The following is a 134,553-nucleotide window of genomic DNA, read 5'->3' on the forward strand; positions in this document are numbered from 1 at the left end:
CCTTGACAGTGACTGACTGAAGCGGGTGGAGGGCAACACCACAGGAGGGGAGGAGGCCGGGGAACGAAGGTCAAGGTGTGGGATGGGTTAGGTATGTGCACAGCAAAGTCACCAAGAATGGTACCTGGGGCTTCCCTGGCTCCGCAACGGGAGAGGCCACAACAGTGAGAGGCCCGCGTACCGCAAAAAAAAAAGAATGGTACCTGGAGGAGTGAGCAAAGCAAGATAGAATTGAGAGGCTCAAATCCTCAGCAACTGTGAGAGCTTGCTGGGGATTCCGTAGCTGACAGCGCCTGTGAAGGGCTGCAGGAGCAACGTTCAATAGCATGTGATTCCAGGGGGCTGGCGTTTGGGGAAAAAGAAAAACCGCAAAATCCAAATGGAGTAAAGGAGGGCACCCAGCCCACCTCCAGTCGGGGCAGCTGTTTTGTTGTGGGAGGGGGCGGCGGATCACTCTCAGGGACTGAGACTGCCTTTGCCAATAGTTTATTCAACACAGGTTCACGGCGGGAGTTACAATAATCGCTCAAGCCAATAGCATACAGGATAATGTCTCTTTATAATAAGCCAATAACAAAATAACATAATCCAAACAAACGACAGATTAATTACACTGTTGTCCCACACAAGGGGAGATGACAGGAATAAAGTCCACATTTAGTCGAGGTGTACCTTTTCTGTGAGATTCTCGAGGGAGTCGGCTTGACCAACCAGGAGCCGGCATCCAGTGGCCTGTTGCTAGGGAGTGACCCTGACACAGCTCACTCCATTCTTAAATCAAAACAACTTTTCTTCCCAAAAAAACTGGTTTTGGTCTTTGTCATAAACAGCTGGATTAAAACAACTTCACTCAAGTCATAAAAAAGTGCATTTGAAATCATATCAAACCAACACACAGCACTCTGGAGACCGGGAGAAAAGTGCAGAGGAAAGGGAATAAACGCTGGGCGGACAGTCTCCACTGGGGCCGGAGGGATTCAGAAGGGCACATGTCCAGGCCCTGCCCCCGGAACCCTGCCTTCCATGAGTCTGGACTATGTCACAGCCCAGGGACAGCACCTTTAAACATCTCTCCAGGTGACCCAGCAAGCAGCCAGAGGACTCTTAAGTTAAAGAAGATGATGGGACCATCAAAGCACAAACAGAGCAAGGCCTGTCCCACTGACCAGAACCCCCTGGGCCTTTGGGGATGGGGAGGGGCTCAAATTTGCTGAAAGCAGTCTCACCCATGAAGCCACATTGTCTTGTTACAGATGACCTCATTACACGTTATTTCTCCTATATTCTTGGAATTATGAGTATAAGTAGGTTATATCATCCATGGATTTCATTTCACGGTAGCAAAGGGGACTACAGACTATTTGTTATAAACAGACACCCAAGTGGATGAGAAGCTCTGAGTACTCAGAGGACACAGGACAAGGGTCTGTGGTCTGTGACAGACTCAGGAATGGCTGGAGGCAAGTGAGGGGCAGGGTGACAAGCAGAGACAGGGTAACCAATCCGGACAAGGTTGATCTGGAGGTGTCAGTACTGAATGAGGAGCCCCCGGGGGCCAGGAAGGGCCTGAAACCCTGGATCCTCACAGGGACCCTGTGGAGAGTGGGCCTGTCCTGCAGGATGCCATTGGCCACCAGGTGGCAGCATGGGACAGGAGAAGAGGGTCCACGGCATAAGGGCCAGGACTGCAGCACTGCTCTAGGGGCGGTCTAGTAATGGGCCCAGCCCCCTTTCTCCATCATAGCACTGGACTGTCTCCCCCAGATCCTAGACTTCCCCAGGCTGGATGACCACAGAAGGAAGCTGAGTCAGACTGCAGCCCCGCCTCACTTCCTGCAAGTGACTAATCCCACCAGGTCCCAGAGATGGCCCAGCTCCTCGTCCCTCAGTCACTCTCAGGCCCACCCTCCATCCCCTGGAGGCTGCTGCCCACTTCGGGCCTCCCGTGGCCCTGGGCCCATCTCCTACCGCCCAGGTCTGCAGACCCCAGGAAGTCCCCCACCCCTGCCCCAGTGGAGACCTCCAGGCTGTCTCAGGGATCAGAACCCAGTGCTGGCCCACAAAGCATGCTGAGTGGAGGGGGGATTCCTCCCCCAGAAGAAAGGCCTGGGCCTAGCCCAAGAGCCTGCCACTCTCAGCCACAAGCCAAGCGAGGCCAGAGGCCCTCAGCATCCCCAGCCGCAACCCCCTTCCTTGCTGACCAGGCTCACGTCGCCCCCTCACCTCCGTCCACTCACCCCAAACATTTGCCAAGCACCCCTCACAGAGCACCCCAGGCCCCTTGCTCCTTGGCACCCACTGCAGGGCAGGGGGAGAGGACACACCCTCGGCTGCCCCACCGGTGCTCTCACTGGCTGGGTCCTGCTGGGCAGGTCGGACCCGCCCCCAGGACCGGTGCCTGTGTGAGGCGTAAAGCAGGCCAAGGCAGCTCCTGAGGAGCCTGCGTGGTCCGCAGTGAAGGGGAGCAGTGCCCTCCCGCTCGTGGCTGGTGGCGCTCACCTTGCTCTGCAGCCGTGCCGAGTCTGTGCGCTGACAGGTGCTTCCAGCACATTCGGGGGCCCCTGGTGTCGGGGGGAAATGGGCGGGAACGTGGGAAGCTAGAAATCCAGGCACTGGGCCCCGCAGTGATTGGTGCCCCCCTTCCCAGGCACCCCAACCCACCTCCATCACAGAACACAGATGTGGGCAATGACCCTGGTGCCCTTGGCGACCCCAGTCACCAGGCAACCCTACCCCAACCCCAGCCCAGCTCAACCTCTCTCCCAGCCCCTGTGTCACCACCAAGCCCAATGTCACCAACCCAGCCCAGCCCAGGCTGACCCTGACCCTGATCCAAGCTCCAGGTCAGCCAACCTCACACGGAGGGGAAATTCCCACTGAGTCAGAGGCTTGGCTTTCCTTCCTCAGTGACGCTAAGGAACCCAGAGCGGAAAGAGGCAGCTGAGGTTAGGGTGACAGGAGGGGTCTTCAGGCAGGTGGAGCTGGGGGATGTTTTGGAGGAAGATCTGGAGCAGGTGAGGTGGACATTGATGGGGAAGGTCTGGAGACCGCTGAGGTTAGAAGTGGGAGGTCTGGGGGTGGAGCTGGAAGGAGTCCTGGCCTGGCCTCATCTCACCCCAACACAGGGCTGGCCACGGGGGAGGACAACAACGAGTTTTTCATCGACTTCCTGCAAACGCTGCTACTGGGATCCGCAGAGGAGCTCTATGAGGGGCCCCTGGGCAAGTGCGACGTCAGTGCAGATGCTAAGGCGGCGGTGACCGAGCTCAAGTCCTGCGTAGATGGCCTGCGGCCCATGCACAAGGCGGAGCTGGTCAAGCTGCTGGTACCGTGGCCAGGGGGGCACCCCACTCCCTAAAGGCCTGCAGCCCTAGCAGGACCCACAGTCCTACTCCTCAGGCCCTCCACCAAATGCCATAGCCCCTCATCACCCACCCAGTGCAGCAACCCCATACCCCAGCACCCCACAGACACCCTGACCTGCCTCAGCCAGCCAGCAGGGGTGGACATCCCAGACCTCACTGCCTGCAGAGCAGCCCTCAGCCTCCCCCTACACGCACATACGCACATGCTCACACCTGACACACACACAAATGCAAACACACATGCGCACACCCCACTTCTCCAGCTGCTGGAAGGGCACTGGCTGCAATGTGCCAGAGCCCACCATCCCCCCAGAGGCTGGCCTGGGCCTGTTTGTCTGATGGAGCTGTGGCTCTCTAGTTACTGATCACCGGGCACAGGAACCCCAGGCCTCTTGGCCCACACGCGTCTGCCTTCCAGGTGCAAGTGCTGGGCAGTCAGGACGATGCGTAGTGGACCCCAGATGTGGCTCCAAGCAGCCGTAGGACCAGCCGCACAAGCAACCATGACGACGACACCCCTACCACTTCCCTATGCGTGGATTTATCCACAAGCCATCCAATCAGTAAAGCCTCCTGCAGCTCAGGCTCTGGCTCCTGTCTCTCCCCACCCTCAGGCACACAACTACAGGCTCACACACAGGATCGTGTGAGCGGAGCACACACATATCAGAAACCCCACATAGAGGGCAGACCCACCAACAGAAATCCAGGCAGACGCCCTTGTAGGCAGGTGGACAAAGCAAGACAGACAGATAGACAACACATGTGGTTGCAGGGAGGCATCAGGACACAAGAAGGCCTACGGAGGCAGAGGTTGGGGGCAGGGGCTCAGAGCGGGGAGGGGCAAAGAGCCCCAGAGAGAGGAAGTGGCCAGGGCTGGGGGAAGAGGCTGGGTGCGGGCGCTCTGCATCTGAAGGTTATCATTTTGAGACAATAAATGTGCACAATATACACATGACACGGGTCCAGGGGATTGAGAAGTCACCCAAGGAAAGAGACGGAGCCCCAGCCGGAGCCCCAAGAAGAACATGCTAATGAGGACACTCGGGGTCCGACGGGTGGGCACAGCCACCATGGTGCAGGAGGGAGAGCAGGGTCAGGGAAAGGTCCCTCAGGAGAGCAGCAGCTTCCAATGCCAACTCCTGCCCCCACCCCAAACCAGGGCAGACCCTACTGCACCCTGGATCCCAGGATCCCCAACAGCCAGAGTCTTCTTTTGCCTCAGTTTCCCCAGCTCAGTCCTTCCCCGGGGGCAGGACTGAGGACGTTCAGCTCTGCCCCTGAGGACCTTACTCCTCGGCCACTCTGATTCTGGGCCCCTCTGATTCATGGCCTCACTGTCCTAGTCCAGGACCTAGCTGTCCCCTTCCTGCCCTCTGCGCCTCTGGCCTGCACCCTGCAACAAGGAGCAAAGGCCCGGGTCGCGAGCCAGGCATGGGCGGGGCAGGGTGGGTCCCACTGGCTGAGGCCATTGTCTCCATCACACAGACAGTGATCTAGAACCCACCACCCCACAGAGCCACATTCTAGAGCTCAGGGACCGGGAGCCTTCCCCAGTTCTCGAAGCCCCCAGGGGGAGAGGAGAGAGAGGGAGAGGGCTTCCTCTCCGTGCTCCTTTTCTGGAAGTCCCTGGCACCGAGGCCAGTGCGACGGGGTCGCCTCTGAGAAGGCTCGGTCCATAGGTTGCTCTGAGCACTGCTCCTGGACTAAGGAGGTAAGGGCCCCTCCAGAGCAGACCCCTGCTCAGCCCATGGCACAGCCTCATCCAAGAAGTTCCCCACCTTTGCCCACTGCTCCTTGCCCAGTCATGCCCAGGGTCCCCTGAGCAGGAAGAACCTGCGCAGACCCCCTCAGAGCCATTGTGGGGTGGCCCATGAGTGCTGAAGGAGACAGCTCTCACGAGCTTGTCCACGAGGCTCTGATGCTCCTCCTCTTGGGGGGTTGGTGCGGCAGGATCTCCCACTGCTCTGAAGTCTGGGCCTCAACTCGAGACCCCACTGAGGAGGCTGTGGCCTGCAGTTCTGCCCCTCAGTGGGGGCAAAGGCAGTGATGCGGGTGGAGGGCCCAGGCCTCCTAGCACCTGGTCACCCTCCCATCCATGGACAGAGCCAGTCATGGCGGAGGAGGTATGGGTGGGCACCTGGAGGCCCCATCGCCCCCGGGGACCCATCATGGCCCTCTACAGCAGCCCTGGACCCAAGTACCTGATTCCACCCACCACAGGTAAGCGCTTGGGAGCCTGGGAGGGGGCAGGAGCCAGGTCTGGGGGTGGCCCGGGGACGGCCAGGGCTCATCCCTGACTCCCAGCCCATCAACCCCTCTGGGGTCAATGGGGGGTTGGGGGGAGAAAGGCAGGGTCTGGCTCCAAGCTGCTCAGAGCCCCTGCCCCACAGGCTTTGTGAAGCACACGCCCAACAAGCTGCGTGCACCGGCCTACAGCTTCCATGGGGCCCCCATGCTCCTGGCAGAGAACTGCTCCCCAGGGCCCCGCTACAGCGTGAACCCCAAGATACTGAGGACTGGCAAGGACCTCGGCCCCTCCTACTCCATCCTGGGGCGCTACTGCACTAAGACCACGCTGACTCCCGGCCCTGGTGAGGGACTCTGGCCCAGCCCCAGCCCCGCCCAACCCTGCTGGTAGCCACTGCAGGCCTGGTGGGGCCAGGGTGTGAGGGGTACAGCCGTCCCCACCCTCCTGACCCACCTTTCTCCTCATGAAGGGATACCATCAGGCCTGGAGGTGGAGCTGTGACCCCAGCGCAACCTCTGAGACCCTAGTGCCCAAGTCAGACTCGCCCTCCTTCTCAAAACAGCCCCTGCCTCCCCCCACCCCTGCAGCCAGCATTTCCATCATGGACACCCCGGCACAATCCCTGTCGCCACTCACTGGGGCCCAGAGGCCCCACTCCCGCAACGTCGGGGGTCTTCCTAGAACTGCCCGAGCAGGGCCGGGCATCTGTGTGGATCTGTTGGATGGTCCTCCCCGTCCCAGCACCCACACCATTCCTCCCCCCACCCCCAGGCCACTACTTTCCAGAGAAATCTACCAAGCATGTGTTCAACTTGGCGCCCAGCCACTCCATTTCTGCCCGAACCAAGACCTTCCGAGTGGACAGCACCCCAGGTCTGCTGCAGCCCCGATGGCCCGTGGCTGACCGGGTCGAGGATCCCGGGCAGGGCGGGTGAGGGGGGCTGGCCTGATGGGGGTGGAGACTCTGGGCACAGGATTCCGTCCAGCCTGAGACTCGGTGCTTGTGCCCTCAACAGGCCCCGCTGCCTACATGCTGCCCGTGGTGATGGGGCCCCACACTGTCGGCAAGGCCTCCCAGCCCGCCTTCTCCATCAAGGGCCGCAGCAAGCTGGGCAGCTTCAGTGACGACCCGTACAAGGCAAGGGTCGCCCGGCTGGGGCTTACCCCCTAGAGAGATGGCCCATCGGGCCCCTTCCCCCAGAACCTAGGACCCACCAGCCTGACCCCCATCCTCCCGAAGCCCCTCAGCTCCTTCCTCCTCTTGGAGCCTGCCACACGTCTGTCCCCACCCCCACTGGTTTACATCCCAGAGGTGAGGGGGGGCAGACGGTGGACGAGGACGAAGAGGCCGAGACTCGGCATGGAGACTGATGGTGCTGAGGAGAGACGGACGGGGACGGGTGTGTGGGGAGCTGCCTGCAGTCTGAGGCAGGAAGCAGCTGAGAAGAGGAGAAAAATAAGCTGTGACGTATTTTGGGGAGGAGGGTTCTGGCTGCAGAAACAGCCAGTGCAAAGGCCCTGAGGTGCTTGTGTACCCGGGAGCTTGGGGAGCCTGGGGAGACTGGCAAGGTGGCATCACAGCACCGCTGACCTCACCAGCCCAAGGCCCTTGAGTCCCCAACTGGGAAGAGTCCTCTCTCTCACTCACGGAAGGGACAAGTCTGGGGCTGGAACAGACTGGGGTGTCATTGCCACAGCGAGGCTGAAGGGAAGGTGACATCCCACACAGAGAAGGGCCCCACAGCACTGGGGTACTGTCACATGGTGTGGCCATCGTTTGGAGACAGAAGAGTCCCCTGACACACAGACACACGGTGACTTGGGGCCTGAAACCCGGTGTCTGATGCCGGCCCCTGCCCTCTGGCGTCGCACGCCCTGGCAGGCCGAGCCTGAGTGAGCCTCTTTCACCTCCCAGACCCCAGGTCCGGCAGCCTACCGCCAGACCAATGTCCAGGTGACTAAGTTCAAGGCTCCACAGTACACCATGGCGGCCCGAGTGGAGCCCCCGGGGGACAAGACCCTCAAGCCAGGACCAGGAGCCCACAGCCCTGAGAAGGTCTGGCAAGAGCACGGCCCAGAGGGGTGGGGTGGGGATGGGCGGGGTGACACGGCCGCAGGGGTCAGGTGGGGGCGGGCCTGTAAGCCTGCAAGGGTCACGGGGGCCAGGCACCATCAGAACACTGTGCATGCCACCACCAGCCTTCCCCAGTCGGCAGGCTCTGTGTCCCCAGTGTCCCCAGACACTGGTGACGGTGAGTGATGCTGACTGTCACCACATACCAGGCTCTGTGGTCAGGCCTGGCAGTGTGGACTTCCTGCTGGTCACCTTGGCCGGGGGTTTAGGGGGTACAGCAGCCCCGGCCCCAGTGAGGGCAGAGCCTGTGGGGTGGGGGCAGGGGTGCTGGCCCCTCACAGCCTCTCCTCTCCCAGGTGACAGTGACCAAGCCCTGCGCCCCCATCGTCACCTTTGGCATCAAACATTCTGACTACATGACACCCCTGGTCGTGGACGTGGAAGAGCCCTGGCCCTGCCCTACCCGTCACGCTAAGCCTCTGCACATCATGTCCCCCCAACAACAGATTCCCTGAGCTGAGGGCTTTGGGCGGCTCCTCTACCAGCTGGGCTGCAGCCGGCCTGGCCCTGCAGGGCAGAGCATGCTTGCTCGAACAATTGTGACCAGCTACTTTTCCTATGCTTTCCCATCTGCTAAACGTGTTTCCTGCTGTGCCCAGATATACAATAAATCACGGATCCGTTAGCAATGGCTTGCCTTGAAGGAGGATTAAGGTTTTCCAGAAAGGGGCCCCCTAGGCGATCATGCCAGCCCATGTCGGGTCCCACCCTAGCTTCCAGGGCCTGGGGTCTGAGCAGCGAGGAGGGCTCAGGAACATCCGACGCTGCTGTGCCTGCCCTTCTGATTCTGCCTCGAGCGCTGCCCTCTGCGCCTTGTTGTATCCTCCAAAGACGGTCACACCTGCATTCGTCCCCTCCCATGTGGCCCTCTCCCTGTGTGACTGACTCTCCCCTGCCGAGATGGGGTCTGTGTCCCTCCCCTGGAATCCAGAGTAGAGCCTGTGACCGTCCTGAATAAAGTGATGCTACGTGACTTCTGAAGCCAGGCCATGCAACATACAAAGAAAACAGCTTCTGCCTGGATGTCCCTCTTCTCTTTGCTCACCTTCACACCAGCCACCATGCTGTAAGGAAGCTCAACACATGGCGACACAGTGATCCCAGCTGGGCCCTCGGCTCACACCAGCAATGACCTATAGATGTGTGTGAGCCTTCAGCAAGTGGCAGTGCCAGCCTCTTGTCTCCAAAAGGAGTCCTTACATCATAGAGCAGAGGCAACTGTCTCCGCTGTGCCTGTCTCAAACTCCAGCAGTAACCATGAGACATAAACTATTACTGCAGCTTTAAGTGACTACATTCGAAGGTGATCTGTTAAACATCAAAGATAACACGGGAAGCATAAGATCTGGGAAGGGAAGGGGGTGTCTGAGCTGGGATGAAGAGGGGCATTTCCAGAGGGTGCCCTGGAGTCCAAGGCCAGCCTTGAGGAATGAAGACTAACCTTCACCCTAGCCCTGGGCAGGCAACCGTCACCCCTGTGGGGCTGCCGGCTGCAGCTGCACTAAGCACCGTACAGCTGCTGACCCTCACTCAGCTGTGACTGTGTCAGGCTACTTGTTCTAAATACCTCACATGTATTCCTTTAATCCTGAAGAGGTAATGCTATCATCTTCCCCATCCGAGTCACAGAAACTTGCGCAAAGGAAGGTCCAGCAGCAGGAAGCGGCAAGCTCACGTCTGCCCGCCTGAGGGGATGAGTGAGGAGGGGACAAGGGACCCAGGAGAAGGAAAGCGGCAGAGTCGAGACCATTGGTGCCCACGGCCAGTTTATGGACCAGAGTCAGTTCCACACAAAGCTATCTAAAGCCCCCAAAGAAATGAAAACGCCAAAAGCTATGTGTTTACTTCATCACGAAGCTGTTTATTCCTAATTTTTATTGCTAGATGTCTTGTCCTTGAATTATGGGATAGAGCCTGGCAGTTCATCCTCACCTGGCACAGAGGGAGGCTCCAAGTCCTGCTTTATGGTCTCCGGGATCAAAATCGGCAAACCCCACTTACCCACAGGGTTAGGTGCTCAGTGTACAGGGCTGAGCAGGAGGGTGAAGGCCCCACAGGAAACCCTGCTGACACAGCGGCAGCAGGGTTGCCATGCTCCCTTCAGGAATTCACCTAACACGATGAGAGTAAGAAGCAAGAAAGTAAACCAGAAAGAAACTAAAACCCAGACCCCCAAATAGCTGGAAGGGCTGCAAAGAGCCGTGGAGGTGGAGAAGTGGGGAGGCACAGATGGAGACCTGAGGAGAGAACACAGCAGCCAGTGTGCCACCCTGAAGGCAAACTCTAAATTCCTGGTCTGTCTTGGCAAGACCAGGGGGCACACCACGTAAAAGCATCTGCGGGGGGAAGGCTGCCATGGCTGAGCCACGTTCTCAGGAAGCAAGGTGAGCAGGCCCAGAAAAGGTGGGGGCCACGGAGCTCAGGTCTGGGTGTATCTGCAGGGCCTGCGGCGACCAGATGGAGCCACGGCACGGGCAGCAGCTGTTGAGCTTGGTGGCCAGAGGACCAGGCCCCGCAACAAGGTTCGGTGTGAGATGAGAAGCAGGCGAAGCCAGAGCCACAGCGCACACGGGGGTCAAGGCAGGACCAGAGGCCTGCAAAGGAACGTCCAGGAGGACGGGGAAACAGCCAAGCCCCAGAGACACGGGGTCAAGCAAGGCAGTCTCACCGGGGAAGACACAAGCACACACTGGACGAGACAGCGCACTCAGGTCGCAGGTACAGCGGGAGGGAGGGCACCAAGGCAAGCGTGCGAGGAGAAGCCGGCCTGCCGGGCGGAGAACGAGGGGGAGGCGCGGTGCCCGGGGCCAGAGACCAGCAACGTGGGGTGGCAGCTGACAGGCCCCAGGCCGTGGCTGACGCGTGTGACCACACGTGGCATGAGCGTGTGGGGAGGCGGACAGTGAGCCAGGAGTCCTCAGGGAGTAAGGGGGGCTGACTAGGGAACCAGAAGGTCGGAACAAGGGCAGGGAAGGACACAGAGCCTATGATTCGTTTCTTACAAGTGTTTTTTGTGAAGACAAGGATACTGGGGTCTCAGTGGGGTAAGAAGCCACTGGTCCGGCTGGGTCTGTGGTTCAGTTCGAGGTTCGAGTGAGCAGGGGACTGACCAAGTGGGTGCTGAGGGCCCAGGGAGAGGGGGGCAGACACTGCAGTGGAAGGGCCGGGCTTGGTGGAAACTGCCCGCCGACCCTCAGAAACTGACCTACAAGTCCCACGAAGAGCCCTTACTTGGAAGCCTGCTGTCTACACCCCCAAAAGTCCCTCCTCACACCTTGCCTGACTCTGAAATGCCAGATGGGCTTGTTTCTAGAGATCTGGTCTCCTGGAAATAGATCTCTGGTGCTCTGGATAGATCTTGAATCGTGAGAAAATATCACTTTCTGCACCTGGATACATGGCTGGGAGATCACCAGAATGTGAGCCCCATGCTTTCAGCGAAGGTTGCAGTTCCCAACTCCATCCACAACCCCTGCCCTTTCCTGAGGGTCGGGCTTCAGCTGCGGGACTGGAAGGCAGGAAGAGGCCTCTCGGCAGGACCCTTGACTCTCACTGGTCCACGGATGCCCAGCAGCTCTGGGCAGGAGCAACTGCCATCTCTGGGTTGAGAACACTCGGCTGAAGGTGACAGCGATGATTCGAGGTTCACCGCCACAACCCCTTCCTATGTCAGCGCCGAGCATCTCAAATACCAGACGTGGCCTCGCCCAGACAAGAACAGCGTAGAAGAACCTCGAGATGTTCAGAAACTCGAGGGCCAGGGGAAGAGCTGCTGTTCACAGGTGACCGTGTCCAGGATTCCCAGCTGCTCTGCTTGGACCTGACTCTGCTGGAGCTTCTAGCATCCAAGGTGGCAGAGGGAGGGGCCTTGGCTACCCCAGGAAGATGGGCCCCTTGCACACATGGGACCAGCTAACACAAGCTCACTGGGTCAGAGGCTCCCAGCCACACAGGAACAAGATTCCTAAGCCACAATCATCGTTTCAAAGGAGTATTTTGTCGTTAAGTCCTCTGGCCCAGGACGCCAGGCAGAGGCGGACCGTGCTTGACCGAGGCACCCGCAGAAGCCAGCTCCCACTGGCTCACGTCCTTGCCCTCGACAGGAGGTAGGAGAGGATGAAGAAGACCACGATCAGGCCCACGGCCATACCACACAGAAGCTTCCGGTTGTCTCGCCCAGACCGTGCCATTGTGGAAAAGCGCTTCACACTCCCCGTGAGGAGGCCCGTCACACTCGTGAAATCCGTGTCCTGAGAAAGGAATCCCATCATCATCACACAGGGGCGGCGACTCCACAACACACACACACGTGGGGGCCTGCACAGCAGGTGGTGGGGAGCAGAGGTGACCGTGACACTCGCAAACCACAGACCCTTACCATGCCATCCAGGTACTGGTTCTGGTCTTCCACGTCCCTATCAATGTCCAGGGCCAGCTGGTCAGAACACAGAAGAGGCAGGGTCAGGCCAGGACAAACACAGTGGACAGCACCTGACCCCCAACAAGACCAGCAGAGGTCAGGAGATCCAAATGCCACCTGGGCCGCACACAGGTGAGTGTGCCACAGACGGCACAAGGATGACGGAACTACCTGAAACCCCTCCAGGCCTTCACCCTCCCTCTGACACCCCCTCCAGGACGCTAGGTGGAGGCAAAAGGAGGGGACCACCACTGACCGATTTGAGCCTGGTGACCTTGGAGGCTAAGCTATCAGCCATCCGCTTGTTCTCCCGGTCTAGAATCTCCTCCACAGCGCCGGGGCTCTGAGCTGCAAGAAAAGACAGAGTTTGAGGGCATGCATCCACCCACGAGCATCCCCTGGACGCCTGCACCTCAGCCCTTTGTGGCCTCAGGGCTCTCACTCCAATCCCATCTGGCTCAGTCAGGTGTCCGGAGGTACTGGGCCTTCCTGAGTCTGTTGAGCAGGTCCCGCCCTAACCCAGGATCCAACGCGTGGACTCCACACACAAGACAGGCTGTATAAACAAGTGTGCATGAGCACATGTCCTGTGTACTCATGCAGGCTGGGATGCGTAGGCACCTCCAAAGGGCTCAGTCGAACCAGCACTTTCTGACATTCTGTGACAAAACCCGTACCATCCCTCCATGGATATCACCAGTGACGTACACAGAACCTGTTGTCAGAGAAAACCAGTGAACTCTGGTAAAGCCTTAGGAAAGCCTTAGTAACAAAGGTTGAGACTGATCCCAAGAGCAGGGTCTAGGTCTGCTCACTTCTGCAACCCACACAGGGCCTTGTATGACACCCAGAGCACGGTGTTTGCTGAGACCTGGCCCACGACAGGGGCTGGGCCTGGTGATTTAAAATTACCATCCTATCAGGTCGGTGACAACCGCCTCCCCGAAAGTTCAGAGTGCATATTTGCCTTGGCCCAGATGCCTCAATGAGACTTATCTAATAGGAGCACAGCCCTAAGAACCACGAATGTGTACAGGCCCCAAAATTAGAGGCGTTGGCGTCCTACCAACCCCTCGTATCCATTAATTCCTTAAAGGGCACAACAGCCCAGCGAAACAAGCATCAGCATTCCACTTGGCAAATGAGAAGAGGGGCTCCCAGGGGGCAAGTAGGGCACCCCAAGCCCGAGTCCGTACGCGGCCTGCTTGGGCCCTCTCATCACGCGCAGCCCCCACTCCGAGGGGGCTAGCCTCCGGGACCCGTCGACCAGGCGGCCCGGCCGAGGTCCCGGACAGAACCATCTCGCAGGGGTGGGGACTGCGGGCCTCCGGACTCCGCAGCTTCACGGAGCAGCTGGGCAGGAGCGCCCACAGGGCCCCAGGGACTCCTCCACCGCGCTGCTGGCTGCAGCCCGGCCGCCCTGCCCCGTCGCCGCCCGCCCCCAGGGTCTCCCGGACGAGGCCACCCAGCGGGACGGGGGGCAGGCAAGGGCGGCTCCTGCGGGCAGCGGCGTCGGTTCCGGCAGGCCCCGCCGCCATCCGCCTCGGCTCTCCCGCACTCACCCCTAGCCCAGTCCGCCATCCCGTCCAGCTCCGACCCGGGGGACGCGGCTCGGCCACAACCTCCTCTGACGTGGCACACTCGCGGGAAGTGGCGTCCGGTCCCGCCCCTTCCGCCTCAGGCCTTCCGACTTCCGGCCGAGGTCCAGGCCGCGGAGGTGCGGCAGTGGGAAGGACAGGACCTGACGTTTCTTCCACAGCTTGGCTTGGGGATGGGGCGAGCCCTTTGCTCTTGGGACCCCTGGGTGGTTAGTGTCTTTAGTGGCAATTAGGGTGCCGAAAAACACTCCCGCAGCCATTGCCGCCTAAGGCGGCTTCAGGTCCTAACTGTGAAGAGCTCACGGGCCCTTTCCCAGGCGAGAGAGGCTCCTCGCCGCGACCCCGCCCGGGTCCTGAGGCCCGACCCGGCCCGCCCGGCTGCGGTGCGGCTAAGAAGCGGACTCGGTGCGAAGGCCGGCTCCAGTTACTGCCGGCGGGACAAAGTGGAGATCAGTGCCTAGAAAGTGCCTGGAACCGGCGAGCAGTGCAGAAGTCGCAGGGGTGAAGCACTCCGAAGAAAACAAGAAACCAGGAAGAGGAGTGGGAGCGTAAAGGGAGTGGGGACGGTAGGAGCCAGTGCTTCTTGACTTTGCACCCGGGCACTGACAAGGGGCCTGACACAAAGTAGATGCTCAACAAAGCCTTCTTGCCCAGTGGATGGACTATAGGTTACCACCCAACGTAATGGAGCATTTGCTGTGTGTCATTTAGTCCTCCTGACAATCCACTGAAATGGGAACTTTTATCATCTCTGCTTTTCAAGTAGTAAACTGAGTCCAGGCCAGACCAGCAGGTGTGCCTGCTTAAACAGCAAGGAAGTCACCGCACATGACCAGGCTTTGCCTTCATCCTGACCTCCCCTCCCCACTCTCCCCTTTCTCTCAGCCACAACAATGACGTTTCTATCTCCCACCACGGCCATTCCCACCTTTGCACTGGCCACTCCTTCTGCCTTCCATGACCTTCTTTCAGATCCTTTCCTGGTTCACTTCGTACCAACCGGTCTCAGCAAAAATGGCACTTCTTCAGGTCTCCCTTCAGTCCATCAAGCCCCTTTTCTTATTAGATCACAACACTATGCCTAAAGTCGTCTCGTTTGCCCGTTTTTCTTGGTCTTCACCTCTGGCACATAAGCTGCACGAAGGCAGGGACCTTTGGGTCCTGTTCACCCGCATCCCGGCTCCTCGCATGCAGTAGGCATTCAAACGCCTGTTTAGAAAGCAAGTGGTCCCGGGGTTGCAAAATCCTTTCCACCTCGTCTTTCTCCTGGACATCTCATTCGTTCTGTGCATCAAGAAGAGTGTTGGTGTTCGTGTGATGGAGGGGTGGGGGACTGAGGTCCTCTCCTACAGGGAATTCCGGCCCAAGAAGCGAGGCTCACGGCTCGGTTCAGGGACGATTCGGGCCCAGAGGTCGGACGATCACCGAGTCGGATCTTGAAGCCCAAGCTCACTTGGCGGCAAAGCCTTCCAGTTCTAGGGGGGCTGTTCCAGGGCTCGCCACTTTAAGGCGCGCGCAGCCCAGACTACGCCGCGCACGCCTCGTCCCGGCCTCCCCGGCGCGCCTCCCAGGCCCCGCCCCGCGGCGCCGCGCACGCCTCGTCCCGGCCTCCCCCGCGCGCCTCCCAGGCCCCGCCCCGCGGCGCCGCGCACGCCTCGTCCCGGCCTCCCCCGCGCGCCTCCCAGGCCCCGCCCCGCGGTGCCGCGCAAGCCCGGTCGCGGCCACCGCCGTGCGCCGAGCCTGGGCGGGGCGGGCAGACGCGGGCCGGGAACCGTGAAGCGAGGTGCCTCCCGCTTTCCCGGCGCCGGGTCCCGGGGCCGCCATGGAGCCCCGGGCGGTTGCGGATGCCGTGGAGACGGGGGAGGAGGACGTAGTTATGGAGGCTCTGCGCGCATACAACCGGGAGGTGAGCGGGAGTTGTGGACGCGGGACGTGCAGGGAGGAGGTGGGGCCGGGTGGGGTCCGCACGCGTGGCCGGCGGCGGGGGCGTGAGTGGTGAGCGTGGCAAGGGGCTGAGGGTGGAAGGGAGCGCGGCGGGGAGGAGCGCCGAGTCTCTGAGGAGTTGCTGTGGGGGCTGGTGTGTGGGGCTGGGGCGCCATCTGTTCCGAGCGGTGCCTGCGGCCTCAGCTCCCTATCCACGGAGCCCGGGTTCTGCCTCGGTGGGCCTGCGCCTCCTGAGCCTCTGGGTCTCTTTGCAGAACTGTCAGAGCTTCACGTTTGATGATACCCAACAGGAGGACAGGAAGGTGAGTGCTCAACGAAGGGTAGAGGAGCAGGGACGGGTGGCCCAGGTAGAGGAGCCTGGTGGAACCGCTCTTCTCCCTGCCCACAGAGACTGGCGGAGCTGCTGGTCTCGGTCCTGGAGCAGGGCCTGCCACCTTCCCGCCGCATCATCTGGCTGCAGAGCATCCGCATCTTGTCTAGGGACCGCAGCTGCCTGGATTCATTCACCAGCCGCCGGAGCCTGCAGGCACTTGCCTGCTATGCTGGCATCTCCGCCTCCCAGGGCTCGGTCCCCGAACCCCTGGACATGGATGTTGTGCTTGAGTCCCTTAAGTGCCTGTGCAACCTTGTGTTAAGCAGCCCCGTGGCACAGGTGCTGGCAGCAGAGGCGGGGCTCGTGGTGAGGCTCGCAGAGCGAGTGGGGCTGTACCGCCAGAGCAGCTTCCCGCACGACGTCCAGTTCTTTGACCTGCGCCTCCTCTTCTTGCTAACGGCACTTCGCGCCGATGTGCGCCAGCAGCTGTTTCAGGAGCTGCAGGGAGTGCACCTGCTGACCGAAGCGCTGGAGCTGACGCTGGGAATGACCCCTGGAGAGCGGCCCCCCGAGCTCCTGCCTCCCCAGGAGACTGAGCGAGCCATGGAGATCCTCAAAGTGCTCTTCAACATCACCTTCGACTCCATCAAGAGGGAAGTGGATGAGGTGAGAGCTGATCTGAGCCTGAGGGTGGGGTATAACAACTTGGACGTTTCTTGGACGTGCTGCTTTGCCAGGTACCTTCAAATTTCTCCACGTCAGACCAGGAGGAACTCTTAGCTTATCAAGAGAAGGCAGGGAGATGGCCATCCGGGACAGGGCCCTCAAGGAAGTTTTCTCGGGGAGTTGGAGAGCATAACTGGCTCTTGCAGCTTGGCAGGAGGGCTGATTGGTGGGGGGAGGCTGTGAGAGATTCATCACCATGCCTCTGTGAGCGTGGGCCTAAAGCGCAGAGCAGCTCCAAGGGGATCCGTCAACGTTCTTAGTCAGGAGAGTCCTCTTAAGGTCGCGTGGGAGAGGACAAGCACCCAGGTGTACAGTAGAGGAGGTGTGTAATTAGCGCACGTGGTCTTGCAGTGGGCCAGACGGTAGAATCTCAGCTGGCAGCAGTGGGGGCGAGTGGGGCTCTCTCTCTCACAGGAATCCCTTTCTCTTTGGTCAGGAAGACACTGCCCTTTACCGGCACCTGGGGATCCTGCTGCGGCGCTGTGTGATGGCTGCTGCTGCTGGAGACCGCACAGAGGAGTTCCACGGGTGAGGGTGGTGCCTGTCGTGCGGGGGGCGTTCTGCTCGCAGGTCCCCCTGGTGGTTCCTAGCTCTAGAGAGCCTTCTTTCATCTGGGTGACACGGATGTCAGTGTTTCCGGGGAGCTCCAGCACTTACGGTACACGGCTAGGACGAGCCGTGAGTCCGGGGATAGGAACGTGCCGGTGGACTTTGGGTAGCGTCACGGACAGTACAGTATCTACAATGCAGCGCGCTAGTCACTTCCATCGTTGCTGACCTACGCGTAGGCAGGTTCTGATTTTTGACTGCGTTGCTTCGACCCAGAGGTGTGGTAGGTTGGGCGTTTGCAGGGAGTGCTCCCCTCAGCTCTGGTACCTGGTGCTGTTGCTCAGGTCCCTGACGCTGGTTCATATCATGGCCCCAGCAGGTGGTGGCAAGGGTCGTACCTGTGTTGGGGGTTGGATTTACCAAGTGCCCCTTTCACCTGTCCCCAGCCACACAGTGAACCTCCTGGGGAACTTGCCCCTCAAATGTCTGGACGTTCTTCTCACCCTGGAACCCCACGAAGGCTCTTTGGAGTTCCTGGGAGTGAACATGGATGTGATTCGTGTTCTCCTCAGCTTCCTGGAGAAGCGTCTGCACCAGGTGGGCAGGGGGAGCTGCTGTGGCTCTGGTCCAGGCTTTCCCGAGCAGCTGTGGTCGCTGCTTTTTTGTAGTACACGCTGGGAGGTGGAGACCAGCTCCCCAGTGTGATTCAGGTGACGCTCCAGCTCCTCCACGGTCCGGCCACACAGGAGCCCGGACCCTCCTCCCTGAGAAGTATACGGAAACAAGTGTTCAGAGTCTAGCAAAGTACTCATTTTTTTAGATCTCTTTGTGGGTCTTCGAGTGGTCCTGAGAAGCCCGCCCACCCATAGTCCCTGCTTGTGATCCTAAACTCAAAATGTCACTGAGCACAAGCAGCCCTTGGTGATGAGCATTAGCTGTGCCTTGGCATCCCTAAGGGGACCCACAGGACCTTCAAGCCAGAGGCTCCCTGATTCCTGCGGCTGCACCACAGGGCATTGACCAGCCAGTGCTCTAACCAGCCCCTCTGGCGTTTGCAGACATATCATGCAAGCTACAGAGGGTGACGGACTAAGGTTCAGTAGGGCCCCGGGGACTCCACGTTGCCTGCGTGCCCTGGGAGCTGCTTTGTGTGCTGGCGGTAGGCTAGCAGCTTGGAACACTCTGTTTTCCCCAGCATTCTGGTGTAAAGGGAGGAACGTGAGACTCACAGCAGTTGAGTGATTTGCCTCAAGTTGCAGGGCACGTGAATGGCCCCGAGTTAGGGTCCACGCCTGTCCTTTTCGAAGCTCTCACACACCCACTGCCCTCTCTTAGCCCCTCAGCTGGGGCCCCTGTGGTGGGGCCTCGTCCCGAACGCCTCCTGCCAGCACCATCCTGGCAGGTGCCTAGCTCCCCTGGCCTCGAGTCAGATGGGCGCAGTCCAGTGACAGAGGCTCCTCTGCAGACGCACAGGCTGAAGGAGAGTGTGGCCCCCGTGCTGAGCGTGCTGACGGAGTGTGCCCGCATGCACCGCCCCGCCAGGAAGTTCCTGAAGGCCCAGGTACGGGGCAGAGGGGCCGCGGTCAGGCCCTGGCCAGAGACCCTGGTCGTTCCGGGCCCGGACTCAGGGACAACTACATCCCCAGGTGCTGCCCCCGCTGCGGGATGTGAGGACCCGGCCCGAGGTGGGGGAGCTGTTGCGGAACAAGCTGGTTCGCCTCATGACGCACCTGGACACCGACGTGAAGAGGGTGGCAGCCGAGTTCCTGTTCGTCCTGTGCTCTGAGAGCGGTGAGTCGGGGGGCCGGCCCCTTGCCTGCCCCTCTCCAGCCCCTCCCCAACCACGTTTGCACACTGACCTCTGCCCTACCCTTCAGTGCCCCGATTCATCAAGTACACAGGCTACGGGAATGCTGCCGGCCTCCTGGCTGCTAGGGGCCTCATGGCAGGGGGCCGGCCTGAGGGCCAGTACTCGGAGGACGAGGACACGGACACAGACGAGTACAAGGAAGCCAAGGCCAGGTGTGTGCCCCCCACATCCTCGGGCTGCCCTCACTCGGCCCCCATTCCTATTCCCACACCCATTTGGGCCCGTAGGGTGGGCAGGACAGGGTGACCAGCAGGTAAGACCTTACAGAATCAGGCTGCTGTTCCCAAGTGACATGTATTCTGACATCGGGGTGTTTTGTTGAGAACACAGGCTGAAGGGGGCCGAGCAGTGCGGGGGACCGGGTGGTCCAGATGGCAGGAGCTGGTTACCTGCTGCTCCAGGAGGAAGGGCTCTTCTGCAGTTGCCTTGCCTTCCCCGCACCCAGGAAAATGGGTTTCTTGCCATTACAAGCCCAGGCAGGAAGATAAGGAACTCCACCCACCCCACACAGCCCTCTTTTGTCCTGGAAAGTCACTAATGCGTTCCCCATGCTCCCTCTCTTGTGAAACAGCATAAACCCAGTGACTGGAAGGGTAGAGGAAAAGCCACCCAACCCCATGGAGGGCATGACAGAGGAGCAGAAAGAGCACGAGGCCATGAAGCTGGTGAACATGTTTGACAGGCTCTCCAGGTACGTGGCCTGGCAAGGAGGGGCCCAGGGCTGGGACAGAGGAGAAGGACCCACGTCCTGTCTTGTGAGCCGCAGGAAGTGGGATCAGAGTGGGGTTTAGGTTCTGGCAGGGCTGCATTACTAATGTTTGAAATCACCTGTCTTGGAGGCAATTCTCTAGCCAAGGGTTAGGGCTGAGATCAGTATTAGGTCCATTTTTTACAGTTGATGAAAACTGAGGCCCAGAGAAATTAAGACACTGCCTAAGGTCTCAGAGCTTAGGTAGCAGTTAGGATTTAGGCCTGACTGAAACAGTTCCCACCCAGGCTTCCCCAGTAAACAGGAGCAGCTTGGTGGAACAGAAGGTCGCAGCCAGAGGTGAGCAGGACCCCTGCCCATCCCTACCACGCCTTTTCCCCGCAGGCACAGAGTCATCCAGCCCATGGGGATGAGTCCCCGGGGTCAGCTCACATCCCTGCAGGATGCCATGTGCGAGACCATGGAGGGACAGCTCTCCTCGGACGCTGACTCGGACCCTGACTGAGAACGGCTGCTCTTCTGCCGCCCTTCAGAACTGGTGCTGCTTCCAGAGAAGTCCTTGGGGCCAGGACCTGGAGAAGCCACATCCCTCCCTCCCAACTTGGAGACCCTTTTCTCTTTACTCCCAGAGTTCTATTCGTGATTTGCCTTTGGTCCATTTTCTTCTCTTTAGGGCTGCGAGGGTCTTGTCCTACGAACTCTGGGAACTCAGCCTTGCTTTCCGCAAATGAAGTGGTTTCTTTTATGTGTGCCTGCGGGCAGGGCTTAACTGAAGGCAAAAATGTACATGGGTTTGGGAGGGCAGGGGCTGAGTGTGGGTGCAGGCCGACACAGCACCTCCACAGCTGGCATGCAGGCCCAGAGCTGGCGTTGGGCAAGCACCACATTTCACAGGGGAAAGAACCTGCTGGAACTTTATATGCTAATGCCGGAAACACACTTCCAAGGTATGATCTGCTGTTTTTGTCCCCACTGAGTGCAGGGCTGGTAGCCTCTTGCATTCTCGGTCCTGGCTCAGTGCCCCAGTTCTCTGGTGGTGACAGCTGAGTCTCGATCCTTCCCACTGGTTTCAACCATAAATATATGAAGGAAAACGTCTCTCCTGAAACCATAAGTCTAGATTTGTATCATGCACCACAGAGCTTCACGGAAACATTATTCTGGAATAAAGAGTTCCAGGCAAGAATGTGTGTGTGTGAATATATGTGCAAGATATCAAGTAAAGGCACGTTAAGTAGAAATAGAATTATGTTTTTCTTACAATTCAGCACTTTTCCCAGATGAGCATGCGTGTCTTGTTCTTGAAGAGTGAGGCCACCAGGTCTCCTGAGGAGTCTGTCAGATCTGCTCCAGCCCAGGGGCCCCGTGGGGAAGACAAGATGCCAGGAAGGAGGGAGCACTGGGGGCAGGGTTGGGGCAACCACAGAAGAGGCCTGTACAGAAGCAGGGAGACCACAGTATGTTCTGCCCAAACAGCAGTGTGGCCTGAGCACAGGTCAGGGAGCCAGGCAAGGTTTCCAAATAAGTACTGCCTTCTGTCTTAGAGGTTAATTCTAGCAGCATTACTGGAAGAAGGCCTGGTGGGGGAGAGTAGAGACAGGGAGACAGGAAGCTGCTGGAATGGTCTGGAACAGATGAGTTTCTGGGGGTTGATATATGAAAGGCATTGGGGTTGCGTGAACAGGATGGGATGACCTTCATGAGGGGTGCTGGGTGCTCTGAAGATGCCGTGGACTTGAGCTGGAAGAGGGCACTATGCCCATCTCCGAGATGAATCAGGGACAAATGTTCTCAGTCCTCGGGTTGTTTCAGTAGAGGAAAGACACCCACACACCCGCAAGCTCCCCTTTCCACGTTCATCTTCCCTTTCAGGAGACAAAAATGAAGGGATGCCCAGTTTCTCTATTACAGTTTACTGCATGCCAAAAATGAAGGACAGTCTCCAAAAATAAACCTAAAGAGGCCAACGCGCTAGAAAACCCTAGTGCATTACCTGGGACCCAGGCCCACACCTGGGGTGTGACTGGGGCTGCTCAACCCAAGTGGACAGATGCTGAACCTGCCCTTCAGATGGAGTCCAGTCTGGGGTTCCAGCTTGTCTGAGTCCAAGAGGTTGAGTCCAAGAGGTTCAGAAGAACGCTGTGGCATCAAGAGCTTCAGCAAAAGTCAGGCCAGGCAGCTCCTGCACATCTGTGGCTGCGTGGCCCTGAGTGCACAGACTCTTACGAGCTGGGAAGACACTCCAGGGGCAGCCTCAGGTCGCATGTTCTGGTTCAGCCAAAATTTGTAAGCGTGCCCGAGCTGTTCTTCAGGCAGAGGGCTCGTCAGAAGTGGGCAGTGGCTCCCGTGTAGCCATTTCTGGCGTGAGAAGCAGCCCTCACTCTCCTAATTTGTCCCAACCATCAAGCTGGAGCACAAAGGAGAGAGGAAACTGATTATCTGAAAACATACCTGGGCACATCTCAGGGTCTGGAATTATTTCCTAAAACGGAAGCTTTTCTGTCTGCAAATTCTGCTGTTCAACCAAGTTAAGACGATGCCAGCAGGGCTGGGCAAAACTGGGTGGGTAAATGGAGGGCTTCGCTTAAGTAACCAGTCGAGATGTACCCAAGTGCATTCACTGTTTGGAAAAGTAATCCAACTTAGACTTCAGCTCATCCCCTAGTGTTTATTCTTGGACAGCAACTCTTTTAAAATAAGTCAACCCCTAAAATCGTTAACTTTACACAAATTTCTGTGGAACTAGAAAATAGCACAGGTCAAATCCTATAGGACTATAATTCCACAAGTCTATAGAGGCTGCTTGACTTTGTCTTGCTGTTATATGGAAGTAGGAAGTCAGCCACCCAAGGCTCCTATGTAAGCTGCCAGGCGGATCTGACCAAGATCTCTACTCCCCTGTGAGCGAGGCATCTGCTACGGTTCCTCTCGAGGTGTAAAGTGTAAGCATCCGTGTTAGCCAGACTCTGCTTCCATTAAGTGACCCAGCAATGTGACTTTAACATCTGATGGTCTTTATTTCCCCCATATGATGAGATGAGAAATGGCACCGTCCTACATCTTACCCCTAACAGCCAAACTCTGGATTGAAAGGCAATGATGTCTAATATCATGAAAACAATATAACTGCAAAGTCATATCTTTAAAAAGCCTCATATTCTTCTTGCTTTGGTTCAAATTGGTAAGAAATCAGGCTGTAGCCAGAGGCTGGGGGCTTTTGCCAGTGGAGGTGAGAGGAAAGGGCTGACTCATGGCCCTGAGTCCTGAAGCAGTCACGGCCAAAGGGTGAGAGGTTTCCCAAGCCAGCAAGAACATAAATTACAGCATTCTGGTGAAGTCCACCTTCAGCAGTGTTATACCTGGCTGTAGTCATAAATAATCCTCTTTGAGACAACTGGACTTCAAATGCTTAATGCTGCCCCCTGTAGAAAATAACCCCTCACATCAAGGCTACACATGTTAACTGATTCTCATGGGAAACCGCATTTTCTGTAACTTCGCTTGTTTATAGGAGGTTTGACATCTAGAGAGATCAAGGCTCTCTGACTTTCTACGCTCAGCAGATGATACGTCAACTCCTCTCACTCTGATTATCTCCTAAAAGCATCATCCCACACAGGTTCAGAGAACTTCAGAACCACATCTTATCCTGGAGTGCTCCTTCAGTTTAGGGCACAAAGACAGCTGAAGTGTGACGACTGCAGAACGACAGCCCTGTCTGCCTGGACCCTCGTCTCCACTCTGCCACTCGGCAGGCACGAAGCATCAGTTTCTTCATCTCTAAACAGAGGTATTAAGAAGCACAGCACCCAATTCATAAGCACACAGATGGCGCCAAACAGTGTCTGGTACAGGGTTAACAGCAATATTACCTATTACTGTTACTGTTTTGGCCAAAGAGGGAGCCACTCCAGGTTGACCAGACCCCAGAGTAGAAGAGATGGCCCCTCCCATGACTCTCAGCAGCCCCTACCTTTCCAGTTTCCCGCTGGATGAGGTCCCGCATCTCCTCCGTCCAGCCCAGAAGCTCCACCAGCCTTTTCACACCGTGAACCACGTCCCCCAGCTGGACCACATCCCTGCCCCGAGGATGCCTAGCCAAGGACCCCACCAAGTCCCGGTTGATGAGCAGTCGGGGCACCGAGCTCCGCACGGCCTCAGACAAGCTGGCGAAAGGTTCCACCTGAAAAATTGCCCAAACGTGAGGAGCACAGTGCCCGCCCTCCCAAGCCCTCAGGACCTTTCTGCCACAGCCCCTGCAGCCTTGGAGGGACAGCACAGACTGACAGTGAGACCTTGGATATGGAGAAAACCCAGCATCCGTTTCATTTCTTCAGTAGCACTCCCACCGCCGGGTCTCGATGCCCTTGTTCCCCCCCACCCCAGCCTCCCTCTCATCCACTCCCCCTTTCTCTTCCGACATCTCCTGGATCCTGTGGGTCTCCCTGCTAAAGCTCATGCACACCATCTTACCTGCCCTCCTCATCCACACTCACCAGTGACACGACAGCTCGTCTATCTGGTCTCACTCCCTGAGAGCAAGGGCCCGGCGCCTCACAGAGGGGCCACACTGAGGGGTTCCTGGCACACACACTGCAACAGGGCCTGGCACACAGCAGGCAGATTCACTGAAAAAGCACACAGCTCTGGGCCTCTGACTGGCTGGGGCCCCGGGCACAGGTCTTTCTGGCCCCTCTGCCCCTTGGTGCCTGCATCCAATCAGGCACAGCCCATTCCAGGGTCTCATCACATCCTTTAGAAGCCTCCTGAGCTTCAAATCCGGATGCATCTCCCAGGCACCACAAACACACATGTGCAGGACTGAACTCAGCATCCCTGACCCAGACTCCACCCCCCCAGCAAAGGCCCTAACCCCCAGGAACAGACAGACGCCTCTCTCTTCGGTCCTCAAAGTGACGCCAGGCTCCGAGTTCAGCCGTTCCCGCTCTGCCGTCTCTCGTAGCCCCGCAGTCTGACTGTGCTCAGCCTCCTGGACATCTGCTCACTTCAGTCCCTGTCCCCAGGTCTCTCTGATCCCGAGGATGACCAGCTGCATCCCTGGTTTCACTGCTTCTACACAAGGTCGGTCTCTGGGATACGACCTGGGAGGCCTGCTCCTGCCTCACGTCTCCCACACCCCTTCCCCTTGCACACTGTGCCCACCTGCACCCTGCATACGTCCAACGCTGAGCGTCCTCCCTGCTCCCCATTCGAGGCCGGGAACACCTCTGCCTCCTCGCATGTTGAATCCACTCATCTCCCAAAGGTGTGGCCCCAGAGCGTCTGTCCCACCAGCCCCACCTCCTCTGCCTCGTCCCACCAGCCTCCTCCCCACATGTCTGTGCACCACAAGGCCTGCTGACAAACCTCCAGAGAGGTCCCAAGGATGAGCAGCAGGTCCGCCATGGGGAAGTCAGCCAGATGCAGCAGGAACCTGTGGGGCAGCATCTCCCCAAAGAATACGATGTCGGGCTTCACAACGCCAGTGCAGACCGGGCAGCGTGGGACCCTGTCCACCCTCACGTCGGCCTGGGGTGACACAGAGAGAAAGTGGGCCCAAGGAAGCTGTCACAACACACTTTAAACGGAAGAGGCAAAAACAGCTTCTTATTGAGAAACTGTCCAACATTCCACAGCTGAGACAGTACTACAGTGAAGCCCCCTGTATACAATGAACCCACCTTCAGCAATTACTGACACTCTGCCAGTTTCATACAGCACCCCAGAATTTGGGGAGGTTGCTGTATTTGAAAGCAGATCCTGGACACCATACGCTACACAACACATTGAACACTACGCTCTGCACCTGGGGTGCTTATCAGAGACATGCAGGTGCTGAGGAAACACAGCTGACCTTGGAACAACACAGGGGTCAGGGGCACCAACCCTCCGCACAACTGAAGATCTATACAGAACTTAGAGTTAGTTAACCCTCTGTACCTGTGGTTCCTCTGTACCTGTGGTTCCGCATCTGTGATTCAACCAACCATGGATCAAGTAGTCCTGGGGTACACATTTATTGAAAAAAATCCACATATGAGTGGACCCACACAGTTCAAACCTGTGTTCAAAGGTCAACTGTATTGATTATCTAGTCCTCAGAAGTACTCTGTAGGCATTTGGCCTACTACAGGCATTATTCAATGAAAATGACGGTATAAATTTGTCCCTGATTTTAGCTGAAGTGATCCTGACATCATCATCTCAGCCCTGAAGACATTCAGGTCGCCTTCAACTCACTGGCTGGAGTTATGAGTCACAACATTTTCCACAGACCTCCTCCTTACAGGCCAAGGTGAAGCAGATGTAAGCTATTATTATATCCTGCTACACTTGGATTCATGCTTGGGCTAGACATTAGAGGAGGAAACTAAGGAAAAAGACACCTGGCTTCTAAGATAAACCTTTACAGCTAATGGGATTTGTTTTTGCAGGCTGAACCCAGTAAGGAGCAGCAGAAACAACAGACAAAAGAGATGGACTATGAGTCAAAGACTTCAGATATTAGAAGATACAGATTAAAAACTACATTATGTGTAAATTTTTAAAAAGACAGGCTTGAAATATCTGTTGGAGATAGAAAGCTATACAAAATAATGTCATGGGTTTGAAAAAGAACCAGATAGAACTTCCAGTAATAAAAAGTAGTGTATCGAAAATTAAAGCTCAGTGGAAGGGTTTTATCCTCTATGACAGAATAGAATATCGATAAACTGGAAAGTAGATCAGGAGAATAACTCAGAATGCAGCCCAAAGAGGAGCAGGATGGGTGTAGAAAAGAGCCTCCAAGGGCTGCGGACACTGTGAACCAGTCTCAGAGGTGTTTAACCCAAGGCCCAGAGAGAGGACAGGACATGGTGGGGCAGTCACTGTCTGAAGGGATCATGACTGAAGATTTTTCAGCGAAAATGAAAGATATCAAACCTCAGATTCAGAAAGCTCTACAATTTTTAAGCAGAATAAACAAAAGGAAATCCATATGGAGACATACCATAGTAAAGTGCAAAACTCCAAAGAGAAAAGTTTTTTAAAATATGCAGAGAATAGATAGCAACAGACTGATTCTAAAGTTGATATGGAAAGCAAAAGACTCAGAATAGCCAACACAATCTGGAAGAAGATGATCGATGAAAGAAAAATATGGTAAGTCAGGCTTCATTAAAATTAAAAACTTCTCTGTGAAAGACAATGTCAAGAGGATGAGATGACAAGTCACAGACTGGGAGAAAATATGCAAAAGACACATCTGATAAAGAACAATAAGAAAATGGGCAACACAGTTAAAAAATGAGCCCAAGACCTCACCAAAGAAGATACACAGATGGTAAATGAGCACATGAAACAAGTTCAACATCAAATGTCACTAGGAAATTGCAAATTAAACAATGATATTCCACTACACACCTATTAAGAATGGCCAAAATCAGAACACTGACAACACCAAGTGCTTATAAGGATGTGGAGCAACAGGAACTCACATTCACTGTTGCTGGGAATGCAAGATGGGGCAGCCACTTTGGAAGAGACACAAACTAAACGTAGTCCTACCATAGGATTCAGCAATCACGCTCCTTGGTATTTACCCAGAGGAACTGAGAACTTATGTCCACATAAAAACCTGCACATGGATGTTTATAGCAACTTTATTCATAAATGCCAAAGCAATCAAGATGTCCTTTAGTAGGTGAATGGATAAACAAACTGTGTTACATCCAGCAAATGGAATATTAGCCTAAAAAAAAAAAAAGTGCTTATCAGGCCATGAAAAGACATGGAGGAACCTTAAATACATAATGCTAAGTGAAAGAAGCCAGTGAGAAAAGGCTGCATATTGTATGATTCCAACTCTATGACATTCTGGAAAGGGCAAAACTATGGAGACAACAAAAAGATCTGTGATTGCCAACCTAAATGTCCATCAACAGAAGAATGGATAAAGAAGATGTGGTACATATACACAATGAAATATTACTCAGCCATAAAAAATAACAAAATAATGCCATTTGCAGCAACATGGATGGACCTAGAGATTACCATACTAAGTGAAGGAAGTCAGACAGAGAAAGACATATATATGATATCACTCATATGTGGAATCTAATTTTTTTTTAATGATACAAACGAACTTATTTACAAAACAGAAACAGACTCACAGATTTCAAAAACAAACTTATGGTTACCAAAGGGTAAACGTGGTAGGGAGGGATAAATTAGGAGCCTGGGATTAACATATACACACTACTATATACCAACAAGGACCTACTGTATAGCACAGGGAACTCTACTCAATATTCTGTAATAACCTATATGGGAAAACAATCTGAAGAAGAATGAATATATGTATATGTATAACTGAATCACTTTGCTGTACACCTGAAACTAACACAACACTGTAAATCAACTACACTCCAATAGAATTTTTTTTAAATCAGTGGTTGCTAGGGGTTGGAGGCAGGAAGGGAATAGGCTTGACTGATTAGTGGATACAGGGTTTTCCTTTGGGGTGACGAAAATATTTTGGAATTAGATAGAGGTGGGTTGCACAACACAGTGAATGTACCAAATACCAATAAACTGTACACTTTAAAATGGTTAATTTTATGTTATGTGAATTTCACCTCAATAAAAAATAAAAGACAGGATCCTGTGCCACGTCGATATTTCAGAATTTCATCTTTATTTAAGATTTTCCACTCTATCTTACTCTACTTTAAAAAACCCATTCTAGGGACTTCCTCAGTGGTCCAGTGGTTAAGAATCCACCTTCCGCAAGGATATACAATGGAGAAAAGACAGTCTCTTCAATAAGTGGTGCTGGGAAAACTGGACAGCTACATGTAAAAGAATGAAATTAGAACACTCCCTAACACCCTACACAAAAATAAACTCCAAATGGTTTAAAGACCTAAATGTAAGACCGGACACTATAATACTCTTAGAGGAAAACATAGGAAGAACACTCTTTGACATAAATCACAGCAAGATCTTTTTTGACCCACCTCCTAAAGTAATGGAAACAAAAACAAAAATAAACAAATGGGACCTAATGAAACTTAAAAGCTTTTGCACAGCAAAGGAAACCATAAACAAGACGAAAAGACAACCCTCAGAATTGAAGAGAATATTTGCAAACGAATCAACGGATAAAGGATTAATCTCCAAAGTATACAAAGAGCTCATGCAACTCAATATCAAAAAAACAAACAACCCAATCCAAAAATGGGCGGAAGACCTGACCTAAATATACATTTCTCCAAAGAAGACATACAGATGGCCAAGAGGCACATGAAAAGATGCTCAACATCACTAATTATGAGCGAAATGCAAATCAAAACTACAAGGAGGTATCACCTCACACTAGTCAGAATAGCCATCATCAAAAAATCTACAAACAGTAAATGGTGGAGAAGGTGTGGAGAAAAGGGAACCCTCTTGCACTGTTGGTAGGATGTAAATTGATACAGCCACTATGGAGAACAATATGGAGGTTCCTTAAAAAACTAAAAATAGAACTACCATGACCCAGCAATCCCACTCCTGGGCATATACCCAGAGAAAACCGTAATTCAAAAAGACACATGCACCCCAGTGTTCACTGCAGCACTATTTACAATAGCCAGGACATGGAAGCAACCTAAATGTCCATCAACAGACGAATGGATAAAGAAGATGTGGTACATATATACAATGAAATATTACTCAACCGTAAAAAGGAACGAAATTGGGTCATTTGTAGAGATGTGGATGGACCTAGAGACTGTCATACAGAGTGAAGTAAGTCAGAAAGAGAAAAACAAATATTGTATGTTAATGCATATATGTGGTACAGATGAACCAGTTTGCAAGGCAAAAATAGAGACACAGATGTAGAGAACAAACGTAGGGACACCAAGGCGGGTGTGGGGGTGGTGGTGGGATGAATTGGGAGACTGTGATTGACATGTATACACTGATGTGGATAAAACAGATAACTAACGAGAACCTGCTGTATAGCACAGGGGACTCCACTTTGCTGTACAGTAGAAACTAACACAACATTGTAAAACAACTATATGCCCCCAACAAAAAAAATCCGCCTTCCAATGCAGGGGATGCGGGTTTGATCCCTGGTTGGGGAACTAAGATCCCACATGCCTGTGTGCCACAATTACTGAGGCCACACACTCTAGAGCCCACGCACCACAACTAGAGAGAAGCCCGCATGCCACAATAAAGAACCCACATACCACAACGAAAGATCCCGCATTCCAAAGCTAAGACCCGATGCAGCCAAATAAATAAATAGATAAATAAATAATTTTTTAAATAAATTTAGAAAATAAAATAAAAATGTTAAAAAAAAACATTCTAGGATAAAGAAGATGTCGTGTATATAGATATATACAATGGAATATTACTCAGCCATTTAAAAGACTGAAATAATGCCATTTGCAGCCACATGGATGGACCTAGAGATTATCATACTAAGCAAAGTAAGTCAGAAAGAGAAAGACAAATATCATAGGATATCACTTATACGTGGAATCTAAAATACCACACAAATGAACATATCTACGAAACAGAAACAGACTCACAGACATAGAGAACAGACTTGTGGTTGCCAAGGGGTAGGGAGGTGTGGGAGGGATGGATTGGGATTGTGGGATTAGCAAATGCAAACTATTATATATATAGGATGGATAAACTGTAAGGGCCTACAGTATAGCACAGGGAACTATATTCAATATCCTGTGATAAACCATATAAACCATAATGGAAAAGAATATGAAAAAGAATATATATATGTGTAACTGGTCAGTCTGCTGTACAGCAGAAATTAAACGCAACATCGTAAATCAACTATACTTCAATAAAATTTTTTAAAACCATTCTATTCCCAAATATTCCCAGAAGTACACAGAGGTGTAAACATGGGTATCATTACTGTATTATTTTTAATAGTAAAAATCACAAACATCATAAAATACCCCACAACAGGTGAATTGCTAAATGGAATGCTCTATAGTTACTAAAAACAGTGAGTAGAGCTGTAGTTATTGACACAAAATATCCATGAAATTTTGCTCAGTGACAAAGCATGTTGCACAATATTAATCTTAATGATCCCATTAATGAAAAAAATTGTAACTGTGTGTGGGTGTAAGTACCCAGAAATGTGCATGTATGTTTGTATCTTTCTTTTTTTTAGGCCTGGAACATTATACACCAAACTGTTAAAAGTGGGCTACAGGAACTGGATGAAGGCAGATTCATTATCCCCTCTATATTTCTCTATTGCCTTATTTTTTTTTTAATCTGAAAAGATCCTATGGCCCAATAAGTTTATATTTACAGGTACTGGGAGTTAGGACTTGCACATTTTTAAAAAATTGAAGTACAGTTGGCTTACAATATTGTGTTAGTTTCAGGTGTACAGCAAAGTGATTCGGTTATATGTATATATATATATATATATATGTATGTATGTATACGTATTCTTTTTTTATGCTTTTCCCTTATAGGTTATTAAAGCTATTGAATGTATAGTTCCCTATGCTATACAGTAAATTCTTGTTGTTTGTATTACCTTAATTTTTTACAAGTACATATTACTTTTCTAATTTAAAAATAAAAACATTTTCATAGTATTACTGTTCTGTTGTCCTTCTGACATGATGCTTATGAAACACCACTTCTCCAGCTTACTCCCAGTGAGAAAGGCAGAAGGGAGAGAACTGTCCCTGTGACAACTCACCCAAAAGTCCTCCCCTGGGAAGGTTCTTCGGCAGACGGTGCAGGTGGCAGAGGCAAAGGATCCATGAGCTTCAACGAGCTTTGAGGCAGGGATGCCAGATGCTGAAATTCAAACCAAAGCTAAGTGTTGCTGCCCCCAGCTTGGGCAGAAGCCCCTTAGTGTAACCTCTGGGCTCGCCAGGCCCTCCAGGAGTCACAGCCCTTGGTGGAAGCCCGACGGCCCCGCCTCTGTCACCTACAAACGACACCCCCCTGATCAGAATAAGCTCAGGGGTGAGGCTCCAACATGGAGCCGAATCACAGTTAAAACAAAGCCTGTGAAAACACAGTAGAAAAAACATTTAAGTCCAGATAAAATTACACCCAATACTAAGAAAAACATTTTCTGTGCTACAGACACCAAGGAAAAGTGAGAAAATATTATAAATACATTTCCAAAAACCTGCAGAAAAACAGACAAAAGGTAACTTATCATGAAGTTTTTGTTATCACCATCAGCTTTGGAAGGCTGTAGGTACACAGACCTGGTCCTAGCTGCAGTGGTTTCCCACTGTCCTCACCGTACATATGCTGAAGCTCACAGCCACACACTCCCGCCTTCCCACAAGGCCTGCCCTGCTGCAACTCCAGGAGAGAGATTGTCCCCATGGGGTATTCACTGCTGCCTATGTGGTTCCAAGCTGTAGAGTCCTTCTAGCAAAGAAACATTTTCCTGGAGTTGAGATAACTCCATTTCTCAAATCACAACACATCCACAGCCTGGCTGAGCTGCTGCTGACTTGCTGAGAGTTGCCTGTCAGCACCTGTCAGCATCACTGCACGGAGGAAGAGGCCCCGGCAACTGCTTCTCTAGGGTGCACGGCCAGAGGTCAGTATGACAGTATGACCCATGAATCACTGGTTGTGGCCACCACCTAGACAGTCAAGAAATCACCACACACTAAGTTTGATGATCTTAAGGAATTATTAGTGATTTCTTTGTGTGATAATGATATCATGGTCGTGTTTTAAAAGTCTTTATCTTCTAAAGATATCCATTGCTGGATTTATGTATTAAATTTATGACAAGAGGGATCTGCTTCAAAATAGTTGGGGGTGAGAGAGAGGTGGGGGTAGGACACAGATTAAACAGGACTAGCCATGATGAGGTGATGAGGACATGAGGATTCATTACATTCTTCTCTTCATTTTTGTGTGCTCGGAAAATCCCATAATGAAAACTTTAAAAAAGAAATCATCAGGGGACTTCACTTGTGGTCCAGTGGTTAAGAATCCGCCTTCTAATGCAGAGGACATGGGTTTGATCCCTGGTTGGGGACCGAATATCCCACATGCCGCGGGGCAACTAAGCCCACGTGCCACGACTAGAGAGCCTGTGTACCGCAACTACTGAGGCCACGTGCTCTGGAGCCCATGCGCCACAACTAGAGAGAAGCCCACGCACCGCAACAAAGATCCTGCATGCCGCAACTAAGACCTGATGCAGCCAAATAAATAAATAAACAAATATTTAAATATATATACATATAAAAAGAAAAGAAAAGAAATCATCGGATCAGAAGCCCCCAATGTCAACTTTAGTTCTATTCCAAACTCACAGCCCGGAAAATGGGTCCACCAATGAGGTCCGAACAGTGATACTTAAACACAGAGAGGACATTTTTTGGGGGGGGACAAAGGCAAAACTTTTTGGCTCAAAATCAGTCACAAGGATGGGGAATAAGCACTAGGCCTCAGCCCTACCTAAAAACAGGCACCTGAGCCTTCCCTGCAGGAGTGAGAAGATGTGAGACAGGATGGAGGTCTCACCTCTCTCAAGCCCGTCGATGTTCTGTGTGTAGAGCCTCAGAAGCAGCCCCTTGTCATGGAGCAGTCGCAGGAAGTAGTGAGTGGCATTAGGCCTATAGTTCCCAGGGTACAGCTCCTTGGCAAAAGCGAAAAATGGCTTGGGATCGTGAAAGAAAAATGAGAGCTCAAAAATGGCCTCGGGGTAGGGGATCTTGTACTGCTGGAGGTTGCTGTAGTAGCCGGTCCCCGGAGATCTGCAGAGAGAAGAGGCTCTGAGCCCTTCAGGAGAGCCGGGAAGTGGAGTGAGCCCCAGGCAGCCAGGGAGGAGCACGGGGACCGCACAGGCACCTGAAATCTGGGACGCCGCTGGGTGTGCTGATGCCGGCCCCCACCATGACCACCACCCTCTGGCAGGCTCTGGTTTTAATCAGCTCAGCAATGTCCTGCAGGAGAAACTTCTGACTGTGGCCTCCACTTCCAGAGACACTCGAGGCACCGGCAGAAAACCATATGGGCCTTCCTCCACCTGCAATACTGACAGGAAAAGGAGAGCAGCCAGGTAACCGATGATAATCCAGTTCATGCTAGAAAGAACGAGCAATGTCTCCCCTCCCCCAACCCCACCGCTGAGAATGACCACACACTGCCCTCCTGCCCCGCAAACGACCACCTTTCTTACCATGCATTAAATACAAACTCAGAAATCAAGACGTATTTCAGGTTAATGGCAACCGTGCAAACAAGGAAAGTATCATTTCACAATTCCTGTTATCAAAGGCTAGTGCTGAAGGCTCAGGCTAGAGCCACGGAGCATCCCTTTGCGGGGTCTCTGGGGATACTCTCTGCAGAGCCGTACACCTAACATACCTGGGATGTGACAAATACTCAGTGACATTTAAAGAAAGTTAAACATCTCAGACTTTACATCAAATATTACCAGGATGATAAGTGGGTTGAAGAGACCATTCCAAAAACAAACATTCAAATCCTAACAGTGAGGGGCTCAAACCGCTGCAGAGACTTCGACGTTCGCAGCTGCTCAGGAGGCTGCTCGTATCACACAGCAGCCAAACAAACCATATAACCCAGGCAAGGCACTGGGTGGACGGGACCTCAGGGGTCTCCCCGCAAAACTCTAGAAGGCTTCTCAGGTCATCTCCAGAAACCAGGAGCTGAGACACTCCCAACAAGTTTAACTGTTAGGGGTATGAGATGGTCTTCCACAAGAAAAAAGAGCAAGACACACAATAAACAAGTCACAGGCTTCGGAGAGGCATCAGGACTCGGTAAGTGACTCCAAACCCAGGAAAGCACCAGGAAGAAGACAAGAGCAACACAGACAGCATAGAGCCTGGAGCGGAACCTGGAAAACGTCCCACTGAAGCAAGTCTGCAGCCACTGGGGGCGTGCAGGCTAGAGCCCGAGTGTGGGCCTGAAGGCCTTCTGGGTTTACTGATCTGCTCTCGGAGCCCTCATCTGGCAGCTGCCTGAGCTGTACAACTTCATCACCTCCTGGTATCACTCTGGCAGCTCGCCCAGAGTTCAAGACGGCCAGCCCCACCACACAGGGCACCTTCCTCACACCCCAAGGGCTGGCAGCTACCACACCAATCCTCCAGGAGAAGGGCCTGATGACCCGCCTCCAGGACAGCGCCCTTGGTGTAGTCCCCTCCACCCTGACAGGAAAAGAGATTAAACAAACTGAAATGACAACCCTCCCCAAATGATTGATAAATCTAAAGTGAATACAGACATACATGAAGAACATAGGGGTAAGACAGGAATAAAGACACAGACCTACTAGAGAATGGACTTGAGGATATGGGGAAGGGGAAGGGGAAGCTGTGACAAAGCACAAGAGCGGCATGGACATATATACACTACCAAACGTAAGGTAGATAGCTAGTGGGAAGCAGCCGCATAGCACAGGGAGATCAGCTCGGTGCTTTGTGACCACCTGGAGGGGTGGGATAGGGAGGGTGGGAGGGAGACGCAAAAGGGAGGGGATATGGGAACATATGTATATGTATAACTGATTAAATTTGTTATAAAGCAGAAGCTAAAAATATATATATAAAAAAATTTTTAAATAAAAATAAATAAAGTGAATACAGACATAAAAACAGGAAACAGAGTATTTCTTTTACTCATTTGTGATACAAGCAAGAAATACGCACCCTAAAAGCACATCTTTAGATACAGGTCAGGACAATCCAGAGCTTATCTTCCAGGAGTGTGACCCTAACTCACTCCCTTGTTTGCTCTGTCTTTGGTTTTTCTCTTGTTCCTGCAAAACCTGCACAGACCCACCTGCTTACACACTGCTGGTGAGGTTTTCCTAGACGCCCTCTGCCCCCCAGAGCACCCTAACATCTTAGCACAACACACCCCGACCCACGGACAGCTTCAACCCCGCTACTCCCTCTCAAAGACCCCTCCTTTCCTGGTTCTTGTATACACCCTAAACCCACCTCCTTTGCCCAAAAAGACCTTTTTCCACCTCAGCACGTCCAAAGTCTCCCAGAGTCAAGGCCACCTCCTTCATGAAGCCACTGCTGAACCCAGTGAGAGAAGTCACTTCGCCCTCCTCTGAAAGGTGACAGTACTGGCTCCCCCTCCTCCTTTAGGGTGCCTGTCACCCCTTCCCCTCCTGCACTCTCACACTCCACTCTGGGGTAAATGACAGTGCAACTCAGGGGCTTGCTGGCCACTCAGTCCACTTGTGATGCCTCTCCTGACACACCAAGCATCATCTTGGTTTTCCAAAGAACAGACCTCAGAAAGGTGTGTAATGAGAAAGAGGAATGTGGCAAGGGAAGGCAGGGCCGAGGGCACCAAAAGGAGAGGCAGAGCCCTAGCTCGCTACCTGTCTCACCAAGTCACTCAAGCACCGTGAGCCTCAGCTGCCAAAGCTAAAAGGGAGCCAGAGACGATTCCTACAGTCTTTTGAAAAAAATCCATAGCTGTAAACCTCCCAGCAGAAAGTGCAGGAAATACATGCAGCCGGGAAAATAATGCTTCCCCACTCCTCCCCAGGCTCTTGCAGAGATGCCCCTAGATTCTGAAGCAAGTTCTGCTGCATCAAAGACTTGAATAAAAGCACCTGTCAAGGCAGCTCTTCTGAGTGCAAGTCAATGAAATCTCCAAAGGGGGTTTTCCAATAAAAACCAGTCAGATGGTTTGGAAGGAAAGAGAAGGTTCTGGTTCCAACTACAGCTATTAAATGCCCCCCTGCACACAGCATCAACAACGTCTATTCACCTAAGGTCCTCACCCAAACATTTACTGAGCTCCTCCTAAATGCAAATTATTATGAGAAATACAAAAGGAATGAGATGGAAGTTGTGATACTGTGATTTATAATAAATATATATTTTGGTCTCTCTCCCAGAACCCTCTGAATTTCCTAAGAGCAACGGACGCATCTTTCATTACAATATTCGGTCTTTTGGCCTCAGTTCCTAAAATCACTTCAGAGCCGTGAAGGTGAAATGGGTGTGTTGTTATTCATAACAAGCCTCTTACAACTACACTGAGTTTATGTTAATGAGGTGACTGTTGGAAATCCCCTAAGGATGAGGATATTGTTGCCAGGGGAACCGACCACAATTAGAGTGTTGGAGCCTCCATGAAAACCCAAAAGGAGGGCAGAGAGCTGCCAGGTTGGTGAACCAGAAAACTTCCACGTACCAGGCCCTAAACTCCACAGGGGGGCTTCCCTGGTGGCACAGTGGTTGACAGTCCGCCTGCCGATGCAGGGAACACGGGTTCGTGCCCCGGTCCGGGAAGATCCCACATGCCGCGGAGCGGCTGGGCCCGTGAGCCATGGCCGCTGAGCCTGTGCGTCCGGAGCCTGTGCTCCTCAACGGGAGAGGCCACAACAGTGAGAGGCCCGCGTACCGCAAAAAAAAAAAAAAAAAAACCTCCACAGGGACAGAAGCTCCTGTATTGAGAACCCTTCCAAACCTCGCCCTATATACATATCTCCTCATCTGGCTGTTCATTCATATCCTTTAATATCCCTTATAATAAACCCGCGATCTAATAAGTAAACTGGTTTCCTGAATTCTGTGAGCCGCTCCAGCAAGTGAATCCAAGAAGAGGAGGGGGTCGTGGGAACCTCCGATTTGCAGTCAGTTCGTCAGAAGCACAGGTGAACCTGGATTGGCAGCTGAAGTGGTGTCAGTCTTGTGGGACTGAGCCCTCAACCTGTGGAAGCTGGTGCTATCTCCAGGCTGACAGAGTCAGAATTCAGTTAAATTTGACACCCGGTCGGTGTCTGTGGAGAAGTGGAGAGTTGCTTGCTGGTGTTGAAAAAATACCCATGTTGTAGAAGTCATTACCATTGTTGAGTGCCTACTTGCGTGCAAGGTATTACTCAGGGTACTTGATGTGTATTTCTCACCTACATAAGTAAAACGTCTGTCGCTGAAAAACACCTGGCAGAATTTTACCGAATGTCTAGAATATACTGAATGACTTAAAGTATATGCTACATGGAATGAGAGTTAGGGAGTAGGGGTGCTCTGAGGGGCAAGCATGGGTGGTGCCTGGGAAAGGGCAACAAAGGGCAATTTCTTATACGAGCCCTAAAACACAAACTCGAAAGGCACAAATTCCAACTTGCAGACAGCCTGTGCAAACGGACTGCTCCTCGCGGGCACCCTCCAGACTTCTGCTTGATGGCGGGGGCAGCGGGGTGGGGGGAGTGGGAGCAGGGTTTACTGAATGATGGCGGTCTCCCGATCAGCACCTGGTAGCCCAGGTCACTATTTAGCCATGCCCCACCCACACAACTGCCTGCAGATTCTGAAACTGGAATAAGCTCCACGGAGGCAACAGTTTGACCCCTGCTCCATCCTCGCATCTAGAACTGTCTGGTAGATAATGAGTCCAATTAAAAGTTTCTTGGATGAAAGAAAGACTCCTCCTTGGTATTTCTTTATGAAACTCTTCGATATTTTTGGTAGTTGTGTAAGAAGGCATTAAATGAACGTACTATTATTTACGTAAACACTTGACCATTAGTGGGCATTTAAGTTAGTTTCCTAACTACCCTGATTAGCAACTATGGGCCTTAAGATTTTTCCACTTGTAGGTTCAGTTCCTAGACAAGGACTCAAAATGTGCAATTATTGTGTATGAACCTCTGTAGGGGTATGAACATACGCTGGTGGGAGTATTAACTGCACGACCTTTATGTGGGGCAGTAAAATGTAGACGCAGGAGTTCCACTACTAGAAATTTATCCAAAAAATGAGGTACAAACAAGGTTATTCAACACAGCATTATCTGTAATAACTAAAGATTAGAAACCACTTCAACAAGAGACTCGTTAAAGTATGAAACATCCATATAATGGAATTCTACAGATTAGTATAAAAGGCTCAGAAAACATTTGTTTAGAATGGAAGTAACTCCAAGACATGTTAAGTAAAAAAGGACAGGTACAGAAAAGAATCTAACTAAAAAGGGGGCGGGATGTCAAGAATGAACAAGTAATGTTGCTTATACACGCCCAAAATACCCCGGAAAGAAACGAGAAACCAATGCCATGGGTGTCTCCGGAACACCCTTAAGGGCCGCGTGAGCAGGGACTTGCCATTTTCGGGTCCTCCAATCGTCCCGCCGACCACGCAGGGGGAAGCCTGACTCCCCCGCTCGCTTGAGGGGGTCAGTCTCCGCCCTGGGCCCCGCCCGCCACCCCCGCCGCCGCCGTCACCCGGAACAAACCGAGGCCGGCGGGTCCAGGGCCGCGCACCTTCCAGGCCCCAAAGCCTGAGGGCTGGAAAAACTGAACAAGCCCACAGCGCCATGTTCCTCCGCAGCCCGCAGCGTCAGGTGTCCAGGGGTCACGTGCGCGCCCCGCCCCCGAGCGCGCGCCACCCCCGAAAGTCCCTCCCCTGCAAGCCCTTATCACACCCTCGCGCTCTCTTTCCCCACCTCCAGCGTGCCCCGCCCCTCTCGGTGCCCCCTCGCCCCGCCCCAGCGCGTCCTTACCACACCCTCGCGCTCTCTTTCCCCGCCCCCCAGCGCGCCCCGCCCCTCTCGGTGCACCCTCGCCCCGCCCCCGCAAGCCCTTACCACAGCCTCGCGCTCTTTCCCGGCCCCGGCAGCCCAGGTGGAGGTGGACGCAAGGTGGGGCCGTTTCCTAGTCTGATGATCTCCCTCCTCTGGTACCCGAGACCAAACCAGGAACCTGCATTTCTCTACCCTCGCTCCCACCTTTTTTCAATTGAGATGGCGATGATAACTAACACTTTGGGAGTGCTTTCTATGGACAGGCATCATATTTATACTTAGTCCTCGCAAGCCACTACTAGGAAGGTAGTATTGTTATCATCCCACTTGAATCGGGAACATTGGGTCACAAAGGCCGAGGCCACACAGCCAGTCGACGGCTGGTTCGACCCAGGCGCCCGTACTCTTCAACGCCAGAGTAGAACGGCGAACTGCCAGCGGATTGCGGTACAAACCCTGAGGAGAACTCTGCCCGAAGGAACTAGGCACGGTTACCATGACAACCAGCGGGCGCCTCACGTCGCGTATGGCGTTCCCGGCCTGCCCCGCGCGACGCGGCGCCGGAAGTGAGTGAGCACTTCTGGCAGCCCCAGCCCGCGGCCTGGTCATCCCCGCAGTACCGCTGTCCCGGCGTCTTCCTCCCGTCATGAAGGACGTACCCGGCTTCTTACAGCAGAGCCAGAGCTCCGGGCCCGGCCAGGCCGCCGTGTGGCACCGTCTGGAGGAGCTCTACACTAAGAAGTGAGCGCCGAGCCAAGGGGACCCGGGCGTCCTGGGATAGGAGAGCGACACGGAGTGGGGACGGGGGAGGCCCGGGACCTTGATGGACTGAGGGCGCTCAGACCCGTGTGGAGAGAGTGGGGACAGGCTAGACCGAGGAGGTGCGCTGAGGAACCCGGAGGGCAGGGCCGACGAGGGAGAGGGGTGACATCCCACAAGGACTGAGGAGGAGAGCCATAGGCTGGGTTTGGGGATCTAGGGTTCACTGCCTTCCGGACCGAGGGGCTGTGACTGAGGCCCTTCCTTCTGGTCTTACGGAAACGGTTCAGGGCTGTGATTTTACCTCTTGATTCCAGCCAGACAAGCAAAACACCCTTTCGGGGTTAGGCTGCCATACGTTTTGTGTAGCAGGTAGCAGTGTCTTGTACCTGACTTTGTCATAGGGGCACCGTAGCTAGTTATTTTCTCTGGAACAGATAAACCAGAGGCCAGTGCACTTTGGGGGTTTCTTCCCCTGTTAATTCTGCCTCAGGGTACACGGTGGGGTGCAACCACTTCTGCTCTCTCCCATGGCCCATACTTTTTATTGCATTTCATGTTGGGATTTGTGCCCCTAGAGAGGTCTCAGAGTTTGGTTTTGCTTAGAAACAGGGTGAATTTCAGAACAATTAAATTATCAGTTGCTAAGCAGTAACCTGTTTTTAAATGAATAGAATGAGTTGCTGGCGTTGGTTTAGCGATGTTCCATAGAAAAATACACCTCTTGTAATACCTCCCTGTTACCAACCCTAGCCTTTAGCATAGTGCCTTTCACATGGATATGCAGTGTGTGGGGTTTTGGGGTTTTTTTGTGTGTGTGGTACGCAGGCCTCTCACTGCTGTGGCCTCTCCCGTTGCGGAGCACAGTCTCCGGACGCGCAGGCTCAGCAGCCGTGGCTCACGGGCCCAGCCGCTCCGCGGCACGCGGGATCTTCCCGGACCGGGGCACGAACCCGCGTCCCCTGCATCGGCAGGCAGACTTCTCAACCACTGCGCCACCAGGGAAGCCCTCAGTATGTGTTTTGATGATGTTCATTAGCCTTCTGCTATTAGCAATTTTTGAGAGAAAATTCTTAGTTTTTGGCAAATAATTACTTGTGTAGCACTTTGTATTTTTCAGAGCATTTTATTTGCACTCTTAGAAATTAGCCTTTGGTTTCAAATGTGCTATGTCATTGTTCTAGTGGCTTTCTGTATTAGCTCATTCAGTCCTTCATCCTGTTTAAAGATGAGGAAGCTGAAGCTCAGTTTAAGCTCCTTCCCTGAGATACTCAGCTAATTGGTAGAAGAGCCAGGATTTCAAATTAGGTGTGTATGATTCCAGAGTTCTTGCTTCCAGTCAAGCCTCTCAATAACCCTTTGAGGTAGGCTGGAAAGGTGTTCTCCATTTATAGCTGAGGAAACTGAGCCAGGAAACTGAAACTTAGAGAGGTTAAGTGATCTCAAGGTGACATAACCATTGAGTAGCAGAGCCAGGGAAAGAACTCAGCTTTTAAAAAGCATCTGCTTTAGCATTCTTGTATTACACAGTAGAGACTGGTTAGTATTTGTTATTTGATAGGACCATCAAGGGTGAAGATGTCTGTGACGGATGCTAGATTATAGGTCTTAAGAGCCTTGTGTTTTTCAGGTTGTGGCATCAGCTGACACTTCAGGTGCTTGATTTTGTGCAGGACCCATGCTTTGCCCAAGGAGATGGTCTCATTAAGGTAAATGATTTGCCATGCTAGGTCAGAGTATATAAATGTGTTCAAGTATTTTTTAAAATAATAGGTGGGCTTTACAATAATAATATATATAACAATAAGCCTGTTCAGCCACCACTTTTTGTCAGGTGCCATTTGTTCTGAGTGCTTTACACATTTACTCATTCACTCGTAACAGCGTTGGGAGATAAGTACTACTGCTGTCCTATTTCTGTCCTGTTTTTTTGTTTTTTTTTTTGATGTAAAGGCAGACACCAAGAGATTAAGCGACTTGCCATAGATCACAGCTAATAAGTGACAGAAGAGGATTCAAACACAGACATTCTGGCTTCTTCTGAAATCCCAACCTAAAATGCTCTTTCTTAGCATGCCCCTGTATCTTATTGTTTATAGATTTTTTTTTTTAATTTATTTGGCTGCGCTGGGTTTTAATGGGGGCACGAGGGATCTTCGTTGCCACGTGCGAGATCTAGTTGCCGCATGCGGGCTCTTAGTTGCGGCATTCGGGATCTAGTTCCCTGACCAGGGTTCAAACTCTGCATTGGGAACGTGGAGTCTCAACCCCTGGACCACCAGGGAAGGTGGACAACTGTTACAACTGCCGTCCCTCCTCTTCCCTCTCCCCCACTGACTCTGCTTGTTTGCCCGAACACTTTGTCCTGGGTAGCGTGGAAGATGTGCTTCACTGAGGGACACGAGGCTTGGAGGGGGAATGCTGCTTAGTATCATGCTGCCTCTGTAATAGAGCACTTCTAGAATTTTGTTAACAGAAAAATACACTGTCTGCCCCAGCCTTTCCCAGATCCCCTGACAAACCCACCCCCGCCCCAGATTTGTTCACTGGTAGCCTACTCTTTGAAGTCTTTCCTGACATCTCTCCTTGTTGTCTTTCTCTTGGATTCTGGATGAATCAGAGGAACTGATTCAAGCATTGGAACTGCAAGCTAGTTCATAATGATAGTTTGGATTATTTGCCCTGAATACATTACTTTATATGTGCGCACAGTGAAGCTTACCACTTTGTTATTCCACCATCTGGGCTTCTAAGATTTTCTTGTGGTTTATATCTACCAGTTTGACATTTTACTACTCAAAGGAACTTGTAATCATCTGTAAGCCTGGAGATTTTGCTAGGCATGCTGTCTTCTGGAGTATGTGGGAAAATGATAAATTAGAGCTGTCTTAATATTTGTTCCCTAAGGTTCTGTATCATAGTTATGGATAATTCATAATTGTTCGTCTCTCTTCCTTGGCTTCTTGTCTTTAAATCACTTTCTACTCATAGCAGAATATTTGCAACCTCTCTCATTGGCTAATCCAGCTATGTGCTTTTTAACTCACAGTGTTTTCACTTATTTGTTTGCAAGTCTCTCTTCTCTACTAGGCCAGAAGCTCCTTAAAGGCTCAGTTTTTGTCTTATACATTCTCTGCCTGTAGTGCCTAGCAAAGGGTCTGAGCAAGTGCTCAAATGTTTGCTGAATGGCTAAGATATTTGATAATGGGACATAATTAGCCTGCAACCTTCTAACCTCTGTCAGGTTAGTGAACCTTTCAAGCTGATAGTCTGTTTTACTCAGCATACTTTGGAGGATGAATAGAGAAGTTGGTCTTCGGGAGATTCTCACAGGGCAGGGTTCTAATTCCCAAAGCCAGCAAAAAAAAAACAAAAAACGTAGCTTTCTTCAGTAATTTATTGGTGATCATTTATGTGAACTTAATAAGCCCCAATATGGGTCTTCTGTCATTCAGCAAACATTTATGCAATGCCTACTGCGTGATGGGCATCATGGTAGTGTCTGAAGTTTTGCTTTTGCCGAGGGAAAGACATCCTGTAATTACTCTCCATGTTTTGGTTCTACAGCTTTATGAAAACTTCATCAGTGAATTTGAACACAGGTAAAACTCTTTTGTCAGTTTTTGTTTTTGAAAATGGATACATTGATATTTGTTGACACTCAAAGATGTGGTTTTTATTTCAGGGTGAATCCTTTGTCCCTGGTAGAAATCATTCTTCATGTAGTTAGACAGATGACTGGTGAGTCTCACTTTGTTTCATAAAGGAATAGATCTAATGGTAATTTAAATGATCTTGAAGTATAAGTTATTTGAACTTCTGCATTTCAGTAGAAAATGTAAAATTCTAAGTGTTGTATTTTATGGTCTAAACCTGAAGACCATCCCACCTGAAAATGTCCTGGGTGGTCGAAACCAATCTGTAAAGATGCTCTGTTGATGGTTCTTCTGACTTTGTCCTCTCTCTTCTAGATCCTAATGTGGCTCTTACTTTTCTGGAAAAGACTCGTGAGAAGGTAAATGTGAAGTTTGAGTCAGATCTTTTAAAATATATTTGACTTATAGTTTGTGTCTGTGCTCACTGTTCACAACTCTAGAGACCAGTGTGTCTCTAGTCCTGCAGGTTAAATCAGTGTACAGATACCTTCCTTGTTAGTCTGCTGCCCACAGTTCTGAGGCTCCCTTGTTTCTGATTCTTTAGGTGAAAAGTAGCGATGAGGCAGTGATCCTGTGTAAAACCGCAATTGGAGCTCTAAAATTAAATATCGGGGACCTACAAGTTACAAAGGTGAGATTGCCGCAGTACAGATTTATCGTTGTTTAAAGTTGTAGGGGGCAAAAATCCTAGTTTTCTTCTTTATTTATTTTTAAATAATTTTAAATTACAAGAAAGTTGCAAAAATAGCAAAAGAACTCTCCTCTACCCTTACCTCGGACTCCCATTGTTGACATTTCACCACTTTGCCTTGTTGTTCTGTGTGTGTGTGTGTGTGGTTTTTTTTCTTTTCAAAACCACTTAAGAATAAGTTGTTGATACGATGCCTGTTGCCCTTAAACAGAGTTCTCCCCTGTGTGATCACAGCATGCCCATCCAGCAGGAGCCCACACAGCCTCCAGTGGTCCACAGCACATGGGTTCTCGCCATTCACCATTGACCCAGCCCTCCCTGCTTCCTAATTATCATTGTTGAAGATTCCTACCTGTGTTTATGCCTTTCTTACTTTCATTTTAGTGTAATTTTGGGGATAGGTGTGAACGTGGATAGCAGACCAACTTCTGTGGTCAGTGCATCATACAGGCTCTCCCGAAGCTCCATACTTTCAACACTTGGTGTATTCAGGCTGCTCAGTTCTTACTGATCTGTTGAGATGAGATGGTATCTCACTGAAAGTTTACTTTACATTTCTTGATTACTGGTGGTTTACTGACCACTCTGCTCATGTCTCCACTTCTATAAATTGCCCGTTTTATCTTTTCTTTTACCCATTTTTCTGTGTTGCTTATCTTCTCTTGATTTTTAAGAGTTTTTTACTTAGTCTTGGTCATATTCCCCTATGGGTTGCATGTGCTTTAAATATCTTTTCATAGTCTATAGCTTGTCTTTGTTCTTTTTTCTGTGTTTTGGATGAACTGAAGTTTTCCATTTTAACGTAGTCAAATTTATCAGTCATTTGTGGCTTTTGCTTTTCATCTTGTTATATGTTACTTGAAAAATGTTTCAAGTTACAAAAAAAAGGCAATCTCACTTGCTGTGTGTAGGAAACAATTGAAGATGTTGAAGAAATGCTCAATAACCTCCCTGGGGTGACATCCGTTCACAGTCGTTTCTACGACCTCTCCAGTAAATACTATCAAACAATCGGAAACCACGCATCCTACTACAAAGATGCGCTGCGGTTTCTGGGCTGTGTTGACATCAAGGATCTGCCAGGTAACGTGGCCAGAAAGTCCATGTCACACGAGGAGCTCACTCACACGACATAGCAGCTGTGACATGCCTGAGGCAGCCGATCTCAGGAATTATTCAGATGTGTTCATTCCTTTTAGAAGAAAGTCCATGTGGTGGGAAGAGTTGTTTAAGCTTCGTTTCTGCATTGTGTTTGTCTTCAGCGTTTAATTCAGGTGAAAATGAGGCTCGCGCCTCGTAGCCCCTTTCCTGCCCCTTCTCCAGGTCTCTCTGTTCTCTGAGTCAGAGGCCTCTGTGAGAAGGACAGTGATGCGGGTGCCTTAACCCCTCGCAGGATGGAGGGCACGGTGAGATCCCTGAACCTGGGACTCTTGTCGTAAAAACTGAAATGCTGGACCCAGGGGAATAAACCATGGAATTTTCAAGGGTTTGAGGGTGGAAAGAAAAGTGACCAGTGAATTTTGGGAAAAGTGCAAGGAATATGTGTTTAGAAAAGAAATTTAGCCTATTTCAGCATATTTTAGATGTTTTTCACAGTATACTGTTGAAGCTAGGGGGACCAGCAACTCCTAAAATTGTTAGTACAGTTTTAATTGCTGCATCTCAAGAAAAATATATTGGAAAAAGCAACAAATGTGGTCAAGAGAATAAGGGAACAAAATACGTTGGAAAAAACAACTAATGTGTCAAGAGAATAAGGGAACAGAGTTCTAGTCAAAAGAAGCTAAATGTGGTGGCTCGAAGATAAGCAAAAAGTGGTGCTGCTTCCCACGCAGGCGAGGGGACGAGGGGCTCACCTGCCGGCAGCAGACAGGCCGAAAATGGAAGGAGATTCATATATAGTTCGGTGAGGATAAGCAATGAGTGCCTTTCCCACAAAAGCCATTTATATGGTTCCAGGTATAACCTAAGTCAGTCCAATACTTTAAAAGAGATGACTAATCGTAGGGCTTTGTAGTATAACCATCACACAGAACAGTTTCTTTACATTTTACGTGAGACTTCTAAAGCCAAACGGGACTGACTCTCGTGCCTGGCGTGTAACTGGGGCTGTGTTGTTGCCGTAGTGTCCGAGCAGCAAGAGAGAGCTTTCACGCTGGGACTAGCAGGACTTCTTGGCGAGGGAGTTTTCAACTTTGGGGAGCTGGTAAGTGGGCCTGGGGTGCAGATTCCTTAACACGGGACACTGTGACTTTTTGTCAGCTGACCGTCTCCGTCCTCACAGCTCATGCACCCCGTGCTGGAGTCACTGAGGAACACTGACCGGCAGTGGCTGATTGACACCCTCTATGCCTTTAACAGCGGCAACGTAGAGCGATTCCAGACTCTGAAAACCGCCTGGGGCCAGCAGGTCAGTCTCAGGCGGGGCTGGCGGAGCACCCGTGGAGCTCGTTCATCCGTGTGTCTGCTGTCTGCTGAGCGCCTTCCCTCTACACGCCACTTTGCTCTCATTGAGCAGGTGGTTCGGTCGCTGATTAGTTGCTGTGGTAGCTCGGTTACTGTGGCAGTGCTCAGGGCCACAAGCAGAGAGAGCTTCCCCTGTGTTGGGTGGAGGGGGTGTCACCAAAAGCTTCCCCAAAGAAGGACTGCTCTGTGTGTGACCTTAGGAATGAGTAGGAATTAGCTAGTGACGAGTATGGAAGAGCGTGCTCAGCAGAGGGGGAGGAAGCTTTCAGCGTGTTGGCAAAGTGAAATAGGGCGCGTGGGGCTAGAGTGAGTGAGTGACGAGAATGGGGAGATCATGGGGTGGGGAGTGGGGGGAGAGGGGTCCGCATGGGGGAGAGGGAAGGAGCCTGTGTTGAGTGGGAGTCAGTGAGGAGAGCACTTAACAAGGATTTGAAGTTTAACAGTAAGGTTATTCTTTTTAAATGAAATTATTAGAAGCAAATAATTACTAAAATGTTAGTGGTGATAGGAATTATGGTTGTGTTATAGTCTTTGTACTTTTCTGGAAATTTCCATCTTCTCAAAGTTCAAGGTGAACTTGTAGGACTCACACATAAGGGCACAGAGTAGATGACAGTGGGCTGTGAAGAAAGCAGATGCAGCCAGCCTAACGAGGCCTGTGTGTTGGCGTCTCAGGAAGGTGTGCCACTCAAAAGGAAAGACGGCTGGCACGGAGATGTCAGGAAGAGTCGGAACTTGAGAGGTGCTTGCCAGCAGTATCTGTCCAGGCAGCAAGAGCTCGTTCAGGGGGAGGGGCCCTTTCTGCAGAGCTTGACTTGTTCCCGGCTGTAGCAGAAGCGTCGCTGTCACGGCTGCCCATGTCGGGGTCCGAGCTACTAAACGTCTGAGTCAAGGAAGCCGCTCTCCACGGTTTGGCTCTGTGCTCAGCAAATAACCTTTAGACCCAACTGCAAGGAGATTGAACAGGTTGTGCAGAAGGTGCGTTCTGGTTCTCATGACAATGCTACTTTTCGTGACAAATTAGTAACTTGCTCTTTCAGTTCAGAACAAGTCTCCGGAACTTCAGCAGCGTGTTCCTCGGAGGCCCCGTTGACACCGAGCTGACTGAGCAGGCAGCGCCCCCAGACCCGCTCAGGCATCGGCTGTGCCCTCCCTGCCTTTCCTTGCGCAGGAGTCCTCTTGCAACGCCTACATACACCCTGTGGTCCCGCTCCCTGGTGTTTGTAACAGCAGCACAAGTCTTCCCTTGTAAACTCCTTGTCTTGGAAGATCCTTAGGCCTTCAACTAAGCACTCTTCTAATGATTTCCTGAGAAAAGTGAAGTTCAGGTCACGTGAAGCGAATACTGAGCCTCAGTGATCTAAAGTGTTTGGACCTGCCCAGTTTCTTTTTGTTCAGTTGACGGCTGTAGAGAGACTTTCAAAGCCAGGTCAGGTAACTGGTACCGTTTCGCTTTGCAGCCTGATTTAGCAGCCAGCGAGGCCCAACTTCTGAGGAAGATCCAGTTGCTGTGTCTCATGGAGGTAAGCGAGGCCCCGCCCACTTCCAGGCCCTCGGGCGCAGCCTGAGCTGGGCTGCTTAGCTCTCCTGTCCCGCGCCCTCTCCAGCACCTTTCCTCTTCCTCTGCCACCACTTGCCTTTTTAGTTTGCGTTTGGCTCTCAGCCTAGATGACGCCGCCTCAGAGAGGTGTTCCCCGACCACCTGCGCTGCGGGAGCCGCCACCTCATTGCCCTTGCCGTTCTTTGTCTGCATGCTCATCCGGTTTCCCACACTAGAGTTTAAGCTCCTTGAGAAAAGGGACCTTGTGTTCCTAGTTCCCCACGGAATCCCCAGCTCCAGGTACAGCCCTGGCACGTGGCAGCCTCAAGTACTTGTTCAGGAAACGAATAGTGACTCTTGTAGAAAACTACCATAAAGCGTATTTCACCTTCTTACCTAGGAATTGAAAGCTTAGTGAGGTAAGATATATGACTAATATTAAGGAAGTTTTAGTATGTGTGGTACTGATAAGATCTGTATTTTCAGAGCAAGTATTGACAGACATATTCCTTATCAATCAGTTCTCTGACAATCTTTTTTTGGAAAAATAGTTAATAAACAAAAATTTTTTTCAGATGACTTTCACACGACCTGCCAATCATAGACAACTCACTTTTGAAGAAATTGCCAAAAGTGCTAAAATCACCGTGAATGAGGTATAAAGTTCGTAGACTCGGGATGTTGCAGCTGCAAAGCTGCTCTTGGGGGGCAGTCAGCCTGCTGCCCCTAGACTCAGGTCACAGAAGGAAACTGCTCCTTGTTCCCCTTGTGTTTCACAGCTGGCGGGGTCCACAGGTACGTGCGTGTTGACACCAGGGTGTCTTACACGACCCCCTCTTTGCACAGGTGGAGTTGCTGGTGATGAAGGCCCTCTCGGTGGGGCTGGTGAAAGGCAGTATTGACGAGGTGGATAAGCGGGTTCACATGACCTGGGTGCAGCCCCGCGTGTTGGATTTGCAACAGGTGATGTGCTTGAAATACATAGTTCAGCTTTGCGGGTGTTTTGGGTTGTATCTGTGCTGCCTAGTTTCATTTGGATGGAAGCCATTTAGGAAGAAAGCATTATTAGACAAGAGATTTCAGAGAATGAATTACTGCTCTAGGGACCAAGGGCTTTTCCCAGGACCTACTTTAAGGCAAGCTTGCGATTTGAACCCTGCAGTTAAAGCGTGTCGCGACAACAGTACTGGCCGTGCTGATCACGTCTGCTGTCTTTAAACTGGTGCTCCGAGCAGATACCTGCCTGGTTCCGTGATTGGAGCTCATATCCATCTTATTTATATTTGCTGGAAATTTAATCCTATAGATTTCCTCTATTCTTGCCTGTTTTCTTTCAAGCAAGTTTTTCCTCATGCCCTTCTGATAAGAACTGGCTGGGATAATCCCATCTCACACACCCCGCGTTCCCAGCTCTGATGTGTCCTTTTTATGAATGCTGCCCTAAAGGATTAGCTGGAAATGTAGGACTGCCCTGTCAGGTGCTGTGATTCCCAAGGGCCTTAACACACGTGTGTCCTGGTTTGCCCTCAGATCAAGGGGATGAAGGACCGCCTGGAGTTCTGGTGCACCGACGTGAAGAGCATGGAGATGCTGGTGGAGCACCAGGCCCACGACGTCCTCACCTAGTCTCCCCTGCCCTGACCTGTCTGTGGAGAGGTGTTTCGCGGCTGGTAAAACTGGCAGCTGAGAAGACCTGCGTTTAATTGGGGGTGGGGGTGGGGTTCAGTTTGGAGTAGGGACTGTTGTTCTTGCTGTGAAGACTGTCACAGAGGACTGTTGTCGATGGGGGTGCCCCGCCACAGGCGGACGCCTCCTTTGTCGTTGTCACCATAGCCTGCGGTGGGGAGGAGCCGCCAGGCTCAGCGACGAGGTAGCAGGAGTGTGGGCCCCCCGCCCCCGGAGTCAGAAGGGGCAGCCCTGGTGTGCAGGGCGCCCACTCCAGGGTTGGCCTCCATTACATCACCTGTGTGAACATGTTTTCCAACGTGGTTTGAGAATGTTTCTATAACTAATGCCTTGCTCTGTCCTTTTCGTGGTTCTGTTTCCCTAGGCTTAGCGTCCAGGTCAAGCCTATGCCTAAAGTGATTAAAAAGCAGGAGATGGAACCTAGGGAGGGCTTGGTGGGGATTTGGCCTTGGTTTTCCTCACCCTCTACTCTGAGGAAAGGGCATCGCTGCCCACACAGGGCACAGGGCAGAGCCAGAGCACAGGGCAGTGGGCACGGCGTCCAAGGAAGCGAGTCCTGCCTTTATTGTTGCTCAGAGAGACGCGGTGTCTATTCCTTCTGACAGGTGTCTACCCCATTGCCACCTAGTTGGCAGCGTCTGTGGCCTGAGTGCCCGGGTGCTGACAGGAACCAGCCCTCAGACAGCCGGTGCTGGGCGTCGGGGCGGGCAGTGCGGGGCGGAGACGCACATACACAAAGAATCACCAAGGAAACATTAGGGGGAAGGATGACTTTAATCCGATCTTCCAGTCTGTGCCTGGAGCGGTGACTGTGGAGCCTTCATGCTATGGAGCTCTTCTTGTAGCTCTCCAGGTGGTACAGGACCCAGCCTGCAGGAATCAGGAAGCCGAGGAACATCACAGAGAGCCCGATGGCCTGCTCCTGGGTTGAGAAAACGCACATGAGTCCACTAGGCCCAGGCTGACTGCCTCTGAACCTGGGGCCTAGCCAGAGCAGGGTGGAGAGCTAGACAGGCTTCCCTGCCCCCTTGGCACCCGTTGGACCCTCGGCCCAGCCGTGTTCACACCATCTGCCCCAGACAGACTTACCGGGTGTCAGGTGGAGAGGCCTGCGAGGTGTGAGCAGTGACCCCTGCGGTCATGAGGGAAGACAGCCTACTGGGCTCCAGTCTGTAGGTGGGGCCTCTCATCACAGCCCCAACCCCTGCCCAAGAGCCTGGCCTGTGCCTGGACCTTGAACTGCTTCCCACCAGGCATTACGTGCACCCTCCTTTCTGGTCACCTGTGGACTGTGTGTCAGGCGTGTGTTAAGTTGCTTGGAACAAGTCCAGGGCCCTTTCTCGCATGCATGTGTTCAGATGCCATCCCACCTGGCACCCTGTGTTCTTTCTCAGTGACTGCACCCTCAGAGCCAGGCTCTGCAGCGCCAGCTGTATTTCACCTTCATTGTTTCTTCCTGAAACAGCCTGGACCAGTCGCCCCACCCCTCCCCTAAGTGAATCAGACGCCAGGTTGGAGACCAATCCTTCCTTTTGACTTTCACTCCCAGAGGTTTCAGAGCGGCGTTTCCAGAACAGGGGCAGTAGGCTGTGTTCAGTCCTAGTCCTATGACCTTGGGCAGATGACCTTCTAGACCTTGGTTTGTTTATGCTTAAAATAGAGGTAGTTGTTACTCTCCTGGAGCTCCAGGGTCACAGGTTTGCATTTTCACCTGTACTCTCACAGACCCTCAAAGCAGCCTACTCTTCCCCTTTAACGGGTTGTAAACGAGATGCACTGAGTGCCCTCCAAGCCCAGCCGTCAGCACCAATGTTTGCCAGACGGCAAGTAGGGGCCTGAGAACAGAGAGCCTCCCACCCCCCAACTGACTCTGCAGGCTGCCTTGGGAGTCTGGCCTGCAGGTGATGGCTGCAGGGACCGCTTTCTTGGACTTGGGACACTGTTCCAGCCAAGGGACTGAGACCTAGCACCAGGATCCCCTCTACAAGCAGGCCTGAGGACACCCTCCTCCCCTCTGTGTCTTGCCCCAAACCCACCTCATCCTGAGAACGTCTCAGTACTGCCCACTCCCCCTGCCCGGGTCAGGCCACCCCCCCACCCCTGCCCCCCCCACCCCGCTGCCTTGGTGGGACCTACCGTTGGAGAAGTGGGTGTTTTGGCCGGCTTGGCAGAGATGTGTGCCTTGGGGACCACCCAGCCCCCCAGGGGTGCTTTCAGCAGCCTGACGGCGGGGGCCAACCTCAGCATGCTTGCGGGGCCGAGCTCCTCCCTAGCCCAGTGAAGTTCCGATGTGCACTTGGCGTGGCCTCTGCTCGCTTGCTTGTTGGGGCTTTTTATAGCTTAAGGAGGCAGCCGCAGCTGTCCCCTCCTGTCACAGGACTTGGCAGAAGGAGACCTGCTTGGAACTGGGAGAGAAGGGGCCTCAGACCAGCAGCCTCCAGGCCCAATCCCTGCTGTGGCCCCTCTCCACCCGATGCTGGTGCCTTAGCCTGGGAGCCCTTCCCTCATGTTTTCATGTGTTTTCAGGTCATGCAGGCCCTGATCAAATGACGTCTCCTCAGACATGTCTTGTTTTAGCTGGCGTGTCAGCCCCACAAGGTCAGGGACTGGTGTGTTCACCACGGAGTCTTTGGGGCCTAGATCAGGTTTTCAGTCAATGTTGGATGGATGGATGGATGGATGGATGGACAGGTGGGCAGCTAGGAGGCTGGGTGGAGCCTTGGCTCTATGCCAGGCATTGGGTTACATTGGAGGAATGCAAAGTCGAATCAGACATGACAGGAAACTGCAGATCACACTCCACCATCAGAATGACTAAGGTTACCGGTGAGAGTGACAAAGGCCACATCCCAGAGTGTGCTCCTCAGCTGTCTCCAGACGAGCTCAGCATCGGGGCGAGCCCAGGAGCCAAGCAGCAGCAGGACATGATGACCACACCAGTCCTCAGCCCCCAGACTCGGCCACAGTCTCCACCCTCACGAGGGACAATCACACCCCAGTCAGTCTGCGGGCGAATCGGTGATGTGACTACATTCCGCAAGGAACATCGTCTTACCTTGCTCTTCCCTAAAAACCACACTTGTTCTAACTGCGGGACTCGCTGCTGGGCTCCCAGCCCCGCCTTCCAGGGCCCCAGCCTGACCGTCTTCCTGTGACTTGGTTTCCGAGGAAGGAGCCAAGTCCTGGGAGGCTGGAGGTGGGAGTGTGTCCTGAATGTTAGTTCCAGCCACACTGGGCCTCGTTGCCAGCCTCAGGCTGTGGGGGGCTCTCCCCCGCCTCTGTAATAATCCCTTCCGCCTGAACCTTTAATTATAGCTTTGGGGTCCAGTTGGGGATAAGGCTGTGGATCAGAGGGTCAATCACCCATCCTGCAGTGTTTCTTCTTTCACAGATAAGACCTCCCGCCCCCCTCACGCAGGCGGGGCTCTGAGGCAGGCCTCCTTCTCCACCCATCCCGGCTTGAGTGGGGTGGGCGTGTAGGCGGGGGGCAGGCAGCAGAGTGCCCGCTGTGCTCCGGGCGTTAGCCCCAGCGTAGCAAGCAAGGCCCTGGCCAGCCCAGCGCTGATGGGTGAGGTCTGAGTGAGGACCAGGACCGGGGAGCTAGGGGCCGCCCTCCAGGGGAGAGAGACTTCGCAGGCCTGTGCTCAACCTAGCCACGCCAGCTCCAGCCCCTTCACATCCACCTCCCACCAACCTTTCCAAGCACAAACCTGCCCTGCTCGCCTCCCATTCATGCAGCTTCTGGGGCTCCTACCACCCATGGCAGTCCGCTTCAGGCCACACCCAAGCCGGGTTTTTAGTCCCCAGAACCAAACTCTGCAGATCCTTGCTGCCCGCACCCACACCCAGGCTGCCAGGGGTGGGAAGCCTGGCCCAGCCTCTCCCTCATGCCCACGGCCGTGCTGACTCCCCCCCACCCCACACAGAGTGCAGCCCTGTGTACTGGACCAGCCTTCTCCACTGGGGTCTGCCTTTTCCTGGAAAGAAAACGATGTGCCCCGTGGAGAAAGCAGTAGTGGCCAAGTGGCGGTCACATTGAACAAGGTAGTGAAAGGCCCTGGGGGTGCAGGGTGGGGACGAGGGCCACGTGTAACAGCTGGACAAACTGGGCCATGGAGAGGGAACAGGGCTTGGGGCCTGCCAGGCCTATTCTGGCCTGTCCTGGACAAGTTAGGGTTAGCAAGAGCTCTCCAGGGCTCTGGTGGACAGAAGTGTCCCTCCTTCATCCTCAGCACATATCCATGGATCCAGCTCTGATCTAGATCTAGACCCTAGACCTGTCCCTGCTGCCCTTGGGTGGGGAGAGGCGGGGATTGGGGGCTAGACCAGCCACCGTGCACACCCTCCCCTGCAAAGCTGCGAGGCCACCTGGAAGGTCTGGGGTGGACACTGTGGACGCATGGCACCACCCTGTGTCCACACTCGGAACCACAGAAGCTCTTGAAGTAAGGCACTGACCGTGTGGCACCGCCCTCTGCAGCAGGCATTTTTAGCATCAAGGACCCAGAACAAATGCACACAAATGCAAACATTCGCATCTTATTTTTATCGCATTGGAAATCTATTTTCACCACATAAAACGCAGGTTCTCAAAGTGTGGTGTCTAGACCAGCAGCATCAGCATCACCTGGGAACTTGTTAGAAATCCGTTAGAAACTCCAGGATGGTCCCAGTCATCTGTTACAAGAAGTTCCCCCACCCAGGGAATTCTGATGCACAATCAAGTTTGAGAACCATTTTCATGTCATATAAAAACTTTATGCTTCATAACTTCATTCAAAACTAAATGAGCACTTTCAGAAAAATTAAAATCTCATCCAGGTTGCAAAACTCAGCCCCCTCCTTTAATCTACAAAAATACACTTCCACTAAGTACTTCTTAGGTTTTGCAGAATTTACCGAAAGTGAAGCTCATGGGTAGAGATTCTGTGAGAGGCGGGCTGCCCCTTTCCTCCTCCCTCCCTGCTTTGCATGCCCCTCCTCTGAAACTCAGCTTCTACCCTCTTCCTACGGGACGGGACGGGACGTGCTCACAGAGAAACACTGGTGCCAGTCGATAGGGCATTTTCACAGTGCTCTTGGTGTGATGGTTAATTTTATGTGTCAGCTTGGCTAGGCCATGATGCCCAATATTTGATCAAACATTGTTCTGGGTGTATCTGTGACGGTGTTTCTGGGGGAGAGTAACATTTGGTGGACTGGGTAAAGTAGGTTGCCCTCCAAAATGAGGGTGAGCCTTGCCCAATCGGAGGACTGAATAGAACAAAAAGTTGACCCTCCCAGGAGTGAGAGGGGCTCCTGCCCAGCTGCTTCGTCGGGGACATCGGTCTTTTCTCACCTTCGGACTCAACTGAAACATCAGCCCTTGTAGGGTTTCAAGCCTGCCGGCTCTCAGGACAGAGCTAACAGTCAGGTGTCCTGAGTCCAGCTCTCCAGCTGCAGCTCTCAGGACTTCTCAGCCTCCATGATCATGTGAGCCAATTCCTTATAATCAACCTCTATCCATATCTATGTCCTGTTAGTTCTGTTTCTCTGGAGAACCCTGACTAATACAACTGTATGCTACGCTTGTCACAATCAATGAACCAATATTGATACATCATTATTAAGTAAATAAAGTCCATACTTTATTCATATTTCCTCAGTTTCCCTCTGATGTCCTTTTCCTATTCCAGGACCCTATCCAGGGCCCCACATGACAGTCACTCGTCACATCTCCTTAGGCTCCTCTGGGCTATGACAGTTTCTCAGGCTTTCCTTGTCTTTGATGACCTGGACAGTTTTGAAGAGAACTGTTCAGGTATGTCATAGGGTACCCCTCTATTGGAACTTGTCTCCTGTTTTTCTCAGGATTCTCTTGGGTTATGGGGTTTGGGAGGACGACCACAGAGGTAAAGCACCCTTCTCGTCACATCATGTCAGGGGCACAGACGTATCAGTAAGGACTCATGGGTATTTGTCTTATGCCTTGGATTATAATCAATACTACTTCATCTTGTTGCTCAAATGTTTCCAGATTTGGTGTTGGGAGTTCTTTCTTTTGGCTTCTGTGTCCCTTTGGCATACCCTTTTCATGATGGAGTTTTTTGGGGTTTTTTTTTTGTTGTTGTTGTTTTGAACACATTCTTACTTACTGGCACTGTAAGATGCTCCAGACTCATCTTGTATATTTTCTGCCCCAGTGCTAGAATAAGCCAGGGAACCCTGGTCCCTTTTACTGGTGAATGGCACTAGAAATCAGGATCTGGGCACCAGGTAGATATACATTATGCACCTGTCAAAATTCATAGAACTTTACAGCACAAAGAGTGAACATTAATGTCTGCAAACTAAAAGTACCGCTTGGGATGTCAGGGGATCCAAGGACTAATGCAGTGTATGTCATGAAAGAATCTAACCATATTACATATGTACGAAAGAATCTCAGGGAAGGGAGTGGGGGAAAGATGGTGACTTAAGTAACTTCAGAAATGAGTGGAGTCTGGGACTTCCCTGGTGGTCCAGTGGTTAAGAATCCACCTTCCAATGCAGGTGATGCGGATTCGATCCCTGGTTGGGGAGCTAAGATCCCACGTGGCACGTGGCAACTAAGCCCACGTGCCGCAACTGCTGAGCCTGGGTGCCACAACTAGAGAGAAGCCGGCGCACCGCAACGAGGAGCCCTCACGCTGCAACCAAGACCAGACACAGCAAACAATAAATACATAAATATTAAAAAAAATGAGTGGAGTCTGTCCGAATAAAGGCAAAAGAAACTGCAAACAAGCACTGTACTCTAGGTTATAAAGTAGTTTCCCATGTGGGAGTGTGTGTGTATGTTTATATATGTTTATATACATATGTTTATATATAATTTTATATAAAATAAATATATAGGGCTTCCCTGGTGGCGCAGTGGTTGAGAGTCCGCCTGTCAATGCAGGGGACATGGGTTCGTGCCCTGGTCTGGGAAGATCCCACATGCCGCGGGGCGGCTGGGCCCGTGAGCCATGGCCGCTGAGCCTGCACGTCCGGAGCCTGTGCTCCACAACGGGAGAGGCCACAGCAGTGAGAGGCCCGCGTACCGCAAAAAATATATATACATATATACATATATATAATTTATATATAACATATATATGAGGATGTATATATATATATATACATATATATTTATATATAATTATATATAACCCATGCATGTGGCAATAGAAAGCTCAGCAGAACACACGAATGAGTAGTGCAGCCAAGACTGCTAGTCGTGCTCCAGATTCCCTGTTCCTGTCTTCCCGGCACATGGCTAGACTACATTTCCCACTCTTTCCTGCTGTTAGGATTGGCTACGTGATTCTGAGTAGAAGTGAGGTGCATAACTTCCTGATCTGCACGTAAAAATGTTCATGCATCAGGTTGTTTCCTACAGCACTCTTTATAGTAGGGGAAATGTGACTAATCCAACGTTTATTAATAGGACCCTGGTTAAAGCACTTCTACATCTGTACCACGGGCAACTATGATGAAGGTAAAAAGAATGATATATTTATATACACTAGCATGAAAAGAGGTCCAAAACATAATGGTTATTAAATGAACAGACCAAGTTAAAAAGCATCATATAAAATCCACACAATGAGATACTACTCAACAATGAAAAGGAACAAACTACCAAGACACAACCACGTGGTTGCATTGTGCTGAGTGAAAGAACCCAGGCTCAAAAAACTACATTCTGTCTCAGGGGTTGGCAAACTGTGGCCTTTGATTCAAATCCAGCCCATGTCTTATTTTTGTATGGCAGTGAGTAAAGAATGGTTTTTCTACATGTTAAAGGGTTGTGCAAGAAAGAAAAAAAAAGACTGTGAAAAAACACATTTTAAGATGAAAAATAACTAATACAGCATATAAAAACTTGTAGTGTAGGGCTTCCCTGGTGGCGCAGTGGTTGGGAGTCCGCCTGCCGATGCAGGGGACATGGGTTCGTGCCCCAGTCCGGGAGGATCCCACATGCCGCGGAGCGGCTGGGCCCGTGAGCCATGGCCGCTGAGCCTGCGCGTCTGGAGCCTGTGCTCCGCAACGGGAGAGGCCACAACAGTGAGAGGCCCGCGTACCGCAAAAAAAAAAAAAAAAAAAGAATTCATACTGTTGAGAGAGAAAAGTGAATGTGCATTTAGGAGAAACACAGCCGTGGCCTGTGTGGGAAGTCTGTGCAGCATCTCAGGGCTCAATGAGGGGATCAGTGAGGGCCGCACCGGGTCTTCAGGATGGGGTTGTGGCCAGGGGCCCCGCGATGGCCCAGCGCTGTGCAGGGCCAGATTCTGTCCACAGCTGAGCTCTACAACATCTGCTTTTGTGGTCTAGGCTGCTGCTTTCCCTGGCAAAGCCCCCTCTGCAGAATCCCAGCGCATCAGAGGAGCTAAGTCGGGGGCAAGTCGAAGCATCTGGGACCCCACACAGGGCTCCCAGCAGTCGTCCTTCTGGCAGCTGAGGCCAGACTTTGCTCAGGGCTTGTCTCCAGGACCCTAACTCTTCGGAGATGCTGCCCCCTCCTCTGCTTTGCTGGGCGCTGCCCACACTGTGGTCTGGAGGGTCTCGTCCCTGCTCTGAGCCTGGCCCAGGTGGGGCTGCTCCAACACACCAGGCAGGCACACGGCTCCGTCCTCTCAGGCCTCTGTGGGAACGAGAGAGACTTGTTCACGTTGTTTAAAAAGCACAGAGTGCCCCTCCCACCAGGAAGTGTGCTGGCGGTGTGTCCTCCAGGCTCTCCCCTCACCCATCCTGCTCTGTGCCCAGGAGGCTGCCCATGTGCAGGGCAGCAGCAGGAGTTTAGGAGCAGGAAGGAGCAAGGAGGGTGCCTTGGGGGAGGTGTGAGCGCGGATAAACAGCCTTCCCCTCCTTCTCCCTGCGCCTTCCTCGAGGAGAGGTGGGGACTGTCTGTCTTAAATAGAAACAAAACTCGTCGGTAGAATGGGCACCTCTGTGGACCCTTTCCTCCTGGGGAAGGGGCAGCAGAACAGAGGCTCCCTGGACTCTGGGTTCCCTCCCCAAGGGCAGGTCTCAGGCTCCTGAAGGAAGCGGTACTGAACACAGGGATGACCTGTGGAGCCTGAAAGGCAGTGATGATGCCGCAGCCCCTGTTCTTGCAGACACACTCTCACAGAAATGCACACTCAGAGACATACTGTGTTCGTTTCCTGTGGCTGCTTAGCCATTACTACAAACTTGGTGGCTGAAAACAACACACATTTATTCTCTTACAGTCCTGGAGGGCAGAAGCCCAAAGTCAGCTTCACTGGGCTGAGGTCCAGGTGATGGCTCGGCCGCTCTCCCTCTGGAGGCCCCAGGGGAGAATGTCTTCCTTCTCCAGCTGAATCTCCAGCTTCTAGGGCTGTGTTCCTCGTGCTCCTTGCCTCGTGGCCCCTTCCTCTATCCTCAAAACCAGCAGCCTGGCCTCTTGCCTCAGTGTCACATTGCCTTCTGCCTGTGTGCCAAAGCGCCCTCTGTCTCCATCCTATGACCCTTGTGATGACATTCAATAATAACTATGCAGGATAATCTCCCCATCTCAAGATCCTGAATTTAACCACACTTGCAAAGCCCCTTTTGACATTTCAGGGAACATTCACAGGTTCCAGGAACTAGGAGCTGACACCTTTGGGGACTATTCTATAGCCTACCATAGATACACTTACGCAAACACAGTATTAGGGTGGTCACACCAACAGACACAGACATACACACACACCCACAGTACACACAGGCAGACACTGTCAGTAGAAACCCACATTCATGGGGTCCCACGTGGTCACCCATCAGTCACACACACTCCTCATGTCCAAAGCTCTTCCCATCAACCTGCTTAAGCCAGGTCTGGGAGGCCACAGAGCACTTCCCTGTCCCATTTTCTCCTGGCTCCTGGGTGACAGCCTTCCTTTCCCCAATGACACTGTGCATGTCCCTCCTTTGCCCCCTCTACCTAGGAAGCCCTCGCTCACCTCTGCCTTCAGAATTTAACCAATCTTGAGGCCTTAAAGTTTAAGGTCTTGTTCTGAGCCAGCCACCTCCTCCATACAGCCCACCTTGCTCCGCAGTTACTTCTCACAACCATGCTTCGCTGCCACACCCCATGGGTTCTCAGAGAACGTGAACTGAATAAAGGAACAGTAGAAAACCAAAGGCCACTGAGCAGAGCTCTTAAACACCGGTCGTGCGAAGGTGCCACAGTGCCTGAGTTTCGGAGCTTGGTGACTGTCGGACAGACATCTCCGTGTTGGCCGAGCTAGAGCACCTGGGTCTGGGGCATGGACGGGGCCGGACAATGCCCCTGGGATATGGCTCCAGTCAGGCTAGGGAGGGGTCGCCTCTCTGATCCCCACCTCTGCCCCTGAGTGCTAGACCTCGGGGCCAGACTCTGGAGACCAGCCAGAGGCTCCCGCTCTGGATGCGTGCGGGCTTTCAGAGCGGTCACTGGGAATCGGCTGGCCTCAGCCCTCTGGGTCCTCCACTTCACCCTGCTGCCTTCCTGGGGCTTCACACCCCGTGTCCTTCACACATCCTTTCCCCGCTGTCCCCCAGGCTCAGTATTCTAGGGACTCCATCCCCCCAGAGGGCATCTGTGGAGTCTGTCCCCCACCAGGGGCTCAGTCTCAGCCTCTGGTGCAAGGCCCTCAGGCTGGGCCTCACCAAAGGGTCCAGTGAGCACGGATGTCCTGGGGAATTCCGGAACACAGCCTGGACCAGGTGGTGAGTCCAGCTCCTTGCTGAGGCCAACTGCTCCGGGCTCCTGGGGAAGAGAACGGAGGGAAAGGAGGGAAAAGGAGGAAAGGGGAGAGCACAGGCCCTGGTAGACATCTTATCTTGGACGTTTGACCTGGATGCGTGGAAAGAATGAGCAGAAAGGGAGGTGCGGAGCAGGAAGGCACCCCCTAACTCTTGGGTCAGCGGCGGCCAGTGCCCGCCCAAAGCTTTGGAACGCCTTGGAGCGAAGTCCTCGGTAGGGGTTCTGGGAGGAGAGGACGGCCCTCCCGGTAGAGCGCTATCGAGCGTCGGCCTGGAGCCACCTGGATAGATGGGGGCCGCGTCTAAGCCCCTGTCGCTCGTGGGCGCCCGGGGCTGGGGTCCGGAGCGGCGGGGAGGGGCGGGGGTCACCGGGGCACGGCACCCGTGCTAACCCCGTGCGCCCGCCGTCAGCACGGAGCCCCTCCCTGCCGCCGCCCGGGAGCCGCTCCTGGCTGCGCTCCAAGACCTAAGCCAGGAGCGGTAGAAGCGCTTCCGCCACAAGCTGCGGGACGCGCCGCTGGACGGCCGCCGCAAACCGTGGGGGCGGCTGGAGGGCGCGGATGCCGTGGACCTCGCGGAGCACCTGATCCATTTCGACGGGCCGGAGCGCGCGCTGGACGCGGCGCGAAAGACCCTAAAGAGGACGGGCGTGCGCGATGTGGCGGCGCGGCTCAAGGAGCAGCGGCTGCGGAGTGAGCGCGGGGTGGGGCTCGCCAGGGTCCCCGCCCTCCGTTCCCTCCCGCCTGGGCAGAGTCCTGGCCACAGGCCTCCATCCTTCCGCTTCCCCAGAAAAGCCCCGGAGCTCTTCCGGCCTGGGCGCGCTTCACCCACAAATTCGCGGGCCCCAGGGCTCCGATCCTGCGGGTGGCCCCGACCCGTGATTGCGCCCCTCCCCACACCACACAGTCGGCGGGGCCTCACCGCAGTCCTCCCTTTCAGGGCTCGGCCCCAGCTCCTCGGCGCTGCTCTCCGTGTCCGGTAGCTCTCTCTCGGTGGGAGGCGCAGGCCCCGAGCTGTCCGGGCCTTGAGCCCTGGGTTTGGAGTACGAGTGTCCTCGAAATCACTCGGAGTTTCCTGACAGCTGGTCCCAGGGAGGAGCGCGGATGGGAGGGGGACTGTGGCGCAACAGGGGAAACTGAGGTCTGAGCCCGGCGGGGAGGGCAACAGGCCCCTGAGAGGCGGCTGACACAGCCCGCCTCCTCCTCGACCCCCTGTTCCCCTCTCCTCTGTCTGGCCCTTCCCTGCCCGCAAGAGTACAAGAAGAAATACCGAGAGCACGTGCTCGGGCAGCGCGCCAAGGTGGAGGAGAGGGACGGTCGCTCCGTGAAGATGAGCGAGCGCTTCATCAAACTGCGCATCGCGCCCGAAAGCGCTGGCCTGGAGCACAAGGCTCTGGGGCCCTCGGAGGAGCCGGAGCCGGAGCGCGCTCGGCGATCCGACACCCACACCTTCAACCGCCTGCTCGGCCGCGACGGGGAGGGCCAGAGACCGCCGACCGTGGTGCTGCAGGGCCCGGCGGGCATCGGCAACACCATGGCGGCCAGGAAAATCCTGTACGACTGGGCGACGGGCAAGCTGTACCACGGCCAGGTGGACTTCGCCTTCTTCGTGTCTTGCCGCGAGGTGCTGGAGCGACCGCGCACGTGCAGCCTGGCCGACCGGATCCTAGACCAGTACCCCGACCGCAGCGCGCCGGTTTGGCAGATGCTAGCGCAGTCCAAGCGGCTGCTCTTCATTCTGGACGGCGTGGACGAACTGCCGGCGCCAGGGCCCGCCGAGGCCGCGCCCTGCACAGACCCCCTTGAGGCCGCGAGCGGCGCGCGGATGCTGGGCGGCCTGCCGAGCGAGGCGCTGCTGCCCACGGCCCGCGTGCTGGTAACCGCGCTCGCCGCAGCCCCCGGGAGGCTGCAGAGCCGCCTGTGCTCCCCGCAGCGCCCCGAGGTGCGCGGCCCCTCCGACAAGGACAAGAAGAAGAAGTACTTCTACAAGTTCTTCCAGGACGAGTGGAGGGCGGGGCCTGCCTACCGCTTCGCGAAGGAGAATGAGACGCTGTTCTCGCTGTGCTTCGCCGTGTGCTGGATCGTGTGTCCCGTTCTGCGCCAGCTGCTCCAGGTCCTGACCTGTCGCGCACCTCCAAGACCACCACGTCCGTGTACCTGCTTTTCATCGGCAGCGTCCTGAGCTCGGCGCCCGCGGCCGACTGACCCCGCCTGCAGGAAGAGCTGCACGAGCTGTGCCGCCTGGCCTGCGAAGGCGTCCTCGCGGGCAGGGCGCAGTTCTCTGAGAAGGACATGGAACGACTGGAGCTTTGCGGCTCCAAAGTCCAGGCGCAGTTTCTCAGCAAGAAGGAGATGTGCCAGGCGTGCTGGAAACCGAGGTCACCTACCGGTTCATCGACCAGACCTTCCAGGAATTCTTAGCCGTGCTGTCCTACCTGCTGGAGGACGAAAGGGCTCCCCCACCTGCTGGCGGCGTAGGGGCACTTCTGCGGGGGGACCCGGAGCTGCTTGGCCACCTCGCGGCTCACTACGCGCTTCCTTTTCGGGCTACTGAACACAGAGAGGATGCGCGACATCGAGCACCACTTCGGCTGCGCGGTTTCAGAACGCGGGAAGCAGGATGTCCTGAGGTGGGTGCAGGATCAGGGCCAGGGCTGCCCCAGGGCGGCGCCAGAGGGGACGGAGGGGACCCAAGCGCTCCAGGACGCCGGGGAGTCAGAGGAGGAGGAGGGCGAAGAGCTCGGCGACCTGCTGGAGCTGCTGTACTGCCGGTACGAGACGCAGGAGGGCGCCCTTGTGCACCAGGCCCTGCGCGGCCTCCCTGAGCTGGCACTGGAGCGAGCCCACTTCAGCAGAATGGACCTGGCCGTCCTGAGCTACTGCGTGCGGTGCTGCCCGGCGGGGCAGGCCCTGCAGCTGGTTAGCTGCAGACTGGCCACTGCACAGGAGAAGAAAAAGAAGAGCCTGACGAAGCGGCTACAGGGCAGCCTGGGAGGCAGCTCGTGAGTCCCCAGAGCAGGGCGGCCCTCTTCTGCAGGCCCCCTGTGTGTGGCATGTGTGCATCTTATGCACTGAAGTGTCCATCTGGGCCTGGGGAGTGTGTCCAGACCTGACACCTGCTCCCCAGAGGAGAGGCACGACTTCAGGCTGTTTTTTCCCACCTCCTTGCAAGGCAGCTCCCAGGGTGTCCTCACCATGCCCCACACCTCAGCACTGCCCCCACCCACCATGATGCCTTCTCATAAGTTCTGGCGTACACCACGCCCTCTGTGCCCTGAGCCTTTGCTTCTACTGTTCCCTCCACCCAGAATACTGTTCACTGCCTATCCTCAAAGCCTCTCCAAACCATCCCAGCTGGCCTGAGACCATTTTGGCCTCAGACATGCCCCACTGACCACCATATGCCATGACATGTGCCCATCTCCACCAGACCCTCTGCTCCTCCAGGGGCAGAGCTCGTGCCGTTGTTTCTGTGCAGTCAATTCCAACCCAGCACCTGACTCAGGTGCTCAGCATCTGTTGGGAGAACGAATGTCAGGACGTTGACAGGGGCTGGGGCTGGGGCTGCCCACTGCAGGTGCAAGGACAGGCCCACCTGGTGTGTGCAGGTGACATGCCTCCATGGGACTCACATAGACAGCTTCAGTGGGGAGGTGCTTGTGGTCACAGTTGAGTGGTTTCACTCTGGGCTTGGGATGAAGAGGGAGGAGGGTCCTGGCCCAGCTTGGGGGTGAGGGCAGAAGCAGCTCCAATACCTCAGGACCGTAGGAAGGAGTCCTTTGCGGGAGTGAGGGATTGGAAGGAGCTGGGGCCTTCACCTTCCTTTCTCTCTTAGTAGTTCTCGAACCACCATGAGAAAAGCCCCGGGCTCCCCAATGCATCCACTCTGCGAGTGGACCGACCGACAGTGTGGTCTGAACACCCTGACGTGAGTGAACATGCCCCCGGCCCTTCCCCTGGAAGGGATGCAGAGCAGGACACCCTGGGCAGGGGCAGAGGTGTGGCCCTCTCTGGGGAGGCTGAGAGGACAGGCTGAGAACCTGTGGCCTCTGGTGTCCCTTGCTGGGGTCGACAGGCTCTGCCCACACAGGACAGAGCGGGGAAGAGGGGATGGGCGCAGGGCTCCGGCAACAGCTTAGGTGCTAGTTAGGACAGAGGGCTTGGCCCCAGTCTGAGTGGGAAGCAGAGTACAGCTGAGCATTCTGGGGGAGGGATAAAGAAGGCCAGATTGTGTTTTCCTTCCCAAGGAAGGCTGCTAAGTGCTATTGTAAACTGCTGGGTGGTCCCTCTGGATTCTTACAAGCAGATATGGAAGGTGTTCAGGGCGCGGGCTCTGAGGCCAGTCTGCCTGCCTCTGTGCCCTTGACAGGCCAGTCTGTCTGAGCTTCAGTTTCCTCCCCTGGGAAATGGAGCCAGTAGCTTCCACCTCAGAAGGCTGATGTGAGTGAGAATTAATGAGGCAGTACTTAGTACATAAACTTTCCAATTACTGTTCACTACCACCAAGTAAACAGAAAGTAAGAAAGACTGTAAGAACTCATACCGATGGGGCATATGGTGAAATAGGTACAGTCACGTGTCAGTGGTGACAGGGTGACTTAACTTGGCATAAACATCAGGAGCCAAAACAGTGATCAGCTCACTTGGCCCATCAATTCTACTGCCCAGCTAAATGCATAAGCTCTTCATCGCAGCGTTATTTATAATGCCCAAGTGTTAGGGACTGGCTAACTAGATAAGCTCAGCCCACCTGCACTTGGTGGGTAATTACATGGAGTTAGACGTGTTGAGAATAAGGTCTCTTACTGGCTCATCCAAAAGCTGGTGGAGAATGTCCTGAGGGAAGAGGGGAGTGCAGTCCAGCAGGGACACACATGGTGACAAAGGGCAGGAGAAGCTCTGTGGGGCCCAGGGAGGCAGGTGTGGAGCCAGCACGTCTGCAGACTGAACCTCAGCCCCCAGGGAGTGGGCAGCTTGCACAGCTGGGCACCCATGTACTTCCTGACACAGGCTGTCCCACTGCAAACTTCCCGACTTGGTCTGCGGAGACCTCTCTGAGGCCCCAACGGAGCTGGGCCTCTTCCACAGCTGGCTCAGCGAGGCCGGCCTGCGTGCACTGAGTGAGGGCCTGGCCTGGCCCCAGTGCCGGCTGCAGACACTCAGGTGAGGGCCGGCCTGGAAGGGACCAAGGAGGGGACGGGGGCTCCCATAGCAGCTCCTGCGGTCAGCACTGCCCGCTAGGGTGCAGCAGCTGGGCCTCCAGGAGGTTCCCAGTACGTGTTTGGCCTGCTCCAGCAGAGCCCAGTGCCGACTACCCTGGACCTCAGTGGCTGCCAGCTGTCGGGGACTATGGCGACCTACTTGTGTGCCGTCCTGCAGCTCCCAGGGTGCCGCCTGCAAAGCCTCAGGTGGGGGCAGCGCCGGGAAAGGTGCAGGAACACAGCATCTCCACCCTGGCTTGGGGTGGGCACCAGGGGCTTCCCCCAGACCTCACAGAGGAGCCCCGCCCAGGGCCCTCCCGAGGGACCCACTGAAACTCAGCCCCTGGAGACCCACCCCCTAAATCCCTGGCCCCAGCCCTGGGCTTCAACCACTCCGCCAGACCAAATGTCCATCTAGTGTCTGGTGCACGTGGCCACAGTCTGGACTGACACGCTTTTACTCCCCTCAAGGCTCTGGCCCCTAGTCCCTACCCGCTCCCCCAGCCTCTGACAGCCCCCCTTAGTGGCCACCTCCTGTCACTGTGTGCCTTGGCATAACCCAGGCCAACAGCTCCCCATCACTGCCTCCCCAAGCCCTGTTCCCCCACCAACTCCACTTCTGTCCTCTGCACACGGCTACAGTCTAACCTCCGTGGAGCTGAGCGAGCGGTCACTGCAGGAGCTGTGGGCTGTGGGGACAGCAAAGGTGGGACTGGCCATCACCCACCCAGCATTGGACAGCGACCCCCAGCCTCACAAAGGGCTCGGCAGTGACCCCTGAGGCCCTGGGGGAGGGCTCTAGTCAGCCCTACGGAGTAGCCCTCCCCACTCCAAGGGCAAGAGGTTGGCGCTCTCTGCTGTGGGCAACTCTTGAGCCTGAGGGGCTCTGGACAGGCAGGTGGGAGACCCAGACGGACACGGCCCCTTACCTGCTCCTGGACAGCTCCCGAGACCTCCCCACACCCTGGGGGCAGGTCCTCCCCACCAGGAGGAGGGGCTCCCCTCCCCTAACCCCGCTGCTGCCCCACCCACGTTCCTCTACTGGGACCCTCCAGCCCTCCCATCGCAGGCGCCCCTCAGCAACAAGGGTGATGCTGAGCGCCCCAGGAATTGAGAACCTACAGTGTGTTGGCCTTTACCTGGTGCAGGATGACCCATTTGCTGATCCTGTGCCCATGCGCAGTATGGGCACCCATAGCCCACTACTTGGCTCCAGCCATAGGGGATCAAGCAGGGGCTGACCCTTGGCTGAAGCTAGGTAGGTCACCTTCCCTCCTCAGGAATTTGGGTCTCAGCATTAGGAGTGAAGCCATCCCTGAGGCTGTGTGGTCTGAGCCCAGAGGTGTCCACTCGTTGTCTGAGGACTTCAGAAACAGGCCAGAGGAGAGTGGACATGGAGCAGTAGCCCCTGCTCCAGATGGGAGCTGTGATGGCACAGGTGGTGGGCAGCGCCCCCATGCACTGATGATAAATTCTCCTTGGGATTTGTTTTTGTTGGTTTCTGTTGCACTTAGCCAGGCATCCTAACAGGTGCTCATACTCTTTCCTTTGGTCCCCAGCCCATTTCAGTGGGACAGGGTTGTAGCCCCTGTTTCCTGGGTGAGCTCAGGGGAACAGCCTGATGCAGGAAGCTCTGACGTGAGGCTTGGCCTCCATGGGCAGGGCCAGCGACTGACAGCCCCCGAATCCTGAAGTCTTCTCTGCTCAACCCTGCTGGACTTGGCCAGCTTCTGGGACCCCAGTCAGCCCCTTCACTTCCCCAAATTCCCTTCCATAATCCAGTTATTCATGCCACAGAACAGACAAAAAATCCCTGCCCTCCTGGAGCTGGCATTCTAGGAGGAAGGGAAAGCAGGGGACTGGGGGGCTGGAGCCAATGGTTTCCTCTTACATGTAAGTAGTCTGGGAAAATCTGGTTGTGGACGAGGCATTTGAAAACGGAAGGAAGGGAGGGATCAACCCTAAGGATGTCCTGAGGAAAAGGCAGTGGGATAGCAAGTGTAAAGGCCACCAAGGGGCCTGTCTTGGTTGGCTCGTGCTGCTATAACAAAATACCACACACCGGGTGGCTTGTCAACGAGATAGGTTTATTTCTCACAGTTCTGGAGGCTGGGATGTCCAAGGTTAAGATGCCAGTCAATTTGGTGTCTGGTGAGGACCCTCTCCCTGCAGATGGCTGTCTTCTGGCTGTGTCCTCACAGGGTAGGAAAAAGGGCGAGCTCTCCGGCCTCTTCTTATAGGGGCAGTAATCTCGTTTTTTGTTTTTTGGGGGTTTTTTTTTGCCTCTCACTATTGTGGCCTCTCCCGTTGCGGAGCACAGGCTCTGGACGCGCAGGCTCAGCGGCCATGGCTCACGGGCCCAGCCGCTCCACGGCATGTGGGATCCTCCCGGACCAGGGCACGAACCTGTGTCCCCCGCATCGGCAGGCGGACTCTCAACCACTGCGCCACCAGGGAAGCCCAGTAATCCCGTTCTTGACAGCTCTTGACCTAATTATGTCCCAAAGGCCCCACCTCCAAATACCATCACGCTGGGGATTAGAATTCAACGGATGGGTTTGGGGGGGGATCACATTCACTCCATGACAGGGAGCGTGCTTGGAATGGTGCAGAAGCAGCAAGGAAGCCAGGGTGGTAGCAGCGGGATGGGGGAGGGGCTGAGGGTGGGGAGGGCGCCCTGGGTGGCTTGTCCCGCAGGTGAGGTGGGCACCACTGCAGGCTTTGAGAACTTGACCACTCCTGGGGTAGATGTGGCTCTGGCTCTGCTGACAAGGGCTGTGGGGCCAGAACAAGGACTGCACTAACCCAGGAGCACGGCCTGGACTGAGGGTGGACGGTGAGAGCGGGCACGCCCTGGAACGGGGGCACGTCGGTGGATGTAGGTGTGGGGACAGCGGGCCTGAGCAGCGCGATGGGTGAAGTCACCATGGCCTGTGCTGGGCAGGCCACGGCAAGAGCAGGTTTCAGGGCCACGTTGAATCCGAGTGTCTCTGGCTGGGCGAGTGGTCAGAGCAGAGTCATTCGGGTCAGACCAGGGCCAGAGAGACGAGGTCCAGACAGGCCCAGGGCCTGGAACCTCCAGCGGGGCAGGGGGCAAGTGGGTAGACAGGCTGAGAGAGGAGGCTGGGGAGAGCCGGAAAGTGGGGCGGGGACAAAGGAAGGCGGGGCTCCAGGAGGGGGACCTGCCTCACCTCCCCGGGCCGGACGGGGGGTTCAGGGAGAGAAGCAGGACCCGGCGGCAAGAGAGGGGACACCTAAGCCGAAACCCCGTCCCTCTCAGATCCACCCTTGGAGAAGACTCAAGGCAGAGTTGGAGCTGGGCTCCTCGCGGCCTCGCAGGCACGGCTGGTCGAGGCGGCCCGCCCGCCCCGGGGGTGGGGACGTTCCATCCGGCCCGCCCTGCGCTCCCTGGGGCGGGGACCGCGGGGCCTTCCGGTGACAAGGCCGCCGCTGGCTACTTCTCCCTCCGGTCCGGCGCCCACCCGCTGGAGCCGAGGGACGCGGCCGACGGCCCGCCTGCCCCCCAACCCCCAGCTGCTGCCGGCACTCCACCCCGTACCCAGCCGGCCTCCTGGAGGGTGAGGCCCGCCGGCTGAGGCCTCCTCCCTTCCCGCCAGCCGGACGGCTTCGAGGCGGTGCGCCCTGAGAGAGCTGGAAGGGACTGAGGCCCTAAGGTGGGAGTCCGGGGCCTCTGCTGTGTCCCCGGAGATCAGTATTGGGGGCGAGGGTCTCTGAGGGTTGAGGATGTTTCCTGGGGTGGCTTGAGAGTGGGGTTCTGGACAGTCGGGGCTGCCCAGGTGGGTCATGCCCGTCCCTCCACCCGTGGGGGCATTAGCCAGGTTCCAAGGCGAGCTTCGGGGTTTACAGAAAAGGGAGGCCCAACCAATGGTGGGGGCCTCTGACTCCCCCTTTTGCAGGCCCCTCCGCTGAGCCAACCTTTCCATGGAGGATGCTGGCAAGGACGCCACCAGATTCACTGCCCATTCTCTGCCCAGTGACCCCCGGTTCTTGGCCACCGTGACCAATGCCTACTTGGGCACACGCGTGTATCATGAGACACTGCATGTGAGCGGCGTGTACAATGGGGCTTGGGGGGATACGCACCGGGCCATTCTGCCCAGTCCCCTCAATGTCCAGCTGGAGGCCCCTGCAGGATCAGGAGAGCAGCTGACCAAGACCTTTGTCCTGGACACTAACACAGGTAGCCACTGCCTGACCTCCCTCTCCCCTCCGCCATTGTTCCAAGTGAGTGGGAGACCCGACAGAGGTCCCATCCAGAGGATGCCAACTCCCAAAGAAAAGGAAGCCCTGAGAGGCCACTTTGTGAGGCCTTCAGCCGGACGGGCCTCCTGGGCTGGCAGGAGCTGGCGGCCCCTGTGCAGCTGTCGCTTCCCAGACAGGGCATATGGGGCTTGGAGGTGACTCCACTCCCCGCCCAGAAAGGCCGACAGCTTTGGAACTGTCCTCGGCAGCCCCGAGTGGGGTGTGCAAGTTGCCCTGCCTTCTCCCCCAACCCCAGGCTCCTTTCTGCACACCCTGGAGGGCCCCAGCTTCCGGGCCTCCCAGCGCATCTATGCCCACCGCACGCTGCCTCACGTCCTGGCCTTCAGTGTGTCCATCACCCGCTTGGCCACAGGGAGCTGGCCCATCACTGTGTTGCTGCAGTCAGCCTTCTCCCCAGAAAGCCCGGACCTGGACCTGCATCTGGGTCCTGACTTCCAGGGAGCCCGGTGAGGAGGGGGCGGGGGGCCGGCTGGGTGGCCCGAGGAGGGAGCCCGTCCCTGAGACACAGCCATCCTGTTGCAGGTACCTGTACGGCCACACACTCACCCCCGAGCAGCCTGGTGGGGCACAGCAGGAGGTGCACATGCTGTGGACGCCAGTGCCCCCCGCCTTGACCCTTGGGGAAGGGGAGGAGGATGGGACATGGGAGTTCCTGACAGTGGTGGGTGGCAGCCAGGCCGAAGCCCAGGCCTGCCTCGCCGATGCCCTGCAGCTGCAGGCCAGGCGCACTCTCTACATGGCCCATGCACAGGCCTGGGCCCAGCTCTGGGCAGGCTGTGGCCTGGATGTGGAGGGGCCCCTGCGTCTGCGCCAGGCCCTGCGTGGAGCTCTCTACTACCTGCTCAGTGCCCTGCCCCAGCCCGGGGCCCCAGGATACATCTGCCATGGCCTCAGCCCAGGGGGCCTCTCCAACGGGAGCCGTGAGGAATGCTACTGGGGCCACGTCTTCTGGGACCAGGTGTGCACCTTCCACCCTTAACGCGCACCTGCTGCAGAGCCGGCTGTACACAGAGCTGCTGCCTCTGTCTTGCGTGGGATGGGGCTGTGGTTGGGGAGGCACAGGGACCGTGGCAGACGGAAGGCTTCCTGGAGGAAGTGGTGTCTCGGCTGAAGGCTGTGTAGGCATTTGGTGAAAACGAGTGATGTGATTCAGGCAAGGGGACCAGAAGGTTCAGAGGCCCAGAACTGAGCAGGTGCAGGGCATCTGTCCAGGGTGCCCTCACCACTGCAGCAAGAGCAGTTGTAGAGGGGGTCGAGGAGGCCGTGGAGACTTTACCTGGGGAAGGGCATGGGCAGCCGTGGGCTCTGGGAAGACCCTCGTGGCTGCTGAGTGGAGCGAGGGTGGAGCGAGGTGAGGGAGCCAGGACCAGCTGATGGCTGGGCTTGGGAGGGGCCAGGGTGCTGCTGCACATTTCCTGATGCTGGAGAAGCTGGTGCTGTGCTCCCTTTACAGGTGAGGCTCAGAGAGGCTAAGTTGCTCACTCTGGGTCGGGCAGCTAGTGAACAACAGAGCAGGCACCCCCCCGCCCAGGCTGCCCACGCCCAGACTCTGGCCTGAGCCCTGAGCAGACGCAGATGCCCGCTGGGGACCAGGCCTGAGGAGCGTCTGCGCTTGGGGATGGGACTGTGGGGTTGGCAGGCAGAGGGCCCAGGACAGACCCAGATGGGGCAGTAGAGGAGGGAGCTGGATGTGGCCCGTGGGGGGAGAGGAGTGAGAGCGCCAGAAGAAGGGGGCTCTTCGGCTGTGCCCGCAGGACCTCTGGATGTTCCCCAGTATCCTGATGTTCCACCCAGAGGCCGCCAGGGCTCTCCTGCAGTACCGCATCCGGACGCTCGGTGGCGCCCTGTACAACGCCCAGAACCTAGGCTACCAGGTGAGGGGAACTGAGCACCTACCCTACGGGGCCCCCCAAAGGGCTGATGTCCCATACTACCCCCCCAGGCCTTCATCCCTCACCCCAGCCCCCTCCGTGGGTGGGGCTGGAATGTCCTGGATTCTTATAGAGGCTTTGCGGCATCCTCCAGCCTGTCCTGTACATGTGGGAACAACAGCCTGACCGGGACCCATCAGGGGGTCCCCTCACTGCCCTGCCCCAGGGTAAGTACACAGTGGAAACGGGGCAGAAGCCACCTGGCCCACGATGGGGCCACACAGAGGGCACTCAGAGCCCGCAGGCCCCCACGAGGGCAACCGGGACAACTGGTGCCCCCGCCTCTGTCTGCCCTCCATGGCTGAAGGCTGAGAGCGTCGAGAACCGGGGTGGGCTACCCCCGGCCCCCCGAGAGCGGAGTCAAGTCTACTCCATCCCCTCCCAACCCCCCAGGGAGCCAAGTTTGCCTGGGAGAGCGCGGGCTCCGGCCTGGAGGTCTGCCCTGAGGCTATTTATGGGACCCAGGAGATCCACATCAACGGGGCCGTGGTGCTGGCCTTCTGGCTGTACTACCACACCACCCAGGTGAGGTGTCACTGTGCCACCACGTGTGACCCCCTACCTAGCGAGGCCACGCCCTCCACGCTGCCATGACTTCCTGTCTGGGCCAGTCCGGTGGAGCATCTCAGAGCCAGGCCTCCATTTCTGGGCACTCAGAAGGGTGGGCGTTGGCAAGAAATGCAGTGACCTGTGGGAACTAGAATCACAGGTGCCACGGCCTCTGATGCACCACCTTCTGCTCTTCAGGACTTGCAGCTCTTCCGAGAGGCTGGGGGCTGGGATGTGGTCAGTGCCGTGGCTGAGTTTTGGTGCAGCCGCGTAGAGTGGAGCCCTGGGGATGAGAAGTTCCACCTGAAGGGTGAGAGCGTGGCCATGGTGGGAGGAGCGTAGATGACGGGGAAGGGGCAGGGGGAGTGGATGGTCCCAAGTGGGGGAGCAGGTGGATGCTTCTCAGTTCAGCATGTGGTCACCAGGCCCACACTGGCGACTGGCATCAGGGGCAGGTCCCTAAGACCCTGCACTGAATACCACCTTGTACTTATGTGCCCAGGAGTCATGCCCCCTGACGAATACCATTCAGGGGTCAACAACTCCGTGTACACCAACGTCCTGGTCCAGAACAGGTCAGACCCAAGAACCCGCCCCACCTCCGCCATGCAGGGGGCCAGCCAGGAGTGCCGGGGCTGCAGCCCGCCTCTCCCCGTCTCTACTCCTAGCCTGCGCTTTGCTGCCGCCCTGGCCCAGGACCTGGGTCAGCCCGTCCCCAACCAGTGGCTGGTGGTGGCTGATAAGATCAAGGTGCCCTTTGACCCGAAACTGAACTTCCACCCTGAGTTTGACGGGTACCAGCCTGGTGAGTGGACTTGGAGCTCCTTCAGGGCCCTTGTCCCCTCCCACAGGACCTCGTGTCCGCCCTGGATGCCCCCTTTCCAACAGAGCGGTCCCCGCGCTCCCCACCTTACCCCATCAGCAGCACCTCCCCCCTCCCCCCCAGGAGAGGAGGTGAAGCAGGCAGATGTTGTGCTCCTGGGGTACCCCGTCCCCTTCCCCCTGAGTCCTCAAGTTCGCAGGCAAAACCTGGAGATGTATGAGGCTGTGACGTCCCCCCAGGGCCCTGCCATGACCTGGGTAAGGAAACTGCAGGGTGTGGGGTGGTGGTCCTCATGGCAGCCCCAGCCCTGTCCCACTGGCCTCAGTCTTCCTTACCCCCACAGTGGGCCTCACCCCAGCGTGACCTCTGATCTCTGTCCCCAGAGCATGTTTGCAGTGGGTTGGATGGAGCTGAAGGACCCCGGGCGGGCGTGGGACCTCCTGGAGAGGAGCTTCGCCAACATCACGGAGCCCTTCAAGGTCAGCCTGGCCAGACCCTCGACCTACACGCCGACCACGCCCATCTCCTGCACTGACTGCCTTGCCCCCTGCAGGTGTGGACAGAGAATGCAGACAGGTCGGGTGCCGTGAACTTCCTGACAGGCATGGGGGGCTTCCTGCAGGCGGTGCTCTTTGGGGTCACGGGATTCAGGTGAGTGCAGTGGCAGGCAAAGGGCAACCACCTGCCGCCACCCCCCTCCTCACGGAACCTTCCCCTCGCCGCAGGATCACTGAGGCCGGTTTGACCTTCGACCCCATGTGTCCAGCGGGGGTCTCCGGAGTGTGCGTCTCTGGCATCTCCTACCAGGGGAGCAAGCTTGACTTTTCCTTCTCCGAGGGCTCTGTGACAGTTGAGGTCACTGCCCGAGCAGGGCCCTGGGCCCCCCCGCTGGAGGCTGAGCTGTGGCCATCACAGAATCGGCTCCCCCTGTCCCCAGGTAGGCCGTTACTCCCAGACTCACCCTGGGGTCCGGGGCACGTGACCCCCAAGGTAGCCCCCAGTGTGTGCCGTCACCCCACAATGCCTCCTCTCCCTGCAGGGCACAAGGTCTCCTTTCCCTGCTCAGCTGGCCGGATACAAAGGTCACACCTGTAGGAAGCAGGGGCAGCAAGTTCTGCTCCAGGAGTTTCCTGGGAAGATTTTTTGAAGACATTAAACATCTGCGCAGAGCCCACAGGACCCCCTCTGGAACACCCTTGGGCCCTCCAGCCCCACCGAGTCCCCCTCACCGGCCCAGTCCAGCCCCCTCCCCCAAAACGACCAGGGCTATTGGCTTCAGGGGTGTCTCTCAGGTCCTCCCCCCGGCCACTCCCTCTGTGGGTGCCCCCGCTGGCTGCACCCACCCCTCCTCAATGCCCTCCCAGCCTGCCGCCCCCTCCCACCCTCCTCCACATGGCAGCCAGGCTCACGGGTTCCAAGGAAAGTCTGGATTCTTTGGCCTAAGTTCAAGACTCTGCCTCTAACCTGATCCCCTCCCCAGCCTAACCCCCCATAGATGGGCCGCTTTCTTGCAGCCTCACACAGCATGTCTGCTCCCGCCCTCCCTCAGTGCCCCTTCCCTAGGACCCCACAGGGTGAGGTGGGGGAATGGCCAACTGTTCTGCGGAGAAGACAGAGGCAGATGCCGGCCTTGATGGGGAGCACGGCAGGATGAGGGGCGTGGGGGAGACTCAGTCTCCTGTGGGATTACTTGGGACACTGAGTCGCAGCTTCACAAAGGAACCTTCTGTGTCACACAAGGGCGCATCAGGTATGGCTGGGTCCAGGTGCTCTTGGGCTGTTGTGAGCACTCAGCATCCTCAGTCCTTGGGTCCTCTTGCCTCTGGGCCACTTCAGTCAAGTTGGATGGTCTCTGTCACATGCCTTTCCTCAGCCAGGAAGGGAGGGGAGTGGGGTGTGGAGCAAGACCCTGCATTTCCTCTGAGCAGCCAGAAGGACTGGGGCCAAGTGTGCGTGAGTTCAAGGCCATGGCCCTGGGCCCACCTGTCCTGGGCAGGCTGCCCTCAGCCGAGGCTCTGCCCACTGTCTCCTCCTGGGCTTGAGCCCCTCAGTTGGCACAGCAGACTTGGGTTTCCCCAGGGTGAGGCGAGATGGTGTCTGCCATGGAAATCCTGGTGGGGGCCGAGCCTGCTGCAGCAGATCTGCCTGAGGAATGGGCAAGCTTTGTCTGCTCTGAGGAGCTGACGAGCTCCCTCCTGAACGTGAGGATTTCGTAAAGGATCAAGTTTCCCTTCCACGCGGCTGGGAAGCACAGTCACTTGCTCGCGTAGAGCAAGTAAGCGGGTCCCGTCAACGTCTGCGCCCCTCCTTCATCTGCAAACCGCTGCTCTCTGTTCTCAGTGGAGAGTTAGCCCAAGTTCTCCAAGAAGCAGACACCAGGCAGACAAACTGTGATGGGCTGAAGCCCCGTGAGGGGGAGAGGGAAGGGGGTGGCTGCAGGGAGTGCGGCCGAGCTGCAGACCAGCTCCCTGAGGGCCTGTGGCCTCAGAATGGATCCCGCGACTTGGTGGGGCTCCCCCAGGGGCCCACAGGCTCTCGCTCAACCAGTGGCAGTGCCGCAGAGGCCCAGGCAGGTCTGCTGAAGCAGAGCATGTTGGCCAGGGACTGTCCCCATGAAGCAGACACTTGCCTTTGCAGCCCTGGAGCCAGATGTGGGCACAGGCATCAGGTGGGGGTGGTAGGTGGCCCTTCACCCACAGGACTGACATAGCTTGATACGTGCCGCGTGTGTGTGCCGTGTGTGTGTGTGTGTGTGTGTGCACACGCGCACGCACACCCACCTGTGCCTGTGGAGGGGTAACCCTCCAAGGGGCCGTGACAGGGTGGCAGGATGTGTGTGCTGGCCTGGCTGATCCGGCCCATGACAGCCAACTGCCTGAACTTGACCAGGGTCCTTCAACCTGCCCAGGAGACAGGCTGGAAGGGTTGCTGGTGACCTTCCTCTGTGCCTGGCTTGACTGCATATTCTCTGTCCTCAGCAACTGGGCAAGGGCTGGACAATGTCTGCTCCCCTCACCAAATGTGGAGACCAGAAGACCATCCCCTGCTTGGAGACATGTACCCGGCTACACACAGGCTGACCCCTGCTCCCAGCCTGTGTGTCCAGCATGGGTTGATTCCCTTCCTGGGCCAAACCTGGAGCTCAGTGTTGGAACACTGTCTCCATCCTAGTCCGAGCACTGGCCTTGTCCTTAGTCCAGTGTAGGACCAGTGCCCGGGAAGGAGCTGTGCTCCATCTGCACCCCGGGCCCCGGCCAGCACAACCTCTGCCTCAGGGGCTGGCTCAGAGCAGTGTACACTCAGCATGGGGCTGGGGTACCACTGGCCTGCAGCCGGGACTCATCTCTGCTGGCATGCTTTGGAGATAGCTGGACCAACTGTTGGCTGTCACAAGAGGGGGGCTACTCTGGGGGCTCCAAGTACAGCAGCTAGACAGAGACCGACCCACGGCCCCACCCCAGGCAGGGTGGGCAGGCAAAGGGAGGGAAGGGACCATGGGTGGGGTAATCAGAGCCCTGAGCCACCCTGTGGTTGAGGCCCCTGCAATTAGCCTGCCCTGTCATTGGCCTGGCCACAGCAAGGCCCAGGGGCCTCCCCCCAGCCACACAGGGTGTGCGTGTGTCTTTGGCAGCCCCCACTCTGCCAGGCTCTGCTGGGGCTGCTGGGGGGTTACATAAGGGAGGTGAACTGACACCAGGACGTGCACTCGCCCCCCACGTGCCTCCCTTTCTGTACAATCGTGCGTGTGCGGAAGGTGCTCCTGTGCACGTGTGCATGATGGACGTGTGCACGGATGATGGTGTGACCATGTCTGTGTGCTTGTGTGTCTGTGTCCAGCCCCACTGATCCAGGAAGGAGGGAACCCACTGCTGGGACAGAGATCGATCAGAATTAAAGGGACGCAGGGTCACAAGGACAGAGGGACCCAAAGAAGGAGGTCAGCACAGGCCCAGCCACGGACAGGAACGTGCAGGACAAGGACAAGTCTCACTGGCCAGGGACTCCTCTTAACACGTGTGCACACACGCTGACTCGGGGATGGGCAGACACGTGGACTCGGAGACACACCACACACAGTCTGAAAGACAGGCCACTAAACCACAGAGCGGCAGAGATCAAAGCCCAGCTTCCCAAACTTCATTCTAAAATACTTGGGCACCTCCACCCAGAAGCCACAGGCTGCCCAGTGCCTGAGCAAAGGGGACAGTCGGGGCACCAAGCCAACAGGGCAGGGCGTCCACCATGGACGCTGGGGGCAGTCCAGGGGGATTTGGCTGCAGTGGCCCCTAGGGTAGCTCCCCTCAGGAAGACACCCTCCCCCACCCCAGCCAGGAACAGTCCTGGAAGGCACTTTCTGGAGCCAGGCGCTTTTAATTGTGAGGCTGAGCCTGGCGACTGGGGAGGGAGGAGCTGGCCTGGGGGCGGGGGGTTAGGGGACTGGGGGCATCGAGGTGAGGGTAAGGCCCTGGGGTCCCCGTGGAGGATCTTCAGAGTCAGTGTTCGGTGCCCAGGCTGGGGCTGGAGGGTGGGCCTCAGGCCCGTGGGCAAGTCAGGGTTCCAGGCGATTAGGGTGGAGCCCCTGGGGTTGGGGTCCCTGGGTCAGGGCGGGGACAGGGCCCAGCCTGTCAGTCGTAGTCTGAGTCGTCGAACTTGGTGCTGAAGAAGGCAGCGGAGCCCCGGGCCAGCCGGGACAGGTGCAGGGCGCCAGTCACCACCAGCGCCAGGAGCAGCAGAGGCGGCACCAGAGCCCACACCATGGCCAGGATGTTGTAACACTTGGCTTTGGAGCCGAGCCGCCGAGCTGCTTCCAGATCTCCAGTCACCTTCTGGTCTCGGGCCTGCGGGCCAGCAGCAGGGCCAGCTCTCTACACGTGCTTGGGGCCTGGGTGGGGCCTGCCACCCGGTCCCAGGCAGCCGCTGGGTCCACACCTTGGAGGACCCGAGCTGGACCCAAAATCTAGACGGAGGGGTGTGGCCTGAGGGGCTATTGCCTGGGCTCCACCCACTCCCTTCACTGTCCCCAGCTGGGCACATGGGCTTGGCCCGCCCAGGGGGCCTTGGGTCATGAGGGGCTCAGCCTAAAGTGGGGCTGAAAGGAGACCCTGCATCCTCCCACTCCAGCTATGGATCCAGTGGCCCTCCCAGGCCAGCATCAGCCTCCAAGGACCTCCGAGGGTAGGGAGTCCTCAGCGGTGCGGAGAGCGTTTGATGGAAGAGACCCCCTTGGGTAAGGCCCCATCGGCCCTGGGTTCTTTGGGACAAACTAGACCCCCCCTTTCGTTTTTATGAACAGCACCCCAGCCTCAGTGGAGAAGCCCTCACGAGGGAGGGGCTCCCACCACCGTCAGGGTGACGGACGGCCCCGTGGAGACTCCCGCACCCCAACTTGATAAGCAGCCCCCATGAAACGCTCTTGGGCCCCCTCGAAGCGCCCCAAGGCCCACCTTGATGGAGTAAGCCAGCGCCAGGAAGCCGAGGCAGCACAGGTTCAGGTAGAGGGTGCTGAACACCGACCAGATCAAGTGGTCTCGAGGTGGGGGTCGCGGCGCCCCCAGCGTGAGGGCCGTGTGGGCGGTGCCGTCGGCCTTGATGGGCGTCGGGGCCCGGGGGTCCTCGCGGGGGTACGCCGTGTCCATGGGTTCCAGCGCCGTCTCCTCGCTCGGACTCCTGCTTCGAGGGTGGGCGCCCCGGCCGCTTATAGTCCCCGCCGCCGCCCGGCTGACCGGCCCGCAGCTAAATTTAACGACAAATGACAGCCCGGAGCTGAGCGGTCGGCCCCGCCCGCCCCGCCGCCCCGCCTGCGCGAGCCCACCCCCCACCCCCTACCCCCCGCAGAGTCCACCTCCCCCACAGAAAGCCCCGACCCCCGCGGAGAAACTGGCCCCGTAGAGGCTGGGGGCCGGTGCGGGGCCACCAGAGCCCCTCCTGTCCGGGTAGTCCAGCCTAGGGAGCCCCCTCCAAGGCTGTTGGTGGGGCCATGCGGTGGCTGCGGTCTGCCCCCCAGAGCCCCCGCCCCCGCGGACGAAAGGAGTTGGACGCACCAGCTCAGGGCCATGGTGGGTGGGCCGCTGCCTCGGCTTGAGGGCAGGGCTAGGCGGGGCTCCTCGGGACCAGGGCTGCTGAAAGCACAGCTCCTCTGTCCCCAGAACTGCCCGCATCACCTGGTCACCAGTGCCCACCCTGCCGGGTGGAAAAGAACGGTGCTCAGGAGAGAACAGCGGGGAAGAGAGAGAGCCCGGGGGTGTGGCCTGTGAGGGGACCCGCTGTGACCTGGACTGTTACTGTGCGGGTCCTCTCAGGCTCCTTGGCTGGTTGCTTCTCTTCCTGAATCCAGAGCAGGGGGGCGGGGAGGGCGGGGCTGAGCTGGTGTCTGCACCCTGGTCTCATCTCCCTCCAGAGGGCCCAGCAGCCTCTTGGCTAAAAATGCCATCTATGTGCCCGTCAATCACATTTATGTCAAAGGGCCAGATGGCGGGGTCCGCGGAGGAGGGCTCCCGGGATCTCCAGCCTAACTCCCCAACAGGAAACCTCAGGCTCTCCCAAACCTTCTGTCTGAATTGGGGCTCCCAGAACAAAGTGCCGAGACCACTGGCTCATAAGTAATAGAAATTCATTTCTCACATTTCCGGAGGCTGAAGGTCTGAGATCAGGGTGCCAGAGTGGATGGGTGCTGCTGAGACCCGCTTCCTGGTTGCAGAGGGCCGACTTCTCAGGGCTCCTCACTGGTGGAAGGAGCTGCGGAGCTCTATGGGGTCCCTTTTATAAGAGCACTAACCCTACCATGAGGGGTCCACCCTCGTGACCTAACCACCTCCTAGTACCGTCACTTTAGAATTTCAATAGCAGGGGGGGACACAAGCATTCAGTCCACTGCACCCTCTGCCCGGTCTCTGCTGGCACAGGTGGTGGCCACTCCACCCGTCCAACTGCTCAGGCCAAAAGCCTCGGCGCAGGCCTGCGCCATCTGCCGCTCACACCGAATCCATTTGGTCCCACCTTCCAGAAAGTGCAGAATCTCACCCCCACTGTGACCTCTGACACCAAGCCACCCTCATCTTCTCCTGGGTTAGCTTGGCCCCCTCCTCGGCGTTCTCACTATTCCAGCCAGAGTGATCCTGTTACAACAGAAAACAAGTTGTGCCCCGCAAGGGCCTCCCCCTCACTCCAGATCCAGAGTCACTGCAGTGGCTCACAGGCCCTGCAGGGTTACTCCAGGCCACGCTCCTGGACTCGGAGAAGGACATTGAATAGGGAGGCTCTTTGTGTCCAGCCCTGAAGAAGGGAGAAAAAGGAACACGATGGGGTGGCAGTAGAAGCTGAGCTGCAGTAAGGCCCAGCAAAGACCTGAGCTGAGCCCTCAGGAGCTCTGGAGCTTGGAGGACACTTGAGAGATGTCCAAAGCAGGGCGACATTCTGCTCACCCTCAGCTACCAGCTCTGCTAGGCCCAGTGGATTACTGTGTGATGTGGCCCCTTCTCCGAGAGACCTAGGCCTTGGTCACCATGACCGTCTTGGGGCAAGAGTGCTGCGCATGGCCATTTACCATAACATTGGGCAAGAGGGGACCCAGGGCTTCCCTGGTGGCGCAGTGGTTGAGAGTCCGCCTGCTGATGCGGGGGACACGGGTTCGTGCCCTGGTCCGGGAGGGTCCCACATGCCGCGGAGCAGCTGGGCCCGTGAGCCATGGCCGCTGAGCCTGCGCGTCCGGAGCCTGTGCTCCGTAGCGGGAGAGGCCACAACAGTGAGAGGCCCGCGTACCGCAAAAAAAAGGAAAATAAATTTTAAAAAATAAATAAATAAATAAATAAAGAGGGGACCCAGTGTGGAGCAGCCCTCCCTCTTCCTGCGGACCAGAGTCAAGTGGCCCTGCCTGTGACCCAGGCATGAGAAACAAAGGGGCATCCAGAGATCTTAGGTCAATGGCACCTTTTTGTGGCACCTGAAGGAAGCTTTGGGAAATAGAACTTCTGAACCCACAGAGCCGGAGAACATGAAGGCACCAGTGGTACAGGAAGTGACAAGGGGCAGAGCTGCCCAGTCCTGGCCTGGGGCCCTGGACCTATGTATTCTACCCACAGCCACACGGCACCTCATAACGGCCTTTGACCTGAGGGCTAACTGCAGCCAGGAGGGGTGCCCACCCTCTGCTTGGTCCAGTGGGGTGGTAAGGTGTGGGACGTGACTGGCAGACCTGAGCCTGTGTTCCCATCACTGGGGATGACATATGATGTGGACTCCTGTGCAGGGTCGGTGCTCCGAGTTCCTGAGGGGTGCAGCTGAGGTCTGGGAGCAGTACTGGCAACCACACCCAGGTACATGCTTCCCCTCTGGGGACAAGGGTCCAATGAAAGTAACTTGCTTGCAGCTCTGCCCCTCACCCCAGTGTTCAGGCCACCCCTGAGTGGGCTGGAGTGCAGGACCCATCCTGCGGCCAGCTGTCTCCCTCACACTGAGCTGACCAATGGAGAACGGGGCTGGGAATTCTTCCTTCCCCATCATCTGGTCCCAAAGGGATCCCCCTGCAGCCCCAGGTGTGAGCAGAGAGACAGGCCTTGGGAAGCAGTGGTGGATGACACAGGGTCAGGACAACCTGCTTGTTTGACCTGGAATGTTGCACGTCCATCCTTGAGTGCGCTGCTGCTGGACTAAACTGTCAACTGAAAGACAAACACACAATGCAAGAACTGTGAGGTCAGCTTTATTAATGGTGTCACTGAGGACTATAGCCTGGGAAGCAGCCTCTTGGTGCCTCTGAGAAACTTTAACAGGAAGAACAGAACTGGCACCACCTCCCCCCCCCCACCATTCCTCAGCCCATGTAGTCCATCACTTTCGTCCGCACACACCAAGAGTTAAACAGTAGAGAAACGTTGTTTGTTCCCAAATAGCCCATTAAGTTCCCTGAAGAACGTTCCCATCCCACGGTCCTGGGTTACTTATGGCCATTACTTGTTATAGGTAAGTTTGCTTTCAGCCTGGAAACCTTGCAAATAAGCAGAGATAAGACTGTAAAGTCAAAATAACTGCTAAGGACTTGAAGATTTGCAGGCGCCTTGTGATCCAGCCTGCGGGAGCAAGCAGAAGAACAAAGAAATGCTATGCTTCCTTGAAGGCCAGGTGGCTCCAAGAAGTCTGCAATCTGCCTTCACCCTCTAATCTCAAATCTTCCTGCTTCCCCTTTCCCCTTCGCACAAAAGAAGCCCGAATTCTACCCCGAATTAAGATGGTTCTTTAGGAACCATCTTCTTGGTTTGCTGGCCTCTGAATAAAGTCACTATTTCTTCCCCATCACCTTGTCTCTTGACTCATCGGCCTGTCAGTGCGGGAGCATTACGAACTCGGACTCTGGACTCGGTAATAGAACTGCTCCGAAGAGGTAGGGGAGAAGCCAGTGCACGTATGGTTTTAGCTAGGAAATGCGTGCAGTGAAGCACACAGCTCGGTAAAAGGTTCCTGGTAGTCACGAGGATCAGACATCTCAGTTAATGATTTTAGTGCTTTTCTATATGAGAAAATGCAAGAAATTGGGTTCATTAAAATTTCTTCTTGGGACTTCCCTGGCAGTCCGGTGCTTAAGACTTCACCTTCCAATGCAGGGGGCGCGGGTTTGATCCCTGGTCGGGGAGCTGAGATCCCACATGCCTCGGGGCCAAAAACCAAAACATAAAACAGAAGCAATATTATAACAAATTCAATAAAGACTTTAAAAATGGTCCACATCAAAAAAAAATCTTAAAAAAAAATTTCGGTCCTCCCTCGTGGCGCAGTGGTTGAGAGTCCACCTGCTGATGCAGGGGACACGGGTTCGTGCCCCGGTCCGGGAGGATCCCACATGCCGCGGAGCGGCTGGGCCCGTGAGCCATGGCCGCTGAGCCTGCGCATCCGGAGCCTGTGCTCTGCAACGGGAGAGGCCACAGCGGTGAGAGGCCCGCGTACTGCAAAAAAAAAAAAAATTCTTCTTGAGATTACTCTGTCTAAGGGGCCTGGTTTTCCAAAGCACAGAGAGCCTTGTCCTGTTCTTCATCCTGTTCTTCATCCTGTTCTTCGTCCTGTTCTTCGTCCTGAATTGCCCTCAGGGTGCACTGTCAGTCAGAGACTACAGTGGCTAATGGCCTGATCCTTGTAGAACTGGATGGTGGGCAACCATATTTGTTTTACAATTTGCCCCTTTTGGTCATAAATTTAACCAAGGTTTGGGAGGCACGTCATGACCATCTGCCCCATGGTGCCCAGAGGGCTCCATGCGCTATTGCTGGACCAGGCCCTGTCAGAGGTGTTCGTGAAGTCTCTGGATCCCCTGTCACTCTAGTCTGTTACAGTCCAGAAAGTGGCTCTCCCATGTTACTTCTTCCCATATCTAGAGTTACACCATTACGATCGTTGTAACCTCATATAGAACTGTATATCTGGTCAACCATTTCAAGTGGCTTAGTTATTATTTTTGTTGGAAGCTCACTTACACATTGGTCAATACAAGAAATAACAGTCTTGTAGAACAGGCAGAAAACAAGTGCTATAGCTAGCAGCATTCATAACGTCGTAAGTAAGAAGTTAGGCCAAGAATTTCCATTAGCCGTGGCCGAGTACACTCCCAGTCGGCTGACAGTTTGTTCCGAACCAGTCGCTATCTCTAGGGGTAATGATGTATTGGCATTGTTCATAGACAGTCAGCCCGATTTCCTAGTGTTATTAGGCTGATTATCCTTAGTATGATTTAATTGCTCCCAGCAGCACAAGGGGACCCTTAAACCTAAACTGACTGTGACCTGGTGAATCTGCCCTGTAACTGAGGGAGGGTCGCTCCTAATAAGCAGGTGGTTATGGGTTTTGACTGAAATTGAGCTCACTGCTCTGACTGAACGTGAGTAACTTTTACAGAAAATTCATATTTCTGGCCACGGTCAGAGCAGGTGCAATTAATCAGCCAAGTGAGGGGGTCCCATCTAGTAATTCGATAGTGGCCTGAACAGAACTATGATTTTTTTCTTCTAGAATAAATCTCCTAAGGACCATTCAGTCAGAGCCTTAGGAGAAATCCACCAAGATAACCAGATGTACTGAATGTCGTTAATTGACCATCAACCCAACAACAGGATTGATTTTAGAACTCTGCATAGGATTGTGCCCATGATAGAAGAACATTCGATTCATAGGCAAAAGTTCAAGAAGTTAAGAAAACACTATAAATGATCATACGGGTCAGGTCTGGCATCTTGGGCCAGCTGTCTACTTCTGATGTCATCTTCTTCTTGTCCCCGTGTGGGCATGCCTTCTCTTCTGATTGAGCATCGTTTCAAGGTGAGTTTGAGATCAGCAGTCCTCTACAGACCAGTCAGTCTGGTGCAAGGGCCCTTTGTAAATGGGAAATATGAATCCAAGATCTAATTCCCTTCAGTTTTGCTGTGTGTGAGCTAGTTAAGAGCACCCGCTGAGGGTCCTTCTATCTGGGTTGGAGAGAATCCTTTAAATTATGTCTTTTCCAGTATGTATAATCTCCTGGTTGCAGGTCATGGGGCATCTGATGTTCATCCAAAGATAGATTACTGTGATAAGCTTCAGAAACAAGCTTAGAGTGTCCTTTTAACAATTTAATTAAACCTTATGGTAATGCAACACAGTAACAAGGAGCTCTCTAGGCGGTGAGTCTCAGGCAGTAAATACAAAACCGCAAAGACAACTAACAACACTAGAACTTAATATCCACTGAAACATAATTTTTTTCTCTCTAAAATTACCCTCATTTCTACAAAATATAGCCAAATTAAGACTAATTTGTTTACAAAATAAGCCTGGTTTCAATAAACATGACCTGATTATTTACATAAGTGTAATTGATCATATAGGCTCTTTTAAATTGCCCTTGTTGGAACTTTTTTTAAAAATTTTTTATTTATTTTTGGCTGCTTTGGGTCTTCGTCGCTGTGCGCAGGCTTTCTCTAGCTGTGGCGAGCAGGGGCTACTCTTCGTTGCGCTGCATGGGCTCCTCATTGTGGTGACTTCTCTTGTTGCAGAGAACAGGTTCTAGGCGCGTGGGCTTCCGCAGTTGTGGCACGCGGGCTCAGTAGATGTGGCCCATGGGCTTAGTTGCTCCGCAGCATGTGGAATCTTCCCAGACCAAGGATCGAACCCATGTCCCCTGCACTGGCAGGCGGATTCTTAGCCACCAGGCCAGCAGGGACGTCCCTGCTGGAACTTTTTATAAGGAATCTCAGACTGAACTTTAAAAGTCCTCTCAAGGCTGGGAAAATCACACCAAACAGTTGCCATCAGATTCTGCCTGTAATACCTTCAGATTGAGGTAGATTCTTCTTTTGTCAAGGTCCCCCAAAATATCTTGAGATTCCTGCACCTGCCAGGAAGTGGCCTTCCTTATTCACCTGATAAGGCTGCTAGGAACCCTGTAAACAAGGTACCAGGTTGCTTTTCCAAAGGACTTCAGGCTCCATGAAGTTCACCTTAGTTCTTTAAAGCTGTCTAGTCATATCTGATTCTGTGCATATTGTCCAACATGACATTTCAAAGCCAGGTTAATACAACCAGTGTTCCCAATTGTGTCTTGTTATAAGGCGAACATATTCTTACTGAACTTATACAAATAACTGTATTGCCATGAAAATAAGAATACTCACTAGAAGTTTCCAAACTCTGGAGGGATCAGGTAGAGAGAAAAGATAAATGATTCAATTCTGCTTATAAAGGTGCAATTTACCAAATTGCCATAAGTCATAGCAACCTTCAGGAGAAGGGTTTCCTTAGATCTGGAAAACAAAGATGAAAAACCAGTAACATTTCGGACAGAAACTCATAAAAGTTATCATTCAGCCCTATGTACTAATTCCTCTTGATCTTGACCTTCTGTTAACAGTTTTATGAAGCCGTCAGGTTTTTCGTTAGAATTCTGTCATTTCTTACCCAGTTCAGTGGTATGATCTGAAAGTTATCGGAAATTTTTTACCTTCAGATTTTGTCCTATGCTTTCCCCTTTTTTCTCTCTCTCTTTTAACCTCTCTTGAGAACAAAATTACTTTCTTTTCCCTTAACAAAATGCATTTCCATTACTTACACTTTCTTTTTCCTTGCATACAAAGATGTTTTCCTTATTAATTTTTAGTAGTTTAATTACATTTTTAATTAGAATCCTTAACCTTTAAAAACCTTAATTTCTAGTGAAAACTAAGAAGTAAGCAATTATGAACTGTCTTTTACCTTAGCACTCTGTAAATTGGCAAATTTATAAATATTATTTATAATTTCAAAAAATGTGTGCTTTTTTATAGAGTATGCCTCAGTATGGCACCAAACATATTTACTAATATCTTTAATTTTTCTGTAAAAGGAAGCCTATGTTTTGTAATTAATGTTTCAGTATTTTATCTTATTTGGAAATAATAGAGACATTCAATAAATTTTCATCATGTAACTTTATTTAGCAAAACTCTCAAGTTTCAAGTTATGAAAAATCTGGTAAGTAGACATATCATAAAACATAATTATTCTTAAAAGTTTTACCTGAAAGCTCTTACCCCATTTATATCTCTTTACTTCACTTGTTCCCAACAATTATGTTTAGATTACCCATGAAAACTTCATGAGACATTAGAACAAGTCAGCCATCATCTGAAGCTATTTTTCTTGCTGACAAATTTTGTAACAGATGTAACATAAACTTATCTGACTTTTAGTAAATCTAGGTACAATAAAAGTAGTATACTTAGTGTTGATGACTCTAAAGACATGTCTGTATTAATTAAACAAAACAAACAAAACAATACTGAATATTAATTTAATACTGGATATTTCCCTGATCACATAACATGAGATGCATTTGGGTTAGTTTCTATTATATTTCTGAGAATTTATGTAAGCACTTAACTTCTTTTAAGTCAATTAAATAGAGCTCATTTACAAATTAAATTTGAAAATACCACCTAGAGGTAGAAACATTTATAATGTACATACATTCAGATAGACAGAGATCTCATCATTTTCATTTTAAAACAGTCATGAATCAGGTATTAAAATATAAAACTCACTAGTTTATAAATAACAGTTGAAATAGACTAAGTCTACTTGCTTGAGCTTTTAAAAAGGTTTCTTCCCTCCCCCCTTTTTTCCGTTAGTATCAGGAACTGGAGATGGCCTGGATAAGTGTTCCCTGACCTGGTAGAACATTTATATCTCAAAGGCACCGGGAGAGAAATGCAAGCTTCTTCTAGAAGGACTTTTGTTCCCTTAGGGTCAGACTTCTGAAAAGATATTTTATCAAGCCAGCTTTCTCTAGCTGCTTATGCGAAAAACAGTTTTGGAATGTTGAAAGAGCTCCATTTTGGCCATTGCAGGGAGAGAATTTTGAATTTCCCAATTAAGTACGTACTTGCAAGTATAAGTCCCAAAAGTACATAAACCCAGCTGGGGGGTTAGTTGGAGGTTATTTGGCACACCTTTTTCTTCTGTTCTGAAGGCTTTGTTTCCCATTTCATGGTCAGTTGAGATAAAATTGCTATTAAAAACTCTGTGTGGGTCTTCCCTGGTGGCGCAGTGGTTGGGAGTCCGCCTGCCGATGCAGGGGACATGGGTTCGTGCCCTGGTCCAGGAAGATCCCACATGCCGTGGAGCGGCTGGGCCCGTGAGCCATGGCCGCTGAGCCTGCGCGTCCGGAGCCTGTGCTCCGCAACGGGAGAGGCCACAACAGTGAGAGGCCCGTGTACCGGAAAAAAAAAAAAAAAACCTCTGTGTTGGTTGGTGTGCTATTTGTGAGCTTAATTCCTTCAGGTGTTACCACAGAGTCATTTAGCTCTCTCGCGTGTCTTGGTCTCTCTCTAGTAGTCTAAACCCTCAGCACCACATGGCCAATCCTTCTGCGCGCATCTTCAGACGAGTGAGTTCTTTTTGTTTTTGTTTTTGTTTTTGTTTGTTTTTTTGCTTAATGAGAGGCTGTCCCTTTGGGACCACTGCATGGTATGAAGATTCGGCTCCACCACTCCTATAACTTTCTCAGTTGCCTGAGAAAACAAAGCCATAGCTGTCTGGGAGAAGCTGGGTCCCTTATCTTTGGAGCTGAAAGCTCTCATGTGATATCATCACTTTTATTCAGACAAACTTTGTTAAAGTAGCCAATTCAAGGAAAGACACAAGGCCAGCCTCCTACCTAATCACCCAGTCTAAACCTTTTCAGTGTCTTTCAACTGAGGAATCCAGGTACCCCTTCTTGAACTTAAGTTCAAAGAAAGAACTACTCCTTATAACAAGGAGTTTAATAACCACCAAATATTGTAAAACTCAGGATTGCCAACCAGAATGGGAGACCTGAGACTCAGGAGAAACTTGTCCATTCCTCTGACTCACCAAGGAGGTGGATGGGCACAAGGGGCCCTCGCTAGTACCAAGGCTGCCGATCCTCTCGGAGTTCAGGCAAGGAGAGACGTCTGCTCTGGGTCCCTTCATGGTCACCCAAACTGTCAACTGAAAGAAAAATGTACAACGTAAGAGCTATGAGATGAGTTTTATTCAGGGACCTTACTGAGGACTATAGACTGGGAAACAGCCTGTCAGTAGCTCTGAGAAACTACGAGGTAGGGGAGAAGCCAGTATACACATGATTTTGGCTAGGAAATGCAGTGAAGCGCACATCACAGTAAAAGTTCCTGCTAGTCACGAGGATCAGATATCTCAGTTAATGATTTAGGGCTTTTCCATGTATGGGAATGATAGGGATAGAGCAGGATAGTTAAACAGGTAGTTGTAGAAGTCCCACTAGGGAATTATAGACAGAGAGGGAAACCTAGGGAAATTTGGGAGACCACTGTAAGTTAATGATCACTCAAGAAAGCTATCGGAACTTAATGGAACGAAGCAGTCTTGCTTAACTTATAAAGCCATAAATAAAAGTATGAGATATGCCCCAGGTCATTAAGTGAAAGAATGAGGCCTGCATTCTGCTGGTCGAGTTCAGCAAGACAATGATCCTTAGGACCAAGGACAGGAATTTAAGGGAAAGATGACATTCCAAAGCAGGAGACCTTCATTATACGGAAACCTGAGACGATTCAACATATTTTAGTGTATGTTACCACCCTTCTGCTGATTTGAATGAGCACTATGACAGTCGTAGTTTGAAGTCATAGGGTCAAACACTCTCCTGCCTGATACGAAGGAAGAGCTAGTGATGTCTACTCACAGAATGAGGAAGAAGGCGGTCTTCCCCCCTCCCTGCTTCCCTTTGGTTATAAACATGTAGCCTGCTTAATTCTTGGGGCAGAACCCCCTCACCTGCCCGCCTGTATCCCTCACAAGCGCCCTATATTAATAAGTCTATCACTTTGCCTCTCACTGAATTCCTTCTGTGCTGAGCCTCAGTAAGTCCAGACACCAGGTGAGTGATTCTAATTAAGAGACCGTGGGTTCAAGTCCCAATCTGAGGTGCACAGTTTCAGGAAGATATGAGAAATTGGGTTCATTAAAATTTTTTCCAGAGATTTCTCTACATCCAAGGAGCCTCTTCCTGATCTTTGTCCCAAACTCCTTTCAGGACGCCCCGTTGGTCCACAACTGCAGTGGCTGACAACCTGACCCGTGTAGCATTGAGTGGTGGATATTCTTTGTTTCACACACAAAGCTCTGTTTTGGTGGGTCTGACACAACCCTCCTAAGGCTGGCAGATCTGCCACGAGGTCACTGGGTGGTCGTGTTCAACTTTAGAGACAGGATAGGAAAGACCGCCTTCCCCAGATCACTGTCCACACACCCTAGCCCCGGGCCCGGTTGACGTATGTCTGGCACAGCAGCTGCACTTGGACTCCCACAGCTTGGTCTGCCGCAGCCCAGAGTCTCCACCAGGTCCATCTGGGTCTGGGGCCAGACAGGTGAACGAAATGGAGGTTTGGTGGGGGTGACACCCCTGCACCCTTTAGGCTTTGAGGCGGCTTAATTTCTGCTTCACCTCCAGTCTGTGATACAGTAAGTCCCTTACATACGAACGGGTTCTGTTCCAAGAGTGTGTTCGTAAGTCAAATTTTTTCTAAGTCCAGCAAAGTTAGCCTAGGTACCCAACTAACACAATCAGCAATATAGTACTGTACTGTAATAGGTTTATAATGCTTTTTACACAAATGGTACACAAAAAACAAACACAAAAAAGAAAAGATTTTTTCTTGTAAATTTTAAAAGGTTTTTAATCTTACAGTGCACAACAGCTGGCATCCAGGGGCTGGCACCGAGGGAACAGGAAGGAAAAGCTACCGACTGGAGGAGGGAGGGGAGGTGGGAGATGGCAGAGCTGAAGGATCATCAGCCATAGGAGGCACAGGGCAAGCTGCAATTTCACTCACGCCTGACGTTGATGGCACAGGTTCTGGTTCCTTGCTGGATTCAACTCTATCTACCCTCTTGAAAAAACGATCCAGTGATGTCTGGGTCGTGGCTCTTTTTTTCTCATCATAGGTGACACGGTGGCACTGGATTACATTCTGAACGGCCGCTGAAACCTTCATGTACCGTTCTACGTTCGGGTCCTGTGCCTCAAAGACTAACAGTGCCTCCTCAACTGAAGAAACTCCCCTTGCCGTTTCCTGCGCTGTGAATCTTCAGCTACTTCTTCCTCCTCTTGTCTCTCTTAGTCCTTTCTCTGGGCCTCCAATTCCATCAGGTCTCTGTTGGTAAGCTCTCATGATGCACAGCAACAGTACCGTACGGTAAAGTACACAAAAGCACAACCACTCGAAGAGGACGCACGCACATGACAATGTGCACCAGACACGTGAACTGACTTACGTGACTGGATATGCGAACCCACCTTTGCATAATTTTAAGTGCGCAACTTGAAGATTCTTATGTAGGGGACTTACATATTGGTTTTGATTTTCCTCCCTGCTGGGGTGGGCAATGGGGAGCAATTCCAGCGTCCCCACCAGCCAGCCCCATGACCGTGGCTCCTACCCAGAAGCCACTGACCCCATGTGAGGATGTGCCGAGCACCACTTGCTTCCATTTCCGTTCCACCCCAAGGGTGGGAAATGCCTGGACGGGGCCGGGCCCCACTCAGAGTTTGATTAGGGCCTGGAGCCCCCTGATTCCTTAGACCCATGTGCCCTGTGTGAAAGGGCAGCCAACTGATACTTTGCCTGTTGAGTTATTGTGATTTATACTAAGAAATATGTATTCGACCTTCTTCCTGTTTCTTGCGAAGAACTCCTAAAACTCTTACAATTTCCTAAGTGATGAGAATGACAAAGGTATCCTCATATGTAATGAGGTGACTTTTGGACCGCACTTGAGGATGAGCGCTTCTCAGGGGAACCAACCATGTGTTTAGACGGTTGGAATTCTCAGTCCCAGTCCCCAGGCCTCCAGGGAGAGGAGAGGGTCTGGAGGTTGAGTCAATTGCTAATAATCTATGATTTAATCAATATGCCTATGTAATGAAGTCTCCAAAACCCCCAGAAGGACAGGGTTCCAAGAGCTTCCAGGTTGGTGAACACATGGAGATTCCTGGAGAGGGCAGGAAAGCTCTGTGCCCCGTCCCCCATAATTGCCCTGTGTGTCTCTTCCCTCTGGCTGTTCCTGAGTCATATTCTTCATAATAAATAAGTAAAATGTTCCTCTGAGTTCTGCGAGCTTCTGTGGCAAATTAATTGAACCGAAGGAGGGACTCGTGGGCCCCTCTGATTTACAGCTGGGGTCAGAAGCCCAGGTGATAACCTAGTGTCTGAAGTGGCCGGTGGGTGGAGCTGAGACCCTAGCCTGTGGGATCTGGAGCTGTGTCTGGGCAAACAGTGTCAGAATTCAGTTGAATTGAGTAGAATTCTCAGACACCTTGCAGGAAGCCCCCTCCCCCTCCACACACACACACGTTGAAATTGGGTCCAGGAACCTATTAAATACCAAAAAATTCAACGGTGTAAATTTGAAGATCTAATTGTCTTTACTGAATGATTCACGAATGGGGTAGTATCCTATCCAACAAGTAGAAAGGAGCTCCAGTGGACTTGCCAACTACATATGGGCACTTGCCGTCTGCCTCTATGAGGATTAAATCAGGAGCCACTGCAGCTGCAGACCTTCATTCAACACCCCCTGAAAGGAGTTCAGGGTGGAGATCAGTAGTGAGGCCCTCTGTGCTCTAGGAAAAACTGGCAGGACAGGTCTTCAGATAGTTAGATACTTCCAGGAGATTTTAGGAGCCCAATTCTTGCATCTTAGGGGAGGAGGCCTAAAAATTTCTCTCAGGCTTTGAATATCAGCTTCCAATATAGCCAAATTTCTGATCCTAGTGTGAAGTTAAATTCATATTTTATGGTAAGACAAGAAAAGTTTAAACATAAAAAATTTTCTCTGCTCTTTGGCCTCCTCTCTCCCTGCGCTGTGCATTGTGTATCCACATTACGCATCAACCAACCAACCCCATCGGCAGAAATATTGGTTCAACCATAAAGAGCAACATTCACCCATCAACAAGACAGCTCCTTAAAGATAACATTCCTTCTTGACCTTGTAAGGAGCCACGATGTCACTGAGCTCTGGATCGTGTAAACTGTCGATACTACGTCATTTAATGTACAGCCCTCTTGTCTCAAAAAACCTTATGTAACTGTGCCTGGACTTCTAATGGGCAGAACGGTTCTCTGTACTTTCTGAGACGTTCTTCCCAGGTTATAAGCCTCAAATTTGGCTCAAATAAGACTTTTCATTTCTTTCTTAGTTTGACTGATTAATTTTTCATCAACACTAGAGTATCCTTTTAAATATATTGTCAGGTCTCAGCCAGGACAAACAGTAAATATTCCTGGCAATATCAAACAACTTCACGGACCCAAGAGGCATCCTCAAAGAGGGGGTACAGGTTGCTACCTCCCCAAGATCCAGAGTCACTCTCAAAGACAGCCAAAAAAAAGAGCTGACAACCTGCATGTCCCAGGCAGGCAGAAAGCCAAGCCACCCTCCTAGGACACAAAATGAGACAAACAAAAAGACAACAGCAGTCCTTGGGAGAGAAAGGATCCATAGTCCGTAGGTCTGGTTTGGAAAGGAAGAAACACCATGAAATTTTGTTTTCCTCTCTCGCCCAGGCAATAAAGACAAAGATTCAGGAGAGCTGACTCTGCTAAGAACCCTCACCTTTCTCTGGCTTCTGTCAGCTTTCCCAGGATCCCCTGTGCAGGCTCCAGTTTTGCATTAATTTTAATTTTAGGTTCCTTGGCTGTCTAAGGGAATAGTGTAGCAGTTTACCCAAGACCCCTCGGCGTCCCGTCAGTTCTGGGAGGGGCCTAGATGGGGCCTCCTCTGGGGATAGATAGGAGGGCATTCGAGTTGATGTTGAAAAATCCCCTTTGAGGACAATCTCTTTTCCGTTGCCACAGTTGACTACAACTGACACATCACTCCCTGGGCCCCTAGGTGTCTGGTCTTGGAGCTGTAGTAGCTGTAACGTTAATGCTTTGGTGGACTTTTGATTATGACCTATGTCTTTAAATTTTCATTAGCTTTTTGCAAATAATTTTTTAAGGAAGGTATTTTGGACTTTTGAAGGCTTTTGGAAGCTTCCACATACCAATAAAAACAGGTATCCCGTTTGCTCTGTTTGATTTGGGAAACCTTGCTTTCAAGTACACCTCTTAAATGATTTTATCTAATTGGAATAGTCCTCATAAACGCCCACTGTAATTCTAGGTTGTTTTAGTAAGACTTTTCCCAGTTTTGTAATATCTACAGCTCTGGGACAACAGTTCTTAGATATACAATAAACGGTTGTGCCGACAGGTGTCAAGTTCCTTTCTTCTAGCTAAGCCTTGGGTTCTCTCTGAGCCAAGCTAAAACCTCAAAGGGATGTGCCTCTGGGATGCACATTGTGTGTGGTTCACTGTGCACCTCGCTGCTCTGCTCAGAAATTTTCTTGACGTTGGTGGGTGACCTGGAGTCAATATGATCTGTTCCACGATCAACTTATCCTGACATGGGAGTCCTTGGGTTAGGAGACAAGTGGTCTAACAGCCTTTAAATGTTCCACCTGAACTACCAATTTTTGCGCCTCTTTTTTTAACTTGCAAATTTCACATTTGCAGTTAGCCTTTGCTTAAGATTTTACTCGCCCGAGGACCTGCACTGGACCCAGTCCAGCTTAAATTGGACCTAGTTCATTTCGAAACCCTATTCAGTTTTTAAATCAGACCCAGTCCGACTCCAGCTGGTAAACACCAACAGTTCCTAATGTGGTGTCTGAGGACTCGTCGAGCATTGTACCAGAAGAACTCCACGTGTGAGGACGGCAGCCCGGGGGCTCCACGCGGATGGGAAACTGTGCACGGCCACTTACAGTTCCCATGTAGATGTAGACGCAGATTCAAGGGAACTGTGGAACCTGTGGCTTGGGGGATCATTCCCAGTGAGAGTTCACAGCGAGGCTGCAGGGGCACACACGGGGATGGGGGGCTATGTCTCCACCACCCCAAGAAGTTCTCCTTCCCAGCCTCATTAGAGAAGTTACATCCTTCACACTTCAGATTCAGACCTCGAGTCTGGTCCAGAAAAGAAAAAGGTACTGAAAGGGCACTGACCCCTGGTGGGGTGAGTGGCCAGCACAGGGGACAGAGCAGAGGGAGGGTGAGCCCTGGGGCCTCCCGGAGAGCTGAGAGTCAGTGAGGAAGCAGATTGAGGCCCCAGGAGGGGATGGGGGCCCACCGGGCACTGTCCTGCTTGGGCTCCAGGGAACAGGCAGGGGTGGGTCCCCATCTTGGTGAATGGGCCCTGGGGGACCAGCAGGGGACGGCCTGAGTCACAACACCTGGTTGTCACCTGGCCCAGCTCCAGGTCCCCCTCACCGTCTCTTCTCCCCCAGTCTAGGGACCGGAAGATGGTGGGCGATGTCACTGGGGCCCAGAGCTATGCCTCCACCGCCAAGTGCCTGAACATCTGTGCCCTGGTCCTGGGCATCTTTCTGATCATTGGATTGGTGTTTGCTTACCTGAAAGCCTACCAGATGGCTTTACAGATGGCGAATAATAGAGGCTACTAGCCGCTGGACATGCAGGCAACCCAGTTCCTCCACCGTCCATGGCCGGCCCTGCACCTGGGGCTGTGGGCCCGCCCCCTCCCCCCACCCTTTTATACAGCAGTTTATGGAGACAAAGCTGTCGACAGCTGAATTCAATAAAGTGCACTCATCTGTGAAGGTGCTGTGATGTCCCCTGGGAGGGGACAGTGCTGTGAGTCCCCGGTGGCCTCGGGGAAGCACAGAGCGCTCAGCTGTGGGCTGACAGCAGAAGCCCAGAGCAGAGCTGGTGACACCACCCCAGTCGACAGAAACCCCCAGAGGAAAGACCACTCCCTCCCACACAAACGTGGCTGCCCTGCTGGGTGGAAGTGGCTCGCATACACTGGGGACCCTGGGGCATTGGGTGTGAGCCTGGGCTGCACACGGGGAGGTGGGGACCCGCCTCAGCCCAATACAGGGAGGGACACCCCAGGCAGGTATTCCTGTCTCTGAACCCCAGAGGGAGTGGGCGTGGGGGACGTACCCTACCAGCTGACCCACCGCGCCCTGCACAGTATCCCAGGTGTGCTATGCATCACCCAGGAGAGGCTGGAGGAGTCCAGGAAGCCACAGGCTGGTGCTGGGGCAGTGACCCCTTCTCCACAGGCCCCTTGGGGATCCAGGCTCTTCTGGGCTCCCTCACTGGGCTGAGGTCCAGTCCTCTCCGGCTCTCATTGAATTCAGCACTCTTCACAGTGGATTTCCTTCCGTCCTGGCACCTAGGACTATAGACACCAAACCCTCACAAGGCCCTACCTCAGGGGCTATGTAGGTTGGGGTCCTCTCTGGAGGACGGTGACTCAGACGAGGTTGCCCACTCTCTCTTGGGTCCCACATGTGAGCTCAGGAGGCTCGGCCCCAGGGAAGCTGGGTCCCGGAAGAGGGGAGGCTGGCAGACCTGCCTCTCTGAGTCTAGGAAGGACACTCTCCCAGGCAGGGGGTGCGGGGACAGACGTGTGACCCCAAACCCCCAAACCCCCGACCCCGGCTGGCTGACTAGGCACGTCCCACATTCCCCTGTCGGGTGGACAGCGGTCACGAAGTGTGGTGGCACTGAGTGTAACCCCATCAATCTTCACGGATTTGGGGTGAGGGTCCTGCTAGGTGGGAGACCAGCTGGTGCCAGCAGCAAAGATCCTGTGGTCTGGAGCTTCCGAAAATTCACAGGAGGCCCGAGGCATCAAGAAGGGGAACTGAGGGTCCTTCAAAGGTCCTGGGCATGGACTACTGGGTCATGAGCAGCTTAGTTCTCGGAGCCACCCCAGCTCTGGTTCTGATGTGGGTGGCCACAGTGTCCTGGGTCACCTGTGGGTGGGCAGTGCTGGTTGGGGTGGGTGACCTGGGCTGGGCGGAGAGCATTCAGGGAGCTGAGAGGACGCAGAGCTGGGAGGACCAGAGCTGGGAAGACACAGAACTGGGACATCAGAGCCCTGGGCAGGGCCGCACAGGTGGGCCGGCAGCAAGGCTGAGAGGCGTTTCTGGTCCTTTCTCCCAGTAGCCCTCAGGAGAGAAGTCTCTGTTTTCGCTTTGCCTGGAGTCTGGCCTGGAGGAAGTCTGCTGTTAGGGTTCCTGAAGATGCCCCGCCCAGGTTTGGTCCCGAGGGAGGGAGGGCAGAGCAGGACAGATGCGCTCCTGGGGGGACGAACATCTCTCCTGGCCTCGCCCCTGGCTCCCTTCCTGAGCGCTGCTGGTCCGGGAAGCTTCCCCCTGCCCAGCCCACCCAGCAGAGGTCTGAGTCGCTGGGCAGCGCCCCCCACCGGACTCCAGGGCTTTACTGGCTGCCGCCCCTCCTCACCTTGGAGTCAGTCCTTCCCAGTCCAGAGGGGCAGGTCTGCCAGCCTCCCCTCCTCCAGGACTTCCTTGGGGCTGTCCCCTCCCTGCTCACGTGTGACAGACCCCTGGGGAGAGGGGCTCCCTCGTGGCCACCCTGAGACCCCAGCCCCTCGGTCATCTCCTGGAGTCAGGGGACTGCGGCTGGGGACAGAAAAAGGGCCGTGGGTGCGGGTCGGGAGGGGATCCACAGCTGGGGTCGGGTGTCAGGGGACGAAGGGGAGGCTAGGGCCACCCCACCTCTCACCGCACCTGCCCAGCTGGTTGTGGGCAGGGTCTGCCCTGGGGCACCCCAAGTGCCCACACATCTGGAGGCCTCACAGAACCAGGGATGGGGGCTGATTTCCAGGGCAGGGCAGGGGTTTCTCCTCCTCCTGGGGGCTGTCTCTGCAGCGGTGGCCCGTGCACTCTTGTAGCCTTCCTGAGCTGATGGGGTCCTTGGGGCCACGGACTAGGAAGAGCAAAGTGGAGACACATGTCAAAGGGTCTGCAAGGGAGCAAGGGAGCCACTGCGGACCTGGAATTTGCACACGTCAGGGACCACCTGGAACCTGTTGTCTTTACTCCCTGGAAACCTCACTTTAGCAGCCAATCAGCTGCCGACATGTGACCCAATGCCTGCTAGCACCGATCCGGCTTGTAAAACAACCCCTGTAACTTCTCTGGAATGTCTTTGTTGTGTTTAGAACCCCCAGTGTTTGTACTTTCCTAGCAGCACGTTTGAATTGCTACTTGAATCTGCACTTCTCTGACAGTAAATCCTAAAACTCCAAATAAACTCTTTTCTTATTTGCGGGCTTCCAAGCGTTTTTGTTTGTTTCTTTTGTTTTGTATTTTGTCAACAGGGCCAAGGGTGTTCTGGACCCAGCATGACCCTTCCCCAGAGGGAGTCACCACCCCAAACCCCTGTCCAGTTGCTGCTGCCCCAGCTCGAGGCCAAAAACAGGCAAGGCCTGAGGACTTGTCAGGTCCCACTCAGAGCAGCGGAGCAGATGGGATGGGGGGGTGGGGGGGGCTTAGTCTCAGGGGCAGGCTGGGACTCTCAACAGGGCCCCCTCCCCAGGTCAAAACACAGCACCCGGGCTTCCCTGGTGGCGCAATGGTTGAGAGTCCGCCTGCCGATGCAGGGGACACGGGTTCGTGCCCCGGTCCGGGAAGATCCCACATGCCGCGGAGCGGCTGGGCCCGTGAGCCATGGCCGCTGAACCTGCGCGCTGTGCTCCGCAACGGGAGAGGCCACAACAGTGAGAGGCCCGTGTACTACCAAAAAAAAAAAAAAAAAAACACAGCACCCTCACATACAAATGCTTTATTTTATTCAACTGTGGACAGATGCATGTATAAACTGCAGTGAAAAGCGGTGAATGCCTCAGGCTGCCGGCAGCTACTATTCGCCTCCATGATCCTTTATGAGCTGGGAAACTCCTTGAAAAATCATCAGGGAGCCAGTGGCGAAAATAACGATGAAGACGGTAATCAGGAGGAGGCCCAGGACCAGGGCGCAGATGTTCAGGCACTTGGCGGTGGAGGCGTAGCTCTGGGCTCCAGTGATATCGCCCACCATCTTCCGGTCCCTAGACTGGGCGGGGGAAGAGACGGTGAGGGGGACCTGGAGCTGGGCCAGGTGACAGCCAGGTGCTGTGATTCAGGCCGTCCCCTGCTCATCCCTCAGGGCCCGTTCCCCAAGATGGGGACCCACCCCTGCCCGTTCCCTGGAGCCCAAGCAGGACAGTGCCCGGTGGGCCCCCCTCCCCTCCTGGGGCCTCAATCTGCTTCCTCACTGACTCTCAGCTCTCCGGGAGGCCCCAGGGCTCACCCTCCCTCTGCTCTGTCCCCTGTGCTGGCCACTCACCCCACCAGGGGTCAGTGTCCTTTCAGTGCTTTTTCTCTTCTGGACCAGACTCGAGGTCTGAATCCGAAGTGTGAAGGAGGTAACTTCTCTCACAAGGCTGGGAAGGAGAACTTCCTGGGGTGGTGGAGACATAGCCCCCCCATCCCCATGTGCGCCCCTGCAGCTTCGCCGTGAACTCTCATTGGGAATGATCCCCCAAGCCACAAACAGACACACACACACACAGAACAGTACACACAAGGGCTCTCCACACCCCACGTGCCAGCCAGGCAGGGCGGGCCTCTCCAGGCTCCCACACACTTCCTTGGAAAGCCTCCCAGGCGCCCACCCACCTTCACGGAGTAGGCAAAAGCCACGAAGCCCAGGCAGCACAAGTTCATGAAGATCGTGTTGAACAGGGACCAGACGATGTGGTCGGGCACTGAGGTCTCGCTGCGGATGTTGATCACCGTGGTCGTCACGGGAGCCTGGCTCGGGGGAGCCCCCAGCACGGCCACCTCGTGCTCCTCCTTGAGCGTCTCATAGCTCGGGGAGATCCCGCTGTGGGCACCATGGATGAAGGGCTGGGATGTGCGGTGCATGGTGGGCATGAGGCAGCTGTGGTCCAGGTGCCTGGACACTCTCAGGGGTCCTCCCTTTCCCCAGTAGTTTCGATTTCACTGAAGTTTCCGTTTCCTGGAAGTTGGGGGACTGGGGATGGGCTGGTCCTGGGAGGTGGGGTGAGAACCGCCGAGTGTCAGGTTACACCAGCGTCAGTGGGAGGGAGGCTGAGGGCCTGGAGGGAGGCTGAGGGCCTGGAGGGAGCTTCCCATCCCAGAGGCTGGGGGCAGAAGACTTTCCTGCTACCCTCCCAGGGTCCTGGTTGAGACCCCACTGTAATCCAAAGACAGTTTAACAGGAGAAAAACCAATCCCAGTTTAATAACACGTAGACCTCCTGTATACATGGGAGAGACCCAGGAAAACTGAGTGACTCCGGAAATGCTGAAGCCACCACCTTAAATGCCACCTCCAGCTAAAGACAGAAGGTGTTGTGGGGTGGGGAAGAGAGGCCCCTCTGGGAGGTGACAAGGAAAAGCACACAAACGAGGGTAAGGATTCCTGCAGAGCTTCTCCATCCACGAGAGTCTCTAGAAATGTGGTCATCCCCCTCATCCCCATACAAGAGGAGACACACTTACACGGCGGTTTCCCTTGTACATGTAAGTGTCTTTCAAAAGGCTGACTTCTACTCAGTTTCAGAGCTTCTCCCAGGTGTCCTATTGCTTAACAATAACCAGCTTGAACTAATCAATATGGCAAAGAGGCACCTTTGGGGTCATGAATTCTGCGTCCCTTCACACCCGAGCCAGGCCCTGGCTCAGCCACCCCACCTCCCTACTTAGGGGTGTGGTCAGGCCCCGGGACCCTTCCCCAGCCTGGGGGTCTCAGGTCCAAGCCTGCTGCAGCCCCGCTGTCCCCACGCAGGGCCCCTCCCAGACCCTCACTCAGCCTCCACACCCCAGCCCCCAGAGCGAGCCCTGGCCCACAGCCCACCCCTCACTGCACCGCCCTCCCCTCGGAAATGCACTGGCCTTCCTGGCCCTGAGTCCCTGCTCCAGGCTGGTTTGGGTCCTTCCTGGTTGCAGGTCAGCACCCAGGAGCCTGGGTGGCCTGCCCCAAAGGAGCCTCCCATGGTCTCCCAAGGGCTCCCGGGTGCGGGGACACTGGGTCCCGCACGACCTGAGGAGGCAGCTGTGGTGGGAGACCCCAGGGTCCAGGGCATCTGGCGGCAGCTGGGAGCCCAGGGCCTGCATATCTGCGCAGCCCCGTCGTTCCCTCCTCCCTCCCGCTCCCCCCCCATTTGATATACCGACCAAGGAGCTTAAGGGGCAGCATGCAGGGGCCTCGGGAAGGGGCAATGCCTCCACCGCCCAGAGCCTTCCTGAATTACACGCTTTCCTCTTGCTGACTCTGTCCGCCCCACGGCAACATGGTGGCCTCGGAGCAGAGAGCGGTGTGTGTCTTGCGGTGCGGTCGTGCCGGGGTCTCAGGGGCAGCGAGCGCTGTGCTGTGTCCCTGTCACAAAGAAGTAACGCACCTAGCAGGCCTGACCCCTGACCCGCCTCTCCTGCAGCCCCGCTCCGTGCCGACGTCCATCTGGCTCCCCCCAGCCCCTCCTGCTCTGCCGTCTGAGAGCCCCCCACCCAGGGCAGGGTGGCTGCCTTTTCTCCGGGAGCTTCCAAGTCCCCTGTGCCCTCCTCCTTGTCAGGCTGCGGGAATGAACTTGGCGGCCGCCCTCCTGCTGCCCCACCTGGGGGTCCTCCCTGCCGGCTCCCATGCCTCCAACAGCCTCCAGGCTGGCTCTGCTCCAGAGCTTCACAGTGGCCACCACCAGGCCCGGGAGCGTGGCGAGTTCCAGTGGAGAAAAGATGTATGCGTAAGTCTCATATCAGACTTTGAAAGCTTGGTGAGAAAAAAAGAATTTTTTGTTAAGATATAAATTATTTCATCAGGGCTTCCCTGGTGGCGCAGTGGTTGAGAGTCCGCCTGCTGATGCAGGGGACACGGGTTCGTGCCCCGGTCCGGGAAGATCCCACGTGCCGCGGAGCGGCTGGGCCTGTGAGCCGTGGCCGCTGAACCTGCGCGCCCAGAGCCTGTGCTCCGCAACGGGTGAGGCCACAACAGTGAGAGGCCCGCGCAGCACACAAAAAAAACAGAACAACACAGCACCCTCACATACAGATGCTTTATTTTATTCAACTGTGGACAGATGCGTGTATAAACTGCAGTGAAAAGGGGTGACTGCCTCAGGCTGCCGGCAGCTACTGTTCGCCTCCATGATCCTTTATGAGCTGGGAAACTCCTTGAAAAATCATCAGGGAGCCAGTGGCGAAAATAACGATGAAGACGATAATCAGGAGGAGGCCCAGGACCAGGGCGCAGATGTTCAGGCACTTGGCGGTGGAGGCGTAGCTCTGGGCTCCAGTGACATCGCCCACCATCTTCCGGTCCCTAGACTGGGCGGGGGAAGAGACGGTGAGGGGGACCTGGAGCTGGGCCAGGTGACAGCCAGGTGCTGTGATTCAGGCCGTCCCCTGCTCGTCCCTCAGGGCCCGTTCCCCAAGATGGGGACCCACCCCTGCCCGTTCCCTGGAGCCCAAGCAGGACAGTGCCTGGTGGGCCCCCCTCCCCTCCTGGGGCCTCAATCTGCTTCCTAACTGACTCTCAGCTCTCCGGGAGGCCCCAGGGCTCACCCTCCCTCTGCTCTGTCCCCTGTGCTGGCCACTCACCCCACCAGGGGTCAGTGTCCTTTCAGTGCTTTTTCTCTTCTGGACCAGACTCGAGGTCTGAATCCGAAGTGTGAAGGAGGTAACTTCTCTCACAAGGCTGGGAAGGAGAACTTCCTGGGGTGGTGGAGACATAGCCCCCCCATCCCCATGTGCGCCCCTGCAGCTTCGCCGTGAACTCTCATTGGGAATGATCCCCCAAGCCACAAACAGACACACACACACACACACACACACACACACACACAGAACAGTACACACAAGGGCTCTCCACACCCCACGTGCCAGCCAGGCAGGGCGGGCCTCTCCAGGCTCCCACACACTTCCTTGGAGAGCCTCCCAGGCGCCCACCCACCTTCACGGAGTAGGCAAAAGCCACGAAGCCCAGGCAGCACAAGTTCATGAAGATCGTGTTGAACAGGGACCAGACGATGTGGTCGGGCACTGAGGTCTCGCTGCGGATGTTGATCACCGTGGTCGTCACGGGAGCCTGGCTCGGGGGAGCCCCCAGCACGGCCACCTCGTGCTCCTCCTTGAGCGTCTCATAGCTCGGGGAGATCCCGCTGTGGGCACCATGGATGAAGGGCTGGGATGTGCGGTGCATGGTGGGCATGAGGCAGCTGTGGTCCAGGTGCCTGGACACTCTCAGGGGTCCTCCCTTTCCCCAGTAGTTTCGATTTCACTGAAGTTTCCATTTCCTGGAAGTTGGGGGACTGGGGATGGGCTGGTCCTGGGAGGCAGGGTGAGAACCGCCGAGTGTCAGGTTACACCAGCGTCAGTGGGAGGGAGGCTGAGGGCCTGGAGGGAGCTTCCCATCCCAGAGGCTGGGGGCAGAAGACTTTCCTGCTACCCTCCCAGGGTCCTGGTTGAGACCCCACTGTAATCCAAAGACAGTTTAACAGGAGAAAAACCAATCCCAGTTTAATAACACGTAGACCTCCTGTATACATGGGAGAGACCCAGGAAAACTGAGTGACTCCGGAAATGCTGAAGCCACCACCTTAAATGCCACCTCCAGCTAAAGACAGAAGGTGTTGCGGGGTGGGGAAGAGAGGCCCCTCTGGGAGGTGACAAGGAAAAGCACACAAACGAGGGTAAGGATTCCTGCAGAGCTTCTCCATCCACAAGAGTCTCTAGAAATGTGGTCGTCCCCCTCATCCCCATACAAGAGGAGACACACTTACACGGCGGTTTCCCTTGTACATGTAAGTGTCTTTCAAAAGGCTGACTTCTACTCAGTTTCAGAGCTTCTCCCAGGTGTCCTATTGCTTAACAATAACCAGCTTGAACTAATCAATATGGCAAAGAGGCACCTTTGGGGTCATGAATTCTGCGTCCCTTCACACCCGAGCCAGGCCCTGGCTCAGCCACCCCACCTCCCTACTTAGGGGTGTGGTCAGGCCCCGGGACCCTTCCCCAGCCTGGGGGTCTCAGGTCCAAGCCTGCTGCAGCCCCGCTGTCCCCACGCAGGGCCCCTCCCAGACCCTCACTCAGCCTCCACACCCCAGCCCCCAGAGCGAGCCCTGGCCCACAGCCCACCCCTCACTGCACCGCCCTCCCCTCGGAAATGCACTGGCCTTCCTGGCCCTGAGTCCCTGCTCCAGGCTGGTTTGGGTCCTTCCTGGTTGCAGGTCAGCACCCAGGAGCCTGGGTGGCCTGCCCCAAAGGAGCCTCCCATGGTCTCCCAAGGGCTCCCGGGTGCGGGGACACTGGGTCCCGCACGACCTGAGGAGGCAGCTGTGGTGGGAGACCCCAGGGTCCAGGGCATCTGGCGGCAGCTGGGAGCCCAGGGCCTGCATATCTGCGCAGCCCCGTCGTTCCCTCCTCCCTCCCGCCCCCCCCCATTTGATATACCGACCAAGGAGCTTAAGGGGCAGCATGCAGGGGCCTCGGGAAGGGGCAATGCCTCCACCGCCCAGAGCCTTCCTGAATTACACGCTTTCCTCTTGCTGACTCTGTCCGCCCCACGGCAACATGGTGGCCTCGGAGCAGAGAGCGGTGTGTGTCTTGCGGTGCGGTCGTGCCGGGGTCTCAGGGGCAGCGAGCGCTGTGCTGTGTCCCTGTCACAAAGAAGTAACGCACCTAGCAGGCCTGACCCCTGACCCGCCTCTCCTGCAGCCCCGCTCCGTGCCGACGTCCATCTGGCTCCCCCCAGCCCCTCCTGCTCTGCCGTCTGAGAGCCCCCCACCCAGGGCAGGGTGGCTGCCTTTTCTCCGGGAGCTTCCAAGTCCCCTGTGCCCTCCTCCTTGTCAGGCTGCGGGAATGAACTTGGCGGCCGCCCTCCTGCTGCCCCACCTGGGGGTCCTCCCTGCCGGCTCCCATGCCTCCAACAGCCTCCAGGCTGGCTCTGCTCCAGAGCTTCACAGTGGCCACCACCAGGCCCGGGAGCGTGGCGAGTTCCAGTGGAGAAAAGATGTATGCGTAAGTCTCATATCAGACTTTGAAAGCTTGGTGAGAAAAAAAGAATTTTTTGTTAAGATATAAATTATTTCATCAGGGCTTCCCTGGTGGCGCAGTGGTTGAGAGTCCGCCTGCTGATGCAGGGGACACGGGTTCGTGCCCCGGTCCGGGAAGATCCCACGTGCCGCGGAGCGGCTGGGCCTGTGAGCCGTGGCCGCTGAACCTGCGCGCCCAGAGCCTGTGCTCCGCAACGGGTGAGGCCACAACAGTGAGAGGCCCGCGCAGCGCAAAAAAAAAACAGAACAACACAGCACCCTCACATACAGATGCTTTATTTTATTCAACTGTGGACAGATGCGTGTATAAACTGCAGTGAAAAGGGGTGACTGCCTCAGGCTGCCGGCAGCTACTGTTCGCCTCCATGATCCTTTATGAGCTAGGAAACTCCTTGAAAAATCATCAGGGAGCCAGTGGCGAAAATAACGATGAAGACGATAATCAGGAGGAGGCCCAGGACCAGGGCGCAGATGTTCAGGCACTTGGCGGTGGAGGCGTAGCTCTGGGCCCCAGTGACATCGCCCACCATCTTCCGGTCCCTAGACTGGGCGGGGGAAGAGACGGTGAGGGGGACCTGGAGCTGGGCCAGGTGACAGCCAGGTGCTGTGATTCAGGCCATCCCCTGCTCGTCCCTCAGGGCCCGTTCCCCAAGATGGGGACCCACCCCTGCCCGTTCCCTGGAGCCCAAGCAGGACAGTGCCCGGTGGGCCTCCCTCCCCTCCTGGGGCCTCAATCTGCTTCCTCACTGACTCTCAGCTCTCCGGGAGGCCCCAGGGCTCACCCTCCCTCTGCTCTGTCCCCTGTGCTGGCCACTCACCGCACCAGGGGTCAGTGACCTTTCAGTACTTTTTCTCTTCTGGACCAGACTCGAGGTCTGAATCCGAAGTGTGAAGGAGATAACTTCTCTCACAAGGCTGGGAAGGAGAACTTCCTGGGGTGGTGGAGACATAGCCCCCCATCCCCATGTGCGCCCCTGCAGCTTCGCCGTGAACTCTCATTGGGAATGATCCCCCAAGCCACAAACAGACACACACACACACACACACACACACACACAGAACAGTACACACAAGGGCTCTCCACACCCCACGTGCCAGCCAGGCAGGGGGAGCCTCTCCAGGCTCCCACACACTTCCTTGGAGAGCCTCCCAGGCGCCCACCCACCTTCACGGAGTAGGCAAAAGCCACGAAGCCCAGGCAGCACACGTTCATGAAGATCGTGTTGAACAGGGACCAGACGATGTGGTCGGGCACTGAGGTCTCGCTGCGGATGTTGATCACCGTGGTCGTCACGGGAGCCTGGCTCGGGGGAGCCCCCAGCACGGCCACCTCGTGCTCCTCCTTGAGCGTCTCATTGCTCGGGGAGATCCCGCTGTGGGCACCATGGATGAAGGGCTGGGATGTGCGGTGCATGGTGGGCATGAGGCAGCTGTGGTCCAGGTGCCTGGACACTCTCAGGGGTCCTCCCTTTCCCCAGTAGTTTCGATTTCACTGAAGTTTCCGTTTCCTGGAAGTTGGGGGACTGGGGATGGGCTGGTCCTGGGAGGCGGGGTGAGAACCGCCGAGTGTCAGGTTACACCAGCGTCAGTGGGAGGGAGGCTGAGGGCCTGGAGGGAGGCTGAGGGCCTGGAGGGAGCTTCCCATCCCAGAGGCTGGGGGCAGAAGACTTTCCTGCTACCCTCCCAGGGTCCTGGTTGAGACCCCACTGTAATCCAAAGACAGTTTAACAGGAGAAAAACCAATCCCAGTTTAATAACACGTAGACCTCCTGTATACATGGGAGAGACCCAGGAAAACTGAGTGACTCCGGAAATGCTGAAGCCACCACCTTAAATGCCACCTCCAGCTAAAGACAGAAGGTGTTGCGGGGTGGGGAAGAGAGGCCCCTCTGGGAGGTGACAAGGAAAAGCACACAAACGAGGGTAAGGATTCCTGCAGAGCTTCTCCATCCACAAGAGTCTCTAGAAATGTGGTCGTCCCCCTCATCCCCATACAAGAGGAGACACACTTACACGGCGGTTTCCCTTGTACATGTAAGTGTCTTTCAAAAGGCTGACTTCTACTCAGTTTCAGAGCTTCTCCCAGGTGTCCTATTGCTTAACAATAACCAGCTTGAACTAATCAATATGGCAAAGAGGCACCTTTGGGGTCATGAATTCTGCGTCCCTTCACACCCGAGCCAGGCCCTGGCTCAGCCACCCCACCTCCCTACTTAGGGGTGTGGTCAGGCCCCGGGACCCTTCCCCAGCCTGGGGGTCTCAGGTCCAAGCCTGCTGCAGCCCCGCTGTCCCCACGCAGGGCCCCTCCCAGACCCTCACTCAGCCTCCACACCCCAGCCCCCAGAGCGAGCCCTGGCCCACAGCCCACCCCTCACTGCACCGCCCTCCCCTCGGAAATGCACTGGCCTTCCTGGCCCTGAGTCCCTGCTCCAGGCTGGTTTGGGTCCTTCCTGGTTGCAGGTCAGCACCCAGGAGCCTGGGTGGCCTGCCCCAAAGGAGCCTCCCATGGTCTCCCAAGGGCTCCCGGGTGCGGGGACACTGGGTCCCGCACGACCTGAGGAGGCAGCTGTGGTGGGAGACCCCAGGGTCCAGGGCATCTGGCGGCAGCTGGGAGCCCAGGGCCTGCATATCTGCGCAGCCCCGTCGTTCCCTCCTCCCTCCCGCCCCCCCCCATTTGATATACCGACCAAGGAGCTTAAGGGGCAGCATGCAGGGGCCTCGGGAAGGGGCAATGCCTCCACCGCCCAGAGCCTTCCTGAATTACACGCTTTCCTCTTGCTGACTCTGTCCGCCCCACGGCAACATGGTGGCCTCGGAGCAGAGAGCGGTGTGTGTCTTGCGGTGCGGTCGTGCCGGGGTCTCAGGGGCAGCGAGCGCTGTGCTGTGTCCCTGTCACAAAGAAGTAACGCACCTAGCAGGCCTGACCCCTGACCCGCCTCTCCTGCAGCCCCGCTCCGTGCCGACGTCCATCTGGCTCCCCCCAGCCCCTCCTGCTCTGCCGTCTGAGAGCCCCCCACCCAGGGCAGGGTGGCTGCCTTTTCTCCGGGAGCTTCCAAGTCCCCTGTGCCCTCCTCCTTGTCAGGCTGCGGGAATGAACTTGGCGGCCGCCCTCCTGCTGCCCCACCTGGGGGTCCTCCCTGCCGGCTCCCATGCCTCCAACAGCCTCCAGGCTGGCTCTGCTCCAGAGCTTCACAGTGGCCACCACCAGGCCCGGGAGCGTGGCGAGTTCCAGTGGAGAAAAGATGTATGCGTAAGTCTCATATCAGACTTTGAAAGCTTGGTGAGAAAAAAAGAATTTTTTGTTAAGATATAAATTATTTCATCAGGGCTTCCCTGGTGGCGCAGTGGTTGAGAGTCCGCCTGCTGATGCAGGGGACACGGGTTCGTGCCCCGGTCCGGGAAGATCCCACGTGCCGCGGAGCGGCTGGGCCTGTGAGCCGTGGCCGCTGAACCTGCGCGCCCAGAGCCTGTGCTCCGCAACGGGTGAGGCCACAACAGTGAGAGGCCCGCGCAGCGCAAAAAAAAAACAGAACAACACAGCACCCTCACATACAGATGCTTTATTTTATTCAACTGTGGACAGATGCGTGTATAAACTGCAGTGAAAAGGGGTGACTGCCTCAGGCTGCCGGCAGCTACTGTTCGCCTCCATGATCCTTTATGAGCTAGGAAACTCCTTGAAAAATCATCAGGGAGCCAGTGGCGAAAATAACGATGAAGACGATAATCAGGAGGAGGCCCAGGACCAGGGCGCAGATGTTCAGGCACTTGGCGGTGGAGGCGTAGCTCTGGGCCCCAGTGACATCGCCCACCATCTTCCGGTCCCTAGACTGGGCGGGGGAAGAGACGGTGAGGGGGACCTGGAGCTGGGCCAGGTGACAGCCAGGTGCTGTGATTCAGGCCATCCCCTGCTCGTCCCTCAGGGCCCGTTCCCCAAGATGGGGACCCACCCCTGCCCGTTCCCTGGAGCCCAAGCAGGACAGTGCCCGGTGGGCCTCCCTCCCCTCCTGGGGCCTCAATCTGCTTCCTCACTGACTCTCAGCTCTCCGGGAGGCCCCAGGGCTCACCCTCCCTCTGCTCTGTCCCCTGTGCTGGCCACTCACCGCACCAGGGGTCAGTGACCTTTCAGTACTTTTTCTCTTCTGGACCAGACTCGAGGTCTGAATCCGAAGTGTGAAGGAGATAACTTCTCTCACAAGGCTGGGAAGGAGAACTTCCTGGGGTGGTGGAGACATAGCCCCCCATCCCCATGTGCGCCCCTGCAGCTTCGCCGTGAACTCTCATTGGGAATGATCCCCCAAGCCACAAACAGACACACACACACACACACACACACACACACAGAACAGTACACACAAGGGCTCTCCACACCCCACGTGCCAGCCAGGCAGGGGGAGCCTCTCCAGGCTCCCACACACTTCCTTGGAGAGCCTCCCAGGCGCCCACCCACCTTCACGGAGTAGGCAAAAGCCACGAAGCCCAGGCAGCACACGTTCATGAAGATCGTGTTGAACAGGGACCAGACGATGTGGTCGGGCACTGAGGTCTCGCTGCGGATGTTGATCACCGTGGTCGTCACGGGAGCCTGGCTCGGGGGAGCCCCCAGCACGGCCACCTCGTGCTCCTCCTTGAGCGTCTCATTGCTCGGGGAGATCCCGCTGTGGGCACCATGGATGAAGGGCTGGGATGTGCGGTGCATGGTGGGCATGAGGCAGCTGTGGTCCAGGTGCCTGGACACTCTCAGGGGTCCTCCCTTTCCCCAGTAGTTTCGATTTCACTGAAGTTTCCGTTTCCTGGAAGTTGGGGGACTGGGGATGGGCTGGTCCTGGGAGGCGGGGTGAGAACCGCCGAGTGTCAGGTTACACCAGCGTCAGTGGGAGGGAGGCTGAGGGCCTGGAGGGAGGCTGAGGGCCTGGAGGGAGCTTCCCATCCCAGAGGCTGGGGGCAGAAGACTTTCCTGCTACCCTCCCAGGGTCCTGGTTGAGACCCCACTGTAATCCAAAGACAGTTTAACAGGAGAAAAACCAATCCCAGTTTAATAACACGTAGACCTCCTGTATACATGGGAGAGACCCAGGAAAACTGAGTGACTCCGGAAATGCTGAAGCCACCACCTTAAATGCCACCTCCAGCTAAAGACAGAAGGTGTTGCGGGGTGGGGAAGAGAGGCCCCTCTGGGAGGTGACAAGGAAAAGCACACAAACGAGGGTAAGGATTCCTGCAGAGCTTCTCCATCCACAAGAGTCTCTAGAAATGTGGTCGTCCCCCTCATCCCCATACAAGAGGAGACACACTTACACGGCGGTTTCCCTTGTACATGTAAGTGTCTTTCAAAAGGCTGACTTCTACTCAGTTTCAGAGCTTCTCCCAGGTGTCCTATTGCTTAACAATAACCAGCTTGAACTAATCAATATGGCAAAGAGGCACCTTTGGGGTCATGAATTCTGCGTCCCTTCACACCCGAGCCAGGCCCTGGCTCAGCCACCCCACCTCCCTACTTAGGGGTGTGGTCAGGCCCCGGGACCCTTCCCCAGCCTGGGGGTCTCAGGTCCAAGCCTGCTGCAGCCCCGCTGTCCCCACGCAGGGCCCCTCCCAGACCCTCACTCAGCCTCCACACCCCAGCCCCCAGAGCGAGCCCTGGCCCACAGCCCACCCCTCACTGCACCGCCCTCCCCTCGGAAATGCACTGGCCTTCCTGGCCCTGAGTCCCTGCTCCAGGCTGGTTTGGGTCCTTCCTGGTTGCAGGTCAGCACCCAGGAGCCTGGGTGGCCTGCCCCAAAGGAGCCTCCCATGGTCTCCCAAGGGCTCCCGGGTGCGGGGACACTGGGTCCCGCACGACCTGAGGAGGCAGCTGTGGTGGGAGACCCCAGGGTCCAGGGCATCTGGCGGCAGCTGGGAGCCCAGGGCCTGCATATCTGCGCAGCCCCGTCGTTCCCTCCTCCCTCCCGCCCCCCCCCATTTGATATACCGACCAAGGAGCTTAAGGGGCAGCATGCAGGGGCCTCGGGAAGGGGCAATGCCTCCACCGCCCAGAGCCTTCCTGAATTACACGCTTTCCTCTTGCTGACTCTGTCCGCCCCACGGCAACATGGTGGCCTCGGAGCAGAGAGCGGTGTGTGTCTTGCGGTGCGGTCGTGCCGGGGTCTCAGGGGCAGCGAGCGCTGTGCTGTGTCCCTGTCACAAAGAAGTAACGCACCTAGCAGGCCTGACCCCTGACCCGCCTCTCCTGCAGCCCCGCTCCGTGCCGACGTCCATCTGGCTCCCCCCAGCCCCTCCTGCTCTGCCGTCTGAGAGCCCCCCACCCAGGGCAGGGTGGCTGCCTTTTCTCCGGGAGCTTCCAAGTCCCCTGTGCCCTCCTCCTTGTCAGGCTGCGGGAATGAACTTGGCGGCCGCCCTCCTGCTGCCCCACCTGGGGGTCCTCCCTGCCGGCTCCCATGCCTCCAACAGCCTCCAGGCTGGCTCTGCTCCAGAGCTTCACAGTGGCCACCACCAGGCCCGGGAGCGTGGCGAGTTCCAGTGGAGAAAAGATGTATGCGTAAGTCTCATATCAGACTTTGAAAGCTTGGTGAGAAAAAAAGAATTTTTTGTTAAGATATAAATTATTTCATCAGGGCTTCCCTGGTGGCGCAGTGGTTGAGAGTCCGCCTGCTGATGCAGGGGACACGGGTTCGTGCCCCGGTCCGGGAAGATCCCACGTGCCGCGGAGCGGCTGGGCCTGTGAGCCGTGGCCGCTGAACCTGCGCGCCCAGAGCCTGTGCTCCGCAACGGGTGAGGCCACAACAGTGAGAGGCCCGCGCAGCGCAAAAAAAAAACAGAACAACACAGCACCCTCACATACAGATGCTTTATTTTATTCAACTGTGGACAGATGCGTGTATAAACTGCAGTGAAAAGGGGTGACTGCCTCAGGCTGCCGGCAGCTACTGTTCGCCTCCATGATCCTTTATGAGCTGGGAAACTCCTTGAAAAATCATCAGGGAGCCAGTGGCGAAAATAACGATGAAGACGATAATCAGGAGGAGGCCCAGGACCAGGGCGCAGATGTTCAGGCACTTGGCGGTGGAGGCGTAGCTCTGGGCCCCAGTGACATCGCCCACCATCTTCCGGTCCCTAGACTGGGCGGGGGAAGAGACGGTGAGGGGGACCTGGAGCTGGGCCAGGTGACAGCCAGGTGCTGTGATTCAGGCCATCCCCTGCTCGTCCCTCAGGGCCCGTTCCCCAAGATGGGGACCCACCCCTGCCCGTTCCCTGGAGCCCAAGCAGGACAGTGCCCGGTGGGCCTCCCTCCCCTCCTGGGGCCTCAATCTGCTTCCTCACTGACTCTCAGCTCTCCGGGAGGCCCCAGGGCTCACCCTCCCTCTGCTCTGTCCCCTGTGCTGGCCACTCACCGCACCAGGGGTCAGTGACCTTTCAGTACTTTTTCTCTTCTGGACCAGACTCGAGGTCTGAATCCGAAGTGTGAAGGAGATAACTTCTCTCACAAGGCTGGGAAGGAGAACTTCCTGGGGTGGTGGAGACATAGCCCCCCATCCCCATGTGCGCCCCTGCAGCTTCGCCGTGAACTCTCATTGGGAATGATCCCCCAAGCCACAAACAGACACACACACACACACACACACACACACACACAGAACAGTACACACAAGGGCTCTCCACACCCCACGTGCCAGCCAGGCAGGGGGAGCCTCTCCAGGCTCCCACACACTTCCTTGGAGAGCCTCCCAGGCGCCCACCCACCTTCACGGAGTAGGCAAAAGCCACGAAGCCCAGGCAGCACACGTTCATGAAGATCGTGTTGAACAGGGACCAGACGATGTGGTCGGGCACTGAGGTCTCGCTGCGGATGTTGATCACCGTGGTCGTCACGGGAGCCTGGCTCGGGGGAGCCCCCAGCACGGCCACCTCGTGCTCCTCCTTGAGCGTCTCATTGCTCGGGGAGATCCCGCTGTGGGCACCATGGATGAAGGGCTGGGATGTGCGGTGCATGGTGGGCATGAGGCAGCTGTGGTCCAGGTGCCTGGACACTCTCAGGGGTCCTCCCTTTCCCCAGTAGTTTCGATTTCACTGAAGTTTCCGTTTCCTGGAAGTTGGGGGACTGGGGATGGGCTGGTCCTGGGAGGCGGGGTGAGAACCGCCGAGTGTCAGGTTACACCAGCGTCAGTGGGAGGGAGGCTGAGGGCCTGGAGGGAGGCTGAGGGCCTGGAGGGAGCTTCCCATCCCAGAGGCTGGGGGCAGAAGACTTTCCTGCTACCCTCCCAGGGTCCTGGTTGAGACCCCACTGTAATCCAAAGACAGTTTAACAGGAGAAAAACCAATCCCAGTTTAATAACACGTAGACCTCCTGTATACATGGGAGAGACCCAGGAAAACTGAGTGACTCCGGAAATGCTGAAGCCACCACCTTAAATGCCACCTCCAGCTAAAGACAGAAGGTGTTGCGGGGTGGGGAAGAGAGGCCCCTCTGGGAGGTGACAAGGAAAAGCACACAAACGAGGGTAAGGATTCCTGCAGAGCTTCTCCATCCACAAGAGTCTCTAGAAATGTGGTCGTCCCCCTCATCCCCATACAAGAGGAGACACACTTACACGGCGGTTTCCCTTGTACATGTAAGTGTCTTTCAAAAGGCTGACTTCTACTCAGTTTCAGAGCTTCTCCCAGGTGTCCTATTGCTTAACAATAACCAGCTTGAACTAATCAATATGGCAAAGAGGCACCTTTGGGGTCATGAATTCTGCGTCCCTTCACACCCGAGCCAGGCCCTGGCTCAGCCACCCCACCTCCCTACTTAGGGGTGTGGTCAGGCCCCGGGACCCTTCCCCAGCCTGGGGGTCTCAGGTCCAAGCCTGCTGCAGCCCCGCTGTCCCCACGCAGGGCCCCTCCCAGACCCTCACTCAGCCTCCACACCCCAGCCCCCAGAGCGAGCCCTGGCCCACAGCCCACCCCTCACTGCACCGCCCTCCCCTCGGAAATGCACTGGCCTTCCTGGCCCTGAGTCCCTGCTCCAGGCTGGTTTGGGTCCTTCCTGGTTGCAGGTCAGCACCCAGGAGCCTGGGTGGCCTGCCCCAAAGGAGCCTCCCATGGTCTCCCAAGGGCTCCCGGGTGCGGGGACACTGGGTCCCGCACGACCTGAGGAGGCAGCTGTGGTGGGAGACCCCAGGGTCCAGGGCATCTGGCGGCAGCTGGGAGCCCAGGGCCTGCATATCTGCGCAGCCCCGTCGTTCCCTCCTCCCTCCCGCCCCCCCCCCATTTGATATACCGACCAAGGAGCTTAAGGGGCAGCATGCAGGGGCCTCGGGAAGGGGCAATGCCTCCACCGCCCAGAGCCTTCCTGAATTACACGCTTTCCTCTTGCTGACTCTGTCCGCCCCACGGCAACATGGTGGCCTCGGAGCAGAGAGCGGTGTGTGTCTTGCGGTGCGGTCGTGCCGGGGTCTCAGGGGCAGCGAGCGCTGTGCTGTGTCCCTGTCACAAAGAAGTAACGCACCTAGCAGGCCTGACCCCTGACCCGCCTCTCCTGCAGCCCCGCTCCGTGCCGACGTCCATCTGGCTCCCCCCAGCCCCTCCTGCTCTGCCGTCTGAGAGCCCCCCACCCAGGGCAGGGTGGCTGCCTTTTCTCCGGGAGCTTCCAAGTCCCCTGTGCCCTCCTCCTTGTCAGGCTGCGGGAATGAACTTGGCGGCCGCCCTCCTGCTGCCCCACCTGGGGGTCCTCCCTGCCGGCTCCCATGCCTCCAACAGCCTCCAGGCTGGCTCTGCTCCAGAGCTTCACAGTGGCCACCACCAGGCCCGGGAGCGTGGCGAGTTCCAGTGGAGAAAAGATGTATGCGTAAGTCTCATATCAGACTTTGAAAGCTTGGTGAGAAAAAAAGAATTTTTTGTTAAGATATAAATTATTTCATCAATAATATCTTTCATGGGACTTCCCTGGTGGCACAGTGGTGAAGAATCCGCCTGCCAATGGAGGGGACACGGGTTCGAGCCCTGGTCCGGGAAGATCCCACATGCCACGGAGCAACTAAGCTCCCGGGCGCCGCAACTACTGAGCCTGCTCTCTAGAGCCCGCATGCCACAACTACTGAACCCGCGAACCACAACTACTGAAGCCTGTGCGTCTAGTCCACAACAAGAGAAGCCACTGCAGTGAGAAGGCCATGCACCGCAACGAAGTGTAGCCCCCGCTCACCGCAACTAAAGAAAGCCCGCGCGCAGCAACGAGGACCCAACGCAGGCAAAATTAAATTTTAAAAAAATTTATTTATTTATTTAAAAATAATACCTTTCATTAATTAGATGTTGTTATAATATTTTCTATATATCGGTTCAAAGAAAATAGATCCTTAAAATAAATCTCACCTTTTTTTTCTTTCTTAACGTGGCTACTGGAATATTTTAAATTGGGTTTGCAGCTCACACTCTACTATGCTCATGCCCTGGTGATCTGTGGGCAAAAGAAAAGAGGGCCTGACCCCTTCTACTTGCAACGGTAGGCCCCAGCAGGGACATGTCATCTTGTGGAGACCCCCCTCCACCAGCTCCCCAAGTCTGAAGTCCTTTCTCAGGCGGGGCGGGGTCTCTCGGAGTCTGTGCTGGGTCCCTGTGCAGCAGGCGAGGTGGTGGAGTCAGGAAGGGATGGTACAGCTGGCCCACACTGTCTGATCCCCTTGGAAGGTGTCATTCTTCTGCAAAGTTTTAGGGGTTTTACATGACTTTTCCCAGTGAATTTCCAAGGACCAATAATCAGAGAGACCAGAACAACCTGTAACAGTTAGGGTCACCTAGCTTTCTAACTACACAGGGAAGTAAGATCCATACTCCTGTGAACCTACTCAGATTAACACAGTATAAAACCAGATTTTTGAACATGTCTAGGATGTAGAAAGATATATCTTCCTTTTGTTAAGCCTAGCCTCTGGGGTTTCATGAATTAACATTTTAAGGAAAAAGCAAGTCTCTACAGGGCCTCTTGCTGGCCAAAATGGAGTAGAGAATAAACAGGGTTTTGCTTTACAGAGAAATCAGGAGCACAGAGCAGCCGTCTTGGCCACAGGCACTCTGACACGCTGTCCTTGAGAAGGTCCCCTCTCCTGGAGGCGTGAGGTCCAGTCCCTCGGGGTGCTGCTGATGCTGCAGCGCCCAGTCGCAGGTGGTACACGGCGGAGCGACAGAGGGCAGGGAGCCCACGCTCACAGACCAGCTGCCCGGGGACTGCGGGCAATCGGCACAGACGTGAGAGCAGCTGGAGGCAGGGTCGGCAGGGCCGCCGTCTTCCGGGAGTTTGGGGGGAGACTCTGGCCCCTCACACCCTTGTTCCCAGTGCACGGAGCGCGGAGCCGCATCGTCTCCTCCAGAAGCCCGCCAACACCCCACCCCCGCCACCCCTCCCCCACCCAAGTCCCGCAGCACCTGGGACGCGGGCGCAGGTGCGGGGTCACTCGCGGGCATCACGCGGACTCCGCACATCCCTGTGGCGGTCACGAAGCCCGCGATGGGAGCTTCACCCTGGGCCCCGGGGGGTGAGGGGGACCCGCCGCTGACGGCCGCCAGCCCACGTCAGGCGGCGGCAGAAGCAGGAACAGAGCTTTCTTGGACGCCGTTAAGATCCGAGATCACTCGTCGTCAGAACACTTGCAGCTCGCCCCGACCGCCGCGGCGCAGCGCCGTAAACGCCGTAAACGCAAGGAAAAACCGTGTTCCCGAGGCGGGGAAGATTCAACCCACGTGGAAAAGCGTGATGTGAATTTCCTGTGTCAGCCCGACTGGGGCGCAAGGCCCAGACGCTGGGTCGGTGGTTATCCTGGCGTGTCTCGGGGGTCTTTCTGGATGAGCTTCACTTTGAAAGGTGGGCTGAGTAAAGCAGACCCCCTCCACGGTGTGGGCCGTCTGTCCAACCCCTCCGAGGGCCAAGTAGGAGAGGGCGGAAGAGGGGAGAAGCTCCTTCCGACTGGGCCCTGGCCTCAGCCTGGCGGCCCCGCGGCTACCCTGGTCCCCCTCCCTATGACAAGTCTCTTCTTAGTATACAGGGGTCCGTTTCCCTGTGATATTTGGAAGGCGGACCAAGAACCTAGAACCCTGTAACCCTAGAACCCCCAGGTGCTGGCTGCCAAAGGCCCATCTCATGCTGTTCACTGTTGGCTGCGTGTTTTGGCCTCTGGGCTCAGAGAGAAGGGCTGGCGGGTGGGCAGGAATGAACGGAAATAGAGAAAGTCCAGGGCAGGGACTTGGGGGGTTAGAAGAGCGATAGCTTCTCAACCAGAAGCAGTAAAAGATAAAATTACAAAGCTCTCGAGTTATACTCGAGTCAGGGCACAGCTTGTCCACCTCAGCCTGACACGCCCGGTTACCTGCCTCACGCAGGGGGAAGGTGGGCGGGAGGGGCAGGGGGTGAAAATGCAAAGAAAAGCAGCAGAATCGAGAACTGTGGGAAAAGGAGCTCCGGGCATGACTTTGACATCTGAACCTGACTGAAATTAAGTCAAAGGTTTAAAAGTCGATTACATATATGAAGGAGTGATACTGTCCCCCCAAAAACATCGGCCTGGACCCGAAGAGACTGTGCTGGCTCAAGACTTAAAATAACCCTGGGACCCCGACTCTCTGTGGGCGAGAAGGGGATGGGAAAGCTTTGGGGTCTCCAGTGCCCACCTCAGCACTCCGAGGACGGCCACCCCATGGCCAAAAGCCATGGAGAACGGCAGGTGGTGTGCCCCCGCCAGTCTAGTCCAGGAATGCATCCACCCTGGGCCGGGGTCCTCAGCACAGCCACCCGGAGGGACTTCGGGACCCCACGTCCGTGTCCAGTGCCTTTCTGCTCATCAGTTAACACTGCGGGTTTGGGGGTCAGTGATTTGGCCTTTTAGCCATGCTGCTTGCCAGGAGGCATGGCTAAGCCTCCTTTGCATCATTTTTGATCTTCGTGGGGCTGAAGGAGACTTTGGGATGGTCCCCCTGGGGGAGAGTGTATTTCACACACAGGAAGGAGTGCCCCCAGGTCTTCCTGACCAGGTGTGAATGTGGGGTTCCTTAGTGCCACCCAGTCCAGGCGTAGCCAGGGTGTGAGTCCCCGAGTGGCCTTCCTGTGCCTCCAACCTGGAGGTGGCACCTCCCCTGGTCCCTGCCTGACCGAGGGAAGCAGAGCCCCCATGCCCCTCCTGGGGGTGTAGTCAGGTCAGGACGTAGGGATTTGGGGTTGTCCGTTCCACAGCCTAACCCAGCCTGTCCTAAGCAATGCGTCCTTCCAGGTGGTCGCCTGCAGGCCCCCAGCTCATCCCCCACCCACGGGAGACCCTAGCCTTGCCTTCACATGTGTCCCAGGCCTTTTCCTGGCAGAATTTTGATGACTTCAGAAGCACAGTTACTAACAAACCCACTGCTCCCAGCGTTTTCATTTGTTGGTGCCTGATGTGTTCGGTCTGTGTTGTTAGGTGCATATACTTTTAACCTTTCCTTATTGTGAAATTTCACAAATACACAGCAAGATGCATTAAACATGAACGTTCTGCCTAGCACATTGCTAAAATGCAAAGGCCTACAAAACTACCAAGTCACAAGTAGAACACTGCTGCTACCGTGCCGGTAACTGCCATGCCTGCCCCAGGAAGGTCACCACTCTGTGGGTCATTACGCTGTGTATATTCTTGCTTTTCATACGAGGTTTAACCCCCAAGTGTGGGTTCAACTGAACCGGATTGAGTGGAGGTTGAATCTGAACACTATGGTTTACTGCTGCCTGTTTTGAACTCGTGTAAATGAAACGATGCTGTCTTCTTTGGTGCCCATAGTCCTTCACTCAACATTACATTCATGAGCCTGGCCGAGGTTGCAGCTGTAGCTCACTTATTCTGATTTGTGTTGTGTCCGTTGTAGAACAGCTTATCTGCTCTCCTGTCCATGGGCAGTGTCACTTGCCGTTTGTGGCTACGAGGGATGCTGCTGCTGTTGAGAGTGCCCCTGACCCCAAGGGTAGCCGCTCTGGGGGTTGTGTAATGCTGTCTCTTTGTGATTTCAGTGAGATCGTAGCAGTTAACTATTGCCACAATAAGGTTGCATAATGACAAACCACAAAACCTCAGTGGTCTATACCACTAAGCATTTGCCTTTGCCCAAGAGTCTAGGAGCTTCGGCTGACCTGGACTGCCTCGGTTGGCCTTGACCAGGCTCCTTATTTTCTGCTGTCAGCTGTGGGTTGAGGGGACAATGCCAGCTCTCCTATGGGAGCCCTCACCTTCCGGGATGTCAGGCTGGGCTTGTTCTTAGGGCCATGGCAGGGTCCCCACAGAGAGCAGAGGTGTGTGAGGGGCTCTGGAGTCCGGTCTGGGAAGTGGTCGTGTCACTTCCTCCATTCATTAACCAAACAAGTGTTGAAGGCTGTTTGCAAAAATGGCCACAGTGGCTCCCAGCCCTGCATCCAGGACCCTTGTTGGGGTGAGGGGGCTGGGCTGGAGACTAGGGGCCACTTCTGCAATCCACCCACCGAAGAAGTTTGACACCTTTCCTTATGCTTGATGGCCATTTGCTGGCTAAAGAAATACAACCAGTGTTTGGATATGAACTTTGCATCCAGCAACTTCGCCAGACTCTCTTACTAATTCCAGTAATATCTCTACTTTGGCTGGTGTTTATTGTTTTAGGATTTCATCTGATAGCGTGGATACTCAACACTCCTTTCCTATTATCTTACTTGTTACTAGGAAATTAGGACGTCACTCTGAGACCCCTAGGTGCTTTTACTGCCCAACGACACAAGGGCCTCGCCTCCCTCCTGCTTGTGCCGCTGTGGCCAGGCTCTTTAACTTTCCATCTTCTGACAAATCAAGATGTTGTCATTGTTTGCTGCAACTACTACTTACTGACACTGACCACACGCAGGTTTCGCAGCTTCTCACCGCTTCCTTCATGCCCAGTCCATCCAGGTCGTTTTCTGCAGCGTGAAGAGCCCCCTTTAGTGGAGGCTTACTGGTGGCCAAAGCCCATCAGTTTTTGTTTTCCAAAAAAAATCTTTATTTCACCTCATTCTTGAAGAGTGTTTTCACTCGATAAAGAATTTTAGGTCAGCGCTGAAGATACAAATCCACTGTTTTCTGCTTCTGCAGTTACTATGAAGTCAGCTACCAATGAGCTGTTACTCCTTATTAGGAAATCTGGGTTTTTATCAGGCTGTTTATGATTTTGTTTACACCTTTCGTTTGCTACAGATTTACTGTGATGTGTAGAGGTGTGGATTCATTTTTATTTATTCTAGTAGAGACTTCTTGAATTGCTTACACCTGTGGGTTAATATCTTCCAACAGTTATAGAAAATTCTCATCCATTGTATTTTCAGGTATTGATTTTCCCCCATCTTCCACATCCTCTCCTTCTGGAACTCCAATTAAACATAGATTAAAGCTTTTCACTGTCCTCAGTATCTCTTCCTGCTGTCTGTGGTTTCCTCCACTGTCTGAATGGTTTCTTCTCATCCATCTTCTCCAAGTGAGGTCCTTGAGCAGCAGCGTTGGCCTCACCTGGGAGCAGTATTTTCAGAGATCCAGGACTCACTGCATGTTCTCTCCAGGTGTGCTCCACATGTTGTAAACCACCCACTGAGTTCTTAATTTCTGTTACCGTATCTTGCAGTACTATGATTTCTAATTAATTCCTTTTCAGATCTGCAATGTCACTTTTTATGGCTTCCCATTCCTGCTAAAATGTTTAAGTTTACCTTTCACCTCCAAGAGCTTAGCAAGCATAGCTAGTTCATTATCTGGAAATTCCAGTATCCAGAGTTTCCATCATCTGTTTTTCCTGCTGATCCCCAAGCAAGTTTTCTTGTCTCTTTGGGTGCCTATTTATCTTTGGGTTCTGGGTTCAGAGCTAATTTCAGGCCTGAGATGGTGTCTCACCCCAGAGAAGATCCTGATGATTCTGGCAAGGAATCACCTAAATCCAGTTTCAGGGACTTCCCTAGTGGTCCAGTGGTTAAGACTTCACCTTCCAATGCAGGGGGTGCGGGCTGGATCCCTGGTCAAGGAGCTAAGATCCCACATGCCTTGGGGCCAAAAAAAAAACCAAACATAAAACAGAAGCAATATTGTAACAAATTCAATAAAGACTTTAAAAATGGTCCACATCAAAAAAAAAGAAGAAAAAGAAATCCAATTTCAGAGACTGAGATTTCTCCATATTTCTGGGTCTTTTCTTAAATTGTATCCCTTTTTGGATCTCTGTCTTTTAATTCACATAATAATTCTTCTGTTAGGACTTATTTCTGTCATATTTTTCATATTTGCTATTTGCTCTACTTTTTTGTTTCTTTTATCATTTCTGTTGATTGTCATTTGGTGGATTTTTTTTTCTTCTTATAACTTTTTTTTTGCAGTACACGGGCCTCTCACTGCTGTGGCCTCTCCCGTTGCGGAGCACAGGCTCCGGTTGCGCAGGCTCAGCGGCCATGGCTCACGGGCCCAGCCGCTCCACGGCATGTGGGATCCTACCGGACCAGGGCACGAACCCGTGTCCCCTACATTGGCAGGCGGACTCTCAACCACTGCGCCACCAGGGAAGCCCTCTTCTTATAACTTTTATAAGAAGATATCTTCATTCATTTATTCACCAAATGCTAAGTACCTACTTTGCCCAGAGCTGTGGCGGACACGAATGTTCTGGGTGTGTCTGCTGGCCTCTGTCCACTCCCAGCACTGAGCATCCAGGCCCCTGACACCTTTGCTCTTTGGTGTCCCTTCCTGTGGCCCTTTATCTTCCCTCCTGTCACATTGGCATCACCCAGAATTTTATGTGGGGTTTGTATGGCTGCACATCCTGCACTTTTTTAAAAAATTAATTTGTTTGTTTATTTATGTATTTATTTATTTTGTTGGGGGGCTGCGTTGGGTCTTTGTTGCTGCGCACGGGCTTTCTCTAGTTGCAGCGAGCGGGGGCTACCATTGCGGTGGCTTCTCTTGATGCAGAGCACGGGCTCTGGGCGTGCAGGCTTCAGTAGTTGTGGCATGCGGGCTCAGTAGTTGTGGCTCACAGACTCTAGAGTGCAGGCTCAGTAGTTGTGGCACACGGGCTTAGTTGCTCCGCGGCATGTGGGATCTTCCCGGACTAGGGCTCGAACCTATGTCCCCTGCATTGGCAGGAGGATTCTTAACCACTGTGCCACCAGGGAAGCCCACATCCTGCACTTTTGCCCTTTGTTCCTGCCTTTTCATTGGTGATGGTTTGTTCCTAAAATAGGAAAAGGCTTCACAGAGGCGTTTGGCCCCCTCACTTCCTTTACGACTCATGGATTTTCCTGGGTGTGTTTTTCCTATTTTCAGTTCCTGCTCCAAAAATGTTATCAGTGTAGGTGATCAGGGAGGCACATTCTGAGGCTCTCTGGAAATATCTTTATTATATTCTTACATTTGAATAATAATTTGGCTGGATATTAAATTCTAGATTAAATTCAGTTCTTTAAAATATCACCCTGTATCTTCTTATATGATTTGCTCAGAAATCTGGTATCAGTATGATTCTTGTTCCCAGGTAGGTGGTCTGTTCTTTCTCTGTGGAACTTTCTCTTTTTGGAAACTTTTCTCTGATACTCTTAAATTTCACTGCAGCATATCTAAGTGTGGGTTATTTCTCATCTTGCCTCTTTGTGGGCTGAAGCCTTCATCTTTCTTCAGTTCTGGGAAGTTTAGCTTCGTTGTTTCCTCAATAATATTTCCTCTCATTTCCTTTCCTCTTCTGTCCCAGGACGTGAGGTACTTCTTCCCCGATACGGCTCAGCTCCCTTGTCATCCCCACTATCTGCCTCTCCCACATCACCTCCCAGGACCGCTCTAGATTGATGTCCGACACACTAACCTGCCCTTCGGGGAGTCCATCCCTGTTTACAGTTCTGGTTATCATAAGAGTGGTAAGTCTGTGCCAAGCACTGTTCTAAATGCTTCACATATATTAATAGATTTAAACCTCATAACAACCTGATCAGATAAGTGCTGTTATTTTCCTCATTTTAGAAAAGAAGACATGGAGGCACAGAGACATTAGGTAAACTGCCCAGTGTCACACAGCTTGACAGTAGCAGAGCAGGCTTTGGCACCAAGGCAGGCTGGCTCCAGGCTCCAGCCACAATGCTACCTGCCTTATCCCACCTCTTTATTACTTATTTCAACAAGCCTAACATTGACTTCTTCCTGGCTTTGTATTTTCAAGAAATTTCAGACATATGGAAAAATTGCAAGAGTATACAGAGAGAGCTTCTGTACCTCCTCAGCCAGGTTCCCTGTGGTACCATGATCAAAACCAGGAAATTAACACTGGTACAATGCTATTGACTAAACTGAAGACCTCATTCAAGTGTCACCAGTTTTTTGACTAACATCCTTTTTCTGTTCCATGATCCCGTGTTGCATTGAGCTGTTATTTCTCCCAGCCTCCTCCAGCCTATAACAGTCTTCACTCTTGCCTTGCCCTAAAACGTTTGAAGGGTATCCGTCAGTTATTGTGTAGAATATTCCTCAGTTTGTGTTTGTGTAGTGTTTGGAATGAGGTGCTAATAACAAAAATTCAACAAAGTAAACTTGAGGATCTAATTGGCTTTGTTAAGAGATTCATGAATCAGGCAGCATCACATCGAGCAATAGAAAGAAACTCCATTATATCTGCAGAAAGAAAAGGTTTTTAAAGGTAGGAAGGGAGCAGAAAAAAGGAAATTATTAGCAAAGAATGCATTATTTTAGGCAAGGTTGCCCCCCTAAGGGGAATGGAAGGGGTCTATCAGCATATTTCCTCCTAGGACTGACCAGGAAATTCCAAATTGACTGGTTAAAAATTACTCTCCTGGGGAAGGTTGAAACTGCAATTAGGTTGGGTGTTGAGTCTTGGTTGGCTGGTGTGGGGCTTAGCACAAATGACTCCATTTGGGGCCTGTTGTTTCTTTTTAACAGTCCCCCCTTTTGCTCAGACTCTCAGCTTAACTGGGAGATGTAACTAAAATTTAAACACCACTCCCAGCCACCACTCTGAAGTTCTTGCAGTTTTTGTGGATCCTTCATGTCATATTCACAGGTCCTGATGGTTTTTGCTCAGTCTCTGTGATATTCACAGGTCACAATTTCAGATTCACAATTTTTGAGTCGTCAATGCTCTTTGTTGCTTTTTTGATAGTCCAGTCTTAGGAAGATCATGTGCTCAGTGGTCAGCAGCTGCGAACATGTATTTAAAGCCTTTGAGAGGACATGGAGCACCAGGGAGATTACTATGATTATTATAAGCAGGAATATTTCCAGTGTCTGCAGGGCACTTTGGAGCTTGGTCCCTAAGACCCAAACAAATCAAAATCACATAAATCAAAGACCCATGGAAGAAGTCACCTTTTTAAGCCACGCAGTTTGCTCAGTGATCTTATGTAACTGAGTTACAACCTCCCCAGAAGTGTGAACCTGGGTGGGCGGGTGGTGATGGCCATGCACAGACACCTCCTGGCTCAGGTCAAAGATAATCAGGGGCTTTCCTATTACCAAGAACAACACTGCCCAGAGAGTCTAAGGATGCTTGTTGGGCAGCTATTGACCTAACAACAGATTCTGCAATATCTTCAAGCATTAAGGAGAGGTTTCTGATCATATCCTCATTTACATTTACTCCTGACCAGGGAGGTACACATCCTGACTCATGAAGTCCTCCTGGTAGGTCCTCCCTAACTACAATGTGAATCCAGGGGAGTCACCAATGAGGGGTCTTTGTTTGTGGAAAGCTAAGGGCACAGTTACATAACCTAAGCGGCATTACCTGGCTGTGTGCCAGACATCTGGACAACCAAAGACCCAGGAAGAATGATAACCATCACAGACAGAGATAAACCCAGACCATTCCCATTAGGGCACATTGTTCATGGATTTGTTCACAGGAATTGCTGGCTGTGTTTACCTGTTTAAGCTAGGGGTCAGCCAGATTTTTAGCACATGTGGTAAGAAATCTCCTGGTCTGAAATAAGGCATCATTCTGAATATCTTGCAAATATGAGTGCTGCTGCAGAGATCTCTTAGTTGGTGGAGGCAGCCCTGATCTAGATAATCATGAGAAAGTGAGGATGCAAAAGTGCTAAGATTTATTTAGGTATTTGTGTCTAACTGGGCAAGTACAGTTATAACTGGAGAATGGTTAAAAACAAGGCCCAGGTGTTCTGGCATAAGGTCACAGAGAAGAACAAACCTGACTCCGTGTCAGATCTATTCCTTTAGCTCTAACCTTTGTGCTCTGTTGCCTGTTCTTAGTCATGCTGGCTCTGCATCCCGTCTCCTCAAACACTAAGTGAATGTTGCCTTCGGAACTCCCTGTTGGTCCAGTGGTTAGGACTCTGCGCCCTCACTGCTGAGGGCATGGGTTCAATCCCTAGTTGGGGAACTAAGATCCCTCAAGACAAGCAGCATGACCAAAAAAAATTCTTTTTAATTAAAAAAATAAAAGAATATTGCCTGTAGCCTGAAATATACATCATATTTGAGCCTTGAGCCTTCCTCAAGGTTCTGCCTCTCAGGTTTGAACTTTAAAGGCATAACAAGTTTTCATTCATATAGAGATAAAAAGTTGCCTAACAGAGAATAACACTTGTCTTGTTGGAGGGTTATAGAAACATTGTGACCAGACCTACACAGGCAGCTGCAAGAACAAAGAATTTTCACACCCCCTCCAAGGTCTGGAAGACATTTGCAACAGCCAGCCGCACCCCCTCCCCTTTTAGTATAAAAGAAAACCGAATTCTAACTCAGGGAAGGTGGTCCTTTGGGGCACGAGTCCACCGTCTTCTCAATCTGCTGGCTTTCCAAATAAAGTCACTATTCCTTGTCCCAACACCTCATGTCTTGATGTGTTGGCCTGTCATGTGGTAAGCAGTATGAGATTGGACTCGGTAACAGTAAGAGTTGAAGTCAATAAGAGATTTCTAAGGGGTCAATTGTAGTTTGTGGTGACATTTGGAATAGAAGAGAAACTGGCCTCGGGGAGGACCAGGGGTCTCCAGCATCATGGGTGGGTCAGAATCTTTGATGACGGAGCCAGCCGTCTAAAAGGCCACCCCCTTAGCAAAGCCCGGGAGATACAGATGAGGGTGACACCTGTAGCTATAACCGAGTCCAAGCTTGCACAACAGGCCAGTGAGTTGAGAGACAAGGTGTTGGGGAAGAATAGCGACTTTATTCAGGAGCGAGCAAACTGAGAAGATGGCAAACTAATGTCCTAAAGAACCATCTTAATCCAGGCTTCTTTCATGCCAGGGAAGGGGTAAGCGTGCAGAGGTGAGGTCAGGAAGCAGAGGCGGCTGCAGTCCAAGGTCTTTGTTCTTGGTCAGTTGACTGACTCCAGTTGACATTAACCTGGCCTGGTCATGATGTTCCTTCAGAGAAAGATAAGACAAATGTTAATTTTTCTTGTTCATATTTCCTCATCACCATGGGGGTTTCTTTGAAAGGGGCCTGTCACATACACCCTAAGCTGTGGGCAAAATTCCTTTAGTGACTAACGTGTATGTGCAGGGCTGAGCAGAGGCTTATGACTCAGAGGTTAAAGCAGCAGAAGAGGGGGATGTCCAGATTCCACAAACAAGAGGAAGGCAAGGGCTTAGTTCCTGAAGAACAAAGAATTCTGTCAGACTGTTGTGTACATCCCTTGAGGAGAAGCTGTGACTCTGTTTTATCCTGAACTATTGTCATTACTTTTCTCATTTAACTGCTTTTCCTCTGTTTCTGCATTCCCTCACTTCCTTAATTAGTAACTGCCTGTCCCTGCTCTTTGGAACTCAGGGAGGGCCTGGGAGACCAAAGCCTTTTTCTACAAACAAGAAACAGGAGGACACAGAGGGGTTTTTGTACTTGGAAGGGCCCCAGAGGACCCTGCTTAGTTTCAATCCCCCCTTTTCTTTGATACTCCTCTATCCTGAGGGGAACAAGGGGTGGGACAAGAAAAGGAGTAAAGTTTTGGATAGAGAGGTTCATCATAAAGTCTGCAGAGAAATTCAGTTTAAGGGGGACTTGGTTTCAATGCCAGAGTAAAGGAAAGAATAAGAAAGGGTTTTGCGTTTTAATTAGAAACCTTGATCCAGCGTCTTGGGTGGCAGCCGCTGCTTCTCCTTGTCTGTTTGATCCTGAGGTCCCCAGTGTCTGCACAGGACCAGATGTCAGGTGGGACCTTCTTTAGCTGTGAGGTGTGTACCCAAGTCTCAGTACCTTCTAATTTTGCAGCAGTGTCAGTGGTCAGGAGCACTTAGTAAGGTCACTTCCACCAACATCGAGGGCTGTACTCCTCTGGTGAAGTTTCCGGAAGACCCAGTCATGAGGCTCCAGACTGACCAACAGGATTCTTTGAACTGGGACTGGGAAATCTTCTTTAAAGTGTTGATGAGAAGCTTGAGCCTAAGACACGGGAGACTTACAGTAGCTGATCTCGCACTAGCATGGGACAAGGGATCAGCAGAAGGTCGGATACCAGTTGACCTCGGTCTGCCGGCGACTGTCTCCTGTGGAGTGAGTTTATGTTTCCCAAAGGGGGTCCTATGAATAGTCAGGGAGACCTTAGGCCAGAGGAGTCCAGTAGGTTTGGCAAATTTAGACATTTGAGGATCCCTTTAGTTCTCTCAACTGTGCCTGATGATCGAGGGTGAGAGGGACAGTGATACTGATGCCAAACACTTGGCCTCTGTGCACTGGTGCTGAATTGAACCTCAAAGCCAGAGCTTTGGGTGAAGTAGAAGAGAACAGCTTTAGGGCCTCCCTGGTGGCGCAGTGGTTGGGAGTCCGCCTGCCGATGCAGGGGATACGGGTTCGTGCCCCGGTCCGGGAAGATCCCATATGCCGCGGAGCGGCTGGGCCCGTGAGCCATGGCCGCTGAGCCTGCGCGTCCGGAGCCTGTGCTCCGCAACGGGAGAGGCCGCAGCGGTGAGAGGCCCGCATACCGCAAAAAGAAAAAAAAAAAAAAAAAAAGAACAGCTTTATTTCTTTGCCAGGTAAAGGGAGACACAGCAGGCTTGTGCCCCTCAAAATTTTGTGTCCCAACTCAGGTGTATTTGGTGAGGAGTTTTATAACAGTGATTCAAGGGCAGGGTTGCTGATAAGGACCAGGGTGTGTGCAGGGCCTGCACTCCTTTAATCTGGCCTCAGGTGGCCTCCTGATGAGCTTCTCTGGTTCTCAAGGTTATCAAACTGTGACCTTCTCTGGATTGAAGAATGCTTCATCAGGTAGTTAACATCTTCCATTTCTTGGGGGTTTTAGTTCGCAGAAGAGCTCAAAGGTATTGTGCTGTGCATCCCTTGAGGTGGGACCAGGACCCCGCCCCAAGGCTGCACTAGTGTTTCTTGGCTGCTCCTCCCCTGTCTCTGCATCCCCTCCCTCCCTTGATCAACAACGGTTTGAAGCTGCTTTTTGGAAATCAGGGAAGGTCAAGAAACGGGGGACACAGAAAGGCTGTCATGACCAGGAACCCCATAGGGTCCTGCTCAGTTTCACTAATTCCAAGCAGTTTGCAAGGTTTTCATTAAGGCTTTTGTGATTTTGTTAGCAACCCCAAGCTCCTGTGCCCGATGCATAGTGAAGACAAACAAACTGAAAAGTGGGAGTTTGGAGCAGAGAGAGGTTTATTTCAGGGCCCAGCAAGGAGATGGGTGGCTCGTGCCCCCCCAAACCTCAAACTCTCTGAAGGGTTGCAGCAAAGCATTTTTAAAGCCCAGGTGAGGGAAGGGGGTCGCAGGATATGTGAACAGCTTCTGCGCAATTCTCTGATAGGTTGATGGCGAGGTCACAGGGAGTGACATAATCAGCCCTGAGGCTCCAGGATGACTGGGGGCTACGTGCTCCTGGTCACCATGTAGTTAATATCTTCCACTTGGTGGGGGTTTTCACATCTGTAAAACAACTCAAGAATGTACATCAGATACTCTTATGCAGGTACTGCAGAGAGGAGCTACAGCAGAGGATATAGGGGGAGGGCCTGCCCCAGGGAGGCCCCATAGGGTCCTGGGCAGTTACAACTTGACTGGTGAAGTGCGTCCCTCAGTCACTGGAAACTGTGGAAGGTCCACCCCGAGTGGTGGAGAGACACATCCTCTAACAGTTTCTTTGCCACCGTGAGGGCATCATCCCTGCAGCAAGGGAAGGCTTCACCCCTTCATGAAACCACGCATGTGATAACGAGAACATTGATAACCCTACTGAGTGGCAGTTGAGTGAATCCAGCTGCAGGTGTTCAAAGGGTTCAGAGGGAGGGGGTTTGAGGCCTCTGGGAACAGAACTAGTTTTCCCAGCGTTATGCACCTGGCAGGTCAGACACTGATGGTAAAGTGTCTTCACCACTTTATAGATGCCTCTCCACCAATGCTTATTTATAATTTGAATCATATTAAATGCACTATGGGGGTGAAGGAATGCAAAAGCTGAACATGGGGTTTGCCAGGGAGCCGGGAAGAACCAAGAGGCTGTCTTGGGTTTCCCACAGCCCTGACTGTTCCCTTAATTCACAGCCATTGTTTATCCATCTTAATTTCTCTGATGCAGGAACAGATTGTTGCCATGTTACAAGGATATCAGGGTGAAAACAGTCTGGCAACAAAGGGCCGTTTTTTGCAGAAGCAGAATGACTTCATCCACATGGTGCCACAGTCTTCACAGACGTTAAGCTGCTGCCTTTGCGCGGAGATCAGCTGGGGCATCCCCTGATGCTCGGGGTCAGTCTTTCCAGTGGGAACCCTAATTTCGATGACAGCAACTTCATAAGATAAGAGAATAGCAGTAAGAAGGTCATTTACTTTCTGTCCATTTTTTATTGGAGTCCCAGAAGATGAAAGAAAATCCCTTTGTTTCCATAACATCCCCAAATTATGTGCGACCCCAAGGGCACACTGGCTGTCAGTATAAACATGGACAGTTTGTCCTTCTGAGAGCTGGTGTGCTCAGGTGAGGGCGTGAAGCTCTGCCTGTTGGCTGATTCAGCTGGTGGGAGGTTTCCTCTTTCCAGTAGGTCATCTAGGGTAGTAACAGCATAACCACCTTGAAAATCCCCTTTCTGGTTTCCACGGTATGGCCCGTCAACAAACAAAAGTAGATCAGGATTGGTTAAAGGGGTGTCTCATGAACCAGGACGTGGTGTCACGAAATGGGACGTCATCACCCCACAGTCACGGGGGTCCCCTTGTCAGGCAGAGCAGTAACAAATCAGGATTAAGGATGGGGCAACATTTAAGAAGCAGATTAGGAGGTGGAAGCAGAGGGATCTCATGGGGGTTGGTCTCCTTGCTGAGAAATATTGAGTCAATTCAGAGTTAAGACTTTGGACAGTGTGAGGAGTTTACAAATAAACGTCATTTCCTCGGGTCAAATCTGCTTCTGCCAAATTTGCAGCTGCCAGGGAGGAGCCAGCGCTGAGTTAGGCTGTGAGGCCACAGGCCAGTGTTTATGGCCATTTCAGCCTGAGGCTCCCAGGGCCTGGCTCACTCTCTGCTGCACAAATAAGGTGAAAGGTTTGGGAGAGTTGGGTACCCAAGGGAGGGCGGTTCTCACTGCTCATTTCATTCTCAGAAAGGCCTGTTTACATTTATCTTCCCAGGGAAGGGGCTCGGGGACTGAAATGTAAGTTCATAAAGTAGGGAAGCAAATAGAGAAAAATTAGGAACGCACAGTCTATGATATCCAGCCAGGCCTAGAAGTTCACGAGGCTGCCCCTTTCTTGTGGGTCTACGAAGTACTTGGGTTAGCTTCATTCTTTTCAGAGATGGCTGGATTCCTCGGTGCTTAAGTGATGACCGAGGTGATGGACAGTGTCCAGAGACCACTGTAATTCTCCCTTAGCAGCTCTGTGTCCTTTTCCAGCCACCTGTTACAGCAAATACACGGAGTCTTTTATGGACGGCTCTTCAGTAACTGAGCACAGCAGGTCACCTGCATATTGTTAAAGGGGCCTGGAGGCTGCTTACGTCATGGTGGAGCCATTGGGAGAAACCAGGAGGGGCCTCTGTGAACCTCTCAGGCACGACTGTCCAGGCCCATTGCTGATTGACTGTTCCAAGCAAAGGCAAACAGATATTGGCCTTTGGGGTCTGAGGGATGCGGAAGAAGGCTGACCAGAGGCCCACAGCGGTGAGCCATTTTGAATCCGGCAGAACATGCAGCAAAGAGTGTTCCGGTTTCGAACAACTGGGAGGCGGGGCGTCACTGACTTATCAATAGCACTCAGACCCCAGGCAAACCACCATCCCCATTGGTCAGGCTTCCAGACTGGCAGCTACAGGACCCGGTCCAAGAAGCCCCTGGCGGTTAAGTCTTCTACTAGGTGTGAGGCCTCATATGGCCTGAGTGTTTAATGGACAGTGAGGTCATTGAAGGAGAGGTTTGGTTATGTCTCTGGACTTTTATAGGCTCAGCCCTTTTTATTCTCCCAGTGTCTGTGTTAGAGGTAGCCTGCAGGCCAGGGGAACTTTGCTGCACTTCGTCCTCTTCTGCATCAAGGACAGAGTGTGAAGGCCATAAAAGGTCAGGCTCAGGTGGGTCAGGAAACTATACGGTGAGGCCTCCACTGCAGGCCAATCAGTCCTTTCCATTTAGAAAGGAGGCCTCTGCCTAATAGGTTGACTGGCACTGTGTCACGTAGCAAAAAGGAATGTTTTCAGTAAAAGGTCCCAGAGTCATGTGTACCAGTTGAGGTAGAATCTCTCTCTGACCCCGATACCTCACTATGGAAACTTGTTTTCACTCTGAGGGGTTTGTTGTCCTATGAGGGTAGGGCTTAAAGTAGAAAGGGCAGCCCCAGTATCTACCAGAATTTGTCAAGGTTTCCCATTAATTTTAACTGTAGTTTCCCCTTGGCTGTCTAAGGATATTTTCCTGGTAGCAGTTTACTGGAGGGTCCCTTGGGGCCCTGTCAGTCCTGGGAGGGGCCCATGTGGGGGCCTCCCCCCCACACTGGGTCAGTTGAGTGGATGTTGATGAATTTGCATAGGACCTTTGAGGACAGTCTTTTTCAGTGATTACAAATGGAACATCATGTCAATCTTGGGCCATCGTTTTGATGGTGGACCCCAAGGGTATGATGTGAGGGCAGGGCATTATTTTCAGCTTCTGGCCTTGGAGCTGTTGTAGCTGTGAGGCCATTAGTTTGAAGGACCTTTGTTTATGACCTTGATCCAAAGTCCTTTCAAAGTGCTCAGCCACAGTTCCGTCAGACGGGTGGCCTCCCCCCCCATCCTATTTTCTGCCTTTTTATCAACGCTCTAATCTCATGGGATAATCCACTTACAAACAGGGCAGCCAGAGCAGGCTAGGCATCCTTGCTTATTGTATAGAAACTGGGATGCCGTAGGAAGATCTTTCAGCTGCTACTGCATGAGCTTTGTCTGGTCCATTAGAGGACCACGGATCTCGAATGTCATCCTCAGGACTACACCATTCTGCTTCCCGAATCCAGTTTGGGGTGTCCCTAGGGTCCTACCAACTCATGCACAAGCTGATAAAGATCTGGCAGCTGGGGTTAGAGGCTCCAATAAGGACTCTAAACCCAAAAAACTTTGGGGGATCCTCCCTGGTTTAGGAAATTTTTAAACTCTGGCCCTCAGTTTGGTCTTTGACCAAAGAGTGAACGCTATCTGAGTAGGGACACCTGCAACCTCGGGCAGCTTTATTCTAAAAGGTACCTGTGTCAGAGTCTCGTCTGCGTGGAAAGTCCGTCCAGACAGAGGATTAGTACAACGTAAGTGCCCAGGTGAAGCGGGGGGGGGGGGGGGGGATGGGGGAGGGGCACGTCAGTCCTGTCACCGTTCCAGGTACCTCTTGTGTCTTTAATTTTTCATTAACCTTCTGTAACAAGGCTTTTAATGAAGCTATTTTACAGTCTTGAAGACTTTCGGAGGCTTCTGTACACAAATTAAAATAGGTGTCCGCCTGTTTGTGGCACTTGGGAACTCTTGCTCTGAAGCGCACCTCTTAAATGAATGATCTTATCTAACTGGAATGTTCCCCATGATGGCCACTGTAATTCTAGGTTGCTTTTAGTAAGATTTTGCCATTTTTGTCGATATTTATAGCTTCCGGGCCCATCATTATTAGACGTAAAATCAGCGGGTGTGGGCTTCCCTGGTGGCGCAGTGGTTGAGAGTCCACCTGCCGATGCAGGGGACATGGGTTCGTGCCCCGGTCCGGGAAGATCCCACATGCCGCGGAGCGGCTGGGCCCGTGAGCCGTGGCCGCTGAGCCTGTGCGTCCGGAGCCTGTGCTCCGCAACGGGAGAGGCCACAACAGTAAGAGGCCCGCGTACCGAAAAAACAAAAAACAAAAAACAAAAAAATCAGCGGGTGTTTGGGAAGGCCGGGCACCTGACTGTTCAGAGCCCAAGGATCCCATGAGCTGAGGCTTCAGGTTTCTTGGAGTCAAACTATTACCTCAAAGTGATGTGCCACTGGGCTGGGGACAGTGCATGTGACGTGGTGACCTTGCTGCTAGGAAGTTTTCTTGAGGTTGTCAGGTGACCCAGAGTTGATGGAGCCCGTCCTGTAACCAACTTATCCTAACATGCAGGTCCTTGGGTCTGATAACAAATGCACTAAACAGCATTTAAGTGTTCAACTCTTGTTCACCGAGGTTTGCAGCTTTTTGGCCTCTGAGACCCCCATTAGCAGTAGCTTTTATCTACACAAAAGAAGACAAATAAGTGTGTGCACCTTAACACACAAGCAGCAACTGAGGGCTGTGACTGCGTCCTGGCCAAGAGAAGGCCCTGCGTGCACCCGTACGACTGCCCGGGGAACCCTGGCCTGGGGAGAGGGCTGGACCCACAGACCTCAATGAGGGGGCCTGCAGACTGGGGGCTCCACACAGGGGGTGTTCCACACAAAAACCTGGGACGTGGGGTCTGAAAGCCCAGGGGCTTAGCTCCGGGCAGAACCGGCTGCCAGAGGACCTCCCTGGTGGTGCAGTGGTTAAGACTTCACCTTGCAATGTAGGGGGTACAGGTTCAATCTCCAGTTTGGGAGCTAAGATCCCACATGCCTCAGGACCAAAAAACCAAAACAGAAGCAACATTGTAACAAATCAGTAAAGACTTTAAAAATGGTCCACATCAAAAAAATCTTAAAAAAAGAACTGGCTGCCGGCATGAGCTGTCCGGCCCCGTAGGCCAATTAGACTGGGGGCTTGACACAGAGAGCAGAGCTCAGAACTGAGAGGCCCCTGGAAGACAGTGAACTCAAAAGGGGGTTCACGGTACAGTGACTGCCTTTCTCCTCGTCACCAAAGCTGCTGGAAATTTCCTTTGATCCCACCACCGCCACCAAATCTGTTAAAGAACAAAAATTCAGCTGGGTAAATTTGAGAATCTAATTGGATTTATTAAGCGATTCATGAATCAGGCCACATCCCATCCAGC

The 134,553-nt window shown here is 54.0% G+C and overlaps 15 protein-coding genes and 1 long non-coding RNA gene across 28 annotated transcripts; 7 read left to right on the plus strand and 9 right to left on the minus strand.

Annotated features, from left to right (window-relative positions):
* Positions 1-2,577: 2,577 nt before the first annotated feature.
* SCGB1C1 (secretoglobin family 1C member 1) lies at positions 2,578-3,816 on the plus strand (the record flags this gene model as incomplete). Its single annotated transcript, XM_082628124.1, has 4 exons — positions 2,578-2,589; positions 2,717-2,843; positions 3,126-3,325; positions 3,784-3,816. The coding sequence occupies 4 exons, from the start codon at positions 2,578-2,580 to the stop codon at positions 3,814-3,816; spliced, it is 372 nt and encodes a 123-aa protein (XP_082484250.1).
* Positions 3,817-5,479: 1,663 nt separating this feature from the next.
* CIMAP1A (ciliary microtubule associated protein 1A) lies at positions 5,480-8,205 on the plus strand (the record flags this gene model as incomplete). The annotated part of the gene is made up of 6 exons (XM_082628125.1): positions 5,480-5,588; positions 5,759-5,959; positions 6,388-6,489; positions 6,633-6,754; positions 7,532-7,672; positions 8,047-8,205. The coding sequence occupies 6 exons, from the start codon at positions 5,480-5,482 to the stop codon at positions 8,203-8,205; spliced, it is 834 nt and encodes a 277-aa protein (XP_082484251.1).
* Positions 8,206-9,581: 1,376 nt separating this feature from the next.
* BET1L (Bet1 golgi vesicular membrane trafficking protein like) lies at positions 9,582-15,335 on the minus strand. Of its 2 annotated transcripts, none has more exons than XM_082628988.1 (4): positions 14,697-15,335; positions 12,427-12,518; positions 12,129-12,185; positions 9,582-12,000 (listed from the first exon to the last, which is right to left on the minus strand). In XM_082628988.1, the coding sequence occupies exons 1-4, from the start codon at positions 14,725-14,727 to the stop codon at positions 11,833-11,835; spliced, it is 348 nt and encodes a 115-aa protein (XP_082485114.1). In that variant the 5' UTR covers positions 14,728-15,335; the 3' UTR covers positions 9,582-11,832. The 2 variants fall into 2 exon arrangements, with proteins under 2 accessions (XP_082485114.1, XP_082485115.1); XM_082628989.1 differs by lacking the exon at positions 14,697-15,335 and adding an exon at positions 13,733-14,689.
* A 125-nt stretch (positions 15,336-15,460) lies between these two features.
* Positions 15,461-21,055, plus strand: RIC8A (RIC8 guanine nucleotide exchange factor A). 3 transcript variants are annotated; one of them, XM_082628225.1, is made up of 10 exons: positions 15,462-15,674; positions 15,967-16,014; positions 16,101-16,691; positions 17,188-17,279; positions 17,747-17,897; positions 18,766-18,861; positions 18,947-19,091; positions 19,178-19,322; positions 19,742-19,861; positions 20,264-21,053. In XM_082628225.1, exons 1-10 carry the CDS (start codon positions 15,591-15,593, stop codon positions 20,382-20,384), a joined length of 1,593 nt encoding a protein of 530 aa, XP_082484351.1. In that variant the 5' UTR covers positions 15,462-15,590; the 3' UTR covers positions 20,385-21,053. The 3 variants fall into 3 exon arrangements, with proteins under 3 accessions (XP_082484352.1, XP_082484351.1, XP_082484353.1); XM_082628227.1 differs by having other exon boundaries at positions 15,463-15,674; positions 16,512-16,691; positions 20,264-21,052; XM_082628226.1 differs by lacking the exon at positions 18,766-18,861 and having other exon boundaries at positions 15,461-15,674; positions 20,264-21,055.
* Positions 21,056-21,767: 712 nt separating this feature from the next.
* On the minus strand, positions 21,768-39,265 carry SIRT3 (sirtuin 3). Of its 9 annotated transcripts, none has more exons than XM_082628230.1 (7): positions 39,134-39,243; positions 33,749-33,934; positions 33,422-33,654; positions 31,614-31,714; positions 25,247-25,408; positions 23,853-24,062; positions 21,768-22,286 (listed from the first exon to the last, which is right to left on the minus strand). In XM_082628230.1, exons 1-7 carry the CDS (start codon positions 39,214-39,216, stop codon positions 22,257-22,259), a joined length of 1,005 nt encoding a protein of 334 aa, XP_082484356.1. In that variant the 5' UTR covers positions 39,217-39,243; the 3' UTR covers positions 21,768-22,256. The 9 variants fall into 9 exon arrangements, with proteins under 9 accessions (XP_082484356.1, XP_082484357.1, XP_082484360.1 ...); XM_082628231.1 differs by having other exon boundaries at positions 21,768-23,659; XM_082628234.1 differs by lacking the exon at positions 21,768-22,286 and having other exon boundaries at positions 23,679-24,062; positions 33,749-33,926; positions 39,134-39,265.
* A 711-nt stretch (positions 39,266-39,976) lies between these two features.
* Positions 39,977-50,541, plus strand: PSMD13 (proteasome 26S subunit, non-ATPase 13). Its single transcript, XM_082626238.1, has 13 exons — positions 39,977-40,162; positions 41,811-41,889; positions 43,748-43,782; positions 43,866-43,921; positions 44,152-44,195; positions 44,381-44,467; positions 45,439-45,610; positions 46,654-46,733; positions 46,812-46,937; positions 48,454-48,516; positions 49,109-49,189; positions 49,380-49,496; positions 50,064-50,541. The coding sequence occupies exons 1-13, from the start codon at positions 40,068-40,070 to the stop codon at positions 50,157-50,159; spliced, it is 1,131 nt and encodes a 376-aa protein (XP_082482364.1). The 5' UTR covers positions 39,977-40,067; the 3' UTR covers positions 50,160-50,541.
* A 96-nt stretch (positions 50,542-50,637) lies between these two features.
* On the minus strand, positions 50,638-55,797 carry LOC309807052 (cytochrome c oxidase subunit 8B, mitochondrial-like). The gene is made up of 2 exons (XM_082626239.1): positions 52,356-55,797; positions 50,638-51,141 (listed from the first exon to the last, which is right to left on the minus strand). Exons 1-2 carry the CDS (start codon positions 52,464-52,466, stop codon positions 51,040-51,042), a joined length of 213 nt encoding a protein of 70 aa, XP_082482365.1. The 5' UTR covers positions 52,467-55,797; the 3' UTR covers positions 50,638-51,039.
* Positions 55,798-55,955: 158 nt separating this feature from the next.
* Positions 55,956-68,291, plus strand: NLRP6 (NLR family pyrin domain containing 6; the record flags this gene model as incomplete). Its single annotated transcript, XM_082628126.1, is given in 15 exon segments — positions 55,956-56,019; positions 58,989-59,118; positions 61,386-61,455; positions 61,459-61,666; positions 61,914-61,952; positions 62,227-63,078; positions 63,081-63,175; positions 63,179-63,328; positions 63,331-63,495; positions 63,497-63,975; positions 64,809-64,901; positions 65,984-66,136; positions 66,215-66,240; positions 66,243-66,381; positions 66,817-68,291. Coding segments are annotated over 15 exon segments (2,802 nt in total). The 3' UTR covers positions 66,956-68,291.
* Positions 68,292-69,398: 1,107 nt separating this feature from the next.
* On the plus strand, positions 69,399-75,136 carry PGGHG (protein-glucosylgalactosylhydroxylysine glucosidase). Of its 2 annotated transcripts, XM_082627799.1 has the most exons (14): positions 69,402-69,848; positions 70,092-70,375; positions 70,694-70,904; positions 70,981-71,416; positions 72,213-72,332; positions 72,783-72,914; positions 73,137-73,248; positions 73,441-73,513; positions 73,607-73,743; positions 73,885-74,018; positions 74,145-74,240; positions 74,315-74,412; positions 74,487-74,698; positions 74,801-75,136. In XM_082627799.1, exons 2-14 carry the CDS (start codon positions 70,117-70,119, stop codon positions 74,854-74,856), a joined length of 2,076 nt encoding a protein of 691 aa, XP_082483925.1. In that variant the 5' UTR covers positions 69,402-69,848; positions 70,092-70,116; the 3' UTR covers positions 74,857-75,136. The 2 variants fall into 2 exon arrangements, with proteins under 2 accessions (XP_082483924.1, XP_082483925.1); XM_082627798.1 differs by having other exon boundaries at positions 69,399-69,848; positions 73,441-74,018.
* A 134-nt stretch (positions 75,137-75,270) lies between these two features.
* On the minus strand, positions 75,271-79,397 carry IFITM5 (interferon induced transmembrane protein 5; the record flags this gene model as incomplete). The annotated part of the gene is made up of 2 exons (XM_082627800.1): positions 75,271-78,599; positions 79,206-79,397. The coding sequence occupies 2 exons, from the start codon at positions 79,395-79,397 to the stop codon at positions 78,387-78,389; spliced, it is 405 nt and encodes a 134-aa protein (XP_082483926.1). The 3' UTR covers positions 75,271-78,386.
* A 1,851-nt stretch (positions 79,398-81,248) lies between these two features.
* LOC309807856 lies at positions 81,249-83,049 on the plus strand. The gene is made up of 2 exons (XR_014294677.1): positions 81,249-81,341; positions 81,593-83,049. It is a non-coding gene; the product is annotated as an uncharacterized lncRNA (long non-coding RNA).
* A 15,860-nt stretch (positions 83,050-98,909) lies between these two features.
* LOC309808284 (interferon-induced transmembrane protein 3-like) lies at positions 98,910-100,157 on the minus strand. The gene is made up of 2 exons (XM_082628396.1): positions 99,800-100,157; positions 98,910-99,194 (listed from the first exon to the last, which is right to left on the minus strand). The coding sequence occupies exons 1-2, from the start codon at positions 100,055-100,057 to the stop codon at positions 99,003-99,005; spliced, it is 450 nt and encodes a 149-aa protein (XP_082484522.1). The 5' UTR covers positions 100,058-100,157; the 3' UTR covers positions 98,910-99,002.
* Positions 100,158-102,180: 2,023 nt separating this feature from the next.
* Positions 102,181-103,437, minus strand: LOC309808326 (interferon-induced transmembrane protein 3-like). Its single transcript, XM_082628484.1, has 2 exons — positions 103,091-103,437; positions 102,181-102,465 (listed from the first exon to the last, which is right to left on the minus strand). The coding sequence occupies exons 1-2, from the start codon at positions 103,346-103,348 to the stop codon at positions 102,271-102,273; spliced, it is 453 nt and encodes a 150-aa protein (XP_082484610.1). The 5' UTR covers positions 103,349-103,437; the 3' UTR covers positions 102,181-102,270.
* A 2,014-nt stretch (positions 103,438-105,451) lies between these two features.
* On the minus strand, positions 105,452-106,709 carry LOC309807860 (interferon-induced transmembrane protein 3-like). Its single transcript, XM_082627803.1, has 2 exons — positions 106,357-106,709; positions 105,452-105,736 (listed from the first exon to the last, which is right to left on the minus strand). The coding sequence occupies exons 1-2, from the start codon at positions 106,612-106,614 to the stop codon at positions 105,572-105,574; spliced, it is 423 nt and encodes a 140-aa protein (XP_082483929.1). The 5' UTR covers positions 106,615-106,709; the 3' UTR covers positions 105,452-105,571.
* Positions 106,710-108,736: 2,027 nt separating this feature from the next.
* LOC309807858 (interferon-induced transmembrane protein 3-like) lies at positions 108,737-109,995 on the minus strand. The gene is made up of 2 exons (XM_082627802.1): positions 109,642-109,995; positions 108,737-109,021 (listed from the first exon to the last, which is right to left on the minus strand). Exons 1-2 carry the CDS (start codon positions 109,897-109,899, stop codon positions 108,857-108,859), a joined length of 423 nt encoding a protein of 140 aa, XP_082483928.1. The 5' UTR covers positions 109,900-109,995; the 3' UTR covers positions 108,737-108,856.
* A 2,026-nt stretch (positions 109,996-112,021) lies between these two features.
* On the minus strand, positions 112,022-113,280 carry LOC309807857 (interferon-induced transmembrane protein 3-like). Its single transcript, XM_082627801.1, has 2 exons — positions 112,929-113,280; positions 112,022-112,306 (listed from the first exon to the last, which is right to left on the minus strand). The coding sequence occupies exons 1-2, from the start codon at positions 113,184-113,186 to the stop codon at positions 112,112-112,114; spliced, it is 453 nt and encodes a 150-aa protein (XP_082483927.1). The 5' UTR covers positions 113,187-113,280; the 3' UTR covers positions 112,022-112,111.
* Between the last annotated feature and the right edge of the window lie 21,273 nt (positions 113,281-134,553).

Source organism: Mesoplodon mirus (genome assembly GCF_964341445.2).
Source record: "Mesoplodon mirus genome assembly, chromosome: 7".
Classification (NCBI taxonomy): domain Eukaryota; kingdom Metazoa; phylum Chordata; class Mammalia; order Artiodactyla; family Ziphiidae; genus Mesoplodon; species Mesoplodon mirus.

Excerpts from the sequence above, each read along its gene's own strand:
- PSMD13 (XM_082626238.1), top strand. The coding sequence starts at position 40,068 with ATGAAGGACGTACCCGGCTTCTTACAGCAGAGCCAGAGCTCCGGGCCC. Across the intron at positions 40,163-41,810 it reads GAGGAGCTCTACACTAAGAA|GTTGTGGCATCAGCTGACAC; the intron begins GTGAGCGCCGAG and ends TGTGTTTTTCAG. Across the intron at positions 44,196-44,380 it reads TGGAAAAGACTCGTGAGAAG|GTGAAAAGTAGCGATGAGGC; the intron begins GTAAATGTGAAG and ends CTGATTCTTTAG.
- RIC8A (XM_082628225.1), top strand. The coding sequence starts at position 15,591 with ATGGAGCCCCGGGCGGTTGCGGATGCCGTGGAGACGGGGGAGGAGGAC. Across the intron at positions 19,092-19,177 it reads CGTCCTGTGCTCTGAGAGCG|TGCCCCGATTCATCAAGTAC; the intron begins GTGAGTCGGGGG and ends CCTACCCTTCAG. Across the intron at positions 19,323-19,741 it reads TACAAGGAAGCCAAGGCCAG|CATAAACCCAGTGACTGGAA; the intron begins GTGTGTGCCCCC and ends CTTGTGAAACAG.
- BET1L (XM_082628988.1), bottom strand. The coding sequence starts at position 14,727 with ATGGAAGGCAGAAGGAGTGGCCAGTGCAAAG. Across the intron at positions 12,186-12,426 it reads AGGTCACCAGGCTCAAATCG|CTGGCCCTGGACATTGATAG; the intron begins GTCAGTGGTGGT and ends TGTTCTGACCAG. Across the intron at positions 12,001-12,128 it reads ACCAGTACCTGGATGGCATG|GACACGGATTTCACGAGTGT; the intron begins GTAAGGGTCTGT and ends TTCCTTTCTCAG.
- LOC309807860 (XM_082627803.1), bottom strand. The coding sequence starts at position 106,614 with ATGCCCACCATGCACCGCACATCCCAGCCCTTCATCCATGGTGCCCAC. Across the intron at positions 105,737-106,356 it reads CTTTTGCCTACTCCGTGAAG|TCTAGGGACCGGAAGATGGT; the intron begins GTGGGTGGGCGC and ends TCCCCCGCCCAG.
- LOC309808284 (XM_082628396.1), bottom strand. The coding sequence starts at position 100,057 with ATGCCCACCATGCACCGCACATCCCAGCCCTTCATCCATGGTGCCCAC. Across the intron at positions 99,195-99,799 it reads CTTTTGCCTACTCCGTGAAG|TCTAGGGACCGGAAGATGGT; the intron begins GTGGGTGGGCGC and ends TCCCCCGCCCAG.
- LOC309807052 (XM_082626239.1), bottom strand. The coding sequence starts at position 52,466 with ATGCTGAGGTTGGCCCCCGCCGTCAGGCTGCTGAAAGCACCCCTGGGG. Across the intron at positions 51,142-52,355 it reads AAACACCCACTTCTCCAACG|GAGCAGGCCATCGGGCTCTC; the intron begins GTAGGTCCCACC and ends TTCTCAACCCAG.
- LOC309808326 (XM_082628484.1), bottom strand. The coding sequence starts at position 103,348 with ATGCCCACCATGCACCGCACATCCCAGCCCTTCATCCATGGTGCCCAC. Across the intron at positions 102,466-103,090 it reads CTTTTGCCTACTCCGTGAAG|TCTAGGGACCGGAAGATGGT; the intron begins GTGGGTGGGCGC and ends TCCCCCGCCCAG.
- LOC309807858 (XM_082627802.1), bottom strand. The coding sequence starts at position 109,899 with ATGCCCACCATGCACCGCACATCCCAGCCCTTCATCCATGGTGCCCAC. Across the intron at positions 109,022-109,641 it reads CTTTTGCCTACTCCGTGAAG|TCTAGGGACCGGAAGATGGT; the intron begins GTGGGTGGGCGC and ends TCCCCCGCCCAG.
- SIRT3 (XM_082628228.1), bottom strand. The coding sequence starts at position 39,216 with ATGGCGCTGTGGGCTTGTTCAGTTTTTCCAGCCCTCAGGCTTTGGGGC. Across the intron at positions 25,409-31,613 it reads TCCCAGGGGAGGACTTTTGG|GCCGACGTGAGGGTGGACAG; the intron begins GTGAGTTGTCAC and ends GTGTCACCCCAG. Across the intron at positions 24,063-25,246 it reads TCCTTGGGACCTCTCTGGAG|GTGGAACCTTTCGCCAGCTT; the intron begins GTTTGTCAGCAG and ends GCAATTTTTCAG.
- LOC309807857 (XM_082627801.1), bottom strand. The coding sequence starts at position 113,186 with ATGCCCACCATGCACCGCACATCCCAGCCCTTCATCCATGGTGCCCAC. Across the intron at positions 112,307-112,928 it reads CTTTTGCCTACTCCGTGAAG|TCTAGGGACCGGAAGATGGT; the intron begins GTGGGTGGGCGC and ends TCCCCCGCCCAG.
- PGGHG (XM_082627798.1), top strand. The coding sequence starts at position 70,117 with ATGGAGGATGCTGGCAAGGACGCCACCAGATTCACTGCCCATTCTCTG. Across the intron at positions 74,241-74,314 it reads ACATCACGGAGCCCTTCAAG|GTGTGGACAGAGAATGCAGA; the intron begins GTCAGCCTGGCC and ends TGCCCCCTGCAG. Across the intron at positions 74,413-74,486 it reads TTTGGGGTCACGGGATTCAG|GATCACTGAGGCCGGTTTGA; the intron begins GTGAGTGCAGTG and ends CCCTCGCCGCAG.